The sequence below is a fragment of the Miniopterus natalensis genome, chromosome 12 (genome assembly GCF_054644295.1).
Source record: "Miniopterus natalensis isolate mMinNat1 chromosome 12, mMinNat1.hap1, whole genome shotgun sequence".
Taxonomy (NCBI): Eukaryota; Metazoa; Chordata; class Mammalia; order Chiroptera; family Miniopteridae; genus Miniopterus; species Miniopterus natalensis.
Window position 1 is genome coordinate 23,096,274 of NC_142092.1, and position 144,179 is coordinate 23,240,452.

Here is a 144,179-nt window from a genome sequence, read left to right on the forward strand (position 1 = left end):
CTTCCCATGCTAAAAAGGCTCCTGATTTTCAGAATGTTTTTCCTGCTACTTCTCTCTTTCCATGCCTAAATTTTAAAGAAAATTCTGTGGTATTGATTTGGCTGAAAAGAGATAAATTAACTCATGTAAAAAAAGGCATGAGAAAATACGTGCACTTTCATTTGTCAGGTGTATTCATGTGCCCCTCCACTAATTCTCATTTTGGCACCTGTTGAAATCGTTTGCTACAAATTACTGTCTGCCACAAGGGTATGCCGAGAGAGCAACATTATGCAACTCAGTTACCTGACTAGAGGAGATAAAACTCCACATATTTCCTCTTCCCCTAAAGTGACTAGTTATGTGTATTCTTTCTTTTCAAACAAACCGAGTTACAAACATCCTACTACTTAAAATGCATTACAAAAATCAAAGATAATTCTTCCAAAAGCAATTGTCAAGCCTTCCAACTAGTTGTGTATGAACTGAGCAGCTTACTTCTTAATCTGAAAGGCAATAAAACTTTCATAGAGACAATCCCTACCATTGAGCTCCTTTGGAAATAGAGACAATATTCTAGGCTAGTAATTCTAAAAGTGAGTGTACATTAGAATCCGTTGGAAGCCCTGGTTAAAACACAGGTAGCAGGACTTCACCCCCAAGTTTCTAACACAGTAGATCCAGGGTGCAGCTGGAGAATATGGAACTTCTCACAAGTTCCCAGGTGATGTTGATGTTGCTGGTGTGGGGAACACACTTTAATAACCACTGACTAGGTCTCTAAGGTGTTTGTAATCCATTCAGAAACCAGGACATAACACATTTAAAACTACCCAGCAATACAAGGTAACACGAGAGCCCAGAATAAGCTACAATGTGTGTAAGTGCAGTGGTGAGAGTGAACTCTGGGCTGGCAGGATTTGAGCTAATTCCCAAGTTTGGATTGAATTAAGATCATCAGAGTGGAAAATGCAGGTCATTCTGGATGGGTGAATGTACCAAGTTAGTAGTTAGAGCTAGAACTGGAAAGGTCGTTAGGGACCAGTTTGGGCTTTCAATGACATCCTGAAAGGAGTTCAGATTTTATGCAGCAGGTAATTTTTCTTCCATCCACACTCTCTCCGGTGGCACGCAGGCACAAAGATTTAGCTCCAGATTAATGCACATTTTAACCTTCCAAAGTACTGTTCAGTTGAGCTGAGGGAAGAGAGGGGAGATTTTAGTGTACCGCTGTTGTCTGATAAGATACCAATTTATTTGCTATGTTGGGTCCCTTTATTTTCCTAGATTGCAGGACGGGAAAGCCGGCAACTTTTGGATACCTCCTGAAATCCTAAGTAAAACTTGTTTGGGTCTAAATTTAGGCCGCCGACAGGAATAGGAAAAATCTTGGACGGCTGGGGCAACATTGGCTCTTGTCCCACAGAGGGTCTTAAGTGGGCAAGGCCATGAACCAGGGCTTTTCTGTCTTTAAAAGGTGCCCACGTAGCCATCGCCAGGAGATGGTGTTAAATGCAGATACCGATCCAGCAGGCCGAGACTGTGCATCCAACTAGTTCCCGGGGGACGCTGATGCTGCGGGCTGCGCTCCGAGGAAAGACGGCGCGGGACCCCGAGAATGCCTTCGAGGGAGGGGGCTGCTGGGCACCTTCCCTTACAGAGGGTAAAGGCCATCCCGAAAGCGAGGCTCCTCTCGCGTCCCCGTGGAGGGGGGGCGCTGAGGGTGTGGGGACGGAGCTGGGGAGGCGGCCTGAGGGGCGCCCAGGTGCGTTCCGAGGATGGGGGGCGGGGCGGCCCGGGTCCCGGCGCGTCGGCTCCCGGCCGCGCCGCGATCTCTGGTCTTTCGACCCTCGGCGGCTCCCATCGCGCCGGCCCGCGCGAGGCGCCGGCGGGGGCCCGCGGCCGCAGGTCACTCGGCGGCTCGGCTGGCGGCTCCTCGCCCCGCGGGCCCCGGCGCTCGGGCTCCCGGAAGCGGAAAAGGAGAGCGGCCCTGCCCGGGCGGCGGCGGCGCTGGACGAGGAGGAGGAGGAGGAGCGGGAAGAGCCGCTGGCGGCCCGCGAGCACCGGCGGCCAGAGCAGAGGAGCCGGCGCCGGTGAGTGTGCGCGCGGGGGCGACGCGCCCCCCTGCCCCGCTCCGCTCCGCTCCTCCCGCCGCCCGCACCTGGCCGCGCTCCCGCCCGCGCCCTGCCCCCCCGCACCTGCCCGCCCGCCCGCCAGTCCCCCGCGTGCGCCGGGCGCTGCCCGCCCCGGCCTGGCCTCCCTCAGAGCATCTTGAGGCCGAGCCGCCGCCGCCCGCCCGCCGCCCTGCCCATTCGCTGGCGGGCAGTGGGCTCCCGCTCGGGCCGAGGCGACTCGGTAGGTGATTGAGTCATTTATTTCCCTGACCCGCGCCCCGAGTTTGCGAACTACTTGTTTCCCTCGCCGCCCCCCGCGGGCGGAGACTCGCGGGGGTCTGGGGGTGGTGCCCCGCAGCCTTTCATTCATTCGCGGGTGGCCGGCGCGAGGCGGCGGGGGCCGCGGGGGAGGGAGAGTTTGCGCCTGGCCGCCCGGCCTCCCCGCCGCGAGCCTGGGCGGCCGCGGGAGGGCGGCTCGGGGAGCGCGGTCGTGGGCGCGCGATACCACGCGCCGCAGCAGGTCGCCGGGGCTCAGCCGGAGAGGCCGCTCAAAGTTGTGGCCTTTCGCAGGCTGCGCTGGGTCCGGGTTTACGAGCCCGAGTGAGTCAGGGCGGGTGCGTGTGTCTCTAGGGCTGAGGGAACCGCGCCAGTTAGTGCTTGGAAATATTGCAATTTAGTCGTCCATAAAAGCGCCGGGGAGGGGCCGGGGAGCAAGGTCGTGTGGGCGGGTCACGTCCTACCGTAAAGGTACAATCTAAAGTCTAGATTAGGACCGAGGGTAATGAAGCGCAAGTTAAAAACGTGTCACGTGGGCCCTCAGCCTAGGATGCTGATAGGTGTGTTTAAAAAAACTTACTACCTTCCCCGGTGGTGGTAACAATAGTAATATGGTAGCAGTAGTCCTGATAGTCATCATCATGATGATGATAATGGAGTATGTGCCATCCCCGGACTGAAATGCTTCTGGGGTAATGTCTTGTTAAATTCTTCCATCTTTTTGCATTTTATTTCTTTTCAAAGATAAAACCCGGAGAGGTGCTTTGTTTTGCCTTAGTGGTATTTTAAGGGCGAGAAAGATTTTTGAAGACGAGAGGAGCTGAGAAAACAGTCAAAAAAGAAAGAACCGAGTGAGATTGGGTGTTGTGGGAGGAAAAACTAGATTTTAGTCCCGTTGCCGTCACAGTCTAGCGGGGGCACCCTGGGTAGGTCAGTGACCCGTGCAGTTTTCTCATCTATACAACTAAGAAGTCAGGCTAAATTCTTTAAGGTTTATTTGCTTTTCCAAGCTTACGTGGCATATGTATGTTTGTAAATAATTTAAGACCCTTTCACATGTTAAAGGTACATTTAAAGCACTTACTTGAAGAAATATTCGTAAAATTATATCAAAATACAAGTAAAAAATGTATAATTGCATTCTTTTGGAATAGTGTTTGGTGTAGTGCTATTTCAGAATTCCTCGTTTTGGACGTAAAGCAACAGGATTATATTAGGTCCCTTCAAACTGTTGTGATTTCTGTTAAGCTTAACGTACTGTAGAAGCTGTAGTTGGAGTAAATGAAATAGAGCATATTTTAAATAAAATGTGATAACTATGTTACATTGCCTATCTCTAGGTTGTTCAATTTAATAAAAGAAATTTAAGCATTTTAAAATGCATGCACATAACCATTAGCCTAACAGGTAGGTTCTAAAACAAAAAGTGATCAGTGAGTCATAAAAATTTTACTTATTTGCCCACTTCCTGACTTCTTTAATTGATGGGGGCTGATTCAGAACTTTTGAAAAGAACATGGATAAAATAATGCCCTGTGTTAGTGAAGAAATTAATTGAAAAGTCTAGTAATGTCTCCATGGAGTGTTTCTTCTGGCATTGTAATTGAGTGTGAGTCAATGAAATCTTTTTCAGCTTAGAAGGCCACATGGTGTTGGTATCAGTACTACCAGGCATAACAGGGAAGGCAGAGGAAAGCTATTTTTATTACCAGAAAGGTGTTCCCTAAGCTCAGTTTTACTTTTACATTAAAGAAAGAAGACTTTTTATTTAGTAAACTATTACAGCTCAGATTCACCTTTTCAAATGCACTAAATATAAATGGCATTTTAGCATTAATATCTCTTAAGTTGAAAATGTTTGAATTATTTTGAATCAGTAAAAAATATAGGTGAAAGACAAGAATGGAAAAACACCTGTCTTATCGTCAGATTTGTTAAGACTCATTGGTAAATTGAGTTAGCCTATTTTAAAAAGCCCATCATTATAGACATGAAGTAGCACTGCTCACATTTTCACAAAGTCTTCCTGGAAAACTCAGCAATTGAATCAGAATTCTTTAATTATGCATGCTTCATTAGCTTTTAAAATCAGGTCCTGATTTTCTCTCATGCTTCATTCTATAACTAACTCACCAGTCCTGCTTTTACTTAAAAGAGATTTAATTTACAGGCTTCAATTCAGTCTTTCTATTTTGGATCTCATCTCTATTTTTGGTTTTCTGCTTGAAGAGACCTCATGCCAACATGTGGAAGTGCAACCTCCCTACATGCTTATAGTATGATACTAGCTGAAAGGCTGTATCACTTGAGGTTCCTCATCTCTGACAGGGAGTTCTCAGACTTTAGCGTTAGAGAAAGTAGATAGCTGGGGTATGGTTAGAGTGTATCATCGCTTTAAAGATGGGGACCCAGACTCATTTTTCATTCTGGAGTTTGTAAGACTAGAAGTAGAACTCATCTTTACATTTCCCTTCCTCATTTTTGGAGGTGCTTATCATTTGCCAGGCAATTTCTCACTTAAGCCCAACAACCTCATGAGTTAATATTTTTACCACCATTTTACATTGGAGGGCTAATGAGAGGCTGTGTCATAATTTCAGTGAGGCTCTCTTTTTAATATCTGTACAAAATTAATTTCCTACTCTGTTGAAGTAAATTGAGTACCAATGTGATATTAAAAAAAATTGTATACCCCATTGGCTAATTAAAAGGATAGATATTTTAGGTAGAATGATTGAACTTGACCAGTTTTAAGTGTAGATAAAATCAGAAGTTAAATAGCCTTATAAACATGCTTAAAGGTGTATAGTTGTAACTTTGTTTTTAAAATCTATTTTAAGCTGCAATTATAGGTTTACATTTTATGTATTCATGTATATATTCGTATATATATGGATATATAATTTTTCTTTTTTGGTGCGCCCTATAAATTGTTGATTGTGTTCTTTTAGACATAGCAATGTTAAAAATTTAATTACATTTTATAGTTATGAAAGTTTGGGATAGTTTTTGTTATCCCAAAATTTCTTGGATTTTTAAAGCTAATATTGCTTTTATACCACATAGAGGAGATTTGATTCCACAACAGTGGTGGTGGTGTTGAACTAAATGAAATGTTCATCTCATTTTGGATACTATGGCTGCAGTGTAGCTCTAATAGTAAAGTAGGATTTTTTTCTTGATTTTCAGCCAGTGAGTGACTGGAGTTTGACTCATGGATGGTTGACCCGTGCTATTACCTAGTAATGTTACTCATGGAAACTGCTGTGCTGAAACATGGAGGAGCCACCATAGAGTCATAGTCTTCGCAGCATTATTGACCTTGGCCATGTTTCAGAACATTTTGATTTACCACATTTAATTCTGCTTGAGATTTTTTTTCTAAAGAAGATGAATTCATTTACTTCCTGTTAGAGCAACAGCTCCTTTATTTTGTCATTCCATATATTGTCTCTAAGAAACAAAGGCACAGCCAAGGAGACCACTTTAATCTAACTTAGAAAGTTAGAGTAGAAATAAATTACCTTTGACAGTCTAGCAATCATGGACCATAGAAAAATTGACCCTGGGAGAAAATAGTTATTTTTTAAAAAATCTCTAAGGGGAATGGAAATGTAATGATAATGATGTATTTTTTACATTCTTAGTATATAATAGTTTCTCATTGCTATGGTAAGCAGTATGCTTAGCAAATTCATAACTTGTCCTTTATTTCCTGTCTTGGAGAATGGTACCACACTTCACCTAGTCCCTAAGCCAAAAACTTGGGAGCCGTCCTAGCATGTGCTCTTTGCTTCCAGTTGTTCACCAACTCCTAAAGTTTTACTCATTAAGTTCTTAATCGCCCTTTTCCAGCATGCCTCCTGTCTTAAGTGTTCCTTCCTCCTTCCCTCTTCACTCCTCTTATAAGTTACCACTTTTGGGGTGCTTACCAAGTGCCCTGATTTCTAATGTGAGTAACCAGTAAGCCTATCTTATTTCATTTAGTTAGTCTTGGAGCCTTATCCATCCACCTAAGTCCATTCTTCAGAGTGTTGCTCTTCTTTCCAGAATGCAAGTTCATCATGGCATTCTTCTGTTTAAAATCCTTCAGTGGTTTCCACTGAGTTCAGGGTGAAATCCAAACTCATTGGCATGGTTTAACACTCTTTTCCACTTTTGGATTATTCTCTGCTTGTGGCTCATGAAGTAATATCAAAGGGCATTGCATACATTAAGGGCAAATGTAATTTCATTAAACTTTTTCAGTTATGTTTCATACAGGAAATATATACTTGTAAATCTCATATATTTGTGTGTACTACTAACATTATGAAATATATTTTTTTAGAGTTTATTGTGGTTGAAAGGATAGACATGTTTTATCCCATTCTTCCATATGCAATAACTCTTGTCATTTCACCTTAATTGGATTTTCTCTGCCTGCTTTTATACCTTCGCTTATTTGTTCCCTTGTTCAGAAGAGCCTCGGTTCTTCGTTTAGCTAACTCACAGACTTCACTCTCTCCGGAAATCTTTTCCTGCTGGCAGTTTACCATAATAAATACATTTTGTATTGCAACCTAGTATACACATAAATGTTCACATAAGTGAAAAAGGTTCCATGAGATGATATCCTTCCTATATGAGATGCTTTCTTTCCCCCTTCCCCTCTCTTACGTGTCTTACTTGGTATTGATCTTGTCTGTTTACTCGGGCCTTTCTCTTGTATTTATATCCAGTGCCAAAGCACAGTATATAGTCAATAGATGTTGATTAAATTAATGAAATATTGAATCAGTATATGCTATCTAAAACTCTTTACAGTATTATTGTTTAAGCTTGAACTGTAGAAACTAAGTTTTATGGTTGCTTCTCTTCATGGTTTTATTACAGGAGGGTAACTTTTTTCCTTACAGTATTTTAAACTAAAACTTCCTTTTACTTTAAACTCTTAATTTTATGTTTATCAATTGTGATTAGATAGTTCTAGCCTCACATTATGATAGACATTACATTGCGTTTTGTCCCATCTGTGATCTCAGAATCGATTGACATTTTGTGATTTGTGGTGAGGAAGCTTGATGAAGTCCAAATGCTGGACACATAATGCTGATTTGATTTTATGGGAACTGAGTGGTTTCAAAAGAGAGAACTTTCATGTGCACATTTTTGGGGTGGTGGCATGGGGTATGAAAGTTCAGAATCAGGCGGAAATGAATCACCTTATTTCTGAATTTAAAACTTTTGTAATTAACATTTTCATGGTTAGATTATTTAGCTGCTTACAATTTTTATCTTTGTGAGAGATAATTATTTGTTAAACCATTGATAGATTCTTATGGAGAACAATTATTGAAGAAAGATCCATTTGTTGGAATGTAAAAAAAAAAATGAATCAAGATAATACCTCTAAATGCAAGTACCGGAAAAAATACAACACATCACAGTGAATTTACAAGTGGTAAGTCTGCATTTAATTTTACATGGAAATGTTTCTGAATTATGTGGCATAGTAGCCTTAATTCTTAAGTTTAGATGCATTTAACAGATTATTTGCAAAAAAATAGTAGTTTCCTTATGTTTATTTGAAATTATTCATATTAAATTTTAGGTAAACATTTTCTTAAGTAAGACTTTTTCCATAGAGAGAAATAATCTGTAAGTAATACAAGTTTCAGAAACATCTCTGAGGATTATAAGTCTTATGTGGCTTTACAGCTGATGCTTCTGTAGTGCATTTTAAAAAATATTAATTTTTAAAAGCATTTAAGATAAGGATAATATATAATGATAAAGAGAGGCTTAAATTAAACGTTTTGTTTGTAAGGTTGTTGCGTCTACAACCCCTAGGCTATCTTTATTTTTCAGTTGGTTGAAAAGAATTTAGAAGTACATATGTTTACTAATAAACTTAGAAGAACACAAAATACATACATAAAATGTGGATGCTCTTCCTTAGTCCAGTGATAACCACTGTTACCAGTTTTGTAGATGTGTTCTCTTTCACACTTTTTCCTTTACATATACAGAAATTACTTACACATCTACTTTTCTTCTAACAAGAACAGAGTCATGCTATACACATCTTTCTATAACTGGCTTTCCCTTCCAATTTTTTAATTATAAAAAAATTTTGAAAGGAGAGTTGAAAGAATTATATAGTGTAACATTTGAATACCCATCACGTATATTCACAGCTAATGTTTTGCTGAGCTTCATCACACTCATCCATCCCTCTGTCTATCAATCCCCTTTTTTTTTTTGGATCATGTTCAAAGTAAATTGCAGCTGTCAGTATACTTCCTCCCCTCTCTCCCCAAGACTTCAGCATACATATTATTAACTAGAGTTCAATGTTGGTTTATAGGGTTTTTTAAAAGGTAAATTTACATACCATGAAATGCAACAATCTTAAGTGTGTGTTTGCTGAGTTTTGCCAGTTCATGAACTGTGTATCCCAAACTCATATCAAGATAGAGATCCTTATCAGCACCACAAAAGTTCCCTTGTGCCCTTTCCTACTCTTTTTTCTCCTCTCCTTTCAGGAAACCACTATTAAGACATCTCCATCCCCATAGATCTGGCCAGTGTAACTTCTTTTCACTCAACACTTTATGTGGGTAGCCATATGGAAATCTAGAGCTACCCCCCCTTTTTTTGTTTTAAAATTGCAGTGACTTGGAAATAGTTTACACTATTTATAAATTATAACACTATGGATATTATAATTTATTTAATCATTCCCCTCTACCCACATGGGCATTTAGATTGTGCCATATTATTGTGATTACAAAAAGTGCTGTATAGAACATCCTTGTACATACCTATACACTCTAATGAGTGTTTTTTTAGGTATTACTAGAAATAAAACTACTGGGTCAAAGAGTTTGACATTTTAATGGATACTGCCAGATTGCCCTCCAGATGATTGTATCAGTTTCCATGCATACTTGTTTCTTTTCTCTCTGCCCTCTCAACATTGGATATCATCTGTCTTTCTAAAATTTTGTCAATACAAAGGATAAAAAATGTATCTAGTTATTCCACGTATTCCTAATCACTAGTGATTCGCCATTGGATTTTTTTTCTTCTGTTAATTGCCTCTCTTAAGTATTTTTTTTGTATGCTTCTTATTAGTCATATGTTATTATTTTCCAGGGTTGCTTTGTCTTTAAACTTTTTTCTTGGTGTCTCTTGGGCTTCTGAACTTTTTCCTTCATGTAGTCAAACTTGGCTTATGGGTCTCATTTGTGAAGGCCTACCTCATTCCGAGATTATAAAACCACTTGCTATTCTACTAGTTTTGCTTTTTATTTGGAATAGAAGAGAAAGAGAAATCACTCTGAACCGAGGTGCCAGGAAAGTTTTTATATAGAGAGTGAGATTCAAATCGACCTTGAAGTATTAGTTGAATTTTAGAGTAAGCAAAATGGTAAGGCCATTTTAGATAGGAAATGGGAGATGGAATGAATTCTTCATGGAACAGTAATAAGACCACTGGCTGAAGTCAAGAGTCAGATACAACTGTTAAGTTTAGACATGTATGTTTGACTAGATTTCTTGTAAATTATCTGTCACTTTTATAGTGACTTGAGTATTCTTCCTGAAGAAAATTTGTGGTGGAATTTAGTTGCCCGAAAAGGCAAAAAAGGAAAGGTGGTTTCCTACTGGAATAGTTTGAACATTGTAAATGTTTATGTAGCCCAGTTTATTAGAGTTGAGTGATAATTTCTTTTTAAAAAGTTTGTGCTGTAGTAATTTACATCATTAATGTAATGTAGTTAGTCATAGCACTCAAGTATAGTTAGTTACCAGATCGCAATCTTAAAAAATGTTGAAGTACCAGTATGTCCACTAGTTACATCAAAGCCTGAGTTATGAGCTCACCATTTAATATACAAATTAATATGTTGGAATCTCTGGCCAATGAAAGTATCTTACAAATGCCACCCTTGAGACGGAGTAGCAGCATTGCGTTCAGTTCGGTGGTTGCTCAGGATGTGTAATAGTTTCTGCTCCTCCGTAAGCCACGCCTGGTAGACATTCACCGAATGGAGTGATCCTGCAATTCTGCCAGTTACGTGTTTCTGGCTGTAATCTGACTTGGAACTCTTGGAAGACTACTGTTTTCTTCTCTACAATCTAATTTTAAGGGTTATGTGGCACTAATTTTCACTAATCAGGTATTTAAAAAAATATTCAGCATCTTATTTGCTTACTGTTTTTCATCCTTTGTTCACTTTTCCTTGGGGATGCTTGTTCTTTTAGAGTTCACTATCTGTATGTGCTTATGTCCAGGAAAAATAGATCCATTTTAACTATACTTTTCACTGTGTAATATTTTCTGTTGTGAGGAATCTCTCTCTCCTCGTGATGAGAAAAATTTATTCTCTGGTAGAGGAGGGTAAAAATTAAGTTCAGAAAATGAATGAATATTTGATAATTTAGTACTTGTTTTGCTGACTTGTTTGCTCTTTTGTTTCTAGTATTAATAAACTTGGAAATAAGTAATGAAATATTCTGTTTTGTATAATTGTTGTAATTCATAATCTGTTGTTTTGTCCTGAATGGAACTGAAAAGTGAAAAGAAAGAAGTAAATAAAGTTAATAATATTGAATGTGTTGAGAGACAGAGCCTTCTGTCATTTCTTTTAGCACTTGATGGTTGGCAAGACTGTAAATATAAACATTCTTTTTAATGTTTCTCTTTTTAGCTATGTAGATAGCTTATTATTTTTATTTGAGCATCTTTAAAATAATACCTAGCAAGTTAAATAGCATGCTTTATCCTCTGTGACTTCTTGCTTAAATGATACTGATAGGTTTTTTAATTTTTTTAATTAAAAGACAATGAAATTCAACTTTTACCTTTTTAAAAGACCTAGGTGCTATTCATAATTTAGATTTCATATGTAAGGACTAATTTAGACCATATCTGATTTCAACAGTTGAATGGTGTTGCATTTGAATTCCCGTCTTATTTTCAGCTGCCCTAATATTTATTGGTTCTAGGAATGATAGCATAAAGGCATTCTTTTAAAATTAAGTAATCCTTAATCTTTTTTTTTCTTTGCTCGGGTAGCTTTGTGGCTTTAAAGAACATTGTCAAAGCCTTTAAGAGATGGTACCCTGAGGCTTTACAACTGATAGTAAATTATTCTAAGAATGAAGTAGACTGGGATATAAACTGAAAATCTGGGAGTCATTGACTCTTTCCCCTGTGACCTCTAATATCCAATCAATTAGTAAATTACTAGTTTGATTCTAACTATTTCTTCACTTGATCTCTTCTCCAAAATTAAGTTTGGCTTTTGTCTTCTCCTACTCTAACTGATCTTTCATCTTTTTCATCAGAGCTTCATTAATTTATTTAAAGTATATATCTTGTTATGTTAACCCCCTACTTCAATAGCTTTCCAATGCCTAAGAATGAAATCTTAGTATTCTTTTTTAAAATACGTTTTTGTTGATTTTAGAGAGAGAGGAAGGGAGAGGGAGAAAGAGAGAGAATTATCTATGTGAGAGAGAAACATCAGTTGGCTGCCTCCTGTATCCCCCTACAGGTGATAGAGGCCGAAACCCAGGCATGTTCCCTGATTCAGAATCAAACCAGTGACCTTTTGGTGCGCAGGATGACGCTCAACCAACTGAGCTACACAGCCAGGGCTGAAGTGTTAATATTCTAACATGGCATCTTTATGTCCTTCATGATATAGCTAGCCCCTTCTCACCACCCACTCTCCATTGAAAGATTTTTGATTTATGATGGCAATTTGTAATACCTTTTACAACTTTTACTCTTGTGTACCCCTTGCTCTTCCTTTTGTCTGTAGTATTGTCACTTTTCTTTGCTTGAATAGCTTTTACTCATCTTTTAAGAATGAACTCAGGTTTTACCGCCTATAGGAAGTCTTGCCCTGACTTAACTAGTCCCAGTCTTTGTGCTTCAAGTAATAATTTGTCCACATCTCTGGAACTTACCATATTATATTAAACCCATTTTATGACTCTTTTCCCCCTTAGACTGTTAATTCCTTTAAGCAAAGACCATGTCTTATTGATCACTGTATGTACAGTGCCTAGCAAGAGACTGCTAGTGGAGGCTCAATGAATATTTGTTGAACTGAGTTCAATTCATGGCTGTAACATTAAAGTCTTAGTGAAATGCTTCGATTAGTGGTTCCTAGATACCACTCAGCTGTATCATATACAATTAGGGAGCATTCTTAAACATTTTGTTGGTTTTTTAGCTTTGCTCCATAAAGAATTAATGCTTCAGTAGATCTGGATTGGGGTCTGGGAATAGTATTTTTTAAAATATATCTTTATTCATTTCAGAGAGAGGAAGGGAGAGGGAGAGAGAGAGAGAGAGAGAGAGAGAGATAGAAACATCAGTGATGGGAGAGTCACTGATCGGCTGTAGCCCGCAACCTGGGCATGTGCCCTAACCAGGAATTGAACCCCAATCTCCTGGATCCTAGGTTGATGCTCAACCGCTGAGCCATGCCCAGCCAGGCTGGGAATAGTATTTTTAAAAAGCTCTTCAGTTGATTTTTGTTTGCTTACTGGCTTGAGAAACACCCTCCTAGTTTATTATTGTATTATTCCATTGTATTTTATGTAAAAGGTGCCCCCTAGACCTTATATAAGAATTTATCATTTAAGCTTCTAAGTTACATCTACTAAAGTATGGGTTTTTAAGCCACTTTTTTGTACCATAGGTATAGAAGTATCTTAACTTTATGTGGCTCATTGGGAGGCCTGTTATTTAACACTCAACTGAAAAAAAGCCTCCTTTAAACAGGAATCTTCTTGAGTTGATAGTAATAAGATTAGTTGGGCTTCATTCAATGAATTTAAATATTTTTGACGATTTTGTAATTGCTTTTCACTTATAATTTTTCAAAATGATTTATAAGCATTTTACTATGGTTTAAAATTAAACTAAATTGCACAAATCTAAGTGTACAGCTCAGTGAATTTTTACATATGTATACATCCATAAAGCTAAGCTCTATCCATGTCAAGAGATAAAACATTTCTAGCCCCTCAGAGGTTCCCTTGTGTCCCTTTCCACTTAATAAACACCCCTCTCACCACAAAATTACTATTTTGACTTTGATGACCGTCAGTTAGTCTTATGTAAAACTACTTAAAAAATTATATATATGTATGTATCTATCATCCTTTGGTAGATATGTGTACTCATTTCTTTTGGGTTTACATATGGAATTTCTGGGTTAAGGACAGACTCGTGTTTAATTTCAGAAGGTAGTGTCAATTTATATTCTGTGATAGCAATTCATAAAGAGAATTGAAATTAAATTATTTGATGCTTATGGTGAAATTTGATTATCCTGAAACTTCTCTGTGTTTTCTAAAGTATTTTATTTTGTCAAAAATATACAAAGAAAATTCAACAAGTATCATTTTATAGTTGCCAGTAAGGTAGTTTTGTTTTAATCAAAATTTTTTTTCTATATAAGTAACTTGTATCTTCTTTCTCTTTCCTTAGGATCGTCTTTCCCTGTGGGTTGGCAGGCAGTTGTAGGACTGCAAAATGGGTCTCCGGATTCACTTTGTTGTTGACCCGCATGGTTGGTGCTGCATGGGTTTGATTGTCTTTGTCTGGTTATACAATATTGTTATAATTCCCAAAATTGTCCTCTTTCCTCACTATGAAGAAGGACATATTCCAGGCATATTAATAATAAGTAAGTTTCTAGGTCTTTATTTCTTTATATAGTTAAAGACTTTTCCTCATTGTGAATGTTTTTGGAATATAGTGCTACTGTGATAACCTTTTTAATATTAGTGCTATTAATACTAAGTTATTTACTAAATTATAGAAGTTTTAAAAAATAATATCCTTTATGTACTATTTTGCAGAGTTAGATAAATGTGGTATCTCCATATCTAACTCTGGGAAATATAAAGATCATTTTATTTTTAAAAAATAACTGGTACAATAGTGCTAATTTGTGTATTTTTAATATTTCTTTATGTACTTATTGCAAATGTAGAAAGAGTTTAAGCATGAAGATGGCATACATTAATGAGAAGTGAGATTTTTATGATACAGATATTGATTATGATGTTATTTTAACACTTTGAACTTCTCCATAATTACTTTCTGCTATAGTTCATTGGTGATAGCTTACTTATGATTAAGTTTGAAGTGACATATTTTATATGTACATGGCACTTACAATTTCCATGTACATATGTCATTTTGACCTCACAAGAGCTGTGGGAAAGACAGTGTCTGATATACAAATGATAAAATTGACCAGTGCCATGTAGTCAGCCCTGGAGTTAGCACTTGAACTAGGTTTCCTATTATAGGTGCTGTGCACTCTTACCTCCCAACAAAATGCCTATTTTTTATTTATTTAAAAGGTATAATTTTGATGAAAGGTATAATGAATCTTTTACTGTTACTTTGTCTACTTTTTCATTTTAAAACTTTAAAAAAGTTTCTAGATTCTTTATTTTCAAATTAAATATCTTAAGGTCTATTGAAAAGAACAATTGAACATCACTAACTGAAAGTAATTTTGAAGATAGCCAATTAGAGTTAATGAAAAAGTTTAATTGTAGAATAGGTTTAAAAAAATGCTGCTTTAATTTTTTTCAAATAGAATACATGTTGTAATTAAAAGGGAACCCATTCATTTATACCATTATTTATAGGGAATCTTTGTTAATAAAGAATCTGATTTATAGCAAGTTTATCAGTTATGCAAAATAACATTTAAAAGTGGTACATTTAAGTTCGTCCTCTTGGCAGTATTATTTGATGAAGGAAATGAATTATTTAATTTTCCCACCTTTTGAAAATTATTTATCTGGATGGTATTAATTAAAATATACACTTAAACTTTAAATATGCTTGTTGATAAAAATGTTTTGAAGGGTGACTAATTTTCTTTCTTTCTTTCTTTTCCTTCCCTTTCCTTTCCCTTCCCCTTCCCCTTCCCCTTCCCCTTACCTGTGCCTTTTCTTCCAGTATTCTATGGCATTGCCATATTTTGTCTGGTTGCCTTGGTAAGGGCCTCATTAACTGATCCAGGGAGACTCCCTGAGAACCCTAAGATCCCACATGGAGGTATGGTATTCTTCAGATTTATCATGCCAGAATTATTATTTTTATTAATGTATTTTTGCCTTTAGTATATATTAGATATATATGGCATCTACTACAACTTTAAAGTTTTTCCTCAGATGATGTTTCCTTTCCAGACTTGTCTGTTTAATATTGCAAATCCCAGCTGACTCCTCATACCCTCTCCCCTCTCCCTAGGCTCTCCTTTTCAGCTTGTCTCTCCTCCCACTCTAAATCTGTATAACCTCTGTGAGGGTGTAGATTTGTTGTTTTGTTTTCTTCATTTGTTCATTGCTGTATCCTTAGTGTCTGGAGCAGTCTTTGTCACTTAGTAAAAACTGGGTAAATATTTGTTGAATGGTATATTATTATTTGAGAAATTATATTTTTATTTAATAGAGAATTGTTTTGATGGTGCCACTTACCTCATGATATAAATATAATATTGCTTATAGTAAATTATGCAGTTTTATAATATTGTTGCTTATATTTCTCCAAGTTCTAACAATTCAGTGAAAAATTTGAAAGCCTTTAGTCTAGTGTCAATTGAAGATAATTTTAATCACCTTATTGCATAGTAACCATTCATATCACAAAAATGAATTGAAAATGTATTGCTTATTTTATTGCATTCTGGATATCGTAAACTGCATTTACCCTCTATACTGAGTGTTACTTTTTAATCATTTGCTCTGTAAGCATGTACTTTCTTCTGTTAAGAAATTTATGTGTCTTTGTTATACATTATAGAACCAGAGCACTTTTTGATGGTAATCCACTGGTTTCCAAACTTGCTGCACATTAGAATCACCTGGGTGGTTTTAAAAATCCTAATGGCCAGATCACATGCCATATTAATTAAATTGCAATGTGGGGGTGGGAGCCAGTTATCAGTATTTTTGAAAGGCCCCAGCTGATTCAATGTGTAAGCAAACTTTGGGAACCACTAATTCCTTCTGCAGTTAGTGGCAAGTCACTTAGAGCCTGCCTTGAATTCCTGATTGTTGTTATTTAGGGGCTTGCTTACTTGATACTGCAAGTTTTAATGATTAAATGGAAATGATATGACACTGATGTTTATATAGCTGTAAAATTTTCTGAAAACTATGTTGAATAGTTTTTATTAACTTAGAGAAACAGTGTCCACTGTCACTTAGCAGTTTGTTTATGTATGTGTTTGGGCAGGGAGGGTGGCACTCTTCAATTTGTATAAAATCCCTCCTCTCAACTAGCCTAAACCAAAGGCTTTAAAATATAGGTACATATATTGTCTACTTCAACTCTAAAACCCAATGTTCCCAGAAAATCAAAGAAGGGGACTTTGCCTAACCCAGGACCCCTTCCTGATAAAATCTTTAGTTTGCATTGGTCAAACTACTCAAATGCCTACATGTGTCAGATACTGCAAATCAGTGCATGGGACTAGTTAGGAACTGTTTCATATTGAAAATCTCTTATCTAAGGGGAGTGGCTGCTACTCAGCTTCAGTGAAATTGTCATGTAGGTCCAGTATTCTTAGATCTCACAATTTTTGAAGTCAAAATAGAGAATCTCAATTTTTATGAGAATTTACATGATTTAAAGAAAATATTGGCAACTAATTCAAAATTTTAAAATGTTGTTTTTAAATGAATACCAAACAGATTACATATGTGGGCCTAATTAGAGTTACATGAAACCACTTTGTTACCTTCAGCTTATAGATTGTAGCAATGGAGGACACCATCTTGCTGACTATTTGGATGTCTGATATTTGCCCTGTTTTTGCTTCACTGAGTTCAGAAGATTTCCCTTTTTTTCCGATTGAAAAAAGTGTGTTAACTTATCATATTTTAATGTTTTCAAAGTCCCTTGATATCTCATGTAATATGATCCTCATGGTAATTATATGAGGTAGGTAGCCTGGGTAATCAGGAACATAGACTATCCATTATAGGTCACATAGCAGATTATTACAGAACTGATTTGAGGCCCAGATCCTTGTCTCCACCACCTTTTACCATGGCTCTTTGTACAGATTAAAAATTCTAGCTCTTTATTCACCTTTGATTTGATTGTGGGGAAAATTTGAAGTCATATGTTTTTAGTTCTGATTACCTGATTATTTTATAAATATGGTTTTAACTGGTAAATACAAAATTTTAACAGTGAAAAATAATATAGCATGACTAAAAAGTTGGGGCTGTAGAGTAGTAACATCTTTTCAGTATTGTTTTAAGGTTGAGCAGTTTGATAGAATTGAATTCTTTAGAAAAGGCAAATAAAATCCTAATGCTTTATGATTTCAACCATTTTTTAAATTTAATTACTCTGAAATACTTTACATATTTTTTTAAAAACCATAATAAATTTAATATCTATGTGACTTACCAAATATGAGACAATTTGAATATAAGAGAATGTTCCATTTTCCCATGCAAAGATCCCCAGAATTTGATTTTATAAAAATTTGGGCATGTAGTTGAAATAGTCAAATGAAAACATTAAATGTCTACTTATGTTATTCAAATTATTCACACACATCTGAAATATAGAAATATTACTTTTGTCATGGTCAAATTTTATGAAATGATTTTATTCAATCTCTTAACTTTTTAAAACAGCTTTATTGCTTATAATTCATATGCCATGTAATATACCCATTTAAATTGTACACTTGAGTGACTTTTAGTATATTCAGAGTTGTGTAACCATCACCGCAATCGGTCTGAGAACATTTCATCATCAAGCTCTTCCTTAACCGGTAATTTTGACTCAGTGTTTTTGTCCTCACTAGAACTACTTTTTGACATACTGTTAAATTACAAAATCATCCAAGGTTTAAAAAATATATTATGTTTTAAATTTGTCTGATCCTGTCCCTTGAAATTTAACTGCAGCTCTAGGGATGCATGTGCTGTTAATGCTGAGGGCCATGTATTTAGTCATAGTTTTGCCTTTTTGCTGCCTCTTATATTGCTTTTTAAAGGTTACCTGTAGGAGGATAACTGATATTTATTTCCTACGTTGGCAATCAGTTCTGTCAGGGAACCACTATTAGAACCCAAACCTTGTATTGATTTTGGTAGTTTCAAGTTATTTTTCCCCCTAAAACATTACTTTGTGATTTTAAATGCAGTAATTGAGAGAGAGCTCCCTAATAATATGAATCTTTTAAAAGACTCAAACAGAAAGTGATTCCTTCCTTTCTGAGGGATTAACAAAACAAAGCAAAACCTTGGTTTATATTCATTCATGCATTTACAGCATCCATAAGGGTCCATGTTAAACAGTGTGATGCTGTTTACTTTTATTAAACAGCCTCAGTCATTTATGGAGTCTGCCTTTTTACTTTGATTTGTTTTATGTTTTGATTTTTCCTTTCTTTAAAACATATATCTGTGAGATTTAAATTTTTTATAGCTACCATAAATTAGCAGTTGGATTTTTCTCTCCCATAGACTTTTATTTTATACTATTAGATGGCTAATACAAAAGTATTGACCATATCGGCCACCAAGGTCCTATTTGGACATGAGTATACCCTGAAGAAGGAAAGGGAGACTAAGAAATGGTTTATAGATATGTTGGATAGGTTTAGATGGATTTTTTTTTTTGCTATACAAAAAGCAAAAACATAGTTGATGTTATAATTAAATTTCTAGTTTTTTCCAGTAGTGATTTTTACAGTACATAGGTGTGTGTTTGTGCTCATGCATGCCTGTGCAAATGAGTTTTCATAGGTATTTCTCATTTTAGGTACTTGTATAGTATCTTAAATTTTAGCTAAAGGAATGAGTGGCTCAAGCTCTTTAAAAAAAAAAATTATGGTTCAGACCATAGAGCAGCAAACTCTACTTGAAGGGCCAGATAACAAAATATTTTCAGTTTTATGGACCATATGGTCTCTGTCACAATTTCTCACCCCTGCCATTCTAGCACAAAGGTAGCCATAGACAGTATGTACGTGAGTGGGCATAGCTTTGTTCAAATAAAGCTTCATTTATGGACATTGAAATTTGATTTTCATGATTTTTACATCCCACAAATTATTATTATTATCAGTTATTTAAAATTGTCAAAATCATTCTTAGCCTGTGGGTCATACAAAAACAAGTGGTGGCCTGGATTTGCCTGTACCTGTGGCCTCGACTATAGAATTACACGCTTTTTCTCATTATAGCCATATGTTCTCTTCTTTTCTGAGGATATAACATTTTAAGGGTGAAGTAAAGAATTTTAGTCTCTAGAATATTATGTGCTAAAATTGCCAATAATGAATAACACCATCTTTATGTTTTAGGGACTGGTTTAAGAATGTAAAATTTTTATGTTTGCTTTTAATAAAAATTGGCTCATGGAGGAGAATCTCTTTTTTGACTGTATTTCTTGTAGTATGTGAATTCAAAGTTTTAACATTGGGATGTTTGGGATTATCTAGTTAAATGGGGAAATGGTGATATGCTTGTGACATATTTTGCTACATATGAAATGAGCTTCCATTTCACTTACAGTTGGATACTAGTTCAACTGAATTAAGCTTTAATATTGTTTTCTCACATGATTATGTTTTCATCAAAAGAAGAACTGAAATGAAAGCATTTTATTTTAAAATGAGATTTTAAATGTAAAAGTTAATTTCTCAACTTTTATATTATTGGAACAGCTTGATATGGGTTTTATTTATACATTATTGATTTATTCAGAGACATCTGTAGCAGAATGTGTTTTCAACACTTCATTGTATAAAATTCCAATATATTGATTTTACTCCTGGCCATTAAATTAAATAATGGAACTAAAATCGTGTATCTTTTTAGAAAATTGAACACTACCACTATTAAACTTCTTATACTTTAGCAAGCATTTAATTTAGTGACCACATACTGTGTACTAGGGCCATACTTTGCATATACTAATATTCACTCTGAGTGTGGAGTTAGGTTAATTTTACTATGCTCGTACTTTTAATGAGGTTAGAGTGTAGTGTAAACATAAATGATGGAGGGTTTAAGAATTTTGTAAAAGTAAAGTTTTATTTCAACAAATATTAAATAGATACATTCCGTGTAACAAAGCAGTTGTCTCTTCTTGGTAGGTCACTTTCCCATATAGTTGTGTTTTTTTTTAAAATATATCTTTATTGATTTCAGAGAGAAGAAGAGAGAGGGAGAGAGAGAAACATCGATGATGAGAGTCATTGACTGGCTGCCTCCTGCACGCCCCCTACTGGGGATGAAGCCGGAAACCCCGGAATGTGCCCTGATCAGGAATCGAACTGCAATCCCCTGGATCATAGGTCAATGCTCAACCACAGAGCATACTGGCCAGGCCCCATATAGTTTTTATGGATCTGATTAGAATACATTACTTTTTTAAATTTTATTTCTGTAAACCTCATGTTTTTAGCACAAAACTTATTTTTATACTCTTTCAATATAGGCTAAAGGGAAATTATTCTTGGTGGTAGGACAGAGTTTTGAAAAAACATCTTTATTTCCATTAAATAGTAATTTTCTTGTAACTTTTCACTTCTAAAATTATTCTAATGTTTCTTAAACCCATCTGAAATTCTTTTCTAAAGGTCTCCCATAAACATTCCCCAATGAACTCACTAATACTAAAAAAATAAAATGGTTTGGGGGTTGGGAATGCAATCTCTTTCTCTAATGAGGTTATAGGATTGATTTTGATTTATTAACCCATGAAACCAGGACTCCGCATTATTCCTTTGTTAGAGCCTTTAGATAATAAAATTTCTAGAAATTAATTTGTTTAAATAAAATTCTGTTCTAACATAATTTGGTTGTATTTTAGAGTTTTGTCATTAAATTTTACTTATAGCAATATGTCTAAAACCCAAATACATTGTTTTCTATCCCTTAGTTTGAATATTAATAGTGTCTTATTTTTATATAGTTTTGAAAATTAGAAACATACAAAATCAGACATACAGAGAACAGAGCAGCAACATTTATGGGAAACATTTATACTGGAGACTAGAAGGAAAATGTCTTAAACATATATATTGAAGGCTTTCTATAAAATATTTTAAACTTGTTGATAAATTTCTGCATTACTCATTTGCCTTCATTAAATGGATTTTAATTTTTTTCTCTAGAAAGGGAGTTCTGGGAATTATGTAACAAGTGTAATTTGATGAGACCAAAACGTTCCCATCACTGCAGCCGCTGCGGCCACTGTGTTAGGAGAATGGATCATCACTGTCCGTGGTAAGAAATGAATAATTCACTTTTAGGAAAAAAACTAGTAAAAAATAAATCATAGTACTTAGCAGATTTAAACAAAAGTTATATTAAGATGATGTAGTTTAAAACATCTTGTAATAAGTATACATTTTTGATATGGTTCTGTGAACTCCTAAAGTCATTTTTTTCACAAAGATCTATCTTTTCTAACAAGGAAATATTTGAGTAGAAAGCTAAGAATTAACATGCATGCAAATATACAAAAGAACTAAAGTGATTATATTAAATGAGGCAATGTATGTAAAGCATTTCATCTAGTGTCTGAGACTTAGAAAGAACTTAAATAGTAGCTCTTATTGTTTCTAACTTTAATGAACCATATACATCCCGTTGTTTATTTTCCCCTTAACATGGGTTTAAAGAATTAATACATTTTAGGTACCCTGACCTCATTTCTCCCCATTTAAGCCCTTTAAGCCCTTTTTGGTATGATGTATTTTAGATGTTAACATGACATACATGCTGGATGTGTGTAAGTGGTAATTAGCTGATTCTGCTGAACTGCCAACACTTTTGGTCAATAGGGGGCTCTCTTGTAGTATTTAAAGACAGTGTTTAGTTGAAAACTAGAATTTTTAAAACAAATACTCTGAGAATTCTACATTGTATCTCATTTCAAAGCTGTCACAAATATCTGTGAACAAGATATCGTATTTAATTTTGTTTTTCTAGCATGAGATCTCTGTATAAATATTTAAACTGGTATAATGTAGCACTTTATACATCTATATTTATGTTTGTTTAAGCATGCATATATACAAAGTTAACTATATAACAGGCTTGTTAAAGTTATAACTGCATTTATCTAAAGTTGACTCAAGGGAAGAGTTTAGCTTTGCCTAATGCTAATCAATTTAGAGTTTCCCTTATTTTTTAATAACTTACTTCGATAGCGCAAGTTATTAGCAAGGTTTTGGTGGAAATTTGGGTTTTACTATAAACTGATTACTTAAATCGGAGGTAATTTTCTAGCATTAGAAAAAAATAAAAGCATTTTAGATAAAAGCACTTAGTTACTATATATATCTATATATCTATATATATATCTATATATATGGTGTCCCAAAAATGTATACACACTTTGAATGATTATAAAGTCAGTGTTTATTAACATATAGTTCATTTTCAAAATTTAAAAGAATCTACAGAAATGAATAATTTTTTTTGTCAATGCCTGTTTTCAAACTGATGACTGTTTTGGTCCAGGCACTGCTAATAACATGAAGCAGTGGAATCACGAACATCAAGAGTCATTTTGTTCAGTATATGTGAGCCCTCAATTCATAAACTGTTGCTGGTTTTGTACCGTAAACTTTATCTTTTATGTATCCCCATAAAAAAGTCTAGCGGATAAATTTTCTTTGTTCAAAGCTTAGTCTGGCTTCACCCATTATTTCAAATCAGTTAAATCTAAAAAGCAGTGAAAATTAAGTGAGTTATCAGACATGTCCCAAAAAACGTATACACACTTTGAATAATTATAAAGGCAGTGTTTGTACTTCAACTGCATTTTCAAACTTCCAGTAGCATTTTAGGATGAATTTCCTTTGTTCAAAGCTTAATCTGGCTGAAAAGAAAGAAACATCAACTGAGCTATCAGCTGTTAGAGTGTATAAATGTTTTTGGGATACACTGTATATTTCATCAATAAGGTAGTATAGTATATAACACATAGCTGGTCTTTAAAAATGTTCCTAGAATTTATACAGAATAATTCTCAAGTGTTTTCTACATCTCAATGATCTGTTTATTGTTATAGTAGTAATAGATTAATAAAAGCTAGGTAAACTGGTAAGTGGTAATCTCACCGAAAACTCAATTTTATACACGTTTTAGAGCAGTGTTTTTTTTTTTTTAGTTGTTTTTTTTTTTTTTTTTTAGTTTATCTTTATTGATTTCAGAGAGAGGAAAGGAGAGAGACAGAAACATCAATGATGAGAGTCATTGATCAAGCCCTCAAGCCGGGCATGTGCCCTGACCAGGAATTGAACCCTGTTCGCCTGGATCCCAGGCTGACGCTCAACCGCTGAGCCACGCCCGGTCGGGCGAGAGCAGTGTTTTTGATTAACAGTATAATAAATGCTCATATACAGTTGGATATTGGTACTTCCTTTTAAAAGAATGCAGCAGTTTAAGCTTAGAAACATAAACAGTTAATTAGGAAATACTTTGGTACTATAGAGATTTGTGATATTATTTATTTACTTTTAGGGAATAAAGATAACTCAGTGACAAAATAAAGTTCAGTGACAAATTAAAGTGCTCTTTAGCCTAAACTCTAGGATTGGGATGAGTTCTCTGTTTCTAGGCCTCTTGCTTTCAATTGAGTCAACTTTTCAGAATGTTGGTAGGAAGAAGAGTGGAAGTAGAAAGAGTTAGGGGATAGGAAAGGAGGGTAGGCCAGGGTCCTAATAGGTTTAGAGATTTTCATGATTGAATTCCCTAAGAGAGCATTGTTGAAATATCCAGAGTGAGGGAAATTGTACAGTGTAAATTGGAAGAAAGGAGAATTTTTGTTATTTTCAGAAACTGCATTGTTCTAGATGCCCAACAGCTTTAGATTTGGAGGTCAGTTTTCAGATCTCCATAAGGTTTTCTGTTTCTGGATCTGTTCACTCTATGTAGTATAATTGTTACCAAAGAACTCTTACGTATGTACACCAAGTACCTTACTGTTTCTTAAAGCCCCCTGGTTAAGAAGAGTGCCATGATCATAGCAGTTATTTCTCAAGTTTAGGGGGACTGGAGGGATAGAACAAGGGTAACTCATTTTTCAAGCAGTATCTGTTGAAGAGTATTTTTGAGTGCATATGTAAACACAGTTTTCTCATAGCCCTGCGTGTGAATGATGAAACACAGGACATTTTTTTGTTAACGCACGAGCTCCTAAGTCTAAAAATTGCCTCTGCAAGATTTTCTGTTCACTTCTGTATCTGATTTTAAAAAATAGCTTAACAACACACCTTTAAAACAAGTTAGGAACTGAACCTATTATATAGTTTTTTAAAACAGTGCCAGTATGATATTATATTGAAATAAAAACGTTTGTATAGGCTTACTTATGGTTATGAACTAGGGTTTTGTCCTGAAATTGTAAAATATTTTGAAAATTTGGGTACAGTAAATTTTGGAAACAATACATTTTGGAACAATAAAACATTTAGCTTCTATTAGCTTTGAAAATTTTGGGATTATGACATTAATCATTTTTCCTAGTTATGGCTCACTATTGTATTGCTGGAAGTGTAGCTCTAAGAATCTGTAAATAGTTTTGGATATGTGTTTATTTTCAGCAACCAAGGATAGCTTTTAAAAGTAAGAAAAATTGTGAGTGCTTAGCAGTTATTTCAGAGTGGCAGGTTTAAGTTATTTTACTTCCCATCATTCAAATTGCTCTTGAAGCTAGAATGCTGTATGAAAGAGCAATGTATAGAAGAGGGTTCTTGTTCTCTTGGCCACTAACTAACTGTACATGCTTTGACAAGTGTCTTAACTTCTAACTGTACATCTCTGGCAAGTTTAACTCCTTTGTTCCTTTTCTCATATCAGTGGAGCAAGGAGACTGCCATCTGTTCTTCCTGCCTCACTGGGTGGTTGTGAGTTTTAGGGGTATCATATACGTGTGGACTTCCTTTGTAAAGTAGAAAGTGCTTTACAGACGTGAGGTGGCATATTTATGTTAGTATATCTTTTCCTATGTAGTTTGCTTTCAGGTTTGAGTGACTTCAGCCTATTTCCATGAAGTTAAGATTATAGGAAGTTCTTTGTTTATTTTTGCCAATTCTGAAATTAACATCTTATTAAAGTTAAATTTATTTATTTATTTTTCAGGATTAACAATTGTGTTGGTGAAGATAATCATTGGCTCTTTCTGCAACTGTGTTTCTACACTGAACTTCTTACTTGCTACGCACTGATGTTTTCTTTCTGCCACTATTATTACTTTCTTCCACTAAAAAATCGTAACTTGGTAAGAAATGTTTCTACCTACTAATGTTAGAACAGCTGTACATACAGTTATCAGCATGGTTCCTTTAAGTGCAGAAGACTGAAAACAAAAGTAACAAAAATAAACCTAAATTAATGGATTTTAAAATATATTGGGATTGAGAAAGTATACCTTAATCGGACATTCCCTTTTATAACTGAATCCATTTATGATTATTAGTGTTGAATGACTTTCTTTAAAAAACAACATAATAGATCTTTTGATATACAGGGTATCCCAAAAAAATGTATACACACCTTAATAACTGATAGCTCAGTTTTGAAAATGAAATATATTTTAATAAACACTGCCTTTATAATTACTCAAAGTGTGTGTATACATTCCTTTGGCACACACTGTATATGTTTTGGTTTAAAATACAATAATGAGAAGGTGAAAAATGTTAACTTCTTGTTTTCAGAAATAAAAGTAGACTTCAGTATTTTAAAATTTCTCAAAGAAACTTGAAATTATTGAGATAAAAGACTTCCCCCTAACTTTTAACAGTATATAATAGAAGAAGAAGAATTTGTAGGATGCTTCAGAAAGTTGTTATATGTACTATTTGAGGCAGGGCAGTACTTTTCCTGCTTTGTAGAGGGAATACAACAAATGTTAATAGCATTTGCCCCAAATGGCGATGGTGGTGGTGGTATTGGTAATAGCAGCAACTCGAAGTTTTAAGTCTTTGACTGTATATCAACACTATGTTATGGGCTTGTCATTTTAATTCTCACTCTAATGCTCCTAACAACCACTTGAAGTGGGTACAGTTCTCCCCCATTTTTATAGATGAGGAAACAGACTAACAGACTTTATATTAGTAGTTATTGAAAGCACAAAGCTGATTTTAGTTGTAGAGCTGGGATTTGAACCTGATCTTGTGTTCTGAATCTTACCTTATGTGTTTTGTGTGTAGAGCTGGTGTTTGAGTCTCATATTGTATGTTATTTGGACTTTGTGTTTTTAAAATACTGTGTGTGTGTGTGTGTGTGTGTGTGTGTGTATGAGAGAGAGAGAGAGAGAGAGAAAATGCACAGGTGTGCAAATGTGTATGTGAGGAAGCAAGGGGAGGAGAGGGAAGAAAGAAATCTTGATGGCAAAGGGGAATTTTTCTTATTTATATTATTTCAATCTTTTATATTAAAAATAAGTTCAGTGGTGGTACATATAATTAAATTTTAGAATAAAGGAGAGTGAGAGAAGGTCTTTAAGTTCTATATATTTATATTTTTTGTACACCTGATTATTTTGTATAATTAAAAGGATATTTGCTATTGTTTCTGGACTGTGATTATGCTTATTAAATATAGGTTGAGCAATTAAAATTATATACTAGTAACTGAAAAGTTCAGTATGGGAACTTTAACTTTGACATTTTCACAATGGGTATTTTGTGCATGCTAATACTATAGTTTTAGGAATGTTTCATCTTATTTATAGAGTAATTTCTAATATGATTGGTACTATATTTAGAATATGTAAAAGGTTGTACATAGTCCCTCAAGAGTAACCTGTTTCTAATAATTGAGCCTAATAAGAAAAGCATTAAAATAAAATTGCCCAGTAAGATTAAGGTCATAATTTTATAAACTTAGAGAGAAAAAAATTTATTGATGTTAATGAAAAGCTAATAGAAGTTCTCTAGGAGGGCATGCATTGTATTATCTTGGAGGAATTGGCAAACTATGAGCCTTGGGTTAAATTAGACCCTTCACTTACTTAAAAAAATTTTAAATTTATTTTATTGATTTGAGAGAGAGAGAGAGATTGATTGGTTGCCTCCCATGCTCCCTGATGGGCAGTGGAACCCAAAACTGGGTATGTGCCCTGATTGGGAGTTGAACCTGTGACCTTTTGGTATACTGGGCGACATTCCAACCAACTGAGCACACTGACCTGGGCAACTATCTGGATCTTTATATTGAGTTTGCCAACCCCTGGTGGTAGAATGATTTTTGGCTTTGTAAACAGATATACATAAGCTCAATGCCTGGCTTTTCTTGTTATATGTATAAACTTTGACATATGGTTTAACCTTACTGAATTGCAATGTTGTCTTCTGCAAAATATGAATAAACATGAGGTTAAATAAGATAACACATGTAAAAGTACCTGGTATATAATAGTCATTCAATTTATGTTACTTTTGATTTTAGTGAAAGCTCTCAGAAGGAAAAAACAATTTATCTTTGGCCTATTTTTATGAAAATTTCATAGACTGTTTAAAAACATTACTGGGAAGTTTATCACAGATTAAAGAAATTCCAATACTCAAGAATAGAGTGGTAATACTCAGCTGAAGGATTAGACATTTGAAATTACAAAATGTAATTTTCTTTCCAAATGAAAGGTAGAAACTCTGGAAAAATTATTACTACCAGTTGACTTTTTTTTTATGGAAAAACTGATTTAGGTGATAATATTTAAATACTTAGATACATATATTTATATGCATTTTGGTTGTCAACAGAAGACTAGCAGCCTAGTAAAAGTTTATTAAGTGATAAAAAAAATCTAGAAGGAAAAGATAAAAAATGAGTATAAGATGGGTTTTGAAAATTCAAACTGGATTTTCCTTAGAGAAATCAATTGTAGAAGCATTACAGGTGATTTTTAAATTTAAAAAAATCAAAATAGTGTTATCCAATAGGTTTATCGAGTAAAAATCAAATAATTAGCTAGCTCATGTTGGTTGTAAATAAGGGCCTTAAGTAATAATAAGTTTTAAGTAGTTGTAGGGACCTGACAGAGTTATTCTAGTAGTGCTGAGCAGGAGTTGTTCTCTTAGCCCAAGTTTTATGGTATCCTTATTGTGTTAAGTAGGATGCTTTCATAATTACCTTCATGTAAGAGATAGTGAAATTGAAACCCAAAGAGGTTTTGTTATGATATTTTCAATATTATGCTATTGAGGAATCTAGTGTGTTTTAATCCTGTTTATGATATATTCTCTGAATGAAGTGATTCATATATTATCAAGTTAGGTATATGGAGAACTTTACCATATATTGCCCAATATAAGAAAAGACAGTTTTGTTTGACTAATTTAAACTCATAAAAATAGAGTGTTTATTATTGGTTTTTCTAATCTACCTAAGTTTACCAGAGTAAAGCTAAATTTTAGGACCAGAATTATAACTAAGACTAGAGAAGATATTTTATAATTTATATATCCCCAAATATTCCAAGGATCTGAAGCAAACCAAATATTCAATAGGCACTTAGTATTTGTTGAAATAAATTCTAGTCATTTCATTGATTTACATGTTGATAATTTGAAGCTACATTACTAGCTTCATACAATCTTAGAATTCTAATACCTTTCTGGGTTGGATGGATTGACTCTTGTATCATTATAAATTATACCTCTTTATCTGTAGCAAAGATTCTTTTTTTTTTAATTTTTAAATTTTATTTTTGTTTTGTAGTAAAGATTCTTAAAGTATTTTTTCCTGTTAAAAATTTGCTATATCAGCCTTCTTTTGGTTAGTATTTTTATGGTATATCTTTTTCTTTCTTTCTACTTTCAATCTTTCTCAGTTGTTATGTCTTGTCTATGTGTCTTGTAGACACCAACTATTTCATTTTTTAAAATCTAGTGTGATAATTTTTATCTTATAATTAGAAAACTTAATCCATTTTTATTTAGTGTAACTGTTACTCTGTTATTTTATTTATTTTGTGTTTGACCCATGCGTTTTTTATTTCTCTCTTTTTGTGTGTGCCTGCTTTGGAATTTTCAATTTAAAAAAATCCAATTTAACCCTTCTGATGGCTTTTATTTATTTTTTCTCTTCTTTTAATTGTTTCCCAGAGATTAAAGCATTCTACCTTGATTTTTTGAAGTTTAATACTTTGATCACTGCCCAGATAACAGATACAGTGGCTTTAGAACAACTCCTATATCATCATCAATTTTTGGTATTGTGGGGTATAAAATAAATGTAGAACTAAAAGACATAAAACATTATTATTGTTGTTTATATATTATGTGTATAATGCATATGTTATATGAAGTCAGTTTTCATTTAGTGTTATCCAAATATGGAAGCTTTTCCTAGTTCTTCATGTCTTCATAAATATCTAAAGTTTTTTCTAGGAGTGTTTTTTTCTGCCCATTGGTATGAATCTGCTGGAATAAATTTTCCTAGCTTGGGTCTACCTGAAAATGTCTTTATTCTCTTTTATTTTTGAAGGATTTATTTGCTTAGAACAGAATTATAGCATGGAGTTACTTTCTGTTATTAAAGGTGTTATTGTATTGTTTCATGGTTTCCATCATTTCTGTTGTAAAGTCAGTTGTTAGTCTTATTGTTACTTCTTTGAAACAGCGTATCTTTTCTTTGACTGATTTTTATGATTTAGTTAATTATTTATTTCAACTTTATTGAGGCATGATTGACATATAAAAATGTAAATATTTAAATTGTACATAATAGTGATTTAATACATACGCTGTGAAACGATTCCTCCATCCGGTTAATTAAAACATCCAAATTTATGTTTTAGTGTGTGTGTGTGAGTGAGAACATTTAAGTTCTACTCTCTTAGCAAATTTCACTTATACGATACAGTGTTATGAACCGTAGTCGTCGTGTTTTACATTAGATCCTCAGACCTTATTCATCTTATAGCTAAAGTTTGTACTACCCTTTTAACAACCTCTCCCTATTTCCCGCAACCCCAGCCCCTGGCAGCCTCTTTACTTTCTGTTCCTATGAGTTTGAACTTAAAACAAAAAATTTTTTTAATTCCACATATAAGTGATGCCATGCAGTATTTGTCTTTGTCGGACAAATTTCACTTAGTATATATAATGTCATCAAGGTGCATTGATGTTGTTGCAAACATTCTTATGGCTGAATTATATTCCATTATGTACATATACCACATCTTCTGTATTAATCTGTTGATGGATGCCTAGGTTGCGTCCATATTTTGGCAATTTTGATTAATGCTGCAGTGATCATGGGAGTATAGCTATCTCTTTGATATCCTGTTTTCATTTTTTTGGTATATATACCCAGAAGTCCAGAGGTGGAATTGTTGGATTATGTGGTGGTTCTATGTGTAATTTTTTTTTTTTAATCCTCGCCCAAGGATATGTTTTCTATTACTGATTTTCAGAGAGAGTGGAAGGGGGAGAGAGAAAGGTAGAAAGGAACATCAGTGTGAGAGAGACACATGGATTGGTTGCTTCCTGCACATGCCCTGACCAGGGCCAGGGAGCGAGCCTGCAATTGAGGTACGTGCCCTTGGCCAGAATCAAACCCTGGACCCTTAAGTTCCTTGGGCTGACGCTTTAACCACTGAGCCAAAACGGCTAGGGCTGTATATGTGGAGCCTCCCTACTGTCTTCCATAGTGGCAGCACCAGTTTACTGTCCCACCACAGTGTACAAGGTTTCCTTTTCTTCACATCCTTGTTAACAGTTATCTCTTTTTTTGTTGTTTTTTTTTTTTTATGATAGCCATTTTAACAGGTGTGAGGTGGTATCTCATGACTTTGACTTTCATTTTCCTGATGATTAATGACATTGAGCACCTTTTCATGTAACCATTGGCCATCCATATGACTTTGGAACAATAACTAGTTCCTTTGCCCATTTTTTAAACATTTTTTTTTTGCTATTGAGTTGTAGTTCTTTGTATATTTTGGATATTAACCCATTATCAGACAACTGATTTGCAAATATTTTCCCCCCCATTCTGTAGATCACTATGGCAGTATGAAAATTTTAAGAATATTTAATCTGATCCATGGAATAGATTTTTATTTATTGGTGTCTTCAGTTTTTTTCATCAGTGTCCTACAGGTTTCACTCTACAGATACTTCACCTTCTTGGTAAATTTATTCCTAGCTATTTTATTCCTTTTGATTGACTTGAAAACACAATTGCTTTCCTAATATTTCTTTGTAATAGTTGTTATTAGGTGTATAGAAATGCAACTGATATTTGTGTATTTATTCTGTCTTCTGTAACTTTACTGAATTTGTTTACTAGTTTTAACACAGTTTTTTGGTGGAATCTTTAGGTTTCCTCTGTGCAATATGTCGTCTACAAATAGACAGTTTTAGTTTTTCCTTTCTAATCTGGAGGCCTTTTATTTCTTTTTCTTGCCTAATTGCTCTTACTTCCAGGAGACTGTGTTGAAAAAAAGTGGTGAAAGTGGGTATCCTTGTCTTTTCCTGATTTTAGAGAAAAAGTCTTTAGCTTTTCACCATTAAGTATGAGGTTTCTGTGAGCTTGTCACATATACTCTTTATTATATTGAAGTATATTCCCTATATATCCAGTTTGTTTAGAGTTTTTAGCATAAATGCATGTTGAATTTTGTCAAGTGCTATTTTTGCATCTATTGAGATGATTATGTGATTTTTGTTTTCCATTTTGTTAATGTAATGTATCACATTGATTGATTTGTAGATATTGAAGCATCTTTGGATCCTTGGAATTAAATCCCACTTGATCAAGGTGTATGATTATTTTAATGTGTTGTTTAATTTGATTTGTTGATATTTCGTAGAAGAGTTTTGCATCTCTGTTCACCAGGGATATTGGCTGTAATTTTTTTTAATGTTATCTAGGTTTGATATTAGGTTGATATTGGCCTTATAATATGATTATGATTTTAATTTTTTGAAAAGTTTGATAAAGATTGGTGTTAATTCTTTGTTTTTTAAAATTTATCTTTATTGTTGAAAGTGTCACAGATGCCCACCTTTTCCCCCCATTGATCCCCTTCACCCCGCATCCACCCCATTCCCCAGGCCTTCCCCATACCAATGTCCATGTCCATAGGTTATGCATATAAGCGTGTAAGTTTTTTGATTAATCTCTCCCCACCAACTTCCCCACCCCTGCCTTCCCTCTGAGATCCCTCAGTCTGTTCCATGCTTCTATGGCTCTGGATCTATTTTGTTTATCAGTTTATTTTGCTCATTATATTCCACATATGAGTGAGATTATATAATACTTGTCTTTGACTGGCTTATTTCGCTTAGCATAATATTCTCCTTTTCCACCCATGCTGTCCCAAAGGGTAAGAGATCCTTCTTTTTTACAGCTGCATAGTATTCCATGGTGTAAATGTCCCACAGCTTTTTTATCCACTCATCTCCTGATGTGCTCTTGGGCTATTTCCAGAGCTTAGCTATTGTAAATTGTGCTGCTATGAACATAGGGGTGCATAAGTTCTTTGTGATTAGTGTTTTGGGTTTCTTAGGATATATTTCTAGAAGTGGGATCACTGAGTCAAATGGCAGGTGAATTTTTAATTTTTTGAGGAAACTCCATACTGTTTTCCATAGTCATTGCACCAGTCTGCATTTCCACCAGCAGTGTGCCAGGGTTCCCTTTTCTCCACATCCTCGCCAGCACTTGTCGTTTGTTGATTTGTTGATGGAGCCATTCTGACAGGTGTGAAGTAATACTTCATTGTGGTTTTAATTTGCATCTTTCTGATGATTAGTGACTTTGAGCATTTTCTTGTATGTCTCTTGGCCATCTGTATGTTCTCTTTGGAGAAATGTCTGTTCAGTCCTTTGTCCACTTTTTAATTGGATTATTTGTCTTCCTTTTGTTAAGTTGTATGAGTTCCATGCATATTTTGGATATTAACCCCTTATCAGATGTGTCATTGGCAAATATGTTCTCCCATACAGTGGGCTCCCTTTTCGTATTGTTGATGGTTTCGTTTGGTGTGCAGAAGCCTTTTATTTTTGATGCAGTCCCATTTGTTTATTTTCTCCTTTGTTTCTCTTTCCCTAGGAGACGTATTGGCAAACATATTGCTATGAGAGATGCCTGAGATTTTGCTGCCTACGTTTTCTTCTAGGATTTTTATTGTTTCATGTCTTACATTTAAGTCTTTTATTCATTTTGAATTTATTCTTGTGTATGGTACAAGTTTTTGTGGTCTAGTTTAATTTTTTTGCGTGTACCTGTTCAATTTCCCCAAGGTGTTAATTCTTTAAATGTTTGGTAGGATTTACCCATGAAGCCAATCTGTACTTTTCTTTGTTGGGAGGTTTTTGATAATTGATTCAGTCTCCTTACATAGTAATTGGTCTGTTTAAATTTGCTGTTTCTTCATGATTTGGTCTTGATAGTTTGTATGTTTATAGGAATTTAGTGAGTTCTTCTGTCCAGTTTGTTGGTATGTAATTTTTCACAGCAGTCTTTTGTGATCCTTTGTGTTTTTGTGGTATCAGTTGTAGTGTCTCCTCATTTTTTATTTTATTTGAGTTCTCTTTTTTCTTAGTGAGTGTAGCTAAATGTTTGTCTATTTTATCTTTTTAAAAAGCCAGCTTTTAGTTTCCCTGATTTTTTGCCCCCCCTCTTTTCAGTCTCTATTTTATTTATTTCCTCTTTTGTCATTTCCTTGCTTCTAACTTTTGGCTTGGTTCTTTTTCTAGTTTACTTGTTTTACTCTTTACCCACTAAGAACAGTAAATAGGGGGGATAGACAATAGGAGAAAGGTCATCTTGATTCAGCCAACAGTATATATATAACATATTTCTAAGGCTAAATAGCAGAACATTGGCCTTAATACAGTAGTTCTTCTGATAATCACATGTATTGCATTTATTGAGATTTTGTAAGGATTTATGATTATTGGGTTTTGTCTTTGTGAAAGACTAGTTTCAGTTTGCCTTTTATCTTATGACGTAGTCCTTCAGGATTCTCAGATGAAAAACTTAGGTGTTTACTGTAGGTTGTGCCTTCTTATCGTTTTCCCAGCTCTGTGATAGTGCAGAAGGCATTGAGCCTGTGCTTTTACTCAGTCTTTCACATGTACTGCTTATGAATTGCTAAGTACCTTAAGGTAAAAAAACAGTGCAGAATGTATGAATCACCTTAATGCCTTTCTACTCTCTCAGGAATCTTGGCCCTTTAAATATAGTTAGTTTGGCTACTTTCCAGTGTCTTGAGTCAAGCAGTTTATCAATTAATTAGATTTTATCTCACTTTTAGTACTGTCCTTATTGGGATGGTTAGTCTCATACAATCTCTTCCCTCATAGGTTTCATTGGCATTAGCGTTTTGTTTAAACATTTCTTCCCAAGTGATTCTAATCAGTGCTGCCTAACTTCACAACTCCAGGAGGCAACACTCAGTCAAAGTCTGTGTAAACAGTATCCTGTAGAGTGTTGCGGAGCAGTAATTCTGTAATGGTAAGGTTTGGGAACTGTTGTGCTGAAGTGGATGAGGCTTGTGATGGACTTTATAGTATAAGTAGAAATTAACCAGATGGAGAGATGAAGGAAGTTGTTGCTGGACAAGAGAACAATAAAAGGCTTTAGACATTAGTTGGAATAACTGGTTTTAAGGTCAGATCTGTTCAGTAATACTGTATAGCAAATATTTCTAAGGCTAAATAATAGAACATTGTGCTTACTATAGCAGTTCTTTTGATGATGACATTTATTGTATTTTTTGTAAAGGTAGAAAAAAATTATCAGTAATTTCAGTACAAAAGTCATCATTAACATTTTAAAAAAGAAATTTTTGTACTGGAATATTCTTCACACAGTCGTGCCCTATAATTTTTTTTTCTGAGTACTTGCCTGTTATTGTCTATAAAATAACCAAAATACTCTCTCCAGCTCTTTGTTTTGTTTGTAAAGCTGGCATAGTATTAGAAATCCCATTCATTCTCCTTGTTGATGCTTTCCTTTATCTGGGACATGCATAAAGCTACCCAATGTCCCTATCTATCTTTGGAGATCGTATTAATGCTACTTTGCATCTTTCTTTGGCAATAATAATACAGTTAAAGTATGCCATAGACTTTGACCCTGTATTTTTCTGTCGGACAGGGTAAGTGAAAGCTTTAGTCTGCATTTTTCTTTATACTCTTTCAGGTAGATAGATGGCAGCATAGTATCTTTTCTAGCCCATCTTTAAAATCTAAGAGTGCTTATTCTCTAGGTGGGGAAAGAAAGTGTTAACTCAAGTTTTAGTTTAGTTTTGTTTTAAAGTGAAAGTGTTTATTCATTAAACAAAAGAAAAAAAATGAATTGCCCTTTAAACTTTGTTGTAATGGCACTTAACCTGTATTCAGTAGAAAACTGGTACATTCTGGTTAGGCTCATGGGAAAGAGAAAGCTGAAAGAAAGCAGGCTGTTCAGACTCTGGGAAATGAAGGGTTTGGGACCCTTGATTTTCTTCCAGGACTCTCTCCTCTTGCTTTTTCTTTCAGGAGAGTTCTTTCTGTGCTGAATTGCTTTGGTGTTTTTTTTTTTTTTTAATTTGCAATTGCTCCACTGTTTTTTAGAGTAACTTAATGCTTTTTCAGATTTCTTAACATTTACAATATCTACTGATATAAGACAAAAATTCATATCTCAAAAATTTCAGAAGCTTAAGGAATTGGTGTCTTTCTAAATGGATAATTTAAATATTTTTAGTTAGAATCACAGAATCCAAAATCAGCTTGGAGATAATTGGAAAAGTTTTTAGAATGATAGATGTCAAATTAGTTTGACCATCATTTGCATGTGTGATGCCAACATAATGTTAAATTTTACTTACCACCCCTCTTGAAACTAATGTCTTGCTTTAGTTATTGGGATGAAAATCACTTTAAAGATTATTTAAAAATGTCATTTGGAGGGTGATTTGGCATTTCCAATGAATAAAAGAGATTTTCTTTGATCAAGGTCCATGTGTGATTATTTTTCACAGTTATTTTAAGTGTTTATAAACAAGTGCCTGGCCTTTTGGCTTATTTTTAAATTATAATATTGTATTTCATTTTATTTTATGCTAGTTGTTTACCAAAACCAATATTAGAAGTTTATAGCTTTTTAATTAAATGTGAAGGAAGGTATCACTGTACTTAAAGAGTATACTTTCTAAAATTCATTAATGTGTTGTGCTGTGAATATTTCATCAGTCATGTATTTCATAACTTTTCCGTGATGTTATTCTGAATTTGTAAGCCTTTGATGAGTGAAAAATGTCTACTTATTTAACATATTCCTGAGAGGTAAGTGGTAGGTTCCCATCGTACAGATAAGTGACTGAGATTCAGAGAGGCCCAATAGTTTGTTTTAATCAGAGAATTTCCATTAGAGGTGTGATCTGGGCCCATTTCTGTTATTCTCTAAGTCAGAGTTTTTTCAGTGGCATCAAGCTGCTATTCCACTTTTTCATTTTTCCCCGGGGAAATTTTTTTTAGCAATATTATTGTAACAATGTTCATTAAAAAAAATTTTTTTTAAATGCTCAAGCATCACAAAGTCTGCTTTTTAGAGAAAGCTCCTTGAAGCTCCTGATTGCCAGATTCATACTTTACTACTTTCATTTTTTATCGAAGCAACCCATTTTAGTAGTTTAATATAAAGATTGTCAAAATACATCTTATAAAGGCATTTTAGTAGGTTTAAAATATTTTTAAAAATATGTATCTGCTGGCAATCACATATTGTAGGTAATACTGTCTCTCTACATGAGAGAATAAGAGGTGTTTTTTTTTTATAAAAACAATTTTTGGCTATTAGTGTAGGGATTTTGCAAGTAATCCTTTACGACATACTACTTTAGTTCTAAAGTTACATCTTTTTCAGTTGTTTTTAGATGAAATAGATTCAGATACTTTCTAATTGATTCTTTTATACCTACTTTTATGTGAGGGTCAAAAACCAATACACTAGCTGCATTTAATGCTATGGGAGAGGGACAGAAGGAGGGAAGGAAGGGAGAGAGTGTCAATAAAGGATATGCTGCTGATATTCAGAAGAGGAAGATAAATAATGTTCAGCAGTCCAGCCAGTATTTCAGCTGTGAAGGTACATTACTGTTATTCTGATTAGCTCCTGTCTAGTAGTGTTGCTCGGGATTTGATGTCAGATATAACCATGGCACAGAAGTATTTGCCTAATGTTTTTGACTAACAACAAATAGAAGTAGCTGGGAGACCTGGTTGCAGATAGCTTGCATAGTGGTCAATCTCTTATAATTTATTTAGTATTTTATACAGTGTACCTTGAATACTTCTGTTATTTATTGCTGTTTATAAGAATATATTAGGCTTTATGCAACCTTACTCTTGTGTTTTGATATCTACATAAGGTCACTTATTCATCGCGGTCACTTGAGAATGGCTGTGATTGCTGAAATATTTATTTAACATTTTGGATTTTTGGCAAGAGTAATAAAAAAATAGCCAAGAATAGTGTGGATTTAAGATAAGTATGAAGTGAAAATTATTTTTAATGCTAGTATGAAGTTAATTTGGTGTTTTTGTTCATGGATCCTGAAATACTAGTGGAGATCGTCCCTTGGTAATTTTTTTTTTTTTTTACTTGGACACGGTAGTGTCAGATATACAATTAGTTTATATTTGTAGAGGAAAAAAGCAGTTTAAGAATACCCTATCATTCAGACAGTTGTCAGTTCTGTGTTTCAATATATGTCTGCGCTTTTAGTGAAAGATGGGACACAGAAACCTTATAATAAATGTTGGCCTTGCCCTGCAATACCAGGTCTACTGAATATATGTCCTCATTACATTTATTTATATAGTTAATTATTTACAAATATTATAGCATTTAGCATAAAAGATTTAGCAGTTTTTCTCTATAAGAATGTCTCAGTCACTTTGAGTTTAAATTGTGTAACCCTGGTAGCAAGTGTTTCATTCATCTTTTACCAAACACTGTAGCACTGTATTAATGATAAATGTAGCAAGGAAATATGTTATCTTGCTTTCTTAATGAATTATTCTAACTTTTCTAGAGTGTCTACTGCTAAAATATGGGAAGGAAGACAAAATTTTTCTTTTTTTTAAATATCTTACCCTCACACGTGAACCCATGAAGGTGCCAGTGAAATTTGCTCCCTTAGGAAGCTGCATTTATATCAGTATAAAAATTTAGTCTATAATTCTAAACACTTAATGATAGCCATTAGTTAGGTATAAATAGTGATTTTAAAATTTAAATTCATTTCATTCAATATCTATTAGGATTTAAGAAGAATGAAAAAGCGCAATTTACCTGTAGGATGTTTTTCATTTGTATTCTTTTTGATTACGTGTGTTGTAAATATCTTTCACTCTGTGACTTACCATTTTACTTCCTTAATGATATTTTTTGATGAAAAGAAGTATTTAATTTTTAATATACTCCAACTTATCATTCTTTTCATTTTTGCTTAGCACTTTTGGGTGCAGTTTAAGAAGTTCTTTTCTATCCGCATGTTACCAATATAATTCTCCTATATTGTCTTCCAAGTGGTACAGTTTTTATATTTCCTTCCGGAGTTGGTTTTTGTGATTCTTATGAGGTAAGAGTCAGGGTTTAATTTTTTCACAGATGAATATACAATTGATTTAGCACCATTTATTGTGAAGGTAATTCTTTCCACTCTGCAGTGCCATCTTTTCCATAAACCAAGAGCCATTTATATGTGTATCTGTTTCTGGTTCTTTTCTAGTCCATTGTGTATTTGTTTGTCCTTGAGGTTATACCACACCATCATAATTTTAGTTTTATGAATATCTTGTTACTCAGTAGGATAACTTTGTTTTTTATTATCATTGCTCCACTAAGGAGCCTTTTTAAACATTTTCTCCCCTCTCCTCTCTGAAGTTAAATACAAAGAAATAAGATTTTGTCAGGTAGGATTGATTTGTGTATGACCACAGACCATTGTAATAACTAAGATTTTGTTTTTTCTCTTAAAGCACCAATCTTCTCCCGCCTGGGAGCAATACTACCCATTGAGAATGCATGCAGTAGAGCAGACCCTCTGACCTTGTTCTTTGTATGTAGGAGCAGTATGCTATTCTGTGTGTGTGTGTGTGTGTGTGTTCCTGTGAAATTTAGAAACAGTTTACTTAGCAATTTCTACAAATCAAAACAAAGTAAAAAAAAAAAAGAAATAGAACTTCCAGTAGTAGAGTATATACGCCACTAGTGGGGGATTTTTATTGCAGTTGTATTCTATACATCAGTTTGGATAGTGGACATCTTTACATTGCTGACTTTCCTGATCATAAGCATAGTATAGCTTTATGAAGAAAACTGCTTCAAGAAGAAATTGGAAACATGGCTAGTCCTATAATGGGTGAGTTATTAAAACATTTCATGCAAAAAATATTAATATTTATAGATTTACCAGTGAGTTCTAGCTCTATCAAATGTGATAGCAAACAGTAATTCCAGTCTTACAGAAACTCTTTAAAAGAATAAAAAGAGGGAATTGTCTCAAACTCATTTTATGTGTGTAGCATATTTTGATGCATAACCTATCAAGGATAGTAAGAGAAAGACAATTATAGACTAGTCTGATTATGAACATAGATAAACAACTCATAAATGAAATATTAGCAAATTGAACCTGGTTATATATAACCAGCCTGATGAAGTTGGAATTTATGTTAGGAATGAAAGGTTCTTTTTACATTGGAAAATCAGTCAGTGTATTTTATCACCTTAACAGATTAGGAAAACAAATCATATGTATGAAGACTATGTATCAATGTATGAAGACAAAGATAAAATTCATCATCCATTCATGTTGTTTAACTCTTAGCAAACTAGACCTAGAAAACTGCTTTGATGGGATAAAGGTTTAAAACAAAACAAAACAAAACAAACACAACACAGCAGCTATAGCATGCTTAATGATGAAATGTTGACCTCTTTAGATGTTCTTGGATTTTTAAGAAAGCTTAAGAAGTATGACTATAAAACAGTATTTAAAAAATTCTATTTCTGTATACTAATAAGCAGTCCTTTAGACAATGAAATTAATAGCAAAATCATTTATAATAGAATCAAGAAACAGGAAGCTCCTGAAATAATTCTGACAGAAAAAGTATAAGACCTCTAGGGGGAAATTGTGAACCTTAATGGAGATATTGTTATTTCCATGTGTGTGTTTTAACTTGAAAATATAATTTAAAAAATTTTATGTAAATACAAATTATTTGGAATAACCAAGTCATTTTTGAAAAAGAACAAGATGGGACTACTTTGCCTGTGAGGTATGGAGAGTTACTACAAAACCGTAGTAACTAAGATGTGTGTCATTGGTACAGGGATATGCAAATACACCAAGACAACAGAGGAAAGAGCCCACATCAGACTTATGCATGTGTGGATACTTGACCTCTGATCACTGAGGAAAGGGCAGCTTTTTCAATAATCCATCCTGGAACAACTGGGTATCCATAGAATAAAGATAAATTCAGACCCTGTATTTCACTTCTGAAAACTATAAACATCAGCTTCAGGTGGAATAGTGACCTGAATGTGAAAGGCCGACGTATAGAGTTTATAAAAGCTTAGAAGATAATATAGGAGAATGTCATTATTACCTCAGGGTTGGGAAAGATTTCTTGAACAGGAAATAAAAGCACTAAAGGAAAAGACTGATAAATTGGACTGCATTAAAATTAGAAACTTAATGTTACCAAAAGATGCCCTAAAGACAGTGAAAAGGTAGACTCAGTGGGAGAATATGTTTGCAGTATACAACTGAAACGTAGTAGTATCCAAAAGGTATGAATGAATGAGTACCTTCCCCTTTAGGGTAGGGATGAGGGAGAGAAGGATGGGAAAGGTGTGCTCAGAGGGAGGCTCTGTGGCTTCAGGGGTTCTCCTTCAAAGGGCAGGGCCACTTTGCTTTACCCTGAACTCACGTTTTATGCATTTATCTGAATGTAAGCACATTGCTTAACAGAGTGAGAAGACATGAAAACATACAGTTATTATGTTAGTTTGCTAGGGCTGTCATAACAAAATACCAGAGTCTGGGAGACTTAAACAACAGAAATTCATTTTCTCACAGTGCTGGAGGCTGGAAGTCCAAGTTCAAGATACAGCAGGTTTGGTTTCTCTGGAGGCCTCTGTCGGCTTGCAGATGGCTACCTCATCGCTGTGTCCTCACATAGTCTTTCCTCTGTGCTTGAGCATTCCTGGGGTCTCTTTCTATTTCTAAATTTCATCATCTTGTAAGGATACCAATCAGATTGGATCAGTGCTCCCCTTACATGCCTCATTTTGACTTAGTCACCACTTTAAAGGCCCTATCTCCAAATATAGTGACATTCTGAGGGGCTACAACACATTATGTAGTAAAGATTTGAATAGTAAGTGGGTTTTTGTGATTTGGAAAGAAGTTCTTAAGCCAATTTTTGATTTAAAAAATCCTCTATCTGACAAACTCTAAGATAGAAGTAAAGATGTTGCGCTCTGGAGAACTGTGTTAACTGACTCAAACTACAGTTATGTATGTGTCAACCTGGAGTACAACTGTTTTTGAAAATGTGAGAGTGATTAAAAAAACTTCAAATTCAAGTATCTTTTACAAATACTCTTAAATATAAATGTATAACCAAGTGAGTAAATGTAATATAAGTAGATATTTTAGTCTCATCTTTAAAAAACACACAACTTTATTGATTTCAGAGAGAGGAAAGGAGAGGGAGAGAGAGAGAGAAACATCAATGATGAGAGAGTCATTCATCGGCCGCCTCCTACAAGCCCCTGACTGGGGATCAAGCCCGAAACCCAGGCATGTGCCCTGACCAGGAATCAAACCCTGACCTCCTGGATCCTAGGCCGACGCTCAACCGCTGAGCCACGCCCGGCCGGGCTACTCTCACCTTTATCCCTAACATTTATAAATTCTATTTGGCAAAAAAAAAATAAAAAATTAAGTCTTTTCACTGGGAGGAGAGACAGGATGCATTTTATTTGGCCATATGTTGTATTTTTATTACAGTAAGCTCTATTGTAACACAAGTTGTGTATTCCTATAATTTACCCCACTGTGCATAATCATGCGGTGAAAACCACAGGGCTGATGGGAAAATAGAGGCACAACACTCAAAAACGTTGTCAGTTACACCTAATTGGATAGGAACCTAATAAAAACAGCAGCACAGTTTTATACACGTTAAATAGTTAAGAAATAGGTAAATACTCTAATGAGCGTGGCACTTTACCTTAAAAGGTAGCTGAAGTTTTCTTGGGGAAGTGGGCATTAGGAGGGTTGCAGTGTGTTACTGTAAAGTGATGGTGGAGGGTCATCAGAAATTGGAGACTAAGTTGTAGTACCAGAGGTAGGTGAGTGCGGCTCATGATAAACTATCAGAGGTAGCTGGTAAATGTTTGGGGGTATGCATGTGTTTTGTGTGTTCCTATGTGGCTTGGTTTAGCTGGCTGCAATTTTTTGTGTTTGCCTAGGATTTCTCACAGATAAAATCATGTATAAGCAAACACAAAACGCTTGCGGTGCTCAAATTACTGCTTAATCATGTTGGAACACATTTGTGTTTCCAAGCAGCAGAACTTATTGTATGTAATTTTTTTTTTTAATCATTTGTAGCCCCATCTCTGTATCTTTACCTGATTTGTAAGGATTCTGCAGTAGGCTCTTTTTACTGAGCTTTTGAAATGACTGCCTAATGTTTGAATGCTACATACCACCTTGAGTGTCTTGGTGAATTTTAAGTTTTTCCAGGCTAATGAATTGAGTGATTTGGGTGTGGAATCAGATTTTTGCTTAAGTCTGGTGGATGATCACTCAGACACAGGAAAACATCAGTTCTTTTCTTTCAAGCGAATGCATTATGCTCAGTGACCTCCCTGCTTTTGGTATTGCTACCAAAACCTTTAAGCCAAAACCCAAATCAATATTATCATATAAAATTGTGTGGTTGATTATGTTTTGGGATTCCTCATTCATTTCTCGCTTTTATCCACTATGGCTGTTTTATACCAAAGTTTAGCAATAGCAGGTTTCTGGGAGAAGTCTTGTTCTTTCATTCCCTCTCACTCTTCTGGCATGTCTGGTTGGTAACACTGAGGGTACATGAAATGCTTCCCTTGTTTTCCTACCACAGCTTTTTTTGGTTAGCTTAAAGACCCTTATGTTTATGCCCTGAACCAGCTTTCCTTCACAGCATTTCTATTTCCCTTCCTGTTTAGGCCTTCCTTCATGTTCCTGCAGTTCTACGTGCATGCATCTCTGTTATAGTATATATCACATTGTGTTTTGCGAAGTTGGGCTCTCTCTGAATAAACTGCATACTTCTGGAGGACATGGACCGTCTTTATCATTTTTACATTTCTACTAAATAGCATAGTGTTTGAAGTGGAGGTTAGGTGCGTGGATAGGTGAATGAACGAAGTGAGCTTGAAGAGAGCTGTTCAGATGATCCTATCATTCACTTCCCCCCTCATTTTGACTAAGTTACAGAATCTCTAGGTATCTTGGTCACTTGAACTTTGAGGATTTTAGCAATGCAATAATAAATTTTACTTTTGTGGAACCAGTGATTCTACACCATCTGTTTTGTATTTTGGAGGTTTTTTTGCTATAAATAGTAAATGAGCATGGCTAATTTGCAGCCTTTGGGTTGAGGTTTTTTTGACACAATATAATAGTAAAATCCTATTTTTCAGCTTGCTGCTTTGAAATTTAAAAGTGTATATTGTTTAAATGAAATAAACTCAGGAATTGGGACAGTATTTCTTTTAAGATAATAAGGGGAGCACTGGCCGGGTGGCTCATTGGTTGGAATGTCGTCCAGTAAACCAAAAGGTTGCAGGTTCGATCTGCAGTCATGGCTCGTACAGGAGGCAACAACAGATTGATATTTCTCTCTCACATCGATGTTTCTTTCCCTCTCCCCCTCTCCCTTTCTCTTTCAGATCAATAAAAACATATTCTTAGGTGAGGCTTAATAAATGAATGGATTAATGAATGAATAAGTAGACAACAAGGGGAAATGTTATGGCTTAATTCTTGATTATTACTGCAACTGTGTAAGTAACTTTTTGAATTGTTTTTAAGACTTTCTTCTTCTTACAGGATCTCTTTATTGTTAGACATGAATTGGCCATAATGAGACTAGCTGCCTTTATGGGCATTACTATGTTAGTTGGAATAACTGGACTCTTTTATACTCAACTAATTGGCATCATCACAGTAAGTATATTTTAATATAAAGAATTATATTTATGAACACATTGCCTAAGTATGAACTTAACTCTAAAATGTTATAGAAAGTTTAGAAACTAGAGGAAAAAATTACCCATAGTTATTTCCATTTCTGCCTGTATAATTTTAAAGCAGTTATAATCAGCATATAGAGTGCACATATAATTTTTCTTTCTGCCTTTAAAAATTAAGATGAAGTATTTTTATGTAGCTGTAGCTCCCGTAAGTAACCTTTTCCCTGTTGATCAGAATCTAGTGTGTAATTACTGTTTTCTATATTACAAGGAACACTTACTTTGAACATATCTTTTTCTACTTTAAGCTATTATATAAGGTAAATTCCACAAAAAATGGAGTTGCCAGTAGAAACATTTTATTAGTAATTAAATCTTTTTTTTGGTATGTACATATTAGTTACATGGGATTTAGCACAACAGAAAAGATCAAAAAGTGCGAGAAATATTAAAGATTTAAAAGCTTAACAATACATGGCACTGCAGAAGATGTAGGGTATATGACTTTTTCATATATTATTGGTGGGAGTATATATTGGTATATCCTTTTTGAAGGGCAAATTGTCAGTGTCTATCAAAATTTAAAATGCATAGCCCTTTCTCTACAAATTTATTTTGCAGAGACTATTTGTTTACTTATATATAAACATTTAAGTTAAAAAAGATCTTCATTGTTATGTGTAATGTATGTATTGTGTATGAAAACTTAAGTGATTACCAGAATATATTCAGCAAAAAATGTAAGAAAAAATGCATCAAAATTTACTATAAAGTAATAATGATAGAGAAAGTGTGTTACTGGCATAAGCATAGACATATTGATAAATGAAATGGAATTGAGGGTCCAGAAGTATACACAGATACTTGTGGACACTTATTGTCATCAAGGGTACCAAGACTACTTAATGGGGGAAGGAAAAGTATTTTCAAAGAAATGCTGCTGGGACAACTAGATATCCACATATGAAGGAATTAAATTAGACCCTTACTTCACACCAGGTGCATATATGAATTCAAAATGGATGACAGACCTAAATATAAGATCTAAAATTATAAAACTCTTAGAAGAAAACATAGGAGTAAATCTTGGGCTAGGCAGTAGTATCTTAAATATGTCACAAAAAGTGCAAATGACTAAAGAAAAAAAATTGGTAAACTGGACTTAATCAAAACTATAAACTTTTGTGATTCATAGGACACTACCAAGAAAATGGAAAGATGGCTCACAGAGTGGGAGAAAATACTTGCAAATCGTATATCTGATAAGGGACTTGTATCTAGAACATATAAAGAACTCTTATTAAAACTCAATTATAAAATACATTCTAATTAAAACATGGGATTAGGATCTAAATGGGAATTTCTTCAAAGAATATATACAAATGGACAATAAAGACATGAAAAGATGCTCAACATCATTAGTCATAAAGGCAATGAAAATCAAGACCATAATGAGGTTTTGACTTCACACACACTAGGATGGCTACAATAAAAAAAGACACTAACAGAGGTTGGTGATTCATTATAAAGTGATTATAAAGTAGTAATTCAATTATAAAGTAATTCACAATTAATTACAGTAAACCCTTGATTTTACAGCCCTCAACGGATTTCACATTTAATGGATAAAATTTCTGGTCCATATGTCATGTTAAAATTAACACCTTGTTAACTTTAAAATACTTTTAACCAAGATTTGCTTATAATTAAATTAAAAGGTTATTTTTTTGTTATTAATTCACTGTTATTTTTTAACAAATTTTATCCAACAGGCCATGTGTTGGGAAAAACACTGTAATAATTTCGCTGACAACTAAATATTACATATATACAACTATAGTCTACATATTTAAATCCAAGAGTCACCGCTTGTAAACAATGTTCGATGAATGATTAGCATATGATCACACTGCCTCAAGAGTGGTAATTGGTTCTGTTGTTGCGTGGCCTTTTTGCAACAGTTTTAACCAGCGCTGGCCTGTGTTCAGAAGTGCGCTCGCTAAGCCACACCCCAGCTGTGTGCATTTGTTTACTCACAGCGACTGGTAAATGCACTCATTTACTAGACCTATTCAATATAAATTTATAATTACAATAATATATATAGAAAACTTTTCTGTGAAATTAAACTTCATACATACTTACACAAATGTGTCTACATAAGTAGAAACAGGTAAACTAATTTGCCAATTTTTTAACATACACATTCAGAAAACCTACTTTATTATATAACAGACTTTTGGTTTTAAAGACGCCCCCTTTCCCAAATTAGTCTGGTATATCAAGGTTTTACTATGCATTATAGTCTGTTCATAAGTCATGTCAAAATTACCAGATTATGCTTGCATTTTTGAATTTGCACTTTTGAATTTACCAAAATCGTTGGTATATATTTATATCCCCTGGAATAGGATTTCTCAGATTTCCCCAATTTCTTCTGATTAATGACTGGAAATGACATTTGGGAGCTTTGCTGCTAAGAGTACAAGGTACTTGCGAGGGCTGTCAGGGGTTTATAGCTGAGGGTAACAGTGTCCTTCTCACTAGCAGCCCTACCTCAAAGAGTGGGGCTTGGCAACAAAGGCTTCAAGATCTTTTAAGAAGTCCTACTCTAAAATTTTAGCATTCACTTCTGAGTGGACATAAAGTTAAATGTGTCATACTTGTTGGTTTTTAAAGGATTGACAGTAGTCCCCTCTTATCTGAGGTTTTGCTTTCTATGATTTCAGCTACCCATGGTCAACTGTGGTCTAATAATACTGTATTAAATGGGAAATTTTAGAAATAAACAATTCTTAAGTTTTAAATTCTGAGTACCATGAAATCTCATACCCTCCTTCTCTGCTCTGCCCCACTTGGGACAGGAATCATCTTTGTCCAGTGTATTCATGCTGTGTACACTACCCACCCATTAGTAGTCATTTAGTAGCTGTTTTTTAAGTTACCGTATTGACTATCATGGTATCTCAGGGCTTAAGTAACCCTTATTTTACTTAATCGTAAAATGCAAGAGCAATAGTGATGCTAGCAATTTGGATGTGCCAAAAAGTAGCTGTAAAGTGTTTATATGTATGGGGAAACCCGTGTGTGTGTGTACACACATATGTGTGGCTTGGTACTACACAAAGGTAGAGTCATCCGTTGGGGGTCTTGGAACGTATACGATGTGGATAAGGGGGGACTACTGTATAATATCAGGTTCCGTTCTGACTCTGTTCCATACTACCAATATGTTAATATTCATTTTCAAATTGCACAATGTTCTTTTTTGCTGTTATATTGAACGTTTCATTTACTTAAGCTAGGGAGATTGGTTCTAATGTGCTATTTCTAAAACTGAGTGGAAACCACAATTGTTAAATAATGCTCTCTCCAAAAGTTTACCCTGAGAGGGTATACACATGGTACCCTCTCAGAATAGCCTGTACTAGAGAGATTGGATGTCTGTAGAAATTACACATTTGTAAAACATTAAAAAAAAGAATGCAAGTATTAAGAGAGAGAAAGACAAAAATATATTTTGTTAGTCCAATCTTTAGTCACTGTACTTCTTTTCGAATCCAGTTTCTCTGATAAATTACTGTAAATTCCAGTTCCATTTACCTGGGCTTTCATGGTGAATTTCAAGCTTCACTCTTTTTGGATTAAAAAAAAATATTTTTAAAGGTTTCCAGAATACATTTCCCCCCACATTGATTTAAGGTTCTTTAAGCTTTAGTTATTTAAAGTTGTATGCATTCAGTATTTAATTTTAAATCTAGTGAATTATTAGCATTTATATAAAATAGTATTTCATCTTTTAATTATAGTAAAATACATAGATTCTGCTTACTTTCTGTATAAGACATGCTTGCTGTTTCATTTTATGAAAACGTTAAGACTACCTACAGGAAATTTCAAACCTGGACATGTTTTTGTCATAATCTGAATCTTTTGATCTCTCTTTACAATGTGAAAGAAGTGATGAATTTGTCTGGTAGCATAAAAAAGAAAGGGGGTGAAGGAAAACACAGCATACTTAATCTTTCCAGTGAAGTCTTTCTCCTTCCCCTAGTCCTGTACCCCAAACCCCCAAAACCAAGAAGCATTTTGGGAAAACACTGATAGGAATATAATTTAATTATATAGACTAGGTAATCATATAGTTTCAATGTAGTCCTATTAGACAACATACAAGCAACAAATGCTAGCTTTTTTAAGATTTAGATTGAAGTTTTGAGGAAAAAACATCAATTTTCAGTAATTTTCCCCATTATTTGTTCTTACTTGGAATAAAGAAATCTTTCTCTTCTGTGTAAGAGGAAAAGTGCCGCCTTCTCATTGATAGTGGAAGGTAACAGTATAATCAGTAATGATAATCTGATGTCATTTTAGACCTAGCAAGAGCAGATTGTCTGACTAAGATAAAATAATTAGAAATTACTTAAATTTAAAAACTGAATTTCTAATGTCATTTCCAATGTTAAGAGCCAACACAACCAGATGTTTCTGTGGACTGGACTGATCTTAAGCCCAATTTTAAAGGATTACCTTTGATTATTTTTAGATTTAATTTTAAACAGGATTTAAATATATGTGTTTGTATATTTTTACTAAAATTAATATTGAAGTTAAAGTGTTTGCAAAGCATTTGGCGTTTTTTATTTAGGGAACAGATTATTCTAATTATTCCTTACTTAGACTGCTTAGCCTTTTTTTGCTGTTTCTGAATGAAATGGATAGCAATGCTGTTATTAATGTAATTGATGTCAGAATTTCTTATTGAGCAGTAGTTCACACACAGCCAAGAATAATGTCCATCCTGACAACCACCAGTACTAATAGTGCTGGGTGATTGTGTCAGTCATGTTTCAGTCACTGGGCTTGGAGAGAGTTAATCAAGAAGTGCTGTAACAGCTGGTAGAGCGCCTTCTGGCGAGGCTCTGACAGTGAGCTATTGTATACTGTGACACTGCTCTGACAGTTTATCTGAATTTTGTATACAAGCATTTTTTTCTGGGCACCGTGAAGTTTATGTAATAGCTTAAGCTTTGGGTGGCGTCTCTGGAGCTTAGTGTTTTTCTCAGTTGTGAGGTTCAGGGTAGGGTGGGGAAGATGTATTTACTTGCAGTTTTGTAAAAGCCTTTAAATTCTCAAAGAAAAAACTGAGCTTTTGTATTTGGTCTCACAGGTACTATTGTTGGACTCTACTTCAACTACTAAAGGTAGCTTAAAGGAAAGCTTTTCCAATTAAAAGGGGAAAATGCCTCCCCCCCAACCAAATACTGGCTCATGGTTACCTAAATAAATACAGAAATAATTACAAATGTAGGTGTAATTTAATTTAACTGTTATGTTGTGCAATGAAAAATACTTTGTGTTCAAAATGTTAAATTATTTTAAATGAGATTATCTACTAAATAACATTCTCATTATCAGACAATTAGTGGATTTACCTGCCTTTTAATATATACCCAGAAATATAGTCCTGAGATTATTAATCCTTATAATTAAATTTTGCCAAGTATCCCACTGAATCAGTGTGGTGAATTAGCAGCATTCAGTACAGTCTCTGTACAAATTATGTTTGGTTTACTCAACTCCAAACCAGCACTGAAAATATGGAAAACAATTTAAATCTATTTGTGTAATAGTGCAGGGAAATAGTGCATTTTAATTTTCTTAAAGCATTATTAATTGCTTGAGCAATTAAATGGATGCTTTTTTTATTTGTTTAGGAAGCTAAACATTTACGAGTTTTCCTTTTACTTGCAATTTTCCCACATCATTTTTTATTTGACTTTAAAACATTATAGGATTGGAGAAAACAGTGACCTATATTTATAGTTAACTTGTAGATCTTTTCCCACAATGATTCATATGCTTCTCTCTGTCACATTTCATCAATATACTAGTTACTCCCCATATCCCAGCCAAGGGGACACATTCACTCATCTTACTTCTACTGATAACCAAAAATCTTACTGAAAGTATAATTTTATATTAAAAATGTAAGAATAGTTAACCTTAAGTGTTGATCACAAATATACTTTTTCAGCTGTTTCCAATATTTAGTGTAGGGCTTATTTATACACTATATTACTGTGTATAATCATCCTCTCTGGTATCCTCTGTATCCCTGTATAATTATTTCTTGTAAACTTGACTGCTTTCATTAGACTGTAAGCTCCTTGATGCTAAGGACTGTGCCATAATAGGTACTTAGTACATTTTTGATAGATGGACAAATGAGTAATTGAATCTTGGTTTATGTACTTAGTTCTTGGTTTTTTAACTAGGTTATAAGTCCCTTGTGGACAATGGATTTTATCTGTATAGTTTCCCAGAATCCTGGTCATTTCAACTTTTATTATAAAAAACATTTTTAATTTAAATATAATTTTTAAAAGTTGCATCCTGATGTAATTGAGGCGTATCTCCAAGCCTTTTCAGAAATTGTTTACTAGGTAATATGAATAAGAACAAAGACTGCCATTTATTGAGGAGTTATTGAGGGCTCTAATGTATATTAACTCCTTTAATCCCTGCAAAAAGACCTATGAGCTAGGCATTCTTATTTGAAAATTGAAATACAGAGTTTTAGTAACTTCCCTAAGGTTTTATGTAGCCCCAAAGTGAATTGATGAAAAGAAATAGGGGAATTATTTTGGAAAGAGATTTTCAGTGACTATATAAATGTAAGATCTCCTTCCCTCTCACTTTGATTCCATGATTGATTAAATCCTTATGTGAATTTCAGATTTCTAATAAAAGATCTAGCCAATCCTCTGTTGGAGACAGTTGCTTAAGGAACCACTTCTTTCAAATGAGAGGGATATAGTGAGTTCTGGCTTCAGAGGAGGGGAGAGAGCTGGTATTAACAGGACATTTTTTTCTCTTGGAACTGCAGATATAAATTAAGATTAAAGAATCATGCTATTTCTCTCCATGTTCAGCTAATTTAGTACTGCAAACATATCTTGAGTACTCACTTTGAACAATATGTACTGCTAGATGCTATGGAAGATGCAAAGTTAAACAAGCTTCTTGCTGTTTGTATGTTGGTCAGAGGTGCTAGAAAGTCAACCAAAGGCCTATCTTAGAATTAGTAGAAATTAGTAATAAATAAAACAGGCATATAATCTCTAGTTCTGAAAAACTCTTTTGAATAGTTTTTTAAAGTCCAGATGAAATGAGCAGAGTCATTAAATTAGATATGTGCAGCAGAGTTAAAAGCACTTACTAGACGTAGAACAAGAACAAAGAATGCAGGCGATCAGTGGTTAGACTGAATTGTCTCCAAGGAGTCTTTCTGGCAGAATGTTCTTACTTTCATCAGGTCTTCAGTTGGGCAGGTCTGGAAACTCCATTTTGAAAATGTTTCTAAGCTTTATGCAATGGCAATATCGCAACCAATGAGGTTTGCCTGAGTCTCGATTATTGCTAATTGAAAATGTTTCCAGAGTTAAGGAGGCCAAGAAGCAATGATTCTTACTTCCAGACTTAAAAGTTATAGCCATAGATAGTCATATAAACCAGATTGACTCCTTATGCCCATATGCCTGAGTGTCAGGTGTGTCAAAGGACTCTCTACATTCTTTCTCCCTTATAACAACAAGTGTTGGTTGGTGAGAGTCCTCAAAGCAGGGTAAGTTAGTTGGATTGATTGTATCAACAGAGTCTCTATTCCAAGAGGACTAAATTCTCAGGTCTGTCAACATCTGGTGACAAATTCTTCCTCTTTGCCCCCCCCCCCTCCAAATTTTTCTAATAGGCAATGAATACCTCTCCCTTTTTTTCTGCTAGGAATTCCCCCCCCCCCCTTTAGATAGAATCTTATTAGGATACAGCTTCTCTCTCTCTTTTTTTTATACTCAGTCATATTTTCTTAGGCTGAATCTGAAAGATAATTTCTTAGGGTAAGGTCAGCCAGGTTTTGGTTGATAAAGTAGGTAAAGGCCTATGTTTCTGTAAGTCTTGCTTTTTCTAGTTTATTGTTTTTTTTAGAAAATAAACTTTCAGTTTTTGAAGTAGGAAAGCATTCTCATATATCTCTTAGTTATGCAGACTGAAGAAAAGTCTTAGGTACTTTGATCATTAGACCATAATCAAGACATAAGTATTTCTCTGGAAATAAGGTATTCTGATTATAGACAACATAAAATAAAAAACTTGTTTCATATTATTCCTTGAATAATGAATTTTTCTGGATAGGTGAATGTTACATATAACTAAGAATTAATAAATTATATTTATACTCCTTAAAGATAGCAGCTATTTATCATTTTCTGATGGTCACCAAATGTATTGAGTCTTATATATTGAATGGAATTATGTGCACCAAAATTTATTTTAGTTAATTTTTGTGTGTTTTTTTTTTTTTTCTAAAATATTCCACATTTCCATGCTTTATAAACAGAAAAAATGTATATTAAATCTAACTTGGCACTTGGAAATGACTTATGGTTTTCAGTGCTCCAGGCAGTAGTAACATCTTCCTCTTTTGGTTTGCTGTTTCTGTGGCTCTTGTGAATCTGAGACTGTAACTTGTGCTACTCTGAGTATATTGTATAAATGTCAGTGCAGAAATTTTGTGGCATGTTTGGTTGTTCAAGTACAAATTGTACTTTTTTCTTATAACAGTATTTGGGATAGCTGAGTTTCAGAGAGATAAGCATTTGCTATTTCTAGAGAGAAAAAATAGCCTTTATGGTACCCTCACAAATTATGTTCATAAAGTCACAGTAAATGTCATGTCCTCTGATAGAATAACCATCTGCTTATGATGACTTAATAGGTAGTAGTCTACATTTTCCTTGTACCAGATTGTAGAAAGATGTCAAAAGCACTTGAAAACAAAAGCTTTTCCCATATGAAGTTTAAACCTGAAGTCTTTAAAGTTGATTCTTTTATAACCACAAATAAGTTCCTCAAAGTTATAATCAAATTGTAAATTTCTGTATAGAAAAATGTCCTGTATATTAGGTAATTATAGTAGGCTGACCTTGTAATTGCTTTTTTATCCTGCAATGGGTTCCAGTTTTTAAGTATTATCCACAACTGGAATTTTAGGCCATTTATATAGGCCATTTATATATACTTTACCTAATAGCGTTTGACTTCTGTGTTATCTTTTGTGTTTGTGCACAGCTATCGCAATCATTTTGGATCAGCCTGTCACCCATCAATTCTAAGACACCATTAAAATTACTTCAGTCACTTTCTATACAGATGTGAAACCAGAGACCCAGCTTTCCTCTCAGTCCCTGACCAATGTTGTCATGTACTTGCAGACTGTGTTTTCACAATGTAAAACTTTATTTTCTGGAAATTATGCTCAGAACCAAGAAAGGTTAATTGTAAATAGAATTGTCATTGGATACCATGAATTTCAAACCACAATAGGAAAACTAATTAATATAGAATATGTAGCTAATCTACAGTCTTGTCCCAAATTCCTAGGTGATCTGGAAATAAAATTCTGTTGTTGGTTTCTTAAACATCTAGAAAAAAGATGCATTTTTCTGTATGTGGGCTAACTATTCTGTTCATACGTAAGAAATTAATATAGCTATTCATGTAACTTCTATAAAGAGTCTTTTAAAGTGATGGTGCTTTTTATTAGTTTCATTGGAGGAAAGTTTTACAGCTAAAAAAGTCTTGGGCTTGGAATTGAAACCACAAATATTTGCATGAATAGTACCGCTTAATAACAGTCCAGTCCACCTGCCATATATGAGCAGCTAGTAAAGGGTAAGAGAAGAAACACTTCTGTAATTTTGGGGGGTATTTAAAAGAAGATACTTTCTTTTATACTGCTTTAAAATATATGTAAAATGTAAATAACTTAAGATTATGTAATTTGTTTTGATTATTTAGATATTATTTATCATCAAAGTTTCGCAATCTCATGATAGATTTCCTGTTAACATGAATTAAACCAGCATGTCTAGAAACTAGCTTTTGTTTGTTAACTTGTTTTTCTGTTATGTTCATTAGAGCCTTATAGAAAACACAATAAGAAAGTGTATTATTATAAAAAGAATGATTTTTCTGCTGAAAAAAAGGAATTTTCTTTCTTTTTTTTTTTTTTAACCAAAGAACTCTGATGAGTTCACTTCCCTTTCAGAAGCTCTAGGTGTTGTGTCGCAGGTGCCCGAAGTGTCTAGTTGAATCTGTGAACCAGCAGCTCTCTTTGGCTCTTGGCAGTTTTCTATTCATTAGTGTGTTTCATTTGTCATTTTTGGTATTGACAGTTGAATTAATAATAGATACTGGACTTTTAAAAGAATTGTCAAGGAAGCAAGTATAATAAAAAGATACATTATTGAAGTCAGACTCCTACAGTTTCTGTGAGGTTTTGCAGTTGAATATTTGTGGGGTGTGAGTTCAATGTAATGTTGATTCTGTTTTTTTTCCTGAAGGTATTTCAGCAATGTATGTAGGTAACTGAGAAATCTTATTACCCATATATAAATTGCTTAAATTTTCAGAGTACTCTCTGGGTGTGATTTTGAAACATTATGAAATTAATATAGAATAAAGCCTTGATAACTTTGTTATATCTGAGTTGTTGTTTTTTTTTTAATAGGATACAACATCTATTGAAAAGATGTCGAACTGTTGTGAAGAAATGTAAGTATAAAAGTGAAGTGTCTAGTGTTCTTATTAAAAATGGAAAAAACTGGCCACATTTGGAAAAATGTGTGCATGCAGTGGAAAAATAATAGAATGATGGCTTTTTCTTGGTGCCTTGTCTAAGGCCTGAGCTAGACAGGCATAACCCAGTCTTACAGGAGGGGTCTTCTAGCCATGCTAGTTTTCATACAAAATAAGTACTGATCACTCTTGTTCCTTGTCTAACTAAAGTAAGTTAAATTATTTGTCGTGAAAGTACATCAAAAGAGATTTGCTACTGTGTTGTTGACAGACATTCTGTTAATCCTGAGATTCTCCTCCGCTTCAAAAGTTGCCCGAGGTTGATTGACGACACAGATACAATATCTGCTATCCAGAGTTAAAACTCAGCTGCATGCCTTAATGAAAGAAAAGCTGTTTTTGTGATGCTGGGACACAATTCATCAGAGTCCAGTAATGGATCCCCAGCCAACCTGTATTGTTTTAGCTGACTGAAGTGCACCATGGGAGTGCTGTCTTTCACTAATAATGCTGTCTTCTGTAGATCGAGGCCCCGAAAGCCATGGCAGCAGACCTTCTCAGAAGTTTTTGGCACTCGTTGGAAGATCCTGTGGTTTATTCCTTTCAGGCAGAGGCAACCACTGCGAGTTCCCTACCACTTTGCCAATCACGTCTAAACAGATGGATGGTGGGCACAGATGGGTCCTCCATGCTGGAAATGCGTTACTGGTTTTCTGATAATAGAACGATGACAGTCTTCAAGTCAATTAAAATCCACCCACCAATCTTAGGCATCATAATGTGCCCCAGGCTTTATTTTAATAGTGATCTTGATCCCTTTGTGGGACTAATACAAGATCTATATTTAAGTTTAAAGCATGTTTACTTTCAAATTAGCTTTCCACAGGGATTTCTTAAAGTGCTTTTGTCATTAAACTCACAAGTCAGTGATTGGGATGAAATAATTGTACATAATTTCTTTTAGTACTGACAGTAGTATAGATTTTAATTTATGGGAATTTTCAGATGTTTATTTAAATTTTTCACTCTTAAGCAGTACTAACCAAATCTGAATTTAATGCTTCAGGTTTTACAAAAGGTTTTACACCTTACAGTATATGTAATTTTTCTTTTTCAAGTACAGTTTAAAATATGTTAATACTTCCTTTTATATATGCTGCAAGATTTTTTTAAATGCAGCATAGGAATGAACAGCAGAAAAAGGGCAGTGTTTTCTTAGAAGTAGCTTTCTAATGTTTTCTCTTTACCAAAAACAAAATAAAAATACCACTAAAATAAATCACCAACTATCTACCTTATTTTAAGGGAAAGGTTAAAATTTTTTTCATGTTAACTTTCCCATTTCATTTCCCTGTACTGTTGTAATTATTGATTGTTGTTAACATGTTTGCTCCGAGGAGAAAACTTTGACTAAGTGGGGATGTATTCCTATTTTACCCTAAGGTTTTGATTAGCAAACAGGATAGAGAATTTGCAATAATTCCACAGATACCTTTTCTAGTGCAGTTGTACCAGAATGCGTGTTTTTAAAATGCTAATATAACTAGATATTATATAATGTACAGTATAAAGAGGACTATTGTGCTTTTGAAAGAAATATATACTTTTTACTTTTATTTACCTACTAGTAGATCTAAAAGTACATATTGAAGATTTATATATAATAAATATTGGCCAGTTATTCCTGAAATTTTATCTATGGGAAATTACTAGTAAAAGTAAGTAAATAACTTTTGTGTACCTATAATCAATCACCCAAATTTTAATCAGGCAACTATAGTTTGGATTGGGAGACCTTTTTTGTAGCTAATGTTAGGAAATAACCTTAAAATAAGAAAATATATCTACATTTATCATTAGCCTTATACAAATTTAAATTGCTAATGGTCTCGGAAACATAGAACATTTGTGTAAAAAGACCTTTAGCATGCTTTGAAAAAAGTTCAGCTTTGACATTTTTTTCCATTAGAATTCTGCAAAATCCATAAATCATTTTTGAAAATTTATGTATTCACAGTCTTTCCCTTGAAGAGAAGATTGAAGGGGTCTACTGTTCGCATATCAATAGCTTCCTTTTACTTAGTTTTGATAGTAGGGAATCATACCTGAGAAATCATGAAACAGAAAGTTACCATTGTCAGCCAGTTAACTGTACTACGGTTAGTTTTTTTTGAAATTGTAAATATCTTCTAAAATAATAGAATAAGTTGTTTTCGGAGATATAAGTGCCATGTCTTACATGCTCTGATTATAATGCTTTATTATTTAAAAGTTTAAAAGTGGCAGATGAAGATCTATATGGGTGCTGATAAGAGGCATAGTAAATTTAATATGAGAAATGTATTTATAGAGCTTATTGAACCACAAAATTAGTATGTTCATGTCACAGGAATGGGTTGGGTTTTGTACAAGCTAACATACTGACCAAATTTGGCCTAGTGACAGAACTGTTGTAAGGAAGTAGTGTATAGCTAATACAGGTAGATAATCAGTCGAATGCTCCACCTAGCTGTAGGCATTTCTTTCCACCGAGGGCCTTGAGAAAACAGCGAAGTGTGAAGTGAAGATCCCTTAAAGAGTGTTCTAGACAGTTATACTTCAGACAGTAGTACTAGCTACCTTGAAAGGGACTGAGAGGTACTCAGAGCCAGCTTCTGCCTTGGTAATGAGGACCAGAGGTGGTCCCTTTCCCACTCTAAGAGGGTTTTGTTTTTCTTAGTTTTACCATTTCTAGGACATACTCTCTTCCCTCTTTTCACTATACCTTGCCGGTCTTATCCCTCTGAACCTGATTTCTCTGGTACTGGAATATGAACTAATACACTAGGCAAGACATATATTTATTTTGTTTGAATGGCAGAAATACTACATATCAATATATTTAAATAAGATTATATATTAAGGTATATCTATATATACTTGTGCTGTAACTTTCAATATTCCCAAATTAGCACGCCTAACTGTGGGTTCAGTTAATCCTTGTTAGACAGCTTAAGAAAAACCAACGGGTAGTTTCCTGGGGACTGCATAAACTCCGCTGTTCCCTCTGCGCCCTCTTTTGGCTAATTGATGTAATTATACTGGCTCTAGAGACTTAATGTCATCCCACAAGTAAATTCTATAGCCAAATTCTGAACCTTCCAGAGGTACAAACTTAGGAGTGTATGTACGAAACTGTTATATTTTATGAAAATTAATGTGTTCCTGTTTATGATATCACACTTAGTTCATACAAAATGATGACTAGTTTGCTTCATTTATGTCTGTTCTTACATATTTTTTACTATCATTTACAACTTTATATCAGATTAGGATAAACAAATGTAAGTTCATTTCATGAGTTTTGTTTTTTCTTATTTTGGCAAGTTAAGTCCTTAGAATTAGAAAAGTCATTACTTTAAAATTGCCAATTTATTAGGAAATAAATAAATCTATTGTAGTTACAGGAGCAAGCAAGTATCTAACGTGTTTTATTGAGTATCTAAAAAATACATTTAGTTCTTTAATCTCAGTTTCAGAATGATTTTTCCCTGATTCTATTGCACTAAAATAATAAGTTTAATAATTCTTTTTATAGTTTTTATTCTTTTTTAACTTTGCTACTCAGAGTTATAGCTATAGCTTTAGTAGCCAATTTATTATGTATTGTGGATAACCATGAAGATAACTAATGATGTTGAGCATTAGAAAATAATCATGAGCCCTGAGGCAGCTAATGTCATCTATATGTTGGATGAAGTAGTTCCTTATAAACATTTCATTTTAAGCAAAATGTATTTTAAAAAATATTTTACATCAGCAAAGTCATTAATTGGGCTTCCGGAAGTGAGTTTTACTTAGATATTATAAGTTATACCTCTTGAACAATTATACTTGTTGTTCTTTTCCTTAAATAAAATTGTTTTGGGCTCAAGATTGTAGGCAAAGATGACTGGGTTCACAATCCCCCAAGCCGGAGATACTCCATTCCGTTAAAGCGCTTTTGGTACTTTGTAACCAAGACTTACAGTTTTAAAATACTGTTAACTGATGTTCCATTATAAGAAAAATAGTATTTTGCTTAAGAGTTGTATTAAAAATATTTGTGGTTAACATCAGAGATAGCTATATAAATTTTTAGTTTATGTATTAATCTCTTTAACAGAAAAGCATAGTTTACTTTTGATAGTAATAGAAGTAGAGAACATAAGCTACATAAAATTCAGTATAATGATGAAATTAAAACTTCTGTGAGAATGAACATCAATAAATTTTTGCTAATGTTTAGAGGTACTCTTCTCTGAGGATGGTAGCTAATTATAACTATACTTCATCTGGCTTTTTCAAATCACTTTCAAACAAGCAATTAGTTGAAGATATGTTTTGCCCAAAAGGGCTTATTAATTCTGAATGCTAATCATGAAGACTTAATTTAGGACAACACTTACAGTCAGGAAGTGAGAAGTAACTTAGATTATGGCCACACAGCCTTTTATGTGTCAGGTCGTGGGGCAGGTCGAGTGTTCTCACATCTATTGTTATAAAATCACAGTGTGTCCAGTCCTGGTCTGCAATGACATTAATATTAACAAAGCTGCTAGTCTCTCCCTGGGTTTTTGTCTAGTCTCTAACTACTTCCTTTATGCTTCATGGAGAAATATATCAACTAGCTCAAGTTTACTATACTGCTGCTGCTTCATTAAATATTTTTTTTTTACATGATCTCATATATATAGATCTATCTAGAATTTATTTGGTAAAGTTTATACTTACAAACATTAAATAATTTACTAATAGATACAAGAATTAGATTTTTTACCCAATTCTGTTGCTTTCAAAAATATAAGTATTGGCAAATGTAGTTAGTAAATCATGTACATTTAGTATGTTCTACTTGCCAGTATTTTTTTAATTTACTCAGTATTTATTATTTACCACTTCCAGGAATTATGCTAAGCCTTGAGAAGACAAAAATAAAACATCTTTGCCTACATGGATATTACAGTCTGCATACTTTATGATATTAAAGTCAAGTTGAAAAAAATGAGTTCTAGTTAGAGTGTTAATATAGGTATAATATTACTCATTACACAATTAAAGAGTTGGAAAGTATCAAAAAATGCAAGGAATTAATATCTTAAATCAGAGGAAATGTTGATTTTCAAAAAAATTCTGAAAATAAGGTAGCATTGAAAAGGTATCAAATGTGACATTAAGAAATTTCCCCTATGGACATTTTTCATAAAACTTTTTTAGGCAGAACTTGTTTTTACCTAGTATTTGGCTGGTTTCTGGCTTCTCTGCGCAGACTTCAGTTTCTCGCTGGGAGGGATATAGACTGTGTAATCTGTTAATGTATGAAGAACGCTTCCTACCAAGTGTTTCATCAGGGAATTGCGATACACTCTCAGGACAGTTACCCTTTATTCCACAAGATGTCCATCCCGGCAGCACCCCTGCCTCTGTCTCTGACCACACAAATGCATTCCCAGAGATGCCCCTGTGCGTGCTCTCAGAGCTCAGCTCCACTCGATAGCCGTCCTTCAGCGACAGCCTCAGCATTACCCGGTCGTTTAGGGCGTACTGAATGGCACTGCATTCAGAGGGACTTCTGTGAAATGATGTCATCATTAGAAACAGCCAAATCCAGTGCAGTCTTTCACCGTCATAGCTCTCGGAAATGTGGTCAACAGGCAGAGTATTGACAACAAAACAGTTTCCCACGAGCAGTTCTAGGCACTGTGTTTCCGCCACCTGCTGCTGAGTGAGTTGGTGTTGGCCCGCTTTTCGGGTTGCATATTTGGATGTTACTGGGATAAGATATTTCAGTGCAAGGGAATGTCCCTCGTAGGCAGCTCGGTGTGAAGGAAGATGCCCTGCTCTGTTAGGGGCATACCTGCTTCCTCGTATTCAGGCAGGAGAAACGTGCAGTCAGATTGCCCCCTCCTGCTGCCTCACACAGCACCCACCAGAGCAGGCACTCTGCCCCCTTGGTGGGTTAGCTGTTCCAACACATCACAGTGACTGTACTCAGCGGCAGCACCTAACGACATGACCCCAAACCCTTCTCGGGTAGACAGTGCTGCCGAGATTCAGCAGCAGAGCTCTGAGGTCTTTGGGGCCTTGGGGCCTTGGTTGATGGCTTCATGCATTGCCAGCCGTCGGCTGACACAGGGCTGGTCAAGGCTGGTGCTGTGTTTGAGCAGAGCAGACACCATACCATAGGAGCCCTTTTTTACAGCTTGAACATGATTTTAAAGAGAACACTTGATAGCAGACATATTAACATGAATATCTTAGATGGTGTTAAACAGGTTACCAAATTGAACATCAAAAGAGATGTTAGCTACTCCCTTCTGCAAGAGAACATTGTATTTTCCATACCTCTTCTATTTCTTACATCCACATTTCTGCCGTGGAGTATAAGCATGCAAGATAATGCTGCCTTTTCTCTAAGACCCTGACCCGAGGAGGCTCAAGGATTTCTTGAAGGACAGTGCCCACTGCTAAGATGAGATGTATATAATCTTTCTAAATTTTAATTTCTTCATTAACAAAATAAAAGTAACATCCACCATTGGGTTGTATAAATTAAATAGTGTGTGTTAAGTGTTTAGTATATCCTAAGGGCTCAGTAAATGATAACTATTATTAATAATATAATTTCATCACTTCTAGGATCCTGGAGCCATGTGTGTAAATAAGGTTTAAGTTTTTCCCCCTCTCAGAAGAGGTCTTTTGTTTTCTTTCCCACCAAAGAGAGCAGTATGAAATGGACTTCTCTTCCCCATGCTCTTAGTGGGAGTTTAGCAATAGGGATGTTTAGAATCTAGGTAGACCAGTTGTCCTAAACAGATGACGCCTATGCCAGCTGATTTACCAGTTTCACAGGTTTGCTAAGTCTGCTGTTTCTCTCCCTCTGGTTGTCCCTAGTAGCTGAAATTACACTGTTGAAGGTGTTTTCTCCCCTTTAGATTAATAACATATTTTCCCAGCTTAGATATAAATATTCCTAAAAGATGTAATGCATTTTTCGTTATCAAAAGGGGGGGAAGGGAGAGGAGAGAGGGAGCGCTACTTGCTAGTATTATGAACCTATAGTTAATAAGTGAATTAGTGTATTATTTAATCTTCACATTTGTTACCTTCTATTAAGAATCATCCTCTGAACTTATATGTAAACCACAAATTCCATTATGCTCTGAATTTAGCCATTTTCAATTGAATTCTAGAATGTTCTACAGTAGAAAGTAATAGCACCAGCTTGCTTAAAGCATTTTGAACCAATGTTGTTATTTAGCATTTCAGCTGCCTTTAGGATGATTATGGTTTAACATCAGGAAAGCGATTGTTTCCTTAGCCATCTCCTTTCATTATCATTGTGCAGTTTTTAACAACAGAATTTACTATATTTTCCTCTGTTCTGTAGATGTTGTAATAGTGTCTGCTGATGCTAATTTGAAACAGAAGTAACAACAGTATTTAAAGTTCTTAAGTCATTGGTATTGCCAGTATTTCCCACTGTCATTCATTTACTGCTCTGTCCATTGCCCCTGGCCCTCCATAGACGACACAGAGTACAGGTGAGCAGTAAGTAGCCAAAACTGGAGGGAGGAAATCGGGGCGCTTACTAAGATGGCGAGAAGGCTGGAGGGAGCGTGGATAATCCGCATCTCAGCGACAGGGTGGCCTGGGTGCAGCTTCTGTGGCAGCAGAACCCCCAATCATATTAGCCTTATCTCTTGCTGATGCTATTTTGCTGTAAGAGTTGTTAGTGCAGGGGAGCATTTAGTTTGAGTTACCTAAGGAGTTTATATCGCTGATTCTCTTCAGCCGGTCAGATGCCTTTGAGAAGTTTTTTTGTGTTAAGAATTATAATTGTGTAGTGTATGCTAACAGAAGCATTAAGAATAATGTGAAAGGTGCAGCTATTTAATGCTGAGGAGAAAGGAATAGATTGCCCCAAGTTAGATTGAAAAAACAGGGACTTTTTTCACAAGTCTACTGCAAAGAAAGGATACTAAGTATTATAGTAAATTTTGTCACCAGAGTAAAAATCAAGAATTTGTATATAAGGGGTGATTTTTCACCTTAAAGTCTGGGCTCTTTTGGGGTCTTGATACCTTGAAGGTCTCCATACCTGTTAGTATTGTGAATACCTGTAACATGTAATGTGGTGCTTGCCACATTTTGTACTGATAGTTTTATATATAAACAGTGATGTGGGCAAAATGACAACAAAAAAGGTACGTTTCTTTTTGTGGCTTTGCTTGATTGTTGGACTAAATACAGGGTTTAATTGCATAGGCTGTTAACTACAGGGAAAGGTTGTCTGCATATTGCAAGCTCTGTGTTCTTGCCAGTGTTCATTGGGCGATATTTTAACCTCCTGGTGCCTGAAGTTAGTGTTTTACCACCTCAACAACTAAAACATCCTGGTGCTACTCATTTAGCATTGAGTGACGTTTTTATTTCCTGTACCAAAGAGTTAATTTTCTTTTTGGTTGACTGAGAGTTTTCTTCTCACATCCTTGTGTTTATAAAGTAAAATGTAGTGTTACTAAGAACAATTTTGATGAACAAATCTTAGTTTTTACACACTGCTGCCTCAATTTAATTGGTTTTAAATGTCTCATTTGAACTTTCTTTTTTTAGTTGGGCAGATGAGAATGGTTTTTCATTTTGTATGTTAATATAGGTTGGCTTTTGTAAAAGTTAGTTTAATATCTTAAAGTTGCAAAATACAATCAAAGCACTTTTCACAAGATATTTTGGTTTTGCTTTATTTCTGCAGGAATACGTGAGAAATAATAAGGAGTCTACTTTTATTTCTATAAATGAACAGTATAGCTTATCGGGCCCTTTTAATGCATGCTGAAACAAAATGCTAAAATGAAAAGGTAAGGGCCCTTTCTGATGACAAATGAATTCTGCATCTCACTCTGTATAATCCTTAATGCCATTAAAGAGTTACATTGTTGTTTGTCTATTTTGCAAAGACAGACTTAAAGAACACTTTAAAAATATACATATACAGGCACTTCCCAAGAGGACATGCAAATATACTTGATTTAAGCAAAACTGTATAGAAAATCATCGAACTTTACAAAAAAGGTCTCTGTTATTACTTTACATAAAAAGTTAAGAGTAAGAATATTTTAAAAACTTAATCCTGCTCAGTGATTCATTTTATAAAAAATGGGAGGAAAAAACCCTTAGAAGTACTTGTAATTGTCCAAATGTAATAATGCCATATATACTGTTGTTTTTTTTATGTTTTCCTTCAAATTTTCAAAACACTCATTGGGTGTCCTTAAAACTGTGGCTGAAATGGTTAAAAATTCTGGCAAGAAGTGTGTAGGTATTGGAAAGGTAGACAGTCACATCTGAGAATGTCTTGCATCATTTCTCACTCAACAAAAATTCTCCCGTTGAATGTAGTAGATACACTATATGGTTTTGCAGTGAATTCTGAATGGAAAAAAAGAATCAGGTCTGAAACGGATATGAACCATGACTTAGGATCACTGGAATGATGTGTAGAAATACAGATACACATGTCATTAGAGGTAAAAGCAAAATTTCAAAGCAAAACGGGAAGAAGCAACATGTCTCTCCAGTTGTCGACAGGATCTGTCTTAGATTTTGTTGCCACGATATCAGTACTGAGTTATTTGGCTTGTGTATGTATTATTTAAATTAATGTGGCTGAATACAGTTATTTATTCAAGTTATTGGGAAGTAGAAAGTTCCCCACTGTCCTCTGCCTTCCAGAGGTGAATGTTAAGAAGAAATTTCTACTTTAGCGTAAGTAGAATAAAGCAGCTACATGATAGGACAGGAAGAGTTTCCACCACAGAGATACCCCGGCAAGTGATTGCAAGTCTAAGGGGGACAGCGGGATAGGAAGGCGACTGTGCTTGTGTGAGCTTTATGTAACTGCAATCAGTCTTTTAAAAAATCCAGCTAGCAAGTTTAATGAATAGGCAAAATTTGTGATATTTTGAGACTCCTAGAATTTTTTATCATTCTCAAATTGTGTCTAATATTACATATCCCTAAACTAAAGAACTTTAATTTTAATAGTGGTGTGTTCCAAGTGCCATAGAAAGATCCTGTTTTTAAGTGAGTCAGGCGGTTATTTCATTGTGTGTGTCGTATGTTTACATGTGAGTGCTAACACTGCACTGCCTGTTTTACCTTGTCTGCTCCCCTAAGATTACTTAAAGAAGATCTTCACTAACATTTCTAGTGCTAATGCTAATACAGAAAACAGTAGTTGAGAAATAAGAGATAGATTGAGAAGAGGGAGGAAACAAAGGACAAGTGCAAGCCGTGGATCAGAGATGTACTTGTCTGAATGAGGAGTCTACACTGGTTCTGAAAATGAAAAACAAACTGTGTATCTACCTTAAGAACAATGTTGTTGGTTTTTAATTTATTTTATTGATTTAGTTTTATTCCTGTAATAGTTCTGTTTTTCTTTGCAGATTGTTTTTAATTTAAATTGTGGAATTTTTACTTCTCTTGAAATGTATTATGTAATGTATTTTTAGAAATCTTATTTTTAAATAAATATTTTTTAAAAACGTAGGACTGTCTTTCCCCCCCACTTCTTTATTTATTGAAATCAAACCAAATTCTAGACTTTAGCACTATCAGTGTAATAGGCCGATTTTTGTTTTATTTTGCTTTATACAATTTGGATAATAATTCAGAATTAGTAGCCTTAGGATGTTGTTGTACTGTAACCTTGAAATTCACACTGTGCTCAAGAACTAGGTATCCATACTAGGGTTGACATTGATAAACACAATATTCTGAATTAGGCATATTTGTCTTAGAGATGACTCGGCTAGATTTAGTCACACAATGTATTTAACATTTATTGTGCCAGACACTATTTTATGGAAATATTTTTTCTTTGAGGAGTAATTTGCATAAAATAAATGCATCAAGTTTAATGCATCTAGGTATTTTTTAGATCTAGGAATATTGAATTACGCCTTTGCTCTAATAGAGTTATATTCTAAGAGTGTCTGGGTAGCTTTTTATTGACAAATTTCCGAAGTCTGAATGACTTGCTTTACTTGTACATGGGAGTTGTCACAGAGAAGTGTATATCAGTATAAATGTGTCAAAAATATCATCTGAAAGAACAAATCAGTATGTCTTCCAATCAGTAAAGGGGTAGAAACTGCCCTGAGACTGGACGATAGGGGCTTGACTTTATTTTTAATTTTTTTCTTAAATTTTTATTGCCAGAAAAGTAATGTTGATAAATATTCTGGATTAATGCATAAATTGAATGACTTGGTAGAGTTGTATGTAAAACTATAAACTTTTCATTGGTAAATAAAAGCAAATAGTTGCATTTTTGACAAACTTTCAAGGATTATAAAATTTTATTCTTGTACCTTTTCCAGTTTCTTTTGCTCTGATTCTAAATAGCGTTTACAATAACTATGCTTCCTTAGTGATGATAAATTACAATTCTCAATCTTTTTGGTCTCAAGACACCTTTACACTCATAAAAATTATTGCCTGCCCAAAGAGTTTTTCCTTATGTAGATTGTCTTTATCAATATTGACTGTTTTAGAAATTAAAACTGAGAAGTATTTTAAATGCTTATTACTTGAACATAATAAACCCATTGCGTGTTAACAATGTATTTTTATTTAGAGACCCATGATTTTACATTATTTGCAAATCTCTAATATCTGCCTTCATAAAAGAAAGTTGGATTCTCATACTGTTTTTGCATTCAATCCGTTGCAGTGCTATTCTGGTTGAACTCTAGAGAAATGTGGTCTCATGCAAATACTGTACAGATGCTCCTTGACTTAACAATGGGGTTACACCCAATAAACCCATTGTATGTTGAAAATACTGTAAATGAAAATGCATCTAATATACATAAACTTCTGAACATCATAGCTCAGCCTAGCTGGTTTCTACTGAATGTGTATTGTTTTTGCACCATCCTAAAGATGCAAAATCTTAAGTTGGGGATCATCTATAGTTGGAAAAAAGCCTTTTTAAGTGACCGTGCACTTCTGTGATACCACACAAAATTCACTTGTGATATTTTCTTAAAGTTGCAATTTTGGACCAGAAACAAAACCAAGAAACTTTTCATACTCTGTTACATTAAAATCTATTGGTCTCTTTCTTTCTTTGGAAAGTTCTCTTAACTCTACAAGGTTTTGTGACATTGTTCATTGGTCATTTGGGAAATAATAGAGTAATGCAGATCTTCTAAGTATTGACACATTTTATTCTATAAAGTTAGATTAGATTAAATTGTAAAAATATTACCACTGATCTTGCCAGAAAGTAAGTGCTGGAAAGCTGTTAAGCTTGTAATAATGTTACGTTTTTCAAAATTCTAACTTGATGGCTTGGATTTTATCACTGATAATCACACACTGTTAGTGGTTTTCCTTGAAGGTACACATTCACTTCACTCATTTTTGAGAAAATATTTGCCATATACCCACATGTGGAAAACCATAGTTTGTCAGTTATTCTTTCAAGTAAAAAATGGGGTTTGGTGACACGCGGCTAGTTCAGCTCGCAACTCAAACAGTCGCACCAGTGCTTCTCAAGAATAAACAATCACACTTTGGAGTGCAGGTTAAATGCTTCGTGTGCCGCCCACGTCGTCAAACAGAATGTTGAAAATATACTAAAAAATCAAGATTCCACAAAGAATCATACTTACTAATTCATCAAGGGGATTATTAAGTACATTATTTGGATTTGTATATTCCTGCTTTTGAAACACTTAAAATACAGCATTCTTAAAGATTCACATCTATTTAGCATTGTTAGAGACAAAAACTAAAAATACATGATAATATCATAATACTGCAAAATCGTTTGAGAAGCTGCCAGATACTGTAGAAGAACAAATGCATACAGATGCTGCTCTGGGCTGACCAATTACCCATATGAGCAGCAATTATATTAGCGTGCAAGGGCAATTGGAGGGAAAATTGGACCCTGTGGACATCCAGCTGAGCAAACAGGACTGAGGAAGGATAGAGGATGTGTGTTAGTTTGGAAAAAAATACATCTAAGCTTACTTAAAAAAATATTTGTATCAGTCACAGCACATTCTTTGTATGTCCTCTGGTTGCCCAGTATTTTTCAAATCCGCCCTCTTCTCCGAACAAAAGAGCACCTCTGCTTAAAGACCAAACACCCAAATAGCAATGCATTTTGCACAATTAAAAGTCAGAATAATTCAGGAAAGAGAAAACTTGGAGGACACATATCCAAACATCCCGGTGCTACTGTACATAGGCGCTTAAGTGTTGCATCAGTAGTAGTTTAATTGCGGCACGGCCTAGGTTATGTTTATCCTTAATGCTGAAATTTACTATTTTTACAATGAGACGTGTTCTCTGCCTCTAACTTGTGATGCTTTTTGACAAAAATGGAATGGTGGAGGATTGAATATGATACGGAGGTTTTGTAGTTCCACATTAAACTAGGGATGAGAAATCCTTGATGAGTGAGTGTGACCACCAGGCTAATGAAACGTGTTCTATAAATTGTAAGCTGTGTAGCTATAAGCCAGATGCCCTCATTCCTTTGAACAGGTTCATATTTTGATTGCAACTGGAAGTTACTGATATCAATCTTTTTTGGGTATTCTACACGATTACAACTTGATGTCTTCTGCTTTAGAGAGTTCTTGAATGTTTGAAAGCATTTTGGATATTCTCAACATGGAAAAGTACCCACAGTATGGAAAGTAATAATCCATCCAAGGTGCTGCAATTTTTGCTATTCATTTTCTATGTGCATTTTTTATTTTTGGAAATAATTTCAATAATTTGGGTGATCGTTCCAGTAACTTATTGCTATGTGACAAATAACCCCAAACTTAGTGACATAAAACAGCCAACGTTTTTCTTTTATGGTCACAGAGTTTATGGGTTAAGAATTCAGAAAGGGCACAACAGTTTTTCTCAGCTAGAAACACCTGAAGACTGAAGGGGTGAGTTCCTGGAGACTGCAGTCGGCCAGAGCCCCATTTACTCACGGCTGAGGCGGGCCTGGCCGCCGCCGGGACCTCAGCTGGGTGTCCTCGAGAACACCTACGCGGGCCTTTCCATGTGTCTGTTGGGGCTTCCTCACAGCACAGTGACTGTGTCCCAGGAGAGAGTGACCCAAGAGAACCGGGCAGAACCTTCCACGACCTGGCCTCAGAAACCACAGGCCTGCTGTGGTAAGCCAGCCCAGATTCCATGGGGAAGAATGGAGACTCCGCTTCTTGAGGAGAGTGTCACATCACATTTCAAAAGAAGAGCATGTTGTGAAGGAGAGATTGTTGAGGACATCTATGGAAAATGAAATTTGCCACAACCATCATGTTTTGCCAAAGAATTAAGTTACCTTGAAATTTAATTATTTAAGATTTCTGGGTTTTATCGTGTTTAAAAAAAGGCCTTTCCTAAATCAAGATTATGTATTTTTCTTTATTTTTCAAAAAAAAACTTTGATCGCTTTGGTTTTTTGTCTTTGTTGCTGAATCCTTCTGAAACTTATCTTTATAAACCTTAGTTTTAGTGAACTTCAGTGTTTTTGTATATTTCTGTAAAATTTTATTTTTGTAATAAGTGTATAGTTGGAGACTAACTTTAAATTTTTTTAGATGTGCAAATATCACCAAATCATTTTTTGCATAGTTTGTTTTCTTTACATCTGATTTATAATGCCACTGTGCTCTTGAAGGTATATAATAAGTATTTAGTTCTGATACTTATTGGTGAAAACTTCAGAGGCATTCACCTATATTTTTCTAATTGTAAGCTTCATGTAAGAAATGGTATTTTTTAATACCTTCATCTGTTTGAAATACATTTTTCATGTTTTTGTTCCCCATTCCCACTTATTATATGCATATATTTTAGAATTTTATAGTCAGATGATTTTATATCTTCCATTTAAAGATCACCTGATCAGCTTTATCTCACTGTAGATTAGATTTGTCTTTTCCAGAACTTAAGTGGAATTATACAGTATGTCCTCTGTTTCCAACAGGCTTTTCTGCTCAGCGTATGTTTTTGAGATTCATTCATGTTGTGAGTATCAAATTATTTCTTTTTGTTGCTGAGTTATCCTCAATGAATTATCCTCAATTTTTTATCTACTTCACTTCCTGAAATAGTTACCAAGGATTGGTATTATTTCTTTAAATGTTTAATAGTTTTCACCAGTGATGCTAACTGGACCTGGGCTTTTCTTTGCTGGAAGTTTTTTTAATTACTCATTTAATTTGTTGTTACAGTTCTATTCAGGTTTTCTATTAATTTTGGGGAATTTATGTCTTTCTTGGAATTTGTCTTTTTCATTCAGTTTATCCAATATGTTAGTACAAAGCTGATTATAGTATTGTCTTAGAAGCCTTTTAATTTCTGTAGTATCAGTAGTGATGGCCCCTCTCCTAATTGTGGTAACCTGCCTTCCTTTTGGTTTTTTTTGTTCATCTACTTAAAGGTTTATCAATTTTGTGATCGTTTAAAAAGACATATTATGCTTTCATTGATTTTTTCTCTATTTCTGTTTCATTGGTTTGTACTATAATTCTTTATTTCCACCATATCTTTTCTTCTGCCTGCTTGGAGTTAAGTTTGCTTTTACTTTTCTAGTTTCTTAAGGTGAAAACTTAAATTACTGATTTAAGCTTAGCCCTTTTCCAGCATAGATTCTCAAAGCTGTAAATGGCTCTCCTATTGCTGCCTTATCCGTATACCATAAGTTTGATATCCTGTTTTTTTTTATTCAATTCAAAATATTTTAATTTTCCTTGACATTTATTTTTGAACATAGCTTACTTAAAAGTGTGTTAATTTGCAAGAATTTAGAAATTTCACAAAATTATTTCTATTGGTTTCTTTTTTCCCTTATTGAATTGATTGGGGTGACACTGGTTAACAAAATGATACAAGTTTCAGGTGCACAATTCCACAACACATCATCTGTACACTGTATTGTGTGTTCATCACTCCAAGTCAAGTCTCCTTCCATCACCATTAATCCCCTCTATACCCACTTTCACATGCGCGTGTACACACACACACACACACACACACACACACACACACACACACACTATCAGCTGCTCAGCTTCCCTCATCCATGTGGACCAGGATTGGTGGATCCCACCCCTCTCCTTGGATATTAGTGTTTTTTTCAATTCCCAGCTGTTTCATCAGTGCTCTGCTGTGTAGCCTTAAAATTACATTTTCGAATAATTGTGCAAGAATTTCTGTGGGGTGACCTCCTGGGTGAGCACTGCCAGGTGCAGGGGGCACCTGTGGACCTTTGACCGGTCCTGCTCACTGTCCTCCCAGAGCAGGGGCCTCACCCGTCTCTCCAGGGACCTGCTGGGACCTCTGCTGCCCCACCTTGTCCCCAGGGCTGGTTACCCCCAGACCAGAAGCCTGCTACTCTGATGGTACAGTGCTCTCTCCCCAGTGTTGACAGTAGATGTGTCCCCATCAGGGAGGTCAGGCATCTCTGACATGTAGAAGCGTGTGCACTGCCTCCCATTGGAAGTGCATGTGTTTGCCCCTCTGTCCCTTTAGAAAACTGACTTTCCAGAGTTTTCTGCATCACAGGGATGTGAAACCTTTCCCTGGTCTTGGGTTATAAGGAATGCTTTCCGGTCTGTGGTTTGTCTTCCAGATTTCTGCATGTTTCTTGTTTTTGTTTTGGGCACAGGAAGAGCCAGCTGTTGCCTGACTGGCTTCTGGCCCTGGGGTCACCCTTAGCACATTGGTCTCTACCCTGAGATTATGCTCACACTTACTAAAAGGGCTTCTTTTCTTATATCTGATCTCTAATCTATCTGGGATTTCCCTTTCAAGTAACAAAAATGCTATTTCAGATAAAAACAAACAAAAATATGTGAGCAGACACAAAATGGCACCTATTGTACGATCCCATGTATAGGAAACGTCCAGAACAGGTAAAGGAACAGAGACAGAAAGCAGATCAGGGGTTGCCAGGGGCAGGAGGCGTGAGGAGTGAGCACTCTTGGTGCAGGGTTTCCTTTTGGATGATGGAACATCCTGCAACTAGATAGTGGTGATGCTTGCACGACATCGTGAATGTACTTCATGCTCAGGAATGGCAACATTTAAAATATAAATGTTAACCTTTATTACTGAAATAATACACCATGGAAAAACGAAAGTGCTAAAAATAGAAAAAAGAAAAGACTCCCCCAAACCCCCAAGGAATAAAAATTAAAAAATAAAAACTGCATTATGCCATGGAGAAAAACATACACATAGCAATGAGAAAAAATAAAAAAAAGGTCAGTGAGTGTGGGTAAAGCAAATTCTCATGGGAGGGGGCAAGTGGGCTCAACATGTGGCTCTCGAGCTGGCCCTGATGCGTCTTCCAGGGGCAGCTCCTCCTCTGTGGCAGGAACCAGGGCAGGTTCGCAGGAGGGTTTTTCAGGCCGGGCTGGTGGGGCCTCGGTTACATCAGCAGATGCTGCCCAGGTCAGCCCTGCCTCCCGAGCTGCAGCTGCAGCAGCTGCTGGAGGGGGAACCACCGCTGGAAGTGGACACCCCTCCAGCTCTGCATTGGGCTCCTCAGGGTAGACGTCAGGTGCTACAGCAGGAGCCACCTCTGCCTCCTGGGCTGGTGCTGGAGTTGTGAGAGGAGAAAAGATCACCCACATCCCTGCATTTTCATGTGCCCCCCAAACACAGACACAGCCCAGGACCCACCACAGACCCTCCTCCCTGCCAGCAGTCCAGCAGATGGGTGGTCTGAGGCTGGTGTTTGCTCCTGGCCAGCCTCTGGGGGTGCTCCCTGGGTGCCTGGCACTGACCGCTCCTCATAAGCTCACATGCTTCACCCCCATCCTACCTCTCTCTCCCCCACCTCACTCTTGGGCTCTGCCTCCTTGGGCTCTAGGTCATCTGGCCTGGTTTGTTTAACATGGGCACAGTGCTCCAGGTTGGAGTCAGGAATTTTGAGCTGCCTGTGGAGCCTGGGCCGCTTTGGGGTTGGAGGCCTGTGGAACCTGAGCAGCTTCAGGGGAGGAGCCCTTCTCCAGCCCTCCACGGGCCCTGGTTCCCCAGACCCCCAGGTGGCCACACTCACTTCAGGCTCTGGCCTTCAGTGGTGTGGCTCACCTGCCCCTCACTGGTAGAGATGGGGCAAAGGTCTTTGTCAAGCAGCTGCTGCTCCTCCATGCCCTGGGATGAGCTCTGCAATGACAGTGACTGGCAGCTGGGCAGGAGGCCTCAAGCTCTGCCTGGCCTTGGTTGCTGCTGCTTCTGCCCACTGGACCTTCTGCTCCTGGATCAGGCCTAGGCTTGTGTCTGCACAGACCTCCTCCCAGGGGAAATGAGATTCACCACCTAGGCTCAGGATAAACTTTGGGCTGAGGGGGCCACCCACACCCCATGCCCACCCAGCCAGCCTTGACCTGGGGTGTGAACATGACAGTTCCACCAGGCGTCTGTCTTACCCACCCCTCAGCCTGTTCCTACTCAGAATGGGCCCTCCCCATGTGAACTTCCTGTACACACACACACACACACACAGGGAGGAGACATAGGGCTGCTCAGGTGGGATTAGAGTGGTCGCCTGGCCCAAACAAAATCGCCCTGCACCTCCCAGTGTTACCTCTTTGTCCCACGGTGTAAAGGGCCACAAGTGTCTGGGCTGAGGCCAGACCCAGCGGACCACCAGGGAACATACTCTCCCTGCTGCCTTTTTTGAGTCATGGCCTCGGGACACTGGCAGACAACACTAAGACATGGTGTCCTCTGCAGTGTCTCTATCCAAGTGAGCTGGGGAGGGGCTGTTTTAGAATATGGCTGCCTGGTTACCAGGGTTCCAAGTTCTGTTGGGCTCTATGGTCAAGAAGTGAGGTCACTGCTCTTGTCAGGAAGTGGAATCACTGCTATTGTCTGAGGAGACGCTCGGGGTAGGGAACCCAGACAGTGACTTCATTTCTTTTTTAAAAATCAAAGTTATTGGGGTGACATTGGTTCGCAAAACCATAAAGATTTCAAGTGTACAACTCAATAAAACATCATCTGCACACTACATGGTGTGCCCATTGCCCCAAGCAAAGTCTTTTTCAGTTCCCATTTTCCACCCCTTTGCCACCTTCACCCAGCCTCCACCCCCCTTTCTCTCTGGCCATCACCACACTCTTCTGTCTTTGTGTCATGTATATATATTTTTTGGCTAATCCTTTCACCTTCTTTCATCAGTTCCCCCACCCTTTCTGTCCTGACAGTGGTCAGTCTGTTTCATGTATCCATGCCTCTGTTTCTACTTTGTTCATCAGTTTATTTTGTTCATTAGATTCCACATATAAGTGACATCATATGGTATTTGTCTTCTCTGATGGGCTGATGCAAAACGCAAGATTTCCTTTTTTACTGCTGCATAGTATTCCATTGTGTAAATGTTCCATGGCTTTTATATCACTTATCTACTGATGGGCACTTGGGCTGTTTTCAGATCTTAGCTATAGTAAACAATGCTGCTGTGAACACAGGGCATATATTCTATTGTTTTGGGATTCTGAGGATATATTCCCAGAAGTGGGATCACTGAGTGAAAGGCAGTTCCATTTTTAATTTTTTGAGGAAACTCTATACTGCTTTCCATAGAGGCTACACCAGTTTTGCATTCCCACCAGCAATGCACTAGGGTTCCCTTTTCTCCACACCCTCACTAGCATTTGTTTGTTGATTTATTGATGGTAGCCATTCAGGCAGGGGTGAGGTGATGTATCATTGTGGTTTTAATTTGCATCTCTCTGATGATTAGTGACTTTGAGCATTTTTTCATATATGTATTGGCCATCTGTGTCCTCTTTGGAGAAGTATCTATTTAGGTCCTTTGTAAATTTTTAAATTGTATTGTTTGTCTTGCTAGTGTTGGGTTGTATAAGTTCTTTATATATTTTGGAGATGAGCCCCTTATTAGATGTATCATTGGCAAATATGTTCTCCCATTCAGTGGATTCCCTTTTTATTCTGTTGATGGTTTCTTTTGCTGTGCAAAAGCTATTTAGTTTGATGATCCCTGTGTGGGGGTGAGACTCCACACTCCTGGGGAGGAGGCGATTTTGCAGCTGCAATATCCCTCTGGCTTCTCAGTGGCTGCCGTACCTGGATGCAGGACCAGCCCCATCCAAGTCTCTGCCCTTATTACCAGTCTTTATGTGGCTTCTTCTGTAAATCCTTGGTTATATTTCAGTTCAGCTAGGCTTCAGTTGGATATTCATGTTGATTGCTCTATAATTTTTAGCTGTAAATCTGGTTTGGGGCTGGGAGCAGGTGTGCGTAGCTTCCACCTACTCTGCAGCTATCTTGGAATCCTTTTAAAATACTTATTCATGATGATCACACCTATGTTTTAAGCCCTGTGTCTGTTAATTCCATCATTTCTGTCACTTTTACATTTATTTTTATTGAGTAACTTTTTTCATCTTATGAGGTTGCTTCTTTCTAGGTCTAGTTTGGTTGGATGCTGGACTTCTTGAATTCAACATTTTTAATTTTTATTTATTTTTTAATCCCCACCTGAGGATATGTTTATTGATTTTAAAGAGAGAAGGAGAGCCCAGCCGGGCATGGTTCAGCGGTTGAGCATCCACCTGGGATCCAGGCAATCGGGGTTCGATCCCTGGTCAGGGCACAAGCCTGGGTTGCAGGCTCGATCCCCAGTCGGGGGCGTGCAGGCGGCAGCTGATCAATGACTCTCTCATCATTGATGTTTCTATCTCTCTCCCTCTCCTTTCCTCTCTCTGAAATCAATAAAAATATATTTTTAAAAAAAGAGAGAGAGAGAGAGAAACATTGATGTGAGAGAGAAACATCGACTGGTTGCCTCTTGGACGCACCCCAACCAGGGACTGAACCTGGGACCTAGGTATGTGCCCTGACTGGGAATCAAACCCACAACCTTTGGTGCACAGGGTGATGCTCCAGCTAACTGAGCCACCCAGCCAGGGTATTGAATTTGACATTTTTGAGCAACGGATATTGTTGTCTCCAAGAGTGTTGGATTTGGTTGATAGGCAGCTATATGACTTTCAGGTCAGTTTGATCCTTTTGAGGCTTGTTTTTAACCTCTGTGGAAAGGTTAATTTGATCCTAGTATTAAGGCATCAAAATGTCTTCAACTTAAACATCTCCAGTCCTCTGTGAGCTCCGAAACTTGTTTAGCTCACAGTTTCCCAGTCAGTTTTTGCTCTGCCTTGCAGAGTCTCCCCTCCACAAGTGTGGCTCAGTGTTCAGCAACTGTCTCAGAAATCCCCATGAGGATTCCCGGAGTTTTTGTTTGTGTGATACCTTTCGTTGTGGTACTCTGTCCTGCAAGGCCAGCCTCCTCTGCCTCCCCGAATCTCACCCTCTTGTCTCCTGGCGTCAGTGAGACAACCATGGAGTGCCTGAGATTGCCCTCCTTACATAGCATTCACAATGGAACTGCAGGCCGAAATCCCAGGGGAATTTTAGGACTTCCCTCATCTGTTTTCTGTTCTTTAGGGGTCATAGTCCTGTACTGCCTGTTAGCCAGTGTCTGAGAACAGTTGTTTCATACACTTTTGTCCACTTTTTTAGTTGTTATGGGGGCTGCATTACTTTATAACATTAAAAACATTTAAAATATTCACCATTAAGGCCACGAACATATCCACTATTTATTAGTGTGTGTATGTGTTTGTGGTAAAAATGCTTAACATAAGATCTACCCTCTTAGCAGATTTTAAGTATGCATTACAGCACTGATAGCTATGGGAACTACGCTGTGCAGATCATCTCCAGAACGGATTTATCTTGCGTATATGAAACTTTGTACCATTTGACCACCACCTCCCCACTCACCGCCCCCCCCCAGTCCCTGACAGCCACCATTCTACTCTGCTTTATGATTTTGACTATTTTAGATTCTACATATAAGTGAGATCACACAATATTTGTCCTTCTGTATCTGGCTCATTTCACTTAGCATAACATCCTTCAGGTCTATCCTTGTCACAAATAGCAAGATTCCTTTCTTGATTGTAGCCTTGTTGGTAGCGATGGCTTCACGGGAATATACTTATCCTCAAACTCATTGAGTTGTATACATCGAATACAAACCTCTTTTCACATGTCAATCCCTCTTCAATAAAGTGGTTTTTAAAGCATTTAAAATTGTATCTTTTTAGTAGAATTCACTCTTTAGATATATCCCTGTTTCCACTGGTCACAGCCCTCACTTTACCCGCTGATCTTCCTTTAGCTAAGAGACAAATTAGTAAACATTGTTTCCATGCCAGCTCTTCCTCGCCAGGAGGTTGTGACCTAGTGAAGTTCCTTCTTTCCCCGTGTCCCCCCCGCAGCCCTCAGCCTTGAGAGCAGAGCGCGTTGCTGTCCGGGCTCCTTGCGCTTACCCCGCTCCCAGTGCTCCGTGAATGTGGGCTGCGGGTTTCAGGCAGCACCGGTTTGCCCTCTAATTTCTGAGCTAAGCTTTTTTTCTTTTTTTTCTGTTTAATTCACTGCCTGCTTGGTTGCAAGAAGATGCTGATGAGAACTACTGCAGGAAAAATTGTTTTCATCGAGCAGTTCCTAGTGGGTGGAGAGGACTGGTGGCCCCGATTCCTGGCTTGTACAGGCTGGAGTCAGTGGGCTTATGGTGGAACCATGTGGGACCCTTTACTCGGTCTATTTGTTTTACGAAATAAAGCCGCAGTTGGTAGTGAAGTGCAGCCTCTAGATGTGGTTCTCTTAAAATATTGCTCCATCAGCCTTATAACTAATAATAACATCCTTTATTGAAGAATCTCAACACATGGAAGCAAAAAAACAAAACTTTTTTTTCCTAAATAATTGTGCTCTGTTACCTGTCATTTCCACCGCTGAGTGGTTGTTCCCTGATGACCTTTTGCCTTTCCTTTCCATCCCCATCTCTACTCCAAATCCAGCTGGAGCTGGGGCTCGAGAGCTGCTTCCTATCCAGGGATTTTGGAGGGAAAGAAAGACAGACAAAGGACACGGGCAGGTCCTTTCCACTGTTGTTTGTTAAGCTCGCCTGGCTGGCACCAGCAGCTGTCGATTGTTCTGTGTGGACACTTTCCCCTTGCTGGCTGGCTCTCTGCTGGTTTCCTCGGAGGACCCTGGGAAGGGCAAGGGAGACTTGTCTCTGCAGAGCCCTTGATTGGATGGATCAGGCTTCAGCGTGGCTACCTTCCTCTCTTGATCTCAGGGAGACAGTCTCAGCAGCATCTTGTGGCCGGAGTGCTTTTGCAAGGGAGATGGGGCTCCTCACTGAGATGGAGATGAAATGAAAAAGGTCCAGCTACCTCTAGACAGTGTCCACCCAACCGTGGAACATTTTTGTAGCTTCGCTATGAAAACAGTGGAGTTGTGAGCAGCTTCCCAGCCACTCCCTTCCCTCAACCCCACGACCCCTTTCCCACGCATTTCTCTAAGCCCAAGGAACGCAGTAGTTACTCTACTGGCCTGGCACCTCATTGACCTGCTGAGGAAGGATGATAATTAATCTCTTGGTGAGTGAAAAATGGGGTGTTGGGAATCCCCAGACTTAGCTAGAATTTTCTTGAGATCTCTCTCCCTAAGCATGAGGGAGAGGAAACACCAAGGATCCTCCCCCAGGGGGAAGGGAAAGTTGTTACTCCCTCTTTTTCTGAATATTCACCCACGGGCCACACTTCGCCAGCTCTTCCTGTGTGCTAGTTGGGGTCCTGGGGCTAAGAGTTAAGAAGACTGAAACAGCACCTCCCAGTCAACCTAGAACATTTCGTGCCATTACTTTTTGCTTTTGCTTTTGCTAACAAATCTAGGTCAGTGGGGGGCGGGGATCGTGTTTTACAATGACAACAATAACCACGGACCTGTGCTACTAATAACTGCCATTTACTGGGTGCTTTGTACATGACCTGGGAGCTTTACAGGCGTTATGTTCTCTAATCCTCAGGACAAGCCTGCGAAATTGTCCCCTCAGCCCCATTTTACAGGTGAGAATATTAAGGTTACTCGGCTGTTGAATGGTGGAGCCAAAATTCAGACTTTAGGTCTGCATTTTTAATTAACCGTGCTATTTCCCCCCAGATTGTACATTTGGCTCAGTCTTAGTGATGCTATTTAGAGTTTCCAACTTCGGGTGTATGTTCATGGGTGTCAGTTGGAGAAATTGCAGGGGAAGCCCTGGGGCTGTAGGAGCCAGTCTCAAGCAGAAGTCTCATTTTCCTCTGGAGGTCTTTTAATTTTAGGAGTCTGTGATTCAGACATAAATAATAAATATGGTCTAGTAGAGGTTAATGAAACACTCACTGACTTACTGCCGACTTTACTCTAGGCCCTAGTTTCTTTGGTTTTCTTAGGGAATAGCTACCTCTTTGGGAATTAATTTCCCCACGTGGATTTGAATTCATTCCCTCGGGCCACAGAACTGTAATCTGCAAGAGTTCATTTAGCGAATGGCACCCAGCTTTTCTCGCCCGGGTTTGCCAAAGACACCGTGAGGCTTTGTTTGAACACAGGCACCAGTGCCGGACGGCAGATGTTTGCAAACACCATTTGTTTAATTGCTCAGGCACTTGGTAATATATTTTTCTCCTAAGCTGTGGGAAACACACCCTTTATCAGCTTTAAAACAGAGTGCAACTTTGGAGGGCCTTTCTGTCGCTGTCTTTTTTCCTTGTGCGTAGGTCCAGACAGATGGAGTTAACAAAAAGAAGTAAAAGGGGGAGCTGTTGGCAGTTACCCTCAACTTTGCCTCTTTGCAACAGCAGCAAGATAGAAATGAGTACCCTTTCCCATCCTGCTCCCCAGCCCCTGAAAACAAAAACAACAACAAACCCTACCAACAGAAAAGCCTCACCACTGTCGAGCTGCAAAGACAGTCGAGGGGAGGGAGGGTCACATGGCCGCAGCCTCCCCAGCAGCACGTCTTACAGCATCTGCAGTGGCCAGTGTCTGAATTCTGGGAATGCCCCGAGGCCTGGCATTGCCTCCTGTCTGCCACAAACACTCACGGGAGGTTTACGTGGGCACAATAAGAGTGCCCAGCATGGGCAGGAGAATGGGGCCAAGTGGGAGACACGGGGGGTTCAGGAAGCGTCAGAGACACTCCTGTAAGTTCGCCGCCCGCGAGGGGAACGCAGGGCGTATCGAGAGACCGGGCTGGCAAGGCACGTGTGCTTGAATGCGAGTGTGAAGCGCCTGCTCCTACACGGTTGGAGAATGGGGAGCCAGTGAGTGTTTTTGAGCAAGGAATGTGCCATGATAAAGCCACACTTCAAGGAAGATCACTGTGGCAGGGGACAGTGAGCCTCGGAGGAGGCCATTGCAGTGGTTCCTAGGACAGAAGGAGGATCTGGACCAGTGTCACAAGTGTGGCAGGGGAGAATTCAGAGGACCGTTACAGCCCTGGCCAGTGTGGCTCATTTGGTTGGGCATCACCCTATGCACCTAAAGGTTGCTGGTTCGATTTCTGGTTGGGCACATGCTGGGCTTTCAGGCTTGATCCCTGGTGGAGGGCGTGCAGGAGTCTGCTGATCGGTGTTTCTCTCTCCTTCTCCCTTCCTCTCTCTCTAAAAAAATTAATAAAAATATATTTTTTGAAAAGACCATCACAACATCCATTTGGCAGAACCTCACAACTCTCTAGATGGTGGGGCCCCAGAGAGTGAGTGAGGTATCTAATAGAGTTCTATGTTTGAACCCAGGTCCCTAAAAGAGTTGTGTTGCCATCAGTGAAAATAGGGACTGAAGAGGGAAGAGTTCATTTAGGAGGGGAGGTAACGATCTGGGTTTAGGATTGGGCAACTTCGAGGGGCAGGCAGGTTATTAAAACCGAAAGACTTTTCACTTGAGTGAAAAGTGAGGCCATTAAACAGATTGTTAGAGGGGGCATTCAGATGAAGGCGATAGAGGATTGGGCCTTGGAGGGAGCAGGTGCAGAAAGAGAAGAGAGAAAGCGTGACCTATGGAAATTCCTACATTTAGAGGCAGGCAGGCGGCGCGGAGCTCTTACAGGAGGCCAGTGGGTAAGTAGGAAGGTAGAGGCAGAACCAAGAAAGTACCATGTGATGAAAACCAAAAAAGAAAGTTTCCTGAAAAAAAAGAATGGCTGAGATTAGAGAATGGTACAAATAGTCAAGGAAGCTGAAATCAGAGAAAAGATCTTAAGAGCAAGTTTGTTTCTGGAGTGGTGCTGAGCAGGGAGGGGCTGGTGGCCGGGGGGCCAAGGAGACAGAGGTTAAGAAGCGAGCGAGCCAGGCCAGGTGGAATGAGTTGGCTGCTCACTCAATCTGTCAGTAAAAGTCAAGAGACAAGATCAATTCAACCCTATTTTTCAGTGTTAAATGGCGTACTGCATGCAAGTCCAAGGGTATATTAGTTGTTTTAACATACAGATCTTCATTTTCAGGAGATTTGGAGAAAATTTTTTTAAAAAGAGTTAGGAATCAACATGAGGGGGACGTCTGAGGCAGTTATTCTAAAGAAGATTCAAGAAAAATACAATCCCACAGGATGGAAATACACTTGCAACTTAAGGAAAGACCATAGCTTTGGCTTTTATCCAACATTCCACTAATAATCAGAGGAGAGAAAACTGCAGCCTCTGGGAGAACAAAATCCTAAAGTCATTTCCAACCCAGACACTGAGTTTGTGGAAACAGCTAACAACGCACCTGGTCACACATGGTCCTTATCTTATAGACAAACAAGACGGCTTCCTCAGAGTGACATAGTTTTCAATATTTTCTTATTAAATGCTTCATTTCAAAGCATTCAGCTCAACTCTTCCAACAGATTACAACAAGAGGACCCCATTCTTTGGTTTTCCCTCATTTTTTGCGCACTGCTATCTCTATAATGTGTTACAGTGACAGTCAGATTAAAATGGGCCCTTTCAAAACCACTCAGTTCAATACTGGAGTATTTGCAGAAGACGGACAAACTTACAGTCCATAAACTGTATGGATGTGGCATCTCTGTCATATGCTTCCGGAATGAAAGCAGGTTAAGTAAAAAAGAGTCTCTGAGTCCAGATGATTCAACTTTCCTCTGACCTCAGATGAAGCGCACGCACACGTGCGCACACACACACACACACACACATGCGTGCAAGAGCTTAAGTAGCACACATAGTGAATCAATCTTCAGTTCTCCTTTTGAGGCACCAAGACCTCTCTTCCTGGGGGATGTGGAAGTCTAAGATTTTTATTACTTGACAGATTATCTCTGTACATAGCCAAGAATCAGAAACCAACAAAACGCTCGTGGCTTATTTGCCACTCTTCCGACTTCAGGCCCTTACAACCTGAGAGGCCTCTGTTTGGATATGTTTTTATAAGTCAACCTAAATTATTTTTAGGAACAAAGCTAATTATAAATAGATAAATTAAAAATAAATAAAATAGAAAGACAGTGAATAAAGGGAGAAATTTTTGCCTTATGGATCGGCTGTCATTTAATCATAACTCCCATCCCTCACATGCAGGGCATGTCTTACAACTGCCTGGCACTGAACTAAGATCTAGCGATAACCTCAGAAAGCATAGCCTAGAAGGAAGATAGACAATCAGACAGATACACTGCAGATAAAATATGGTTAATAGTGTGAATGTGTTCTCAACAATGTATTATTTCATGGATGTTTCAATAAACTAGTCCTATGAACATAGTCACGTGAAAACACGTAGAGAGCCGTGGACTTGCCTGGGAAAAGGAGAAGTCTTTCAATAAGAGAAGACAGTCAAGTAGGTTTTGTTTATTTAAAAAAAAATAATTTTCTATTCTAAGAAAAGTAAACATGTATATAGTTTAGTATGTAAATCAACCAAGCCCTGCTCTATCCTTTCTAGAGTCTCAGCCTTAGAGACATGATCTCCAGCACTTTTCAGTTTTAGTCCTGCTACCCATTTATTTTTAAATAATATGCTTATGAGGCTTATTATTATATTATTAATAATATACTATATTTTTTCAAAGGTAAGTATTGTGTATTGACACATGTCTATGGAAATGTGGGCTTGGCTTTGTTATTGCCTGACCTCTGCCGCCCACCTCTTTGGTTGGATGTTGCTGGCTGTCATAGCGGGGGTTTTGTTTAAAGATCTCTTGACCTTGGCAGATTGTTTTTGTTTCAAGCTGCCTGGAACAATGTGTATGGAAGGGCAAGGCCTGTGGCTGGAGGCTTCCCGATGGGGGGAATCAGGCAGCTGTCTTGACATTTTACTGGGCAGCTCACAAATGTCAATGTTTTTATGTCTTTTGAGTTGGTCAGTTTCCCAAAGAGGAATCCTACAGTTACTGCTGTGGACGTGTAAATCTGGTTGCCAGCTTTCTCAGCCGAGTGGGGTATGCAGCTGGGGTTTCTCACCTTCTAGTGCGCAGACTTCCCTTTGCTCTCTGTTCTCAGAACGGAGCCCTGCCGGGAGCTATGCCTGATCCCTCCAACTCCAGAGTTCCTCAGGCTTAGCCTCGTCACGGTTAACCGTCCAGCTCCTGGTGAAGAGGGTGTTCCCCCGGCTGTGTGGAGAGGGTGAGACAGTCCAGGGATCAGTGGCTTCCGGTACAGTCAGCAAATCCTGTTTTCAGCCCCCCCCCACCCAAACACACCCTCCCAGGCATCCAGCCCCTCGTCCAGAGCCCTCTGGGTTCTGCGATGAGATCCACTTTGTTGCTTGGCTGCCCGATACCTTCTGGCGCAATCCTTTCCTGGTCCTTTAAGTTGGTCACTGTGTGTTTGCTTTCCGCACCGCAGAGTTTTGTTGAAATAATTGATCACCTGTCTTTTCTTTTCGCCCTTGTGGGCTTACACATTGTTATAAAGAGTCCTCTTTCTGTCCTATCACTGGGTTTCCATAAGGGAGCAGAGGAGAACGCATCTTCAGCCCACCTCTTTTAACACGGATTCATAAGTTACACTTTACAGGGTAGTTTTTGGGGGAATGAAAAAGGCATTTTAGGCCAAGGAAATAGCGAGTCCAAAAACGTAGATTTCTGAAAGGCTTTTGCACCGTGTTTGGGAAATGGGGTTGCCGTTTGGCTGGAGTAAGGGGGATAATGGACGGGGGGGGGGGTGTGAGGGAAGTAGACAAGGCCCCTTGGATAGATGGGTTGTAAAAATGGCCCAACTTACGTCTCTCCCTCGATGCACGTGCCTTGCAGTGTGACTCTGCTGCTTCCTCCAGCAGAGGGAGAGTCTGTTCTTCAGCCCCGGGTTCTTGGGTGGCTGTGTGATAGTGATGACGGACAGTCCTGCTGAGCCACGTGGCCTTGCATCTTCCACTCGCTGTTTGGGAACCTGCCCGGGTGCCATGAGAACGAGCTCAGCTAGCCTCCTGGAGTGTGAGAAACATGTGGCCCAGTCTTCCCTATCATCCAGCTGATAGCCAGTCAGTCCCCAGAAGCGGCCACCCAGCTGACTTACCACTGACCACACGCACATAAGGGAGCTTAATTGAGACCAGAAAGACACCCCTTCCTCAGACAAGAGCAGGGCCCCCTCCATGCCAGGCTGGGTGTCGGGACCACAGTGTGACCAGGCAAAGGTGGTTCAAAGGCAAGGAGGGGAACAGGATGGGTCGTGCCAGGGAAATTAGCTACCTCAACCAGGAGCTACAGGTTTTAGGACCATAAACACATTCTTCACTAGAATGTTCTCCCCCGTCTTAGTCTCTCCTTGACCCAGCACCAAACAGAGTATTAGTTGAGAACGTCAGAGCCATTCTGACTGTGTTCTCCAAGGTAGCTCAGTCCAAAGGACGTACAATGCGAGCCATATATGTAATCTGAAATTTTCTAGCAGTCCCGTTTTTAAAAGTAAAAAGAAGCAGATAAAGTCAATGTTTCATTTAACTCAGCATATCCAAAATTTTATCCTATCATAACGATTCAAAAATTAAAAATTTAAAAATCGAGACATTTTACATTCTTTTTTTTTTTTTTTTTTGTACACACCTTTCCCCAAGTTACAGTATATCTATTAAATTCTCAGCACACCTCGTTTCAGACCAGGGACTTTCAAGTCCCCAGTCGCCTCCTCCGGCTAGGGGCTGCCGCGGTGGAGTGGAGTGTGCGCTGCTCTGGGTCAGCCTGAGGACAGGCTGAGGCAGAGCGGACGCCTTTCGTCACCTGTACCTCCCTGCCCGGCACCCCACCCCAGCTAGAGCCTCCCCGACTCCTGCTCTGGTTCTGTTTGCAGGGGGCCGCCTGGTCCCCGCTGTCAGTGGTCGATGGGCCGCGGGGAGACCTTAGCCTCCCTCAGGCTCGGGCTCCCAGCAGCCTCCTCTCCTTACGGTGAAACATGACCGCCGGCCGGGCCGGCCCGCAGGCGCGCCCCAGAGCGGCCCCCAGTTTGCAGCTCTCATGAATCGCTCTTTCTTCTCCAGGGCTCACAAAACCATTTCCCTGACTCCTTTTACTTCCACCACAGCCTCAGAATGACCTGCGGAGGGAGCTCCACAAGGCTTCCTTTGTTCCCGGCTTGGAGTTGTACAATGTACCTGCTTTCGATAAAAGTCTTTACCCTGAAAAGCCACCTTTTTGGTCCCTTTTCTTCCTTTCCCATTTTTTTCCCCGAGCCAACAATCAAACCTTCACTTTCAACATTTAACCTTATAAAATATGAGCAGGTTTCGACTTTGGCAATGGATTGGAGAGTCTCTCAGCTCCCTGCCTGGGGTTTGGCTTTCTGAGGGGAAAGCTAGAACTGGGCATTGGTTCAGAAGGCTCCCGAATTTCCTTTTTTGGATGCCCCTTGATGATCTGGTGACTGTCACCCTCTTTTGCTTAGTAAAATCTTTACCAAACTGCAGGGGGAGGTGGCTGTTAAAGAAATGGGCTTGATAAAACAGGGCAGCTAGGTAGTTCAAAGAGCATCGCTGAGGCCTGGGCCTAAAGGGAGGGATAGAAATGCCCCCCCAGTGCTTGTGCACTGGGAACGGAGCCAGTCCCTCTCCTCACCCTCCCCAGGGGCCCCAGGTGACCCGCCCCGAGAGGCTGTGCATAATGCAGCCTGCAGGCCACCCGGAGCTTTGTCTTCTTAAACCAAGAAACCGGACATTTGCAGCTCAGCAGGACAATTGGAAATCCTGTGGAAAGATTTTTCTTAGGTACACTTTTAAAAACCCGCTGAAATCGAAGGGGCTCTGTGGAGGGTCCAGACGAGAGGGCTTCCCGAGGCTTGTTCCAGAGTCCTGGACACAGGACACTTCTAACATGGCCACTGCGACTCCTGCCTTTGGGGAGGGCCTTGGCGGTAGTGAAATCAGTTTTCCTCGGCAGGGAATGATGTCCGCACTCCTTTCCTCCGGCCCGTTTGGTTCACTCCAGACTGGCCCTTCCCGGGAGCCAGCGGTTCCCTTCAGGGAATACGTGCGAGCGCCTCTAAGTGCTGGAGGCACAGCCCGGCCGGGGCAACCCGGTTCCCAGCTCTCGCCGGCTCTCACGGCAGATCTCTCATTTCTGCTCTTGGATAATCGTTACCTCCTGAAGATCTAGACCAGGGGTTGGCAAAATGAGACCTGAAGTGCAAGTTCGGCCATTGATCTGTTTGTTTATTAAATATTTTTCTAAAGAATTACGGTAAAATATATAGAACATAAAATCTACCATCTTTCCCATGTCTGAGTGTACAATTCAATAGTGTGAAGTACATTCACATTGTTTGCAATCTCCAGAGCTCTCTTCATCTAGCAGAACTCAAACTCTATACCGTTAAACAGCAACTCTCCATTCCCCCCTTCCCCCAGGTCCTGGTAACAGCCATTCTACTTTTTGTTTCTATGAATTTGACTACCCTAAGTACCTCGAATAAGTGGAATAATACAGTATTTGTCTTTTTGTGACTGCTTATTTTACTTAGCATAATGTCCTCAAAGGTTCAGCCATGTTGTAGCATGTGTCAGAATTTCCTTCCTTTTTTAAAATTTAAATTATTTATTATTGACACTATTGCAGATGTCCCGTTTGCCCCCCTTTGCCCACCTCCACTCAGCCCCTTCCCTTCCCTTGGCCCTCCCCATGCTATTCTTTGTCTTTGGGCTGGGCATATATGTTCTTTAGCTAACGCCTTCACCTTCCTTTATCCAGTCCCCTGCACGCCCCTTTCCTCTGACATCTGTCAGTCTGTTCCATATATCCATGCCTCTGGTTCTGTTTTGTTCTGCAGTTTAGTTTGTTCATTAGATTCCACATATTAGTGAGATCATATGGTATTTGTCTTTTTCTGACTGACTTACTTCCCTTAGCATAATAATCTTCAGGTCTATCCATGCTGTCGCAAAGGGTAAGCATTTCTTCTTTTTTACAGCCATGTAGTATTCCCTTGGGTAAATGTCCCACAGCCTTTTTACCCACTCATCTACTGATGGGCACTTGGGCTGTTTCCAGATCTTAGCTATTGTAAATAACACTGCTATGAACATAGGGGTGCATAAGTTCTTTGTGACTGGTGTTTTGGGACTCTTAGGATATATTCTTAGAAGTGGGATCACTGGGTCAAAGGCAGTTCCATGTTTAATTTTTTGAGGAAACTCCATATTGCTTTCCACAGTGGCTGCCCCAGTCTGCATTCCCACCAGCAGTGCACCAGGGTTCCCTTTTCTCCACACCCTCACCAACACTTGCTATTTGTTGATTTGTTGAGGGTGCCCAATCTGACAAGTGTGAGGTGATAACTCATTGTAGTTTTAATTTGCATTTCTCTGATGAATAGTGATGCTGAGCATTTTTTCATGTCTAGTGGCCATCTGTATGTCCCCTTTGGAGAAGTACCCATTCAGGTCCTTTGCCCATTTTTAAATTGTATTGTTTGTCTTCCTAGTGTTCAGTTCTCTATACATTTTAGATATTAAGCCCTTATCAAATGTACCATTGGTGAATATGTTCTTCCCTACAGTAGGCTCCCTTTTCATTTTGTGGATGGTTTCTTTTGCTGGGCAGAAGCTTTTTGGTTAGTTACGGTCTCATTTGTTTATTTTTTCCTATGTTTCCCTTGCCCTCAGAGACATATTGGCAAAAATATTGCTCTGAGAGATGTCTGAGATTTTACTGCCTATGTTTTCTTCTAGGATTTTTATGGTTTTGCGCCTTACATTTAAGTTTCTATTCATTTTGGGTTTACCCTTGTGTATGGTGTAAGTTGGTGGCCTAGTTTAAATTTTTCACATGTACCTGTCCAATTTTCCCAACACCATTTATTGAAAAGACTGTTTTTATTCCATTGTATGCTCTTGGCTTCTTTGCCAAATATTAACTGACCATAATGGCATGGGTTGATATTTGGTCTCTCTGTCCTGTTCCATTGATCTATATGCCTGTTCTTGTGCCAATGCCAGGCTGTTTTGATTACAGTGGCTTTGTAGTATAGTTTGATATTCGGTATTGTGATCCCTCCAACTTTGTTTTTCCTTCTCAAGATTGCTGAGGCTCTTGAATATCCTTCCTTTTTAAGGCTGAATAATATTCCATTGTATGCATATACCACATTTTGTTTATCCACTCAAACATCAGTGGATATTTGGGTTGCTTCCACTTTTTTATTGTGAATAGCACTGCTCTGAACATGGATGTACAAATGTCTCTTTAAGACACTGCTTTCAATTATTTTAGGTTATCTACCTAGAAGTGGGATTGCTGGATTATATGTTAATTCTATGTTTAACTGTTTGAGGAGCCTCCATACTGTTTCCTACAGTGGCTGTACCATTTTACACCACCACCAATAGTGCACAAGGGTTCCAATTTCTCCACATCCTTGCCAACACTTGTTCTTTCCTGTATTTTTTATGGTAGCCATCCTAATCTGCTTGTGAGGAGGTATCTCATTGTGGCTTTGATTTACATTTCCCTGATGATTAGTAATGTTGGGCGTTTCATGTGCTTATTGGACATTTGTACATCTTCTTTGTAGAAATGTGTATTCAAATCCTGTGCTCATTTTTAATCAGGTTGTGCCAGTGGCCTCTTTGTGGAAATGAAATTTTATTAGAACACCCCTGTGCCCATTCATTTACATATTGTCTAAAACTGTTTTCCACACTGTAACAGCAAAGACCATGTATATATTTTAAAACTTGTTTTTCTAGAGCACAACCTCATCATGCCCTTCCTTTGCTTAAAGAGTTGCATCTTCTCCTTGCCCACTGAAGCTCTGCACAGTGGGCTGGACCAGCAGGCATCCCTCCTTGCAGCCCTGAATCAAACACTTCCAACCGAACACAGTTCTCTTCATGCATTTTAATGTATTTAATATTTATTTGTATTAAATTCATAAATGTTTATGGTTTTTATAGTGGGAAAAACCCTACTTTACAAGGTTTGTTTTGAAAAACAGTAACCTCTGCCTGTGTTCCTTCCCAGAGTGGCCATCTTTTACCCTTTCAGCTGTTTCTTTTGTGTTCGCCTCCATATTTCTAAATAGCTAAGTGTCCTGATTTGACTTTTTAAAGAAAACATTCTTACCTTTAGTTTTGCAGCCTCCTTCCTTCCTGACTCACACACATACACTTTCCTTTCCACATACTCTCGCTGTTGTTACAGGTTTGATGCAGACTTTAATATAATGAGGTGACTATTTTCCCACAACTGAGCCTACATTATGACATTATATACTCTTATGACCACATTTCCTTTCTTTTTTAAAAATTTATCTTTATTGTTGAAATACATTTCCTTTCTGGAAACAACTTTTTATTTTCTCTGGAGTTAATAATTGCCATGGTTTCTTATTGTTTACTTTTTTATATACCAATCAGTGGTACAGTCCTGCCAGCCGTTAAAATTTGCACTTGATATATCACCCATATCAGGTAACCCACCTGTTTTATTTATATTCCTCAACCCCATCTTCCTGAACTCCTCTGTCTCATCTGATCTTTCAATATTGGGGAAATAGAGATGAGGTTAGAGGAAGGCACTCAGAGGCAAAATACAAGATTAGGAGGGAAGAGAAAACACTTTTCCATGGATGTGATCCCCACTTACTTTATTTAAAAAATCAGTTTATTTCCTCTGCCAAGCATCTGCATGTACCCTTGGGCTGTATGGCCTGGGGTTTGCTCTCTGACTGGTTCATGTCCAGTTACACACAGCTGGAAGACACTTGTCAGTGGGAGCCTTCTCCATTAATAGATGATGGAATGGATGGTGATGACAGTGGCTCTACAGAAGATAGTGAACAAACACCTCCAAATTACATACACATTTTCATCTTGCAAAGCACAGAGAGTGTCCCAGAGGAGGACAGTGGGCAGCGATGGCTCCCTTCCTGCGGAGCTGCACAGGATGCTCTGAGGAGCGTGGGCTCACATGGGGCCGCCCGCTCAGGAGCTGACGTTGCGGTGCCTGCAACTCCCAGGCACTGTGCTGGGCTCTGTGCCTGCATCGCCCCCCCCCCCCCATCTCCACCACAGTTCTGTGAGACTGAGGTATTAGGACTCCCATTTTACGGAGGAGAAAACCCGTCAGCTTGCCCGAAGTCACACAATTAGTATTTATGGGACTCAGGAGTTGATCTCAGGAAGGCTGACCCCAGAGCCCACACCGCCCTCCGTGCTGTACCGCTCCCAACCTTGCAAGCGATTTAGGGGGGGTGGTACCAACCCGCATATTAGCAGTAATTGAAGTGAGTACCAAGGTGTGTGCAAGAGCAGCGTGCCAACTACACTGAGAGCTTCGGACCACTGGGATCTTTCTGTATCTATCCTGGTGTCCTCAGGATTGCTATGGGTATACTTGCTGAATGTCGTTAAGGAGAACACGCCATTTTCACAAATACATCAGCATATGTTGTCTCTATGAAGAAGGGACAAAGGACACGTGTATTTAGCAATACCTTTAAGGTTCTGCAAAATCGGAGCTAGCTTTTTCCTCTGGTCTCACCTCTAGAGTTACCATTATGTCTTCCAGGTTATTAAGCCTTGTCATTCCCTCCCTCCCCCATGTCTTTGGCACCTCGGTGCTTTCGTTAATGTTGTTCCACTGCCATGAAACAAACCCCTTCCTTCCCATTCCATCCAGAAAACACTGACTCCCCCTTAGGACACTTTAGACATCACCTCCTGGAGGGACACTTTCCATGACCATCCCGGATGATTTCCTTGCCCACGCTCTGCAAGGACACAGTTTATCCTGCCTCCTGTATAGCATGTCCTGTGCGCCCTACACCAGCGCCTGGCCCTCTGAAGGTATGTAGTAGAAGTTTATTTAATTAATGAACAAATGAATAAATGGGTGGATTTCCTTAAGTAAACTTTCCCTGTGGACCAAAAACCTTTCAAATTCTCCAGAACTACTTTCCCTGAAAAAGAAATTTTCCAAAACTGCCCCCCCGCATGGCTACCTTCTCCTAGCTTCATTTTTCTTGTTACTTATTAAAATATTGCATAATGGAAAGGGACTGGCCCTTAATTTCTAACTGACTATTTTTATTATACCCAACTGAGTGCAAATATTCCATTCCATTACCTTGTTATTTTTTTCAATATTCAACATACATATTACTCATAAAAATGTGACTTCCTGCTCTATTTCCAGGGTAACACATGAAGGTTCCATAAAAATCTACCAGAGAAAATGAAATGTAGTGCAGGCAGGAGATTTTATCTGTTCACGTGGCTCCCCGCTGCCGACTCGTATCATGCAATTCTACTTAGCACTTCTGGGCCCATTTCCTTCAAAGCACTTTCCAAGCATTACCTAAGTGATGTAGTACATGTGAGCGGATGGGACGCCAGGAACTCGAGCTGTAGGCGCAGAACTGTTAAACACAGTTCGGAGGAAATTAGATTGTAGAGTTGGAAAAGAAATATGGCCCTGACACTAACACCCTGTCTCAATTCAAACAACTAAACCTCCACCTCCCCTCCAACATCTCCTCTGTGAGGACAAGGGGGATATTATATTAAATGGAAGCGTGACTGAGAAATGGTGTTCCAAAGATTATGAAAAGATATAATCCTCAGTGGGCAGTCACGTTAAAGGACATTCGGAAAAAACACTGCCCTCACGTCATAAGCAAGACATAGTATCCTATCCCTGGAAAAAGGCATCAAGAACAACCACTATTTTAAATTGTAATAATAGCAATCACTATTTATTAAGTGCCTACTGTGTGCCAGGTGTTTCGCATGTAGTATCTTTAGTGCTTTTATAAAACTTAGAACAAGGGAATGATTCCACAGCATTGAAGGGTCCTGTCTCTGTGATCCCTGTTCACTTCAATCTAGGAGGGTCCTCCCACGTAAGGAGGACACTTTTTAGATAATGCCACTGTGTGGAGAAGGCCAGAGGCTAGAGATGGGATTGTGCTCACAGAATGAAATTTTTCAGAGTTTTCCAAATTGCACGGAAGGTTCACATGAATCACTTGGAAGTGGGACTAGAAGGTATTGAGGGGTTGCTTTCAGTTCAAATACTTTATAGGCTATTGTATCGCTTGCAATTCTTTAGCAAAAAGCATGTAGTTGATTTAGGAATTTTTAAGTATTATAAAGGGAAAAATGTATAAAGATCCTTTATAATCCGGTTCCTATTTTCATGTGTTTCTCCCTCCCAGTCTGGCGTCACCCGCATTGGAGTCGCAGTCCTCCAGTTCCAGCTGCGGGGGCAGGAGCTTGCTGTCTAGTTCATCACTGTCTACAGCATCTAGCAACTGCCTCACCCACTGGTTAAACAAGTTCTCTATAGAAATCTTTTTTTTTTTACATACATATACACATTTTATTTTAGAGAGAGAAGGAGGAGGGAGAGAGAGAGAGAAGCATCAATGTGAGAGAGAAACATCGACTGGCCGACTCCTGTCAGCACCCTCGCTGGGGATCAGACCCGCAGCCTTTCAGGATACCAGGTGCCGCTCGACCAGCTGAGCCACACTGGCCAGGGTGCTGCAGGAATCTTAACATTTCTGTTTTCCTTTCAATGACTCTATAAAAAGTGAAAAATTCTGATTGTCTTCAGACCAACGTGGTATTTTGCTGCACATGTTTGCGTTAGTGTTTAGGGTTGTGCTTGTGACGAATGGTCCAGGCCAATAAGAAAACTAAGCCACTAGATGTGTAATGATGTGTATGTGCTGAGCGAAGGCCAAGGGCACTGTGTCAGGCTGTGGAAGGACGACTGCACAGACATCGCCAGGCCCTGCCGGTGTCGCAGCATGGAGCTTCAAAGTACCTGCCCGTCGCCATCAGGACGGCGTGAGAGGAATCAGTCATTTCATGTCAGCCAAAGAACGTCACCTGTCACATTAATGCGTTCATTTGACTGTCACGGGGTTTGCATTTTATTTTTAACTTTTAGCTTCGTATTTATATAAAAGCCATAAGCAACATTTAATCCTGTTTGTGCCTATATGTTTAAGTAATATTATAATAAAAATGATTTATGTCAAGCCTTGAGGGTCTGTCAAAACTTTTTCAAAATAGGAATTACACTGGAGAAATACAATTTCAAATTGTTATTGAAAATACTAGGCCAGATGAAACCGAGGACAGAGCCCTATGACGTGTACCTTGAACTATTAAACCACAGTTTGGGTACATTTGTTCACTCGGGTGGGAATGCACATAATAGCGCCATGGCCCACACCGTGTAGTGCCCTAATCCGAGGGAAATAGTCACCAACTTCATCTCCCGGTTGTCAAAATCAAGCCACACAGTGTCCAGGGCCGCCTCCTTGCCTATCAGATACTTGAATTTAATATTTAAAGAATGGCACTGTCAGCGTTGTTGGGCTGTTGATTTATTTATTTAGCTTTGTCCAGTCAGTCAGTCATTTAATTAATATTTACTGTGTAATATATTATGCATTATGCGGGGCAGTGGGTTCTTATTGCTGTAAGCCTAGCTGTTGTGGCAGTGTGGCTCTACAGTTTAAAATGTCCCTACCCTCTCCTGAACAGTTAATTCATCTTTGAGCAGTGTGTCCCATACCAATAATCAGGTAAGTGTGCACTAAAGCCGTTGAAAGGAAATTTAGTGTAGCATCTGTAGAGGATAGCAAAGTCGCCAAAAGTCCCTCCGTCTTTACGTGTCCACCTCCTGTAACGTGACATTGCAGATTCTTCCACCACAAGCGTTGGCATCTTTTCCTCCATCCCTTCAAATCCGGGCTGGGCATGTGACTTGGTTTGGCCGACGAGACATTAATAACCGTGTTGGAAGCAGAGGCCTGAAAAGCGCTTGCCCGTGGGGCTTGCTGCTGAGCGCCTGAGGCCCTGTGTGCAGGAGCCCCCTACACGATGCGGGACCTTGTGAGAGAGGCCCTGACGCTTCAGATGTGCCAAATTTCCAAGTTCCCTCCAAGAGACGGGAGCTTAAAGAAATGGTTTCTATTTTAAGCTATGAAATCTTGGCGTGGTTTGTTACACAGAGAAAGCTAATCAATAAGGCATTATTTGTAATTGCCAAAGAACAATCCACTTGTCCAACAGGAGATTGGTTAAATGAAATCTCACTCATTTATGCAATGAAAGCTGAGATGATCATGAAGAATGATGATCCTGATATATGTTTACTGACATGGGAAGCTATTCTTGATGTGCTGTTAAGAGAAAAAGTAGGACAGTGTGTAAAATATATCTTTTTGTGTAAGAAACGAAAACCTAAACAAACTAAGAATATGTCTGGCAGATGATTCTCTAGTGGTTATTTCTAGTGATTTTTAAACATTTTTTATATTAATTCTTTATCCTCTCATTTGTCTACTTGGATTACAAGAAATAATAAAAGGGTTTTGTTTTATGTAGAAGAGATACTGAATGCAGTCTAGTTTCTATAGGTCATACTTTAATTAACTAATTTTTTGTTCGTGTACATGCCCTGGTCCCCAGTACTGCGCTCTTCCCTCCTCTCCCCTCACCTCTGCTCTGTGCAACGCCCTTGGTGTCTCTGCCCTTGGGTTCCCCTTCCACGTCTCTCTCCTCTTCTGCTTCCCTCCCTGTGGCTGTTGGCCTCCAAGAAACATTCATTATAATTTTATTCTTTACTTCTGTCACAGCGCCTTCCTCTCTCTACTCGGGTTCCCCTGCTGGATCCGTGTTTGTGGATGAAACCTGAGGGCACTTGGCTGCAGACGTACTTTTGTCTTCTCGGTGAGGAAAGTAACACGAGAAGATCGGGGATGGGACCAATGCTACCAATGCGTGAGGACGGCACTGATAGGGGAGGTGGGAGATGGCAAACAGCGGATGGGGAAATGTCTTCAGGGTCAGCTCTCCCAAATACCTGTTAGTGTTCCTATTATGGTTTTGACTAAGGAGCTAAATTTCTTTCTCAGAGTCATTTTAAAATTCTTACTCATCTGGAGGTAGGCAAACAGTCCTTTTTACTGATGGAAATATTGAGTACCAGAATGACTAAGTGATATGTCTTAGGGCAAAGGGAAGTGTAGTGCTAAACTTGGTCATCTGATTACTACCAGTGGTTTACGTACTTGAAGCTTCCACAGGTGACACTCTGAAAGGAATAGTGTGGAAGCACTGCTGGGTATTTCCACAAGTAAAACAACAGTGCACCATTAAAAGCTTTAAAACCAGTGAATTCAAAAGTACAATAAATGGACTCAGATTGAGAAAATAGTATGTGTCGTTCCATTTCTACCTGTCTCCCTCTCTGTATCCATCTTTCCCTCTGTAGATATCATGGAAACACATTTTAAAAAATGAATTTACATAGGTAAAGGCACTGTGTTTATGATGCATTTGGGGGCAGTTTCTGAGCCTTGTGTCAGGTTTTCCAAATAATCAAAATGCTAAGTGTTGCAGTGTAATTATGTGGTTTTGTGAGCTTGTGGATAGTTTTTATTTTTTAAATTGGTTCAGCCCCATGTTTTCCCCAGTGGTTACACATGACTTGAGGCTTGGCGCTCTGAAATCTGCTTAGTGGAAGGTAATCCTGCCCTGGTAGTCATTCACTTCCCCCGGCGAGGGGGAGTGTTTAATATATTATCAGTGTAACTGGTGGCGCCCAGGCTGAACCACAGCCACTGTTAACTGTGCTGGGGGGGTGTTAATCTATAATCACCATTGAACCACTTCCTTGGCGTAACCAAAGATTTATCTACTTGGGATACTTTAATACCATGCAGTAACATGGAAATAAATTCCTCCAGCTACACAAAATCAGACTAACACACATTTTTCTCAACTGTTATCTGTAAAATCTGTGTCTAAGTCTCTATCTTCTATTGGAAATCCATATCTTACTGAGCTGTGCACTTTTCTGGATGTTTTTCCTTATGACTTACCACCTTTAAGTTCAAATATATTGAAGAAGTGGATAACAGTGATACTAAAATAATGTGATTTGAACTAAACATTCTCCTTTTAATCACATAGTAATTGTCTCGTAACTCTGCTGAGCTCCACTTACTGCCCACCCCTCCCGTGAGCGGTTAGAGGCTGAATTACCACCATGGGGGATGGTGGGTGCGGTACTTAATTAAATTCAAAGAAAGACTGGCGTTCCAGTTTACTGAGTCAAATTAGTGCTCTCTGGTATGATGTGCAGAAACTATTTGCTTATTCCTGAAATCTTGCGTGCCTATTATGTACCAAGAACTGTGCTCGAGTCTCTGGACCCATCTCACTGAGACTCTGTTCTCAGGAAGATGGAGCTGAAGTCTCATTGGAGACACAGGCCGCTAACATATCTGCTTTACAGTGTGATGAGTGAAAACGATAGAGAAAGTACACATTACAATGATTTGGTCAAATTGGGTTGGGGAGGGCCAAAGAAGTCTTTGTTCAGAGAAAAAGTAATGATTGTAGACACAGAGCGTTCCAGCGCAGGTGCTGGAGCAGACAGATGCCGGTGCACATTGGGCGTCCTCAGAGAAACCCACTCCATGGCCTTGGGCGGACTTGCTCGTACCGCTCAGCTTTAGTTTCATTATCAGTGGAAATGCGATAAGTGCCGCTAGTGAGGAAATGCGTGTAAAAAGCTTAGCACAATCCCTGGTATGTTGTAAGTGCTCATTAAATGATAGTTATCATCATGACCATTGTTCTTCACCACCCTCACTTTACAGATGAATTTGGACTAAGGCCTGTGTTACCCCGGATCACACAGCTGTTGTGGAAGCTGTAGGAGCAGAGCAGAGTTTTCATTGCACAAGGACACCCGGGGAGCTGAGAGCACTGGGAAGCCAGCCTTCTTCTGGCATCTTCCAGGCTTTGTCCAGGCCGTGCCTTCTGTGTAACAGCGAACTCATGGCCACGTTTCCTTGGTACCGGTGGGAATGACATTTCCCTGGTAGAGCAGGGGGTTGCTCTTCTTTCTCTGTGAATTTGGTCTGAGATGAGCCAAGTGGAGAAATGAGATGGAGGAGAGTGGATGATGGCAGCGGAGGGCAGCGGCTCCAGAGAAAGGCTCTTTATCTCAAGCCGTGGGCGCTGGAAACCCAGTGCAGAACCGGCCGCTGGTCTCCCAAGAGCTTTCGCCAAAGCAGTCCTGAGTCACTTCTTCCCTCCACCGTGGCTTTGCGTTGGGCTAGGACAAGGCAGAGGAAATGGGTCCCTTCTGAAACACTGCCCTTAGCAGTCTATGGGGAGGGGTTATGTTGAGTCAGGGGAACCCAGATGGGCCTTATGACTGGATTTGACCTGGGGGGACACTAAGGACAGGGAGGAAAGATTTTTTTCCAAGAGTTGCTTCATTTGCAAAATTATGGTAAAATGCATAAATCAAAACCAAAATGAGCCTCTGCTGGCCCAAACATCTGTGGAGTTCTTTGATGAGAGATCCTTGCACCTATCCCAGGTTCAGAGTCCCCTGGGAAGCAGCAAGATGGGGATGGTTGGGGTTGAGTTTCTTGGTGATGCCAGGAGAAGGAAGGTAAGGAGGACCCTCTGCCTCCTAAATCATGTTGGAACTCTGAGAGCTGAACCGCAGCTGGAAACACCGTCTCCCTGTCAGAGACGAGCCAAACCCACCTCATTCATACTCCATTCTCCCAGGATATTTTGACCTGTGCAGCCTCCCAGGATATTTTGACCTGTGCAGCACTCCACACCTTCCTTGTCTGGCCCACCTAACACTCCATACAACTAGCAGGTGTGGAACAGGACCGTTCTCCACCAGGCGAGGGCCTTGCAGTTCAGAGGCTGAACGACAAAGCTAGTCTGTAGCAGGCCCGGGACTTGACTTTAGGCTCCTCAGGTTGTAGGCCCAGTTCCTTTTCCACGGTGGCCTGCTCTGCTACGTGTGTGTTTCTGTAAATACGGACTAGCTCAGGCACAGTTGGGCAAAGGGAAATGATATTAGTTTAGTGAGGAGATTGTGTTGATTCACACAGTTTATTCTTAACAAAGGGGCCTGGAATAATGAGAGTGGAATGCTGATCTTCAGCGGTAGTGGGGAGAACCCTTAGATTGCTTTGCACTGGCAGCAGGAGCCCTGTTGGCCCTTTATTTTTAAATATTTGAACTAGAAACCGGCCCCTGGACTTCCATGTCATGCTTGTGTGGCCTCCCGCTCATGGCAGGTTCGTGCTCATCCTATGCCCGCTTTCCCTGGCTTACAACCCCGCTTGTAATTGCGTGTTCCATCTCTTCTCAGCCATGGCGTTTTCCATCATGTCCTCTCTATTATTTGCGTGCATTTGTAATATCTTAGATGACAGCCTCTAGCCATGCTGAGGTGCCTACTGGGATGTCCAGGTTATCTCCCAGCTGTCAACGATCATTGCTTTCGTTGCTGCTCTGGTTACAGAGCCGCATAGGCTTTGAATGGTCTGCCCCAACCTTACGTTTCGCATTAGCCCTGTTATTATTCCTATTTTACAGAGGAGAAAACTGAGACTCTGAGAGGAGAGGTATCCTTTCTGAGTGGCAGAATTTGAGTTAAAGCCAAGGCCTGACTGTGGTCAGATGTGTGGCCAGTGGCTGCCCTGCTGGACAGCACAGCTCTAGGCCACTGTGCTCTGCACCCTTGTCTCAGTTCTCTGAGGTTAATGGCATTCTGGGCTTGCAATTTGTGAAATTTTAAAATAAGGCCAAATTACCTGCCAATTGGAAATGCAGAATCAGTGCTCGGAGTCATCGAACGGTTGTTTTATAAGGGACCTCTTGCTTTGTTCACATTTTTATGAAGTGTAGTGTTAAGATTTTTTAAAGTATTTGACTTCCTTCCTGTTTTTTTTTCTTCCAAGGCTACATAGATGTGCTTAACCTGGAAAACAGAAAACTGGGAGATATTATAATAGCATAGTTCAACTATCTGAAAGGCAATTCTCTGAGAAAGGACTAAGTTCTGTGTGACCAAAGGGGAAGGACTGGGAACAGTGGCAATGACCAAAGGAGAACCACGGATGAAGTTGGCACCCCGGGAAGAGAGAGGAGGCTGGCTTGGAATGCAGTGGACTCACAGCATTAAAACTGTTCATGCATTTAGCCAGCCACAGGGTGGGCACATTGTAAAGCCAGCCCACTCGTGGGACTTACCTGGTTTACATGCTTACATCCCCAAGAGTCTGTGGGTTTAGAATGACAAAGTATGTTTCTAAACTTTGTACGATCACCTTCTAAATCTAAATTTAGACCTCAGGATGTAGATTTTGGCACCAGAGTGAAGATGTCTGTCTAGTCTAGCTGGCTGACATTCAGGCAGTAAGGTACCTTGTGTGATGCCTGCCATTGGGTAGAGCTTGGATCTCTTCAAAAGAAGATAACATACCTTCTTGGTTTATTTTAGAAACATCCGATAAGGATTCTTGAGCCTTTGAATTGATTTTGTGATGTGAAGACCGTACCACCAAAAATGAAATCTGCATTTCAGAAGATGTGTCATTGTTTTGTTATCAACCCTGGGAAGCAGAATATGAAGGCAGTCTTAGGATTTCTTCTTCCAAAAAAATGATAGAAGGTGAGTTAAAAAGGTGGTAAGAGATCCAAAGTCAGGAGGAGCCTTGTTATTTTAATGTTAACTATAAATCAGACCACAGCCGTCATTTTATAGTCTCAGGATGACTCGCTATACATTTTAGATAGGTCAGGTCAGTGTTCCTTACACTTTAATCTGCATATGAATGGTTATGGACTGAATTGTATCACCCCAAAATCCATATGTTCAAGCCCCAAACCCCAGTACCTCAGAAAGTGTCTGCCTTTCTTTGGGAGTAGCGCCTTTAAGGAGGTAATTAAGTTAAAATGAGGCCCTTAGAGCAGGCTCCACTTTAATCTGACTAGTGTCCTTATTAGAAGAGGAGAGTAGGATAGACAAGAGACGTCAGGGAAGCATGCACACGAAGAAAAGGCCATGTGAGGACACGGCAAGGAGGCAGCCACGAGCAAGCACGAAGAGAGGCCTCCGGAGAAGCCAGCCATGCTGCCCTCTTGATGTCGGACTTCCAGGCTTCAGAACTAGGAGAAAATGACTTTCTGCAGGCTAAGCTACTTCCTCTGTTGTATTTTGCCGTGGCAGCCCTAGAGAACTAACGCGTGAATTACCTGGTGATCTTCGTGCTGACTCAGTAGGTCTGGAGCCGAGTCGGCATCTACATTTGTAATAAGCTCCCAGGTGACGCCGATGCTGCTGGTTCAGGGATGACACTTTGAGCAGCAAGGAGCTAGGTTATGTTGCAGCGGCAGTTTTACCCTGAAATCACAGCGGCTTAACAAAGTGAAGTTTACTTCTTGCTGCATATCTAACGTGGGTGGGCTTGGGTGAGGGCATTCACATAGCCATTTGGGAACTTAAAATGGAAGGTCATTGGACCAGGCCAGGGAAAGAAGGTGTTGAAAGGCTGCCCGTGAACTGTTCACTCCCTTCGTCTGAAGTGATGTACGTTAACTTCTGCTTATATCCCGTTGGCTAGACTAGTCACATGGCCTTGCCTAACCGTAGGAAGTCTTGGGAGTGTAGTCTTCCTTGTGCCCTGTAATGAGAAGTACCTGGAATCAGCGAGAGCTAGTGATTTTTACACTTCATTCTGACGTTACCCTTTTAGACATGTGACTGTATCCAACAATAGTGCTAAAAGGGAACAGGAACATACTTGAGTTTCCATTTGAGAAATGGAACCGTAGTATTTTCCCCTTAAACCCACTACACTATATTGTAAACTGATATTTGGGGTTGTGAACAAAACCTACACCCTTAAGATATTATTACGAGGCTCTCTTTCTCTTGTGATGGTCTCTTTCATAGACCGCTCAAGATGCACATCAATGCGGGAAACGTTAAAGAGTTCAGCTATTCTTCTTCTTAGCCCATGTATTCTTCCATGATATTCTAGAAACATGGACTTACCCCCAGATGCCCATTTCCTTAGAGGTTTGGAATGTAGTCCTAGAAACCATCTGGCAGAGAATCAGGCTGATGGGAAGTCTTTGAGGAACTGTAAAGTCTGGTTTCCATAAAAGAAAGAGAAGCCTGTGAGGAGGACAAAGGTTTGAGTGTTGCTCTCGATTGGTGTCTCCGCGAGATGAGAAGCATAGGGACCAGAGTGGGGAGAACGTGGGGACGCGAAGGGCTGGGCAGCAGGCTCAGATACCACTTTTTGAAGGCTCCTCACTAAAATCAAGGAATAATAGTGTCCAGGTCCAGGCTATGAGACAAGTCTCAACAAGTTTAAAGGAGTGAAATGATATAAAGGATGTTCCCTGACCACACAGTATTAAATTAGGAATTGACAAAATGAAGTATCTAGAAAATATCCAAATATTTTCAAAGTTAAAAATATGCTAGTACATAATCTATGAAATGAAAAAAATTAATCACAAGAAGCATTAGAAAATATTTTAAAATAAGTCATAATAAAAGAGAGTATATCAAAGTTTGTTGAATACAACTAAAACAGTGCTTAAAGGGAAATTTGCTAGTTTGAGTGACTGTATGAGACAGAATAAATGTATAAACTCAGTGGTCTACGGTCAGCCTTAAGTAATTAGGAGAAGGGAAAGTTAAACCCCAAATTAATTTTTAAAAAGGATATTCTAAAAATAAGAGTGGAAATAAATGGAAATAGAAAACATACAAGTAATAGAGGGAACCAAAAGCATCAAAGTTGGTTCATTGAAAAGATTAATAAAAAGATTAATAAAAATGATCAGCAAGACTGATCAAAGAAATAAATGAGAGAAAAGGAATTACTAATTTAGGAATTAAAGAAGAGTTACCATGGCAGATCTCCACAGACATTTAAACAATAATAAGAGAATATTATAAATTATTTGATGCCAGTTAATTTGACAACTTAGAACAAATGGATACATTTCTTTAGACATATCTTATCAACATGACAGTAAAAAACAATCTCTGAATAGCCTGTGGCTGCAAAAAACATTGGATTTAATTTAAAACGTTTTCTGAGAGAAAATTCTGGCTCAGATAGCTTCACTGGTGAATTCTATAAAAACATTTAAGGAAGAAATAACACCACTGTCACAAATTTTTCCAGAAAATAGAGAGGAAGAGAACACTTCCCAGCGCATTTCATGAGTCTAGCATTACACTGATATAAAAAACAGACAAGGTGATTATTAGAAAAGAAAATTACTGTAAATTCCCCTTATGAAAACAGATATTAAAATCCTTAAAAAATAGCAAATCAAATTTAACAATATAATATTCCACCAATAGGTTTATCATAGGAACGCAAGAGTAGTTTAACATTTCAAAATTAATTATTAAGTCATAGCATTAGAAGAGTAAAGAAGAATTCTTTTATCATTTCAATAGATGGAGAAAAAAGTATCTGACAGAATTTGATTCACATTTATGCTTTCTAAAAAGTTTCAGTAAACTAGGAATCGAAGGGAATTTCCTCAATCTAGGTCACTCTGAAAAACCTAGAGCTAACATCAGACTAATGATGAAATATTGAAGCATTTCCCTCGAAAAGTGAGAATGTATTTTCCCAACACTATATTCAACATTGCACATAGACGCAATGACCATTGAAATAATGGAAGAAGAAAAAAGTAAAAGTATACTACTTGGAGAGGAAGAAGTATACACTCTAGTTTTGCACAGGTGACATGATTGTGTACAAAGAAAATCCTAAGGAATGTACCAAAACCCAAAAAACACCACAAACAAAAACAGCTACCAAAACTCTTCAGGCAATTTAGCAAGGTCGCTGGAAATTGGAAATCGACATATAAAAATTAATTGCACTTCTGCAGTCTGATAGGGAGCAATTGAAAAATAAAGTATAAAATTCCATTTGCAATAGCATCCAAAGCCAGAAGATAACTGGAGATAAACTTAAAGAAAGACATGTAAGATCTCTACACAGAAAACTATCAAACATTGCTGAGAAAAACTGAAGAAAATCTAAATAAACAAAAATGTGTAACATATGATAAGAAGACTCAAAATTGTTAAGATGTCAATTTACCCCAAAGTGCTTTGAAGAGTTAGTGTAATCCCAATGAAAATCTAAGTAGAAACTGACATGCCAGTTATGAAGTTTCTATGAAAGTGCAAAGGACTTACAATGGCCAAAACATTCTTGAAAAAGTAAAACAAAGTTGATGGACTTACACTTCTTAAAAGTGATAGTGGTCAAGTCAGTGTGGAATCTGTAAAAGGACAGACAAATCTAGCAATGGAACAAACAGACAATAGAGAGTCAGACATTGATTCACATATATAAGGATAAATGATTTTTGCCAAAGTTATAAAGGCAGTGCAGTGGAAAATGGAAAGTCTTTTGGACAAATAGTTCTGGAACAATAGGCTATCCCTATGAAAAACAAAAACACTGATTCCTACCTCACACCGTACTCAAAATTAATTTGAGATGGATCATAGACCTAAACATAAAATCTAATATTATTATGCTTCTGTAAGAAAGCAGAAGACTATCTTTGTGACCTTGGGTAAGCAAAGATTTCTGAGATAGGAGATAGAAAGAAATAACTATAAAAAGAAAAAATTGATAAATTGGACTTGATCAAAATTAAAAACATTATCACAAAATAAATAAAAAGCTATGGACTGTGAGAAATAGTCACAATACAGATATTTAACATAGGACTTGTATCCAGAATTTACAAAGGATGTCTACATCTCCATAATAAAAAGAGAAATCAACTTAAAAATAGACATTAGACTTAAACAGACACTTTCACAAAAGAAGAGATGCAAATGGGCACATGAAAAAGGCCTCAACATTATTAGTCAGTCAATATATGCATATGAAACCACAGCAAGATACCTTTACACACTCACCAACACTGTGAAAGTTAAAAAGTCTGACAGCACCAAGAGATGGCGAGAATATGGAACGACCAGAACTTTCACTTTTTACTTGTGAGTGTATAAAAGGGTGCAACCTTTCTGGAACACTGAATGTCAGTTTGTTATTTATTATACATCTATCTTATGACCAAGCGATTCCACTGCTTATTTATTCAAGGAAAATAAAAATATGCCCACAAAAAGATTTGTCCGTGAATGTTCACAGCTTTTCTCATGATAGCCCCAAATTGGAGGCAACCCAAATGTCCGTCAGCAGGAGAATGGATAAACTGTGGTGTACTCACAGAATAAGATATGATTCAGCAGTAAAAAGTAACAAGCTAACTACCCTTCAGAGCATGGATAAAGCTCAAAACCATTAGGTTGAGTGAAAGAAGCCAGGCACAAAAGAATAGATACTGTATGAGTCCATGTATATGGATTTCTAGAAAAGGTACCCATAAGTGGTGCTGGAAATCAGAAAAGTTTTGGTGTATGGCCTGGGAGAAAGTGGGAATACCTTGGAGAGACTGACCGGGAGCAAAGGGCATTGAAAAGGTTCTATAACTTAATAGGAATGTGGATTATACAGGTGGGTACAGTTGTAAAAACTCATGACTTCAGATTTGAACAGGACGTTGTAGGTAAATTATACCTCAGTGAAACTTGATTAAGATAACAAATGGTAGCAGGTCTTTGTCTTTATGGTTCTAGCCTCCTGGGTGCATCGTAAAAAGGAGTGGTTTTGGAGGACACTTAGCAGAACTTTTTAGTTCTAGTCTTTTTTTTTCTTTTTTTAAGAAAGAACTGCCCATAGATCATGGCGAATGGAAGGTGCTTTCATCCCACCACCGTCCAGTCCCAGCGTGTGATCGCCTGGCCGCTGGTTGGAAGGAGACCAGAACCTGCGGCACAAGGCCGGCTTCTGCGATAAGAGCAGCGCGACCCCCAGGAGCAGGGCCTGGCGTAGGGTATGACAGGCCTGGTTTGGGTTCCGAGCTCCAGCACTGACTCTGGGGCCGACGACTGAATTCATCCTGAGCCTTCACTTCCAATTTTGTAAAATGAAGAGAACTTCCTTGCCTTTAATGTCGCCGTGAGGGACAGTGCTCAGCTCTCTCCGTCCACTTGGGTGAAATCTTTCCCAGCGCCCCTGACTCTTGCCTTCCCAGCCCCACACGTTCACACTACTGTCCTTTCCCCTCAAAGCACCCATCGTGGGTGTAATTTTGTATTTGCTTATATGAACATGTGATTGGCATCATCCGTGCCCCCTGATCCCTCCCCAGACTATAAGCAACTCCAGGGAAAGGAGCATGTGTATTTTTGCCCACCAGCACCTAGGACTGTACCTGGCACAAATATCTCCTGAAGAGATGACGACTGGCCAAAGTAAGTGAAACCTCCTCTAGTTCCAAACACACACCACTCCCCTCCACCCCAAGACTGCCACTTGGGACCTTTGTTCCTTTGTCATTTGTTAGTTTGTTAGTACCACCTTTTGCTTGTCTTACAATGTGTGTGGCAAAAAAAAAAAACACCCCAAAAAGCAAAAAAAAAAAAAAAAAAAAAATTGGAGAAGGGGAGTGGAGGGGGCAGGCATTCGGGGCATGTAGAGAAGAGAGATTTGTCTCTGATGGGCAGCCCCGGAGAGAGAACCCTGCCCTTGGGGGGCCCAGGCCGGAGATTAGGAGCCCTGCAGCTGCGCTTCCTCCCTCCCGGGAGCTGTTACCCGAGGGCACTCGGGGCGCCTGTCACCCCTCCATCACCCCGCCATCGCGGCTGGGGGTTTCATGGTTATCTGTGTTACTCATATGTTGCTCTTGCGCCGCCTCCCTGCGTGTTCTTAGGAGCCGAGTTGTGAAACCCGCCTATCTTTTGGCAGGATTTGCCTTGTTAGGAAGGGGCAACAGGCAATATATTGTTACCCTGCTTTCTCCCTGCCGCTTTTTCATCTTACTCGCTGCCCTGCCCTCCGAAGCACCAAGAGAGAGTGCGATTGAGGCCCTGGCCTGGGCGCACTCGTGGCAGCAGGCTCCTTCCTCGGAAGAGGATCGGCCCCTGGTTTAGTCTTGAGAAGTTCAAACATTTAGATGGAAACGTATTTACCTACTTTTTTTTTTTCTTTTCAATTTCTTATTTTGAAATACTTGTACATTCACAAGTAGTTGCAAAAAATTATACAGGGAGGTCCCCTGCACCCTTTTTTAAATTTTTATTTATAAATGTAATGTATGAACATTATAAAATTTCAAACAGTACTAAACCATATAAAATGCAAGCTCCCCCCTATTAATAGGGTGAATGTCCTCCTAATATTTACTCTGTGCATAAATGAATATATGAATGCGGTGGACTGTTTATCAGAAATGGGATTGTGCTGTCCAGCAACCTGCTTTTCTTTACCTGGAATCTAAGACAGTAAACCTTCCCACGTCAGTAGCTGTAGCTGCCACGCATTCTTGCAAACAGCTACATAAAAGAAAATATTTCAAACACATTTAGAAAATGTGGCAATTTTTGTAAACTTACTCAAAAAAGGTTAGTATAATTTTAGAATGAGCACACTTCAAATCTAGACTTCTCTTGAAACTTTGAGAAAAAAAAAAAAAGCCATGTTCTATGTAAGGGAAGCTCAGACTCTGCTCCTGGTGTCAATCAAGTTACGCTTCTCTGGAAGAAACGCCTGTCCTCGGGACGAGCAGCAGGTGGGTCGTAACCGGCACGTCTCCACCTTTAATAACCTGTGTTTCCATTCTTTTAACTGCTCAGTCTCCTTGTTTGGGAAGGTAAGCAGTCTGCTTCTTGCTTCAAAAATGGCCTTTTGTCCAGCAAGCTGGACGTGGCTCAGGGCGTTCCTCTGGGAGCCGTTAGGGATGGGCGACATCAGTTAAATCAGGTCAGGAGGGCGGCAGTGGGAAGGGGACCGGGAGCCCGGTGCTCCCTAGTGGGTGAGCGCCACCGGTTCCCGGGATCTTCTCAGACCTATTTCCTTCCAAGGGAGCTGCCGCAGGTCACAGACCCCCTTGGACAGCGTCACCCAGAGGAGACTGGAAGGTACTGCGCTGCAGATTGCACTCACTGTTCTGATGGGCTCAGGCACTGGAGTGGGGCCCTAGGGGATGGAAACCCCTCTCGTCCCCCTTTGGCTCCCTCTCGCCTCCTCTGAGCTCAGATCTGGGGGGCCCTGACTGGAGGGCATTTCGGATGTGACAGCACCGGAGGATGAGGGGAAATCGCTCATAAGGCCACAGGCCTCTCCCTGAATCCCCAGAGCGGAGGGAAGGCTGGGGCCGCTTCCCCCGAAGGAGGGTCAGGAGGATTTAATCCCGCTCTGGCCCGTGCCGCCTCACATGCCGCACATTCCCTTCTCGGCTACCCTCCCGCTGACCCTGGTCCCAGTGGAAAGCTCACCAAACTTTCCTGACCCGAGCCAGCCTTTTTCTGCCAGGTCTGGGTAAATGACTGGATAATGTGTCTGACTATTGGAAAAGCTTCACTTCCTACCATTAGCTGGATTTGCCATTCTCCCATGATTTTTCCATTTTGGATTCACCAGACCCCCTCCCCCCAATGCTTGGAACCCAGGAGTCACTGTGGACTCCTCTCGCCATCTGCCCCCACACCCAAGGCCTGCTCCTCTGTTCTCCATAATCACTCTCGACCCCCATGGCCACTGACTGACTGAGTTCAGTCATTCATTTGACAAGTATTTGGGTGTTTGTGTGCCAGTCTCCGGACAGGGATGGTGAGAGCAAACGCAGACCTGTCATCCCTGCCTTCCTAGAACATAGGGTTTAGGAAATTAGTCTTCGTCAGCTTTTCCTGCCGTCTCACTGGGCCGCTCCGTCCTCTTAGCTTTGCTAACCCAGTTCATTCCCCGTGGAGTCTCCAGCACATTAAACAACAAACAGCCCCACATTGACTGTTAAATCCCGTCTCACCCCGGTGGTAGGAGAAAAGGAGCACTAGGTGACAGATGACAACGAGGTGAGAGAGAAAAGGCTGAATTTTAGCTCCTTCCGCGATCGTCTGTGTAACTTCTGGGACGTCTCAGTTCCCTGACCTTGGAAATGGAGTTGGAGCAGATACAGGATGGAGCTTTACGTGGTCTTAGTTAATTTTCATCATGACCCTATGAAGGGTATTATGTTCAGTCTCCTTTAATGGGTAAAGAAACTGAGGCTCCCAAAGTTGAAGTTACTAGTTCTAGATTATACAGCTAGCAAGTGGTGGACCAGAGCCCAGGACTGACTGCGCAAAGGGGAACTGTTTTCCCTACACGCTGCACTATAACCTATTAGTACACTCACGAGCACAGGGCTCACACACTCGGCGCAGCATTAGATTAGACGAGAATCACACATCAGGCCAAAAAGCTAAAAATAACATAAATCATAATAAAATAATTCTCCAAATAGTATCTAAATTTGTAGGCTTCCATGGGTCAAGCGCTCTGACTAGTGACCACTCCCATCCATGGATCCCAGTGGGAGTTAGGCCAACCCCACAGCCTGGGGGCTGCACAGAGGTTGGACTAGGAGCCAGCAAGAGCCCTGGGCAAGGTCAGTGCCAGCACAGTGGGCTTGGGGCCCCCTCCAAAGGCTACAGGTGTACCCGAAGGGCTCTATTTTGGCTTCTTATTCTCTGCCATTCTCTCTCTCGTTTTTTTCTGTCCATATCTCTTTGTCTCTTTGTCTCTTTTTTCTCTGATTATCTCTCTGTTTTTTATGTTTTTTAATCTCTTTTTTAAAATATAGTTTTATTGATTTCAGAGAGAGGAAGGGAGAAGGAGAGAGAGAGAGAAACATCAATGAAGAGTCATTGATCTGCTGCCTCCTGCACGCCCCCTACTGGGGATGGAGCCTGAAACCCAGGCATGTGCCCTAACCAGGAATCGAACCCAAACCTTCTGGCTCATGGGTCAGTGCTCATCCACTGAGCCACACCGGGCTAATCTGTCTCTTTTTAGGGGAGGGAGTTGTTTCTTCCTTCCCTACTCTCATTCCCCCCTTAAATACTAGTTGTATGATTTGGATCAATAAATTGTGATGGTAACAACCACATACATAGCTGTTACCCACCAGATGCTCTGTTAAGCACTTCACTTATAGTAATTACTGTAAACCTCGTGTCACTTATAAGGTACTTCATTACTACCAATGCCATTTTTCAGATGAGAAAACTGAGGCACAGTGGTTAAGCAACCTGCCTCAGGTCACACAACTGGTAGGTAAAAACACTGTGATGTGAATCCTGGCCACGTGGCTTCTGATTCAGAGCCCTTGGCCACACCCTTGCTGCTTCTCAAAGAGGGGGCACCCGTGAACAGTTGAAAGCAGTGTGGAGTCCATAGTGGCCTCTCAGTGAACATTGGTGTCCTCTGACTCAGCTCTAGGATGAGCTCTAGTTTACTTGCCAGTGAGAGAAAAATTAGAGCACTCCCGGAGCATAATTAAGCAAGAATTGATCATTGCTTTAGGCCAAAGATCTGGCTTTTTCCAAGCTTTTGTTCTGCTGAAGGAGGTGTAGAAATTGGGGGAGGCACTGGAGGTGCACGGATGAGAACCTGGTGGAGGAGGCTGGGAGTTAGGGAGAGAACGCTGGGCAGAGGTAGATGGAAAAAAGAATGTCAGGGGAAAAACTGAGATTTGGGGTCTTTTAGGGATTTAAGCCAGGTGGGATTAGTAATACTCTAGTAATTTCCCCACAAAGCCTCCTCATTTGTCATTAGTGCTTTGGGAGTTTTTAATTCCTGTTTTGTTTTTGTTTTTTAACACCAGTTAGCACTTAGACCTGTGTCAGGTGAGGTTGGTTCAGCCAATGCATCCAGCCCGACTGGCTTCCACCTGTGAGCCCAGTTTGCCGGTCTCTCCGGTTTATAGACCACAAGCATGCCTTGTTTTATTGTGCTTCGCTTTCCTGCACTTCACAGGTGTTGCGTTTTTTTCAAATTGAAGGCAAGACGCCCCACCAGCAAAGAGATTACGGCTGGCTTTGCTGCAGTAGCTGCGGCCTGGAACTGAACCCGCAACCTCGCGGAGGTGCGGCTGGCTGTTCGTTGGCTCACTCAGAAGTTTCACTCTCGTGAAAGGCATCTCCCAGGCATCCGAATGGTGAGTGGCCAGCCCCTGGGCATGCGTCTTGTGAATACCATGCCACTTCTGTGTTTCTCTCTAGCTCTGCCAGGGACCCCCCGTCACCTGTTCTCTGGCATCCCCCAGCCGAGCAAGTGAAGGGCACAGGTTTTTTCATTTCTATCCCCGACTCTTTGTTCCCCACGGTTCACACATTTGTACAGACATGCTGAGGCCTCTCTGACACTGGCTTCACCTGCCATTTGCTTCCCTTATCATCTGTCATCATTTCCCACTTGTGTTGTCAACCACTCAAAGGAGGTGTCCCCACAGTGACAGTGACCACAGGCATCTCAGCAGACACACCTGTGTATTAGCCATGCAGCGTGCCGAGAGTATTACAGGATTCTGAGGCAGGCGGCAAGGTGTTGGTGGGTTGAATAGTGTTCTCAAGCCAGCACCCCAAAGTCAGGTTCTGCCCCGAAAGAGCCCTTTGCAGCAGAGAAAGGTAGGCTGGGTGGGGGTTGGGGGACCTTCCACTTAGATCACCTGAAAGGGGTGGGCTGTGGCAGGGACTGATTGCAGGGGAGAGGCAGGAAACGTGGAAGCCACGCCTGCCCACAAGCTGTTCCACGAGTGCTCTGGAAATGCACGTGAAGCGAGGTCTGGGCAGCCCCAGGAACACCTGCCTGGGTCCATCCCTTCCCCTGGCCCCACCACAGCATCTGGACTCCCTCTGGCCTGTCACAACTTTGGGCGAATACAGTTGTGAGATGAATGAGACCGGAGACTGTATCGCATTGATCTCTGTAGCCCAGTGTCTACAGTGGGATCCCTGGCACACAGTAGGCGTTCAGCAGTGCTATAGTTACTTGAGAAAATGAAAACAGGAGACTCTGATGACCACTAATGGGCTTATTATCCAATCATTGTTCAAAAGAAAAAAATACAAACAAGGATTGAAGAATGGTGTGTGTGGGGGGAGGAGAGGAGGCGCTGGGCTTATGGGGTACTTCAAAGGCAGAGGCCTGGGTGGGGCACCCCAGTCCCTCCCCCCACCCACCCGCCGGAGAATAAACAAACGTGAGGAGGGAGAAGCCAGAATCCCAGCCAGGAGAGGATCAGCAGTTCTGTGAAGAAGCGCAGGTTGCTTTGCTGCCAGCACTGAGTCAGGCCACCTAAGCTCCTGTCCTGGCTGACACGTCTCCCCATTGAATATAAAAATACCCGGACGACGCAGCTCTTCACAGCAGTTGCTTTTGAAGTTTGGAGTTCACAGGCCGAACCAAGTTGCCTTTGCAGCCTCCCGCAAACCGCATGCAGAGAAGAGAAATGCCGGTAATGCAGCAATTTCCCCCTCACTCACCTTGACCAAATCAAATAGGCACTTGTCTTTTTCAGTGGTCTGCAGCAATGCGAATTCTGACCCTAAAAGTTATTCGGAGACTACCGGCAGTGCACACTGAAGAAAAAGTGACATATTACCACAAGAGGGGTTGCTTGGTTTTGGGGTGTGCTCTAGAGGCCCCAAAAGGTAATATCGCCACTCCCGGGGATGTCCTTGCCTTTTTTTATTTTAAAAGAAAGGTCAGGAGCCCATCTGCTTGTCCTGCCGGGGTTTCTGATTGCAGTGGCATGACTCTAAGGTTCTTCCTGAAGATTTTCACTCTTTAGGAAAGAAAGAATATTCAGAGCAAGCTGCTTTATTAATAATGTTAGTTCCTGCCTTCTGTGTATGCTGGTTGGAAGAGCTAGTTCAAAGTCCAGGAGGAAGCAAAGCCGATCCGTGCTGAGGAGAAAATGAACCCCCTTCCAAGAGGACAGAGAAGCACTGAGTGAGGAATTATGTCTAGAGTTGGGTTATGGGCAGGCCTTGCCCTCCCATTCTCGTTTGTAACAGGTCTTGTCTAGATGAAGGAAAGAGCGTTTCTAGGCCACCTTCAGGAGGGAGTGAGCACCAGGCCCGATGGCCCCCGGTGGAGAAGCCGCTCCCAAGGCTGATTTGCCCTTGCAGACTGCAGGGCTCTTCTTGAACAGTGATTTCAAAGAGTTAAACTGCTTCCATATGTCCAGCATGAGAATGGAGTTTGTAGCCTTTGGCAACCTCGGCTGAATCCAGCTGCAGCTGCTACCTGTGTGTTCCACTCTGTGTGTGAGTGTGCGTGAGTGTGCGCGCGCGCACACCCGCACGCCCGTGTGTGCGGTGACATCTGAACCGTGTTCCGACCGTGTCAATGAAACTGTTATGTCTTTGTTGGGGGAGATATTAATTCTGAGCAATTACAGCTCGCTCTCCCCTCCCTCCCTCCTACCCCCTCTCCCCTCCCTTCATCTGCTCAGCAAGGACCATGGACCATGTCAAACAATATACAACAGAAAAGAATGCAAATAAACTTTAGTCTGCATAGCCCAGCAAAGCAGTTAGCCGCCCACTTGCAAGATACTTAACTCTTGTACACATGATACACAAAGAACGCTAGCTACTTTCACCAATCCCTTTAGACTGAAAAAAAAAAAAAAAAAAGGCAAAAGAACTGATCCTTGTCTTTCTATCTGTGAGGTTGCAGTTCCTCCTGCTAATAAAGGAGCTTTTCCCATGATGCAGTGTGATAAGGATTGGCCTACATGTAGTCCAGAAAGCGACCGCCGATGTCTCCTTGATTAGGTGTCTTATCTTCCATTGAGCTGCATCTGATGAAGATTGCTGACAGCGTAATGGCTGGGAAGACGTCGGACAGCTCCATAAAATGGCAGCTATGTTATGACATGTCAGCCAGGACCTGGTGGATGGTAAGTGTGGCGTGATAACATTTTTTTTTTTTTCCCACCCACCCCCAAAACTTTCCCCCCTCCTTCCTGTTGAGCTCCTCCTTTATTGTTCCATGCACGTGTTATAAAGTTTGCTGCCTGCGGAAAGTTCAAGCTCAAGTTGTGGGAGCCTGGGGTGCCTCCGTACACCAGTGTGCTAGATAGGATTTCCCTGCTATTGTGGCCAGGGACATAGGCCTTTTTTTTTTTTTTTTTTTTTAAAAAAAAGGCAGTGTGAGTTTTTGTTCACTTTTTTTTTAAAAAAAAAAAAGGAAAATGCAAATGGAACGGTCTCTGCCCCAAGCTGGCTGGTGTGAAGTGCATGGAGGTGGGGCAGTCAGTGGGGGACTGGAGCCTTCTTGGCTAATTGTTCTCGCATTAGTCTTAAAACAGAGTAATGTACTTCTTTCTCCGGCTGCCCTGAATAATGATTTTGATAGTGTATTGTATCATGTTGTGTGCGGTTCCCTCATCAGTATGCGACTGTCCCCCACGCTTCGCCTTAATTTGGAATCCACCTCCCTTTCAATGAATACTGTAACTGGAGCAACCACTGATTACTATGCCACTCAGCGTAATTAAATTTAGTTAATGAGGATATGCATATTCAGTTCATTATTTTTCTTTGCTCGGGCAAATGTGTGTGGGTTTGTTGTTGCTGTTTTGTGTTGTTGGGTTTTTTTTTTATCCCCATATTTGTTCAGCTGCAAATTTGGGGAAGAGGGAGAAAAGCATAAAAATTCAGGACATTGATGAATTCTGCGATTCAACTTTTAAAATAGTGTTGAGAGGAGAGAAGTCATAACTTTCTTTAATCAGAATGCTGGGATTAGAGGCTATCGTTTTGGGAAAGGAAACCTTTCACATCAAAAAAGGGCTTCATAAAAAATTTCAATCTACCGATTTCTGGTGTGTCGTGGACAATGGTCTGTTGTGCACAATAGTCATGACATGAATGGGGAAATCTGCGGGCAACCGTTCCAGTATGAATATTAAATTTACTCTTGGGTTAATTCAGATGAACATTTATTTTCTTTCTGCCTTTTTCTTCTTTCTTCTCTTATGCCCCTTTCATTTGTGTCTTGACTCCTTTTGCTTGCTTGCTTTGATAATTATTACGCTTACTGAAAGGGCTGTTTTCTCACAATTAGTACAGTGTGAGACAATGGGCACTTTATTTGGTGGGGAGGGGGATGGCCGCCCCGTGGTCGGCCCACTCCCAGTGCCCAGACAGAAGGGAGCGCCTTCTGATTAGTCCTGGCTGCTGGCACGGCTCGCTGTGCAAGAGAGTTTCTTACTGATGCGTTTGAGTTTCCCAAAAGGTGAACGTTACGCTGTTGCTGTAGGATCTTCCCGAGAGCCCAGGGTGCGGGGAGGCGTCACCGCACTCTGCCCCTCTTGTGCACTTTCTCGTCAAAGTGCCATGTGTGAGCTGCAGGACAGCTTGTCTGCCGCTGCTACTTGTTGCTGCTTTGAGTGCTCTGTCTCAGAAAGAAAGGCCAGTTCCTAAGGAGAGACAGCAGCCTGCCTCCTTTCCTTTCTCTTTCTCTCTCGCAATCATTTTATTCCAGTTGGGATGCTTTTTATGAGGGATACAAACTCTGGAGTGGCAGATGTTCATTTCTGGTTGTCTCTCCCATTGGGCTTGAGCGCTGCGTGTGTATATGGGTGCAGTGAACTCTTCAAACAGCTGACAGATATTTGGAGAAAGATTGCAAAATGTTTACGTAAAATATTTTCTTGATGTGATTGTACCAAGACCTGGAAGTGGTGTTTTAATTGTTACTGCTCTTCTTGACAATTCTTTTAGGCTGTTGCCAGGAGTGAGTTTTAAAATCAGTATTTTTACTGACTGAAACATTTTTTCTGTGGGAAAAGGCATAGTTTTACTCTAAAAATTTTTACTTAAAAATTGGGATCTGCGTGGATATAGTAAATATTTCGCTGTTAAATTTCATCATTCCATTTCTGCACAGAGAAATCATAGCTCCCTAAGAGAAGTGTGTTGTGAATGCTATTGTTAAAGATTTGTGTAAGCTGGTTATTTTTAAAAATTACATTCTTTTATTGCCTGAGAGGATGCAGAATATGTGCAGGGACAGGTTCAGAGGTAAAATATGACATACAAATTTTTGCATAAATTATTTTTACATTTAATCTTTATTAGGTTACATGAGTGATGTGTAAGTTTCTTATTAAGGACAATTCCGTTTTAATAAACTTTGTTAATTTGGGGGAAATGTCTGGGAGATTGATATTTAATGTGTCATTGAAAACTTGGAATGACAGATGCTTTGTGGAAAACATAATTAATCAAACTAAATTGTTGCTTATCACTAGTAATATACTGGAGGGAAGAAGCGAGTGCATGGCGGCTGCTTTACCAATATCCTCCTGTTTTGGATTTAAGGAATATTTTTAAAAGGTGTTTTAAGGTTCTTACAAACTAGTTTATTGTGATTCTTCTCTCACCATGACGCTGCTGCTTTTATTTTTACAATTACTCTGGGGTTTTTGTGTAAGAAAGGATATCATATCCTTATTTGGCTTAATCAAATGAAATTTTAGTAACCAAATCCTGAATTCCAAGGTTGCAGCGTTAAAGTATCCGGCAATTGCTTCCTGACTTATTGTCTGTTTCACTTAGATTCTCTTATTGTGTGACAATGATCATAAATTCTACTTGACAGGGAAAAAACCCAAACAAGACATAGTTGTCCAATTCTACATCTGTTTTCCTTCCTAGATAGGCATGTTTTAGTAAAACAGAGGGAGGAAAACCATTTTATTGAGACAGCTAAAAATAAACAAGTACAAGAAGAGTAAACTCTTGTGTGTGTATGTGTGTGTATGTTAAATATCATCTACATACATGCAGTTTTTTAAATGATGCATATGTTTTACTACTTTAGATTATTTTGCATGTAACTTCTTTTAGGGAAAAATCATGTGAACTATTTAAGTTACAGTTGGTTGGCTATATTTAGATTTTTGTTGATGTTCTTTCACCTTATTTAAAAGACCACTTGTAAGTATTAAAGATCTATCCGATAAATAGCACTATTGCATTAACGGTTATTGGTGATGCTATAGTTTCCTTTTGAACCACTGGAAAATAAAATTAACAAAAACAATTTTGGACCGTCCATTCTATTTTGTACTGCTTTTTCAAGCTTTCCACGAGACTTACTACAACTTCTTTGTTAGCTACTTGAAACACCAGGGTAACCAGTTTGCACCAGACATCTTTTTTCTCTAAATTTCCTAAGTCTAATCCTTTGATCCCATCAGAACCAGGCCAGAACATGTGTAAATTTACCTTAATCATGAAGGGTAATTATTTAAATGTTAAGCCATAAAATTAATTTGAAAAACAAATTGCCAGCCTATAAGACTTAAAATTCTCATCGTCTTGTAAATATTAATCAAAGCAAATGGGCATATACACTTAAAATTGTACCAGATCTCATATTATCTACGGCACAGAGGTGATTCTTGATTGAGCACCAATCTACTCAATTTTAATGTACTTTTAATTTTTCTTGAAAGAAAATAATTTACTTTTTGAGAAGTTGGTGAGTTAAAATATTGAACAGGTACCTTTACATAATTTTATCATTTGGTTCAAGACGATATTAATAAGGCAACAAATTCATCCCTTTTTTACTGTTTTTAAAAAAGTCTAATACTTATACAAATTTTAATTAAATAATTTGACAACAAATTTCAATATAGGAATGACAACATGGAAGAGATTGTTTTCACGGCAAACATTTCTCTAAAGTTTTTGAGGAGTTGAGGTGAACTGAACTTTACTGTTAGCTATTTTTAACTGAAGATCTTATAATTAATGTATTTCCTTACAAATGCTGGAACTAAAATGTGTTATCTATATTTTACAATACTGTAAGCAAAAGAGTTCCTAACCAGTCTAATATGCTAAAAATACAGATGAGAAAACTCTTGCCTAGACTAAAGAACACGTTTAGACTTTTATGGTAACCAACCAGCCATGCAAAGATATACCTGAAAATAAAAATTCTGTATTTATTTAATTTCAAATATTATTTTCTTTAGAGGTGTAATTGAATGTAGAAATGTAATTGAAACTGACAGGCAACGTGCAGATAATAACCACATCAACTAGCTTCCTGACATTATGTCCACACGTTCCATCTACTTCCAGAATTACAAGCTATAAAATTTGTCTCATTCAACAAATATTTATCAAGAACTTAGTATATGCTATGCAGTGTTCTAGGCGCAGGACAACCAAGGCGCTCTCTCCACTCTGGAGTCAAACGCTGGTCCCAGTGTTGTAGGCGGGGGACACTCATAGTAACAAAGGCTTCTGAGTGACTTCTTTTTCTCTATCATGTCGGTAAATATTTATAGATTTGTCACACATTGTTTAAGGTAGTTAATGCACCTTTTCATTACTCTTGGTCTCATAGGTAAATGTTAACATTACCATTACTAAAGCCATCTCGTGTACTATTAATAACATGGATAAAACTAATAATTTATTAAATAGCAGTTCTTGTGTAATAAAACAACAACAGGAGTGATGACGGTGATGTCTGAGTGAAAAAAAATGATTTCAACATTTGTAAATAATGTTAACACTTTTTTTTAACATTTCAAATGTTGCCACAGACAGGTTGCACTTTTTAAAATGACACATCTCCAGTACCTATATTCTTGAGTGATGTGTTTTCATTTGTAATACTATTTTAGCATATTTAAATAAAAGTGAACAGTATGGAAGATGTGGTTATGTTAATGTTCTTCCAAGACACTTTGTGGTCCGTGAATGATTTTTATTTCATTTTCCGTGATTTATTTTCATTTACGTGCCTGTGTAAGCAATGCAACACACAAACTTTGGATAAGAAAATATCCTTTGGATTATGTCTTAATAGTGATTAGATGGTTGTTGATTTAATCGGAGAGTGAGGAAACACAAGTGCCTGCCTATCCTCTTTTCCAGTTCTTTTCTGGATGCAAAGGGTCATGTTCTCAAGGAGTGTTATCTCTTCTATCTGTGGGAAAGCTGGTGTTGATTTTCCAGTGTAGAGACTAGTCAACAAAGAGAGAGATCTGAGGCTCGCAACGTCACTGAAACTGTAGCACATTTCTGCAGCAAAACCACTATCCTTAGGCATTTTTTAATTCCCTGAGATTATTTTGTGACATTTTGCATACCGTGATTTGTAATAAATATTCCAAGGGGTTGAGAAAATGAACCTGGATATAGGAAAATATACCAGTAAAAATATACCAGGCTAGTGAAAGAGAACCATACTCCTCTGACGCATTTCAGTGTGTAAAATAGGGTAATGTACCTTCAGGGCAGAAATTCTTTTCAGAAGAGGCTCTGTTAAGGAATATATGCAGCTACACTGTATATTTCACTAACTGAAAGGATTTAAAATTTTATTGCATTTTAAGTGCCTAGCAAAGAGCCAAGAGTCTAAAAAGTACTTGATAAATGTTAGTTATGATAATTATTATTTCAACTTACACTTAGCATGCTTTGTAATGGGGCAGATGTAGCATATCATAGAATGGACAGCTTTAATAACCATTTTTATTTCTCACTTTCTAACACAAATTTTAACCCAGCACCTCTCTTAAAAATGACTTTATTCATAAAGCAATTATTTTTTAACTTCTTGCTGCTCTATTCATTTTGTGAGGTTATAACATAATGGATATGTTTGTGAGCACAGGCCTGAATCCTGGGAAATGTAGATTTGGTGACCTCTGGCAAATGAATGTGCTCCCCTCGCGGCTGCTAGAGCCAGCTGTAGAGTGCAGATAATCATACTCATTACTTGTCGCTCCAACCTGTCGTGAGGATGAATGAGACGGAGTCGGTGAGGCACCTGGTGAATGCAGTGTAAATACCAAGTCCAGGACACATCCCCAAGGGGCTGGAACAAGCCGTGACTGTTTATACGGGCTCAGGGCTGAGCACTTAGTAGGTGCTCCAAAAATACTCAGGGTGGGTTAGGTGACTCTAACTGTAGCATTTTCTATGGGGCTTTCCTAACCACATTGACTTTATGAATTGATATACTTTTTGTGGAAACTGCATACATTAAACAGGGCCTAAAAATTCATTATTTTCCATGTTCAATTGTTTTTTTAAAAGCAGAGACTCCTGAAGGATTTCCTTGTGCTTAGTGAGAGTCATGGCTAACGTTACACACTAGCTGAATTTTAGACATCAAACACGATGATTTTAAGAGTAAAAGAAATCAATTATCATGAGGGCCTCCTATTTGCCAGGTGTTTGCCAGGTACTTTGGGAGGCAATTTATATCAGTAAAATAGGAATTGCCAGCCCTGCTTTGCAGAGGAGGCTGGGTTCAGGTAAAGCAGCTTGATAAGTGAATTCCGCTCATAGAAGGGGAAGGAGACACTGGACTCTGCGAAGTCCAAAGGCTGTCTGCTCCTCCCCTGGAACCCAACCATAGACTATGCATTCGATGGCCTGGGCTCTGACCTGCTGTGTGACCAGGGTCAGGTGTTTGCCATGGCCCGCTCTGCACTCGCCTCCCCCAACGGCTTCAAGCCTGACTTCTTCCCAAGGCCCAGCCCTCCCTGTGTGTTCAATGGGCTTACCCTCGAGCTGCATCTGGGAACAGGGCAGCTCTGGGATTGGAGGTGGCTGGATTCTTTGGAAATGTGATTCCATTCATCTTTCCTCGAGACAATTAGACTCGCTATAGCCATAAGCCATCTGGGGGAAATTTTTTGGAAAGCCATTGGCAAGCAGAGTGTTTCCATTTTCAGGTTTTGATGCTATCTGTTTACCTCACGAGGCTCTTATGGGGCTGCAATGAGATAACACATAATAAACGACTTGAAACTGTAAAATGCAAGACGAATCCAAGGTACACATATTATTATCTGGTGGTGTTAAACGTGGGTGGGTGAAGGAAAGCGTCCCAGAGTTTGGCCAGTGTTTGGGAGCGTGAGATAATGGTAAATTTCCACCCGGCACAGAGAAAATGCTGGCTATCTCAAGTGTTATATGATGCCCTTTGCAAATTCTACTGCTAAACTCAGAGGGATTAATCCTTCAAATAACAGTGTGCTACCAGTTCACCAACATCCCATGCAACAGCAGTGATAATAATACCCACATTAAATGGGAAGGCATGAAATAAAGAAAATTTCCAAAGTGCCACCTGTATCATCTTGCAGTTCATCTCTGATTTTTTATTGATATAAGTTTGAATTTTTACTTGTCCCTAAAAAGAATAAATAATTCGGTGAAGTTATTGTTTTAACTCACGCTTAGCATGTATAGTAATAGGAAAGATTTAGTTTATCACATAATATAATGGATAGCACTTTATGCTGTAAGTAGGATTTTTTTCCTCTTATTTTCAGGATTTGTAGAGGTAACAATATCATCAGCAACTGTTTGAATTGAAACACCCTGGTGTATTCAATATGTTTTTATATAGTATATGGGCTGTATAAATGTCCCAATACAAATGAACCTCCTTTATTATATGACATTGACTATGTATGTATATAAGATTTGTCTTATGTTATTTAGTTGCTCAGTGTATCCAAAATGATTAGCCTCAAGAGGATGGGGACCAGGTCTTATTTCCCAACTCTAAACAGGATTTTGCACATAAAAGGCCTTTGATGAATAATTGTTAGATTAGATCAAGACTGTTGCTGTCCCTTTTTACTAACGGAGACGGCGATTTCAATGGGCGCTCAAGTCCTCAGTGGATCAATGGTAGGCTCCTGCTCTGTGGCCACGGTTATGAATCACGATGCTGCCTTTTTCAAGATAAAACCTAAATGAGCTGAAGCGTGTAGGAATTATGGTGAAATTAGCAGCAAAATCTGAAAGCTGAGGCTGGGAGTGAGAAGTAGGCCCAGAAGCCAAAGCAGGCAGCAAACTGTATTTCCTTCAGGCAGACGGCTCATGGTCATTACCCAGGGGCAAGGCACCAGACGTGTAAACCATCTAATCAGCAACCATCATCTGCTACTTAATTCTACCTTTATCGTGGTGTCTAAGACCTCTCAGGGGTCTGGTAAGTTAGCGCATTTGAAAAAGGCTAATGTATTTTGGGGGAGAAATGACCAAAGCAAAGTGACTTTGAAATAAGCGAGGTTTTTAATTTCTTTTTTAATTTTTTTTTTTTAAATTGATCTGAGAGAGAGAGGAAGGGAGGGAGGGAGAGGGGAGATTTGTTGTTCCACTTTCCAATTATTTATGCATTAATTGGTTGATTCTTTTATGTACCCTGACCGGGGATCAGACCTGCAACCTTAGTGTGTCAGGACGATTCTCTCACCAACTGAGCTACCGGTCAGGGCTAATTTCTTATTTTTGATGAAATAGATTTCATTTAAGGGGTTATTTTTCCACTCGGAGGTTTCCGTTATTTTCCCGTGTGTGTTACCTTCATTGCAATGTCGAGAAAGACTTCGGTTGTGGATTGGCAGTTAACATTCAGTGTCTGGGTGAGGGCTCAGGGGAACGTGCTGAGAATACCCCAAAACCTAAAATGAAAAGGGTAGAACATGGAGAAACGTGGGTCTTTGGGAAAGTGAGAAAGAAGGTATTCCAGCACCCGTTCAGGAGTATCTGCTTCTAAATGATTTTGAGAAGGACATAGAGTGAAAATAATAAAAACCATCTCTTTGAACTAGGTCCTGTTGCAACCAGTATAAGTCGGTGTCAGAATGAAAACCGAGCCCAGGGCTGCTTGGTGCCAGCGTGAAGGGCGCTCCGGTGTCATAAACCCTGCAGCCCAGTCTCTAGAGCCTAGAAGGTCACCCACCCCTACTTCTGTGTCCCCTTTGCCTTGGTACTGTCCTAAAATGAATTTGGGGGAGTATTCTCAAGTCCCCTGCCACGTACAGTGTCCCCCTGAAATGTATACACACTTTAACAGCTGGTAGCTTAATTTTGAAAATGAAACGTGTTGTAATAAGCACTGGCTTTATAACACTCAAAGTGTGTGTATACATTTTTGGGGGGGACACCCTATATCAGCGCCCCTCAGCTAAATACTACCCCTGTCTCTCAGATGTATGCTCACCTCTCGCAGAAACTAGTGATACAGCAACCGCTTTGGTTTGCTTCAGCCCAGCGTGCTCCTTTTCAGGTATTTTAATATGGAACGAGAGTAGAGAGACACGAGAGGAAAAGACTGTGGGTCACTGCTCTTGCTGCGAAGCCTCCAGTCTGGGCTGTGACAGGAGAATGGCCTCCCCCCAGCAGAGCCTGGGGCTTGAAGGAGAGCGAGGAGAGGGAGCGGCGACAGTGGCGATCAGCAGCCTTCCTGGGCCTTGCAGGCGTCTTCAGGGCGCTCACCAAGTTGCAAGGTTTAAGGCCGCTGCCGGCAGCTCACCCGGTGGACGCTACGCAGAGGGAAATAAACTCACCTTTCCCAGGCGAGGACGCGGGGCAGATACAGGTGGGCGGATATGAGGCTGCACATAACATCGCAAATGTCGAAACATTCCCGGGAGAGGGCAACAAGCCTTGATTCCCCGGGATCGCAGGCAGTTGGCTGTAACTGCGAGGCCCGAGCAAGCTCACGTCAGTTTCTGTCACCTTCTCTGTAAGCGCCCCTCAGGTTTGCTCTTGGGTGCATTTGGAGAACACGGCAGGTCCTTGAGTAACGTCGTTTTGTTCAACGTTTTTGGTGATAATGTTGGCGAGGAAAAAATCCTGTCTGTGTGGGATGGGCACGTTTTCTCCGGGTCTGCGTGGGCTTTCCCCGGGCTCTCTGGCTTCCTCCCACGGATGTGCGTGCGGGCTGAACTGGAGTCTGCCTGTCCCAGCCCGAGTGGGTGCGGGTGCGGGTGCGGGTGTGATGTGTCCTGCGATGGGCATCCTGTGCGGGGTGGGTACCCCCCCTGCTGCCTGGAGCTGCCCACACAGGCTTTGGCTACCTGCGACCCTGGGCTGGAAAAATTATCTTGTTTTTGTTCATCTTTCTTAAATGTGTAGCTCACATTTATTTCCATGTTGAATATTAGAACAGTGTTGGGTCTTTATTGAGGAGTTTGGTGATGAAATATGCCCTAGGAACTGAACTCTCGTTTATCTCAGTTAGCCTGTGATAAAATTGAGTTTGTTTTCCTTCATTTCGCTTATATCGCAGTTTCTAAAGACCTCTGGAGGATGTTGGGCAGGGCCTTGCTGTGTGTGCAGTACAGTAATGACCAGGACTTTTCAAGGGATAGCAATGCTTTTTTACCCATAAGTAGAAGGAATAACACTAAATTGCCATTTTATTTTTCCAGTAAGATATTAATTAGCTTAGGTGAGTCTATTCATTTTTCTGGCACCAAAGATGTTTATAAACGGTACCCCATATAATGCAAACCACATGTTAATGTAGCATGAATGTTCAATCAATTAGTTTACACGCACAAATGCTGGAATATTGATGACACATGTTAGCTTTTAGTGGGAAAAAAGCCAACAGAGCTAATTGGATGCATTGATCCTTGGGACGTGCGCACAGATGTGAACCTTTGACTTCAGCACAAGTGATCTGGCTGACAAACAGTAGCTTGTAATTATTGTTGCGCCATCGTAAATTAATTAACAAATCAATCAATCAGTTCAGACCGGCGGCCCAGCCATGTTTGTTGGTTTGGGATGTTTCTCTCCACTTTATCTCCCTCGCATGTGCTTTTCTTATCAAGTGCCTTGAAAACATTTGCTTGTGCAGATCGGCTTTTCCCTAAGCTCCATTAGGGTCGTCCAAACAATAGCATGGATGTAAGACGTGTTGCTGATGTGTTGATTAATATTCTCTTAACTCTTGGCCATAGGACTATCAATGGGGAAAGCAAATAATTGAGTATTTAAAAGTTTTTGGCCAAAGCCACCGCCCCAGGCAAGGAATAGGAAAATAGCATCATCTCAATCTTTTAGCAAATAGGTAGCATTTAGGGGTTGCTAAGGTAACAGTTCCCAACATTTTTCAAAAACATACTTTTCTTTGGTTGTGTTTCCACCTCTATCCTATATTTTGAAAGATTTCATTAACTGAACAAGTTACATTTAATGAACTGAATGAGTTACTGGATTTTTTAAACACAACCATTTAATAAGCACTCCTACGTGCCAGGTTCTCTGCTAGGGGCTTGGTATATATTATCTTATTTAATTCTTGCAACAATACTAAAAGGTAGATTCAACTCCCATTTTATAGCACAAGAAACTGAGGCTTCAAGAGTTTCAATAGTTTGTCCACATTTACACAGCTAATAACAGGCAGTGCCATGCTTAAGAGTCAGGTCATCCGCACTTCCCACTACACCACGATTAACCAAACCAGCAAAGAACTTCTGAACAGCACATTACCATTACTACATGGAGCTGATGTAATTCTAGCAAAAGCAAAGAAACCTGGCATTTTAGTTAGAAGCCTTATTCTGTTCAAGCATACCATTTCTGAGAGGCTTTGTGAAATATTGAAAAATAGTTCTGGATACCTATTATTTATGTATTATTTTTCCACTTTTATTGAGATATATTTGGTAGCATGTACATTTACAGTGTACAATGTGATGATTTGATACACATATATATTACATAATGATTACCACAATAAGGCTATTGAGCCCTCCATCACCGTGTGTGTGAGGTGAGAATATTTCAGACCTACTCTCTCAGCAGATTTCAAGTATATAAAACAGTGTTAACTGTGGTCACCATGCTGTGCATTGGATCGCCAGAACTTACTTATAACTGGAAGTTCTTGGATACTTTCCTTGAATTTACCTCTGAGAGTTTCCAAAAAGGTGGGAGGTCTCTGAGTCCTTTGTCCTGCTCTGTTCCTGTTCCTCAGAAACACTGTCCACTTTGGGGTCCACAGGATGTCATTGCTTTCCTTTGTTTTGCTTTGCCGTTTGTCCTCCATCCATGGGGCAGTGGAATGGCAGTCACACTGAGACTCGAACTAGATGGAAGCCTCTAGCTGGCCTGTCAGCATTAGCAAGCATTCGACCTCTGGATCCTGCCCACTCTGAACCACTGTCAGAAGCAAAGGAAATGCAGTGGTTTCCCACTTGTTGAGGCCTCCCTTTATAGCCTACCACACACATGTACAGAAACCTGGAAAGGAAATTAAATAATCATACATCTTTACTCCTAGTGCCCGAAATGCACTTTGAACAGTTTTATATTCTAGTTCATCATTTTAAAGGAAGCTGCTGTCTAACTAAATTGATACCTGGGCCCACTAGTAGGTCATGATACATGGTTTGAAAAACACTTAGTGAATGCGAAAGTTCTCTGTTGAGGTTGAATTCAATATCTGCATAGAAGTCCCCGGTGTTGAGGGGGTCCTTTACTATTTGAGCTCTTCCTTCAAAAGGAATTTGGAAGAGGTGATTATTTGGGGGAGTGTGGTCTTGGTCGGTTGCCCCATTGTAGAACTTGCACTGAGGTGCTTCTCCTCTGAGCTACCCTAAGGATGAAGCAGTCAGTCCAGTCAGCCCTTGGACAGAGGGGAAGAGAGCGAAGCAGGTAATGGTTAAGGGGCTGGGCCTGCGTTTATAACGCGTGTTGAATTCTCATCATTGTCAGATAAGTGACACCTATTAGGACAGACCTTTATTTTGTAAATAAGGTGATGGAATGAGATTGAATAATTCGAGGGGAAACATATAGTATGTAGAGCCTTTAGTATTTAATTGCCCACTGGAAACATTAAGAAATGGACTTTTAGCCCGTCTGGGCGTGGTTCAGCAGTTGAGCATCAACCTGAGATCCAGGGGATCGGGGTTCGATTCCCGGTCAGGGCACATGCCCGGGTTGTGGGCTCGATCAATGACTCTCATCAGTGATGTTTCTATCTCCCTCTCCTTTCCTCTCTCTGAAATCATAAAGATTTTTTTTTTTTTAAAAAAGGCCTTTTAGTAAAAATCAAATAAGATGGATAGAATAGGTATTTTCCTAGAGTTTCAACCCTCCCCCCTTAAATCTTTAGTAGAAGAAAATCTTGGGTAGTATGTAAAGTTACATCTAATTATATTTTATATCTCCTCATCTGGAATGGAGGAAAGTTAAAAATTATAATGCTTTTAGAATGGTGAGAATATGATGTTTCCATAATCTGTATGTTATAATGTTTATACACTAGAGAACTAAAGGGCAGCCAAAATTAAAATAGAAGAGAGCGTGGGATATAAAAATAGCTCTTGGAGGGTGTTTTAGATTATATTAAGAGTCAGAATCACATCATGGTTTTAACAATTTGGGTGTTGAAAGCATACAGCCTGGGTTCCTATCACCAATATGCTATTGACAAGCTGGATAAACTTAAATGACTTCTCCGTGCCTCAGTTTCCTCAAATTTTATCTATCAAGATAGTAGCAGGATCTGCTTTATGAGGATTAAAGAGTTAATAAAATTAAAAAAAAAGCATTCTGCCCAGTGCATAGCAAGTCTCCATGTTAATATTACCTGTTAATTGCAAATGAAATATAATTGCAATGCTTTACAGTCAATAAGGGCTACAAATAAGGAAAAAAATAAAAAGGTTAAACAGCTCCTCCTTTCTCCTGCCTCCAAAAGACAGAAATGACATGTTATGGAAATGATTCTTGGCAGTCAGTCCTTGACTTTAGTGTCATTTGTTTTGACACAGTGGTTTTCTCCTGAATTCTGAGCTGTCCATTGCTGTCTGTGTACTACTATTGTCACTTATTTCATTTTTCCCCTGAACTCAATGGCAAATTTCTGGAGAACAGATCAGATCTTAGCCTTCCATTTCCTATCTCAACTTCTCCTCCCACCCCCTGGTACCCTTGTTCCGGGGTCATTCTGTAAGACGTTGAATGAGATCGAGCTTGTCTTAAGTTGCAGTTTTCTAGCCCATCATTAGTGCTTTGCACTCACAATTTATGAATTATATAAATATGTAATAGGAATATATTGAATAATAAAAAACATGTACTTTAAAATAAGTCAGGCCTGCTTTGCACAGAGGTACCCCAAACACATACTCAACTTACAAATGAGTTGTGCTCCAAAAGGTCACACAGTCAGTCATTAGAACTTTTGTAACATGTACAGTAGGTCCTCAAAGAACCCAGCAAAGAAGACCACCCACGGTGTACCAGATACAATAATGGCTCTGGGCCCCCGAAACAGGAGCATGGTACGTTTCCACTCTAGGGGAAGGGCCCTTCCTTCTTCCAACAGCCCCTTTCTCAGCGAGGAGAAGGGCTCCCGTATCTCCAAGGGACTGAGAGTAGACCCTACTGCTCTGGTCCAGGAAGGGGAGTTGAGAATCAGCAACGTGGCCTGAGGTCCCCGGAGAGTGCAGAGAGGGTGGAGGAGGGGCAGGAGATGACCTTGTCTCCTTTCTCTTCATTTCCCTAGTATTGGCAAGGAAGAGAGGGGGTAGTCCTGCAACTTCTCTTCATCTATGACTTTGTTTCCCTTATCTCCATCTTTCTCTCTCTTGGATTTCTTCTCATCACTCTCTTAAGCCCAGAAACTGCAGGACAGAGTAGTGGTGGTTGAGGGTTAAGGCTGAAGGTGGGCCTGGGAAAGACACCTTTGTCTTTTCCCTTCTCACTGTAGTCAATTCCTTTTATCCCACCCGTTCATCCCCGACCCCACCACTGTACACTAGATAATGATGAGAGCTGGGGAATCTAGACTATAGGTTGAATAATGGGGGGTGGTGATCGCTAAGATTTTTACCAGCAACGGGCCTCTCAGTTGGTAGGGAGTGATCGTAGAGGTGAGTGCGGGAGGCAGGCAGAGAAGTTCCATTTTCAAGGCAGCTGTGCTGAGCCAGCTAGCGTAAGTCAAGAGCTGTGTGCTCATAAGCATAAACACCTGTCCTTTATTAGTTATCTTGCCCCAAAACATAAGGCCATGGGTGAACAGGCACTTAGCCTTTATACAAAACATAAATGTCTTTGTTGATGACCTTGTTGCTAATGTCTTATTTAGATAATCCATCTTTGCAATGTTATATACACCCAAACCTTTTCCGTCCTATTAACACTACATTTGCAAATGCATAAATCTACTCATTCAGTCAACAAACTTTTATAGTTCATTTACCAAAAAATGCTGTATATGAACAAGGTAAACTTCATTGCCTTCCTCATGGGGTTTACATCTAGTGTAGAAAGCAATGTGCAAGTCCTTTGTGGGTGAGTTATTGGCTGTTGTGAAACTATGTGAAAGAGGTACCAAGTTTATCTTGGAGGTGGTATAGTTTTCTCCAGATGCAATTAGGAAGGGAGAAGATTCTTTCTGCAGGGAGATCGGCATGTGCAAAGGCCCAGTGGCAACAGAGAGCATAGAAAAAGGCGTTGTGCTGTAAGTGAGGGCACTTAAATTGAGCAGAAAAGTCCATACTAAAGCCCTGCTGTTTTGCTGATTGATGTAAAGGAAAAATGTCCAGGAACAGGGTCATGGGCTATTAAAACATCCCAACCTACACATCACCAATGCCTCCACCACCACCATCACCATGCCACACTCCACATATCCACCGCAGGACAAGGATTTCATTATAGTGAAACTTCACAGACATAGATCAAATAACACAGGACAAGGGTCTAAGCTCAGATGGCTGCTGTTCTGCAAGTTTCTGGTTTACTCAGCCTATTAGACTGCAGCCAGATGTACTGTGTTACCTACATAATCCTTATCAGCAGCATTCCATCTGTGTCACCCAAGTAGCAGGAATCAGGCAGGCACCCTTTTGGCAAATGGCTCGAAGGGTACAGAACGCAGGTCCGCCTTGGAGGCATGTAACCCACAGCCCTCTAAGCCGGGAGAGAAGAAAAACACATTGAGTTTCTGCCCCAGATACTCACTTGAGTTGCTTTCGCATTCCAGAGAGAGGTGGGTGGGGGGAAATTTAGAGGTTAGCTGTGGGGCCTCGGAGTGATGATTACTTTGTAATGGAACAAATTAAATTATGTGAAATTTTAGATGCTTTTCCCCTGCCCTGGTGGCTCCCAATCTATTTAGGGGTAGTCAGGAAAAGGGGACCTTCACAACAGCTGCTTAGCTGCTTGAGCTCAGAGAGGAAAACCATAATTTGTCTGTAATCCCTAATGCCAACAGTTGTTCATTAAGAAACAAAACTAATGTAATCTTGATTATTTGCTCAGATTTCTACTCTATCATGTTTTGTACATCTGGCAGGCTAATGTAATTTTCCTCAGAAACCCAAAGCAATCTGGTGCTCAGACAACACCATGCAGATTTAGGTAAATTCCAGGCTCAGATTAGCATAATACTAACTAATCACGAATATCATTTGCATTCATTAGAGTGTTGGGGAAAAAATTGTTTCTAAATGGCAGAAAATTGAAAGAAAGATTAAGGGCAAGGGCTTGAAAATCCTGTTTGGCTTGATGCAACTATATTACAGACGATTTTTCTCTTACAAGGCCTAATATTTAATGTGCAAGTATTAATTAGAGTATTGGAAAAAGATTGCATCTAATTAGAAGAAAACTAAGAGAGATTAAGGACCAAGTGTATGGACTTGCTTATGCTCTATTCAAGTGTGGGACAGATAATTTCCGTGCAATGCCAGGGAGCTTAAATGTGTAAAAGATAGGTGATTAATTTTTTAGACTGAGCCAAGCCTTTTTTTTAAGATAAGGGAGAAACACCATTTTTTCCCTTCATGCGGTAACGAGTCAGTGTTTTTGTTTTTATGATCAAGGAGGGAAGATAACAGAATTAAACTTCTAAGTCTCAAATGCTCCCCAAAAGCCCACACACGGGGAAAATCTAAAAGTCATGGTAATAGAGCCCAAATAATGTACTGATTAAAAAAATAATAAAAGGATCCCAACTCCCACCTCCTGGTGGTTAGCTATTTTCCTTGCAGTTTCCCAGGCCCAGCCGTTTGGCATAAACAGAATTGTTTACAGGCCGGGTGCTGGGGCCTGTGCCGGACTGGGGTTGCAAGCAATTGTCTGTAAATCCTGTCTCTCCACAGCTCAGCGGCTGTGGGGCTAAATTCAGCACTGCCTTCCTGAGGGCTCAGAGCAGGTGCTGGCCAATGGCTTTGGCTTCTCCTCCTGACAGATGAGCAAGCTGAGCCTGCTCCCCCGGTGGGAAGCCAGCTGAGCAGCCATTAACAGACATGACTTTGACTGTCCAGGCTGGCCAAGCTGCCTGCAGAAGCCTGACTGGAGTTCGGGCTTTGGCTCAGAGCGGAGGAGGGTCTGGGCAGCATGGTGTAGGAGCCTGTTGCTCAAACAGTGGGCTGGGGATCCGCAGCCGTGGCCTCATCTGGAAGCTTGTTGGAAATGCAGAATCTCAGGCCCCATCCTAGACTCAGAGTCAGAATCTGCGTTTGCACATGATCCCCAGGAGAGGCAGACTCATTACAGTTTGAGGAGAGCTGGTGTGTAAGATACCGGGTCTCAAACATTTAGGAGCATAAATCTCATGCTGAGAACTCGTTACAACTCACGTTCCTGTGCCCAAGAGGTCTGTGGAAGGCAGGGTTCCTGGCACCACACTGGAGAATCAGCTGAGGGATGAGTGTGGATTCAAATCCACCTTGCCCGCTGTGTTAGCGGAAAGTCACTTAACAGCCGCCTCAGTTTCCTCATTTTTCACATGGGAAAATAGCTCCTGTTTTAGAGGGTGATTGTGAGACTTGAGTGAGCTCGTGTCTGCAGAAGGTTTAGCACACGGTCCTGTCCATTTTAGGCCCTGCGAAGATAGTAGCTCCCTTTCCCCTCCTCTCTGTTTGCAACCCACTTCCTCCACCTGCCTCTGTCCCCAGCTCCTTCCACTGTCCCCCCAAGTGCCCACCTTAGTGGCAGCTGCTCATTGGCTCTTACACCTTTGCTGTGCAGCTCTGCCCTCCGACTAGGTTTCCAGACTTCGAGCTTTTACTAAGCTTTCCCGACTGTATCCACCTCGTAGCCTGTTCTCTGCAAAACTGGAAGATCAAAGCTAATGGCTAAGATTGTGCTCAGTGTCTTAAATATGCCATTGTCTTAGATGTCTTAGGAGAGAATGTCATAGCCCAGTGGTTCTCAGCCACAGCTATACCCTAGAATCATCTGAAGATGGTTTAAAAAATGCCCAAGGCCCTCCTCCACTGAGATTCGGATTCATTGTCTGAGGTGAGACCAAGCATCCCTAAATATTTTAAAGTTCTGCAGGCAGTTAAAAAATGTGCCTTTCGGAAAGGAATCGAGAAGGCCAATAGAAAGGATATTTTAGCTCAGAAAGACCTTTCAGCACATCAGAGCAGACCGCGCTAGCCATGTCTTAATGAAACGGGTGCTAGGTGTTACCCGTATTTCACCCAGTTACCTTCCATACGGTTGTTTGGGTTTTTCATGAGAAATGCGCCTTGGAATTAGCTTTAGAGACCAGGAGCCCTTCTTTGTTAAGTCACTTAAAAACCCTGAGGGAAAGTCATTTCTTCTTTCAAAAATGAGCCTAGGAATGTCTATTTAGCACTTAAGTAATTTCACAATGTCTCCCTCCAGTTTTCTGTAAACTACTTTTTGGAAGAGAACCAAGCAGGTGTGCAAACCCAGGAAGGTGGTGGATATTTGTGTGTGTGTGTGTGTGTGTGTGCGTGCGATGTGCAGGCCAGCATGAGCACACGTGTGTGAGTGTGTGCACTTGAAAGATATGAAATAAGAAATTTCAGTATAGCATCGTAGTGGAGGAATTGCGGAATTGGATAACAGAATAACATGTATCGTATTCCTGCATCCCAGCTAGAGCCCTGCAAACAAACACCACATCAATACAGTGTCTTGCCCGGCCGGGCGTGGCTCAGCGGTTGAGCATCGACCTAGGATCCAGGCGATCGGGGTTCGATTCCCGGTCAGGGCACATGCCCAGGTTGCAGGCTCGATCAGTGACTCTCTCATCATTGATGTTTCTATCTCTCTCTCTCCCTCTCCTTTCCAATCTCTGAAATCAATAAACATATTTAATAAATAAATACAGTGTCGAATGATGTTCAGTACATGCAGTTATTTTCCTCATTCATGTATCTACTATAAAAGCTACACTGTCATCAATTTTATAGGCAAAATCCTCTAGCTGTAGTACAGTGAAACTAGCAATTAATAAAAAATCATTGAAGACTGAGTAACAGGTACATAGGATTCAAACTACAACTACAGATCCTTTTTAGAAAATAAAAAGGTAGCTTGATACTCATTCAGCACTTACTTATAATTAGTTTGTTTGTATTATCTCATTTAATCCTCTCAAAAATCCTGAAGTAGTTTCATCTTCTTCTTACACTTAAACAAACAGGCACAGAGAGGTCAAGTAACTTTCTCAAGGCCACACAAAGAATAAGTAAGGGAGCTGGATCTGAAATGAAATAATCTGTCTGCAGAGTTTGCATTTTTCACCAGTGTGCTATATTTAGGATTAGAAACTTATAGAATTTGGCCCAAATTATAGCAAATAAAAACTATGGTGTTTCATTAGTTTCCATGTCTATTTTTACTTAAAATGAAAATAGCAAATTAAGCCTTTACATAAGAAGATGGGGATCAAACAACAAAATAAACCTAAGGAGAGTGGGAACATGAGTTTTGTTTCTTTAAAGAAAAAAATTAATGATTTAGGGAAAAATAATACGAGAAAAAATAAAGAGTTGGTCCCAGTGAGAGAGAAAAAAAGAGAAAACTAACATAAATATGTAAAGATAGGGTTAAATAAGAGAGATATTTAAAATAAAAAAAATGTATCTCGGTGTGGGCCTATTTGAAAGTCTAGGTGGAGTAGATGTTTTATAAAGAATATATAAGCTATCAAATATTGGCTCTAGAAGTATAAAACCTAAGCAGTCGTGTCATCATAAAACCCCTTTCAAAAGTTAACATAGAATTTCTCTATTCAAAAACAACAGTAGAAAACATCACAACATTTGGCTTTATGGGGGAATTCTTTCAAAGTTTCAAAGAATTTCCATGTTAGGAGCATAAACAAATATGGAAGGCTTTTCAGCTCATTTTACAAAGCTCATTTAACTCTGATTCTAAAACATGACAGAGAAAGGAAAGGAGGTAGGAATGGAAGAAGAGAGAGAAGGAAGGTAGAAGGGAAGAAAAACAGGAGGGGAGATAGGAGAAAATCTGCTCCAGTTTAAATTATAAGTAGTGATGCAAGAAGCTAAGTAAAATATCAATATGTTGAATCCTGTACTATATTAAAAACATAATAAATTGGTGAATAAGAGGTTTTTTCCTGTAGGGATTTGGGGTTAATTTAATGTTAAGACTTCTCTTGTTTAATCGATTACATCAACAGTTAGAATAAAAAAACCCCTTATAATTATCTACATACATGCCAACAAAGATATACATGGAAATATGAGGATACTTTATTAATAGTATTAATATCTGTCACAAAGAAATAGTCAAAAATCATACTTAACAATGACACTGTAGAGCAGAATTTCCTAGAGTGCGTCCTGTAAAAGAGTAGTCCCTGGTGAAACCCAAAATGCTCCTCAAAATTAAGTTTCTATGCCAAATAAATTTGGGAGACATTTCATACTATGACCTCCTCTAGAAATTTCACCAGCCACATATGCATAGGATTTGGAAAAAGTTTCTTACTGAACCATGGAAGCCTTTATTGATTAAGGAATATTGCTCCTCAGAGAACATCTTGGAAAATACAGAGTTAGAAAAGATAATGGGAAGAAACTCCATTCACACTTGTGTCCCACACATATGAAATAATTAGGAATAAGCTAATGTACAGGGTGTATATGAAGATACGTACGAATTTTACTGAGAAACCCTTTAAAGACTTGATTATAGAGAGTCTCATTCTTTATTCCTAAAGTTTAATTTTGTAAAAATGTCGTGTCTCCCAAATTATTTTATAATTAAGTATATTCAACTCAAGAGCTTTTTTCTAACTTGTAAAAATAATTCTAAAGTTTAAGCCCTGGTGCCCATCGGTAGATGAGTGGATAAAGACTGTGGTACATTTATACAATGGGATACTGCTGAGCCATAAAAACGAAGGAAATCTTACCCTTTGTGACAACATGGATGGACCTGGAGAGCATTATACTAAGTGAAATAAGCCAGTCCAAAAAAAAGACAAGCACCATGTGATTTCACTCATATGTGAAATCTAATGAACAAAATGAACTAACAAGCAAAATAAAGACAGACTCATGTAGATAGAGACCAGGCTGACAGCTGTCGGGAGATGTGTGTTGGGGGGCTAGGTGGGGGTGGTGGCAAAGGGATTGAGCAAAGAAAACCAAAAACTCATGGATACAGACAACAGTGTGGTAAGTACCAGGGCAGAGAGGTGGGGGAGGTGGAGGAGAGTATGGGGGGTAAACAGGGATGGACAGAGACTTGACTTGGGATGGTGAACACACAATACAGTGTACAGATGATGATTTGTGAAATTGGGTACCTGAAACCTGTATAATTTTGTTAACCAGTGTCACCCCAATAAGTTCAGTAAAAGGGGGAAAAAAGTTTATGTGGTAAAAGAAATAGTCAGGAAGATCCAAGAAAAAAAGAGAAAATATTCTCACTTGTTAAAACACATTATAAATTCGTAATAATTAAAACAGTATGTATGTCTCTGGAGTAAAAATCAGACAAATCAGTTAATAGAATGAAAATCTCAGAACCAAAGTACATATAATATTCAGAATGCATTTGAAACACTGTAGTATAGTGGCTGGGGTGTGGGTTTCAGTAGTCATACTTAGTGAATTCTAAGTTCAACTCTGCCTCTTATTGGCTGTGTTCTTGGGCAAGTCATTTAACTTCTGAACATCTGTTTCCTTGTATATAAAAGTAGGAATAGTATTCCATGGTGTAAATGTCCCACAGCTTTTTTATCCACTCATCTACTGATGGGCAGTTGGGCTGTTTCCAGATCTTGGCTATTGTAAATTGTGCTTCTATGAACATAGGTGTGCATAAGTTCTTTCTGATTGGTGTTTTGGGTTTCTTAGAATATATTCCTAGAAGTGGGATCACTGGGTCAAATGGCAGTTCCATTTTAATTTTTTGAGGAACCTCCACACTGTTTTCCATAGTGGCTGCCCTAGTCTGCATTTCCATCAGCAGCATACTAGGGTTCCCCTTTCTCCACACCCTCGCCAACACATTTAAACCATGGAATACTATGCAGCTGTAAAAAAAGAAGGATCTCTTACCCTTTGGGACAGCATGGAGGGACCTGGAGAGTATTATGCTAAGCGAAATAAGCCAGTCAGAGAAAGACAAGTACCACATGTTCTCACTCATATGTGGAATGTAGTAAACAAACTGATGAACAAAATAGATCCAGAGACATAGAAGCATGGAACAGAAGAACCTCAGAGGGAAGGTGGGGGTCGGGGAGTGGGTGGGAGAGATTAATCAGAGAACTTATATGTTTATAAGCATAACCCTTGGACACAGACATTGGTCTGGGGAAGTCCTGGGGGGGGGGGGGAGGGGGCAGTGTGGATACAGGGTAGAGGGGATCAGTGGGGGGGGAAAGGGGGACATAATAAGAAAAAAAAACACTTATTTTCTTACTCTGGGTTCAGAATAATCAATAAATTTGGTAAAAATTAAATAACAGTAGGAATAACCTACTTCTCCTTATGCAAAGTAGAAACATTCCTAATACTTCACAGAGTTAACATGAAGTGATGAAATAACAATTATAAAATACCTGGAAATTGGTACATTATAAGTCCTCAATAAGTGTTTGCTATTATATAATAATTATATAATTTTTATTTTGTGGCAAAAGACCCTTTTAGATCAATGAGGAAAGATAGGCTACATAATAGATGGAGATGGAGGAACCAGCAAATTATTTGGAAAAAAATTATTAGTTGGATCCAAATACACTAAAATAAAACATAAATGGTGAAAGAGTAAAAACCAAGAATTAAAGTAAAAATAAAAAAATATAAAAAAGCTAGAGAAAAAAGTGAATATTTGCCTAAATGTATCATAAAGGCAGTCCATAATGGACAGTCAGTGGACTTGATTATATAAAATATTATATAAATATAACATATTGTAAATATATAAACAATACATTTATATGAGATATAAATATATAATTATATTTATAAGTAATTACATGAGTATATTATATACAATTTATATATAAATTAAAAATGAATGAAGAGTTTGTGTAATAGAAAGGGTCATAAAGATTTCTATACAAGATAATTTTAAAATACTCAAAAATTATGAAAAAATGTAAAGAAGCAATACAACACACAAAAAGAAATACAGAAGGTCTAGGAATACCTAGAAAAATCTTTGCTAGCATTCAAAGAAATTCACATTTAGTCAGTAGGCAACCTTTTTCCCCCTGTGTAACTGGCAGATGGGTGATTCCTGTGTTGAAGGAGAAAGAGGCGCTTCCACACCCGCCGCCGGAGGGTAGACTGGGCACAGCGCAGACCCTGGAGAGCCACGGGCGGTAGCCATCAAGAAGCCTTGACAGCTGGCACAGCTCACTTAGCGCTTCACCGAGGGCGTTATTCCGCATGTGGGCCGCAAATTTAGTTACGAGGAGCTAGAGCAGCGTTGCTAAAGCTGGGATCAGCTGAAACACTAATGCGGGTGATGTCCCTCTACTACCAGCACAGGGGGGGAAGGGCTAGAATCCAGCATTGCAGCCCCACCACTAAGAAGGAACAAAAACACAGAAACAGGCTGAAAAGTTGCGCACCAAACAGTTAACAGTGGCTCTCAACAGTGGGATAAAGATGACTGGTTTCTTAAAATGTGATTTTTGTTATTTAGTGCTTCTCTGAATTCTGCAGTTTTATACAATGAGAAAAAAATATCTTTTAGCTGGTAAGAAGACTTGCATTCCCCCCCCCCATCCCCTTTTACCCCCTCTATGCCCTCTCTCACCTCCATCTCCCTCCACCTCAGTCACCAACTGATGGTTATGCATTTAGAGACTAGCTGGCTCCATGGAATGAAATCCACGCAGTTTCCTCTGCAGTTATGATGCACATAAAAGAGCTATAAATACTACCTGTGTGGTTCTGATATTAATATCCAATTTATTCTCCAAGTCTCTGGTTTAAAGTAAACAGAAATTTTGCTATAAACACAAACTCACACTTAGCAGCATCAAAGAAAACTCTCTGGTCTAGCTGGGGTGGATTTCTGGTCTCTCATTAGACACCTCCCTGCCCTTTTCCTGTTTCCTCTGTGGTTTTTGTCCTGCGCACGTCTGTCCACACTAAGATACTGTATTGCTTTCTTACAGCAACACTTTTATTGCTAATTGCAGATGATTCAAAGTCTTAAGCTCCAACCAATCGCATCTCAGATATAAAATGAATTTTATAAACTGCGTTGTGAAGGAAAGCTGTTGCTTCAAACACCCTCTGAAAACGACCTGCACCTGCTTTTTTTACTTTTTTTTCTTTCCACCAGGAAGAGCCGTTTTCAATGTGGGCTGGGCCCTAGGGCTTTCTGTCTTTCGACTTTTCTCTCTCTATTTTGCCCTGGTGCTTCAATGGTGGGTGGGTTGTTCCATCATCTCCCAGCCTTTTGACAACAGAATGACTTCCAGATTGGACCCAAGGAAATAAATTGCCAAAGAAGGGGAGTGGGGGGTACTGTTCATGCATCTACTCCCTACGTAGTACAGGTTGTATTTGGAATTTGCCAAGTAGACGTTTACTGGCCTGTGACAGAGGTGTCAGTGACATTGATAAAAGTCTGCTTCAGGATGTACCAGAGAAAATAGAAGGTGGGAAATATTTTCCATTAAATTTTTGATGAAATGGAGTCCAGTTTAGCAGATGCAAGAAATGGTACAATGCTACGTTCTTCAATGATAAACCATAAGGAACTAATTTTTGCCATATTATCTTGGGTGGGAAAAGTGGGTGGAGGGGGATTGTCATCATTTACCTTCTGCAGAACATGTGTGATTGGCCACTGGCAAAGGGGCCTATGCTTCCAAATTAATTATCACACCACCAGCCGGCGTTCTAAATTATCCAGAAAGCTTCTGATTGACTCCTATAAGAGAGTCTAGGATATAAGCTGTGCAAGGTCAGTTTTGCTGATTGATAATATCCCCAACACGAAGAACAGTGTCCAGCACAGAGGAAGGCCCCGAGAAACGCTTACTGAATGAATCAGCTCATTTCAAGAAAACTCCTTTGAAACATTTATTTAAAGCAATATCTGGTCTATTTCCCAGGGTCAGCATGACTGTGTTACTTATCCCTTAATTCTCATTGCTCTAAAAAACCGATGTGCTGAATATCTACCCTGAGGAAATATTAAGTCATCAAAGAAAGAGTCATTACATTCAGTATCTTTCACTTTTTAAGGCGGGAAACCAAGCTAGTAAGCTTTAGTTTGTGAACAGGGTTGAAGTAAAGAAGTTTTAACTCTCGGTTAATCAAATATTTAATTAAGCTACATGTTAGTACCCTTTTGGTTCCAAGTGACCCAAAGCAGACAGAAGGGGGCCTTATTGGTTCGTGGGGTCCAAGAAAATGTGTAAGAGGGACAGTGTAGGAAGGAGAGGCACACAGCTGGGCCATGCTGGACCCAGAGGCCAGACACCTACCTCCTGCCCTGGGGCTCACATGCCAGCTCCTGTGTGTGGCCTTCATTCCCTCCGGCTGCGGAGAGACTTTCTTCCTGGACTTTGTCATGAAACTCAACATCCAAGAGAAGCTGGCATTGTTGGTTCTGGACTTTGTTTAAGCTGCTGGAAAGGATTCTGATTAGATTAGCCTGGATTAGACCTTCCCCCCTAGACCAATCAACAGTTTCCAAAGGATGAAGTGACACAATACAATGCAATTTCCCAAATGATATTTAGGGACATGAGGGGGTTTCTGGCCGACAACCCCATTCCTGTCCTCTGTGCTCACCTGCTGCCCCCGCCGTGAGATTGATCACTGCTTTACTACGTAAGAATTACATGCATATGCCAAACTGTTTGGATTCCTGTGCCTAACCTGTGTCACAAAGAGAAGAATATTTGTCACCTGTCCATTTCTTAAGCAAGCGGCTTGCGAGACGGAGGCTGGAGACCCCAGGAATTGCGTGTGGGTGGCAGGCCTCCTTTGGAGCCTGTCTGTTGAGGTGGAGTGCCCTCGCTTGATTTGATGGCTCCTTTGCTCTCTCCTCCGTGCAGTCAGAGTGAGTTTTAGAACTCTAGCCTCTTTTTTCTCTCTCTCCTCAAAACCTAAGAAACCCATGTGCATTTCCTCCCATGAGCAACTACCCCCCCCAAACCACCTTCCCAGAAAACACTTCCCTTCTCCCCTCTCAACTAAGCATCCTCACCTACTTCCTCCCACGTTACAGCAAAATTCAATGAAAATATTTGTGTTTTACTTTGAAACTTTCATTATTTCAGGTAGAGAGTGAAGAGAGAAAACAGGAGATGGTAACGGTGAGGCTATTTAGAATAAACCTATTCAATAAAAATATTCAAAATGTCAATAAACATGTGCTTCTAGCATCTCTCCATATTTTATTTTGCTTCACAGTTTCTCCGAAAATAATCCCCTCTAATTATGTTTCATATTACATTATCCTTATTAAGCCCCCATTTTTACCAAGTGTGGAATTATTGCCCATCTTCATTCAAGAAAGACTTGGAGACATGACCGTTGAACTCACTCCACAGCCTGTCCCCCTCTCCTCTTTCGCCTGGAGACAAGTTGTTCTCCGAAAGCCTGAACTTTGGCAACTCTTCCCATCTTCCTGAGCACGTGCATGGCTGGTCGTGCCAGGTTTTCCTTGTGGGCAGCGGGTCCATACACTTCACAGGGTGAATCTTCAATTACAGCCACCCCCCTTCGGGCAATCGCCCCTTCCCTAACCAACACAGAAAATTATCAAAGTAAAAATGCAGGGCTTATGTTCACAGTAACATAAAGTGGGAAGTCAGGTATGTCCAGTTTGTAGGATCTGAAACTCACAAAGTTTAGGGGCCCTTTGTAAAAATGTAATAAAATGTTAATAATAGAATAAAATATTACAAAAACAAAACTAGATATGATTATTAGTTGTTTTGAATAAGAAAAAGTATATAAAATTACAAACTTTTTCTTGCTATATATCACAAACCTCACAAAAATCCAGAAAAATAACATTTCTTGATTTTGCCTGGGCATGTTTCAGTAAGACTTTTTCTTCATGTTTGGCTGAGTATTTTGTATTGCCTCTTTGTATGATAGCAGTTTTCTAATAGTTTTCTATGGAGATAATAGATAACCCAGGATTCTAGACTATAGAGAAGTTTCAGCTTCACAACTTGGCTTTCACTAATGATAAATCTACAGCTTCCTCTGTGGTTTCTTGCTCAGGTGATATTTCTTGGTGGGCATCAGGGGCCCAGCCCTTGAGGAATTTCAACCCTTTGATCCCCAGGCTGGGCCCCCCATGGTGGCTGCTGTAGCTGGTCGATCTCCACTGCATCTGTTCTGCTCCCAAACCACCCCAGCCACACCCTTCTGCCACCAGGTCCTAGAGGTGGGGTAAAGGGACTTCCAAGAAGAGAGCAGGTTAGCCAATCCTGCTGATTCTTTTGGGGACAAATACAGAGTCCAGATTGTTGAAGAGACCCCACCAGGGACAGGTGGTCATGGATGGGGCCTGGGAGTGGGGTATATGAGGTTTGTCTTGGCCCTTCACCTGCCCCAACAGCAGCCCCTGGCCCAGGTCTCAGATGGTGACCCTTGTTGAGACGAGGCTTGGTGCTCCTCCTGCAGTTACTACTTCCACCCTGCATCCTGGGAAAGGCCCAGCAAAGTGAAATGCTGCAGCTCAAGCTTTACTCTGCTTCCCATCTGGGAAAGATATGGACTGTCTACCAGTATTTATGACCAAGGGAAAGTAGGGAGGGTAACATTTATTAATCACCTGTTGTGTGACAAATACACAGCCAACATCCTACATTCGCTGGGGTTCGAGCAGAAGCGTGTTTGCATCATTCTCTTGCCAACTCACTTTGTTAGATTTCCTGCCCCTAGAGGATATTTGGGGGAGATGCTTTAGCTTCTCAGGTCACTTTCAGGCATCAGTAAACATTCTCATTTCCAGGAACCTTTCCTCAATCCCTTATGGGCAATTCTGAAAGCCCTAAAGCTCTAAAAATAAAAACTTTTTTGAAGTTTGCTACAAAGTCATTTGGTGAACAAACCTGATATAAACCGATGTGAGGGTGTTTATTGTCATTATATTCAACCACCTTGTGTGGATCACAATATATTTGCTCCAGAAATATCACCCTGTTTGATTATGGGTTCCTGCCCTACACCCACCGATAAATGAATTCTGAAATCGATCTGGCCCCAAGGTTTGTAAGGGACCTATATTTGAATTTTCAGTGTGTTTCAATGTCAAAATGTCAGTTTCTCATGTAATTCAAAGTTTCTCTCAGTGATGCGAAAGAAGGCGGTGAGGTGGCCCTGCTGTTCCTCTTATCCCGCCTGCTTACAGCAGCCCCTGCCTCTTCCAGGGTGGGGAGGAGGGAGGACATAGGCCCCTGGCGCTCTGTGATCTGGGCTTGGTGCCCCCTGAGGCCCTTTCCCCTATGGTTCTGAGACTGTTGGACGCCTCCTAACGCCCCCTGCAGTGGGCCACGGGGCTCGAGGGCACAGAGGATTTGGGGAAAATCCTGTTGAGCTGGTTCAACATCTCTGCTTAGAATGAGGGAGTCCTTGCTCTCATCTTCTTGTCTTTGGAGCTTCAATAGAAACAGACGCACACCCCTTTTAAAACTCTGTGGCACAGCTGTTCTCTCATTTTTAATGTTCACAGTTAACTGTGGAGTAGGTATAGCCAACGATACAGATGAAAAGACCAAGGCAACAAAGCACCTACTCATGCAGGTGAGTAAGGTGATTTGAAAAGAAAGAAAATGAAAATGCTAAGATTAGGGAGCCAAGGGCACAGGTGACTTAAAAAACTCTTTATGTCGAGGAAGCTAAAAAGGTGAGTCTGAAGGACTCTGAGCCTTTTCATTTCATGAACAGCCACAAATAAAACCGCTTCTTTGAAAGGCAAGAGAAATATTTGTCTCTAAAGAATACAGTCCTAGGAGCAGAAAGCATACAGTTTCTAAAGAACCACATCTGGACAAGAGGTAAAAAGGACATGATGAACAGAAACTACACGACTATGTTTTCTGGAACTTTCTGTTCCCACTCACCACTCATCTAAAACCAGAAAAAAAATCTGTACGCTTTAAAAAGTCAAAAGTGGGTTTGAGATCCACTGGGATGAGTTGAGAAGCTCCATTGTGCTCAGAGTGGGTCTAAATTTGGAAATAAACTCAGTCCCCCAGCTTCATTATGCAGTTGGCACGATGGGGAGAGGAACTGAAAACTCTCCTTGTCTGAATTTCTCACTTCTTTGGAGAAGCAGACTTAACGGGAGAGCCTGACATTTCAAAGACATAGCTTCGCTGGGTTTAGAAGCCGGGGAGTGGGCGGCTTTCAGAAGGCACCTGGAAACACCATGCAGATTAGCTGTGGGAAACGCGTGAGAGTCCCGGACGGCACGGAGCCAAACAAAGGCCAAGGCTCTCCTCCTACCACAGGAGAAAAATGCAGGACGCTAGGGCGGCGAGGAATGTTTCATTCACTCATCCATTCATTCAAGAAATGCTTCTTAAGTTGGGTATTTTTCTGTGTATTTCGTTGGTTGGTTGGTGGGTTTTTTTTTTTGCCGGGGTTGGGCCCTGAGATATAGAAGAAGGAAAAATATTAAAACAAAAAACAAGTGGGTATATAATTACAAATGGAGATCAGTTCTCTAAAGGATAGTATGACTTGTTATAAAAAGGTGTAGTAAGGGGAACCGATCCAGATGTGGGGACCAAAAAGTTTCCCTGAGGAACTTGTTCTTGATGTGAGCTCTGTGAATAATGAGGCTGATGTTGACTGAGCCCCCCGTGTTCTAATTGCTTTTTCTATATAAATTCATGCGAGCCTCACAGCACTGGGAGGTAAACACATGTTCTGGCCTCTTGCTGGAATGTTCTCAACTATTGGTTCACTGAATGCCTTGGAGAAGACAGGGTGGTGGGAGGGAGGCTATGAAGCAAGACTTTCTGAGTTTGAATCCTCATTGCCCCCACTGACTTGCTGTGCGACCTTAGGCAGGTTACTTAACTTCTCCATGCCTCTGTTTTCTCATCTGTTATCCTGGGATCATGATAGTACCTATATGTGCTGCAGGAATTTAAAGCAGACCAGCTTGACTAGTGGAAGAGCTGGAGAGGCAGGCAGGGTGCAGATCTTGCGTCTGGCAATAATTGACTGCCTACTATGTGACTGGCTCTGAGCTGGGAGCTTTCCATGTTATCTCAGTTGAATCACTTCTCTTCAAGGAAATGCTCATTAATCGAATTAGTGGGTGAGTAAAGAGCAATCACGCTCTTTCAAGGCTGATGGGCTACACTGCCTAAGGCTGGGATTCTTCTTCGAAAAGGAGCTGTGCCACCTGAATGGCTCTCTGATTGTTAATTACCCTCTTTCCTCGGCTTGTTCCAATGGCAGAGCTTGCTTGGTTGGAGCAGAAGTAATGCACACAGTTAGTTGGAAGACATGAGCTTTGTACCCAAAAGATTGGGGCTCAGGTGCCATTCCTGCCATGTTTCAGGATGTGTGAGCTTAGGCAAGTCAGTCCCCTCCCATGTGCCTCATTTTCTGCATGTGAAAAATACATTAATCAGAGCTTCCTCTCCAAGTTGCTATAAAGAAAGACCAGATGAGCTAATGTACATGAATTTTTACA

The 144,179-nt window shown here is 39.1% G+C and overlaps 1 protein-coding gene, 1 non-coding gene and 1 pseudogene across 3 annotated transcripts; 2 read left to right on the plus strand and 1 right to left on the minus strand.

The window, feature by feature from the left end:
• The first annotated feature begins 2,242 nt into the window (after positions 1-2,242).
• On the plus strand, positions 2,243-67,043 carry ZDHHC21 (zDHHC palmitoyltransferase 21). Of its 2 annotated transcripts, none has more exons than XM_087822654.1 (9): positions 2,243-2,334; positions 7,684-7,812; positions 13,867-14,065; positions 15,361-15,459; positions 21,557-21,668; positions 25,536-25,674; positions 44,533-44,649; positions 55,246-55,289; positions 55,837-67,043. In XM_087822654.1, the coding sequence occupies exons 3-9, from the start codon at positions 13,912-13,914 to the stop codon at positions 55,967-55,969; spliced, it is 798 nt and encodes a 265-aa protein (XP_087678780.1). In that variant the 5' UTR covers positions 2,243-2,334; positions 7,684-7,812; positions 13,867-13,911; the 3' UTR covers positions 55,970-67,043. The 2 variants fall into 2 exon arrangements, with proteins under 2 accessions (XP_087678780.1, XP_087678782.1); XM_087822656.1 differs by having other exon boundaries at positions 2,244-2,334; positions 13,867-13,948.
• On the plus strand, positions 52,041-52,176 carry LOC148091794 (U4 spliceosomal RNA). Its single transcript, XR_015715493.1, has one exon. It is a non-coding gene; the product is annotated as a U4 spliceosomal RNA (small nuclear RNA).
• On the minus strand, positions 60,519-63,481 carry LOC148091795 (ankyrin repeat and SOCS box protein 15-like; annotated as a pseudogene).
• Positions 67,044-144,179: the final 77,136 nt, after the last annotated feature.

Excerpts from the sequence above, each read along its gene's own strand:
- ZDHHC21 (XM_087822654.1), top strand. The coding sequence starts at position 13,912 with ATGGGTCTCCGGATTCACTTTGTTGTTGACCCGCATGGTTGGTGCTGC. Across the intron at positions 14,066-15,360 it reads TCCAGGCATATTAATAATAA|TATTCTATGGCATTGCCATA; the intron begins GTAAGTTTCTAG and ends CTTTTCTTCCAG. Across the intron at positions 21,669-25,535 it reads ATGGATCATCACTGTCCGTG|GATTAACAATTGTGTTGGTG; the intron begins GTAAGAAATGAA and ends TTTATTTTTCAG.